General features: G+C 34.9%; 10 protein-coding genes, 1 non-coding gene and 1 pseudogene across 13 annotated transcripts; 9 read left to right on the forward strand and 3 right to left on the reverse strand.

Moving 5' to 3' along the window:
* Positions 1–1,858: 1,858 nt before the first annotated feature.
* Positions 1,859–9,189, forward strand: LOC132167356 (uncharacterized). 2 transcript variants are annotated; one of them, XM_088514015.1, is made up of 5 exons: positions 1,859–2,012; positions 2,376–3,884; positions 4,012–4,243; positions 5,571–5,653; positions 8,926–9,189. In XM_088514015.1, exons 2-5 carry the CDS (start codon positions 2,436–2,438, stop codon positions 8,998–9,000), a joined length of 1,839 nt encoding a protein of 612 aa, XP_088370141.1. In that variant the 5' UTR covers positions 1,859–2,012; positions 2,376–2,435; the 3' UTR covers positions 9,001–9,189. The 2 variants fall into 2 exon arrangements, with proteins under 2 accessions (XP_088370141.1, XP_059434288.2); XM_059578305.2 differs by having other exon boundaries at positions 2,382–3,884.
* Positions 9,190–13,502: 4,313 nt separating this feature from the next.
* On the forward strand, positions 13,503–20,028 carry LOC132177488 (FRIGIDA-like protein). Its single transcript, XM_059589835.2, has 4 exons — positions 13,503–13,631; positions 15,730–16,766; positions 18,365–18,537; positions 19,359–20,028. The coding sequence occupies exons 2-4, from the start codon at positions 15,740–15,742 to the stop codon at positions 19,779–19,781; spliced, it is 1,623 nt and encodes a 540-aa protein (XP_059445818.2). The 5' UTR covers positions 13,503–13,631; positions 15,730–15,739; the 3' UTR covers positions 19,782–20,028.
* A 954-nt stretch (positions 20,029–20,982) lies between these two features.
* Positions 20,983–26,236, forward strand: ATSPO22 (Tetratricopeptide repeat (TPR)-like superfamily protein). The gene is made up of 5 exons (XM_059575973.2): positions 20,983–22,299; positions 24,032–24,221; positions 24,349–24,381; positions 24,597–25,217; positions 25,310–26,236. Exons 1-5 carry the CDS (start codon positions 20,984–20,986, stop codon positions 25,973–25,975), a joined length of 2,826 nt encoding a protein of 941 aa, XP_059431956.2. The 5' UTR covers position 20,983; the 3' UTR covers positions 25,976–26,236.
* Positions 26,237–27,349: 1,113 nt separating this feature from the next.
* Positions 27,350–40,065, forward strand: LOC132167401 (Rhodanese/Cell cycle control phosphatase superfamily protein). Of its 2 annotated transcripts, none has more exons than XM_059578365.2 (4): positions 27,350–28,053; positions 29,845–29,947; positions 31,425–31,667; positions 39,916–40,065. In XM_059578365.2, exons 1-3 carry the CDS (start codon positions 27,392–27,394, stop codon positions 31,644–31,646), a joined length of 987 nt encoding a protein of 328 aa, XP_059434348.2. In that variant the 5' UTR covers positions 27,350–27,391; the 3' UTR covers positions 31,647–31,667; positions 39,916–40,065. The 2 variants fall into 2 exon arrangements, with proteins under 2 accessions (XP_059434348.2, XP_059434347.2); XM_059578364.2 differs by lacking the exon at positions 39,916–40,065 and adding an exon at positions 33,335–33,548.
* Positions 38,512–39,491, forward strand: LOC132174324 (uncharacterized; annotated as a pseudogene).
* Positions 40,066–47,250: 7,185 nt separating the features above from the next.
* On the reverse strand, positions 47,251–48,399 carry LOC148587157 (uncharacterized). Its single transcript, XM_088513532.1, has one exon. The coding sequence runs from the start codon at positions 48,397–48,399 to the stop codon at positions 47,251–47,253; it is 1,149 nt and encodes a 382-aa protein (XP_088369658.1).
* A 2,182-nt stretch (positions 48,400–50,581) lies between these two features.
* LOC132189886 (bacterial hemolysin-like protein) lies at positions 50,582–56,266 on the reverse strand. Its single transcript, XM_059604710.2, has 9 exons — positions 56,109–56,266; positions 55,860–55,941; positions 55,465–55,544; positions 54,848–54,950; positions 54,582–54,738; positions 53,504–53,632; positions 52,977–53,063; positions 51,389–51,433; positions 50,582–51,107 (listed from the first exon to the last, which is right to left on the reverse strand). Exons 1-9 carry the CDS (start codon positions 56,212–56,214, stop codon positions 50,967–50,969), a joined length of 930 nt encoding a protein of 309 aa, XP_059460693.2. The 5' UTR covers positions 56,215–56,266; the 3' UTR covers positions 50,582–50,966.
* Positions 56,267–57,463: 1,197 nt separating this feature from the next.
* On the forward strand, positions 57,464–63,408 carry LOC132165643 (alpha/beta-Hydrolases superfamily protein). Its single transcript, XM_059576292.2, has 13 exons — positions 57,464–57,731; positions 57,997–58,051; positions 58,587–58,642; positions 58,967–59,067; positions 59,251–59,320; positions 59,913–59,982; positions 60,595–60,651; positions 60,737–60,804; positions 60,921–61,001; positions 61,599–61,676; positions 61,783–61,938; positions 62,885–63,037; positions 63,181–63,408. The coding sequence occupies exons 1-13, from the start codon at positions 57,594–57,596 to the stop codon at positions 63,262–63,264; spliced, it is 1,167 nt and encodes a 388-aa protein (XP_059432275.2). The 5' UTR covers positions 57,464–57,593; the 3' UTR covers positions 63,265–63,408.
* A 1,007-nt stretch (positions 63,409–64,415) lies between these two features.
* On the forward strand, positions 64,416–65,600 carry LOC132165236 (putative lipid-transfer protein DIR1). Its single transcript, XM_059575721.2, has 2 exons — positions 64,416–64,780; positions 65,365–65,600. Exon 1 carries the CDS (start codon positions 64,471–64,473, stop codon positions 64,777–64,779), a length of 309 nt encoding a protein of 102 aa, XP_059431704.1. The 5' UTR covers positions 64,416–64,470; the 3' UTR covers position 64,780; positions 65,365–65,600.
* Positions 65,601–81,894: 16,294 nt separating this feature from the next.
* LOC132182042 (Lactoylglutathione lyase / glyoxalase I family protein) lies at positions 81,895–83,303 on the reverse strand. The gene is made up of 2 exons (XM_059595254.2): positions 82,899–83,303; positions 81,895–82,363 (listed from the first exon to the last, which is right to left on the reverse strand). The coding sequence occupies exons 1-2, from the start codon at positions 83,177–83,179 to the stop codon at positions 82,144–82,146; spliced, it is 501 nt and encodes a 166-aa protein (XP_059451237.1). The 5' UTR covers positions 83,180–83,303; the 3' UTR covers positions 81,895–82,143.
* A 5,368-nt stretch (positions 83,304–88,671) lies between these two features.
* On the forward strand, positions 88,672–88,744 carry TRNAK-UUU (transfer RNA lysine (anticodon UUU)). Its single transcript has one exon. It is a non-coding gene; the product is annotated as a tRNA-Lys (tRNA).
* A 159-nt stretch (positions 88,745–88,903) lies between these two features.
* LOC132185105 (protein PEP-RELATED DEVELOPMENT ARRESTED 1, chloroplastic) lies at positions 88,904–96,568 on the forward strand. The gene is made up of 9 exons (XM_059598926.2): positions 88,904–89,218; positions 91,156–91,311; positions 92,292–92,360; positions 92,462–92,632; positions 94,610–94,753; positions 95,102–95,260; positions 95,358–95,423; positions 95,787–95,846; positions 96,325–96,568. Exons 1-9 carry the CDS (start codon positions 88,904–88,906, stop codon positions 96,367–96,369), a joined length of 1,185 nt encoding a protein of 394 aa, XP_059454909.2. The 3' UTR covers positions 96,370–96,568.
* Positions 96,569–101,900: the final 5,332 nt, after the last annotated feature.

The following is a 101,900-nucleotide window of genomic DNA, read 5'->3' on the forward strand; positions in this document are numbered from 1 at the left end:
TTCAATAAGTGTGATTTTAAAAATAATGTTTTTAAAATCACTACTTTTTAAAATCGTAAAGGCGTTTGGTAAAACATGTTAAAAAATACTTTTTTTATTAAATACTTGTTATACGAATTCATGATTTTGGTTTAACTTCGCACTTTTTCAAATAAGCACCCTTAGCCTACTTATTGAAATCACATTTTTTTTTTTCTATTTTAAATTAAGTGCTTTTTAAATCGTAATGCCAAACGCCTTACGTTTTGTGATATTTTTTAAAACAACAGATTATTCTTGCGAAATCGCAATCTCAAACGCACCCTAAGTCAAAAAGTGTTTTTTTGGCAAAAACTTCATTTTTGTCAAAAATGCATTTTGGCCATTTTTGAACTCTTAAAAGTGCTTTAAATTATTATTTTTATTTTTTTACCAAAATTGTACTATTTTTTTTTTCAAACAGATTTTTTAAGTGTTAAACGCACTTTTAGACTCTTCAAACGCACATCAAAATATGCCTTATATTGAAAATCCATAATCCTTTGTGCCTTCTTATCCAACAAAGTTAGAATTTTTTATTTTTATTTTTTTGGCCTATCGGTAGTTAACTACTGGTCGTGGGGTGGTTCGATCGATAAGCGGTGGCCGGTGGGTGAGCAAAATACACCCCCTAGCTGTTGGTTTAGAGGTGACCACCGTGTGAGGCTTTTTTTTATTTTTTATTTTTTTAATATTTTTTTTTCTAGGCAAGTATTTTTTTTTTTTTTGGTCAGGTAAAAACGCACCTAACCTAACCCCTCTTTCATTAGTATTTACCAAACATTACTAGTTGTAAAAGGCATTGCAATTAAGTAATAGATTAATATGGTACATTACAAAAATTACAAATTTAGAAAATACTGCAAATTGCCTTATAGTTTTCAAGAAGAATAATACTGCATACTATACTCTTATTTTGTTTAAATTTTACTAAGTTAATATGGCAGCGTCTATTAATTCTTAATTTTTTATTTTTTTAATAAAATCATAAAAACACCGCAACATCAACCTCTATATTAAAAGTATTTAGGTAGAATTTGAATTACCAAAATTGTTAGGGATCTAAATAAAAAATGTGACATAAGAAAATTCTTATAGGTCTTACATGTGCAAACAAATAAATATAATTGGACAACAATGTCAACAGTAAAGTTTTTATTCTTTCTTTCTTTCTTCACTCTTTTCTTCCTTCTCTTTCTTCTACGGTCTCTACCAAGGCTGACCCACAAAAAATTAGTTGAATCACCTACTAAATGCAGCCATGCTTAATTCCAGGTGAAAGCTTCAAACTCCCCTAGTTTTTGCAATCTTCTTTGTGAGCATTGATTTTTTTTTTTTCTTTTGTTGGATTTTTATGTGGGTTTGTTGTTTTTGGTTTTGTGGGTGTTCTTGTTTTCATTGGGTTTGATTAATTGCTGCAGATGGGAAGATTTAGATCGTCACTGCGTTCGTGTTTATGAGAAAGTAGTTGGAAGAGAAGGATGCTGGCCCACTGTACGTGTACTGCTCTTGAGAGAAGAAGGTAAAATAATTTAATTTTTTTTTTTTTTTTTTAATTTAATTTTTTAATTAGAGGAGAGATAGTGGACGATTTTTTTAATATATATATATATATATTAAAAAAAAAATAAGGGTAGAATCGGAACGGATCCGTATGCTGTAGAAAAAGCAATGGTTCAGATTTGATCAAACGTTTTTTCAAAAACAAAACGTTGTCGTCTCTTTCAAGGACAATTTAAACGTTTGAGATTAAAGGAAAGAACTCTGGATCCAATGGGCCAAAAAAGCCCCCGCGTCTTTACCCGATGTGTAACGTGTAATGTGCTTTTAATGCAGCTCAGAACTCAGGCGGTTCTCTCTTGTCTCTTTGTCTGCGCTTCTTCTCAACCCTCTGTTTTCCTTTTTGAATTTGAGGGTTCCTTGCATTGGGCATCTGGGAATCGAGACCTCCACATCCACTGCCTGATTCCTCCGTTTGTTTCCCGTGAAAACCTGTAAGTAAATTAAAGATTGTGTCTTTTGCTTCCTTATATGCTCCATAAAAAAAAAAGGGTAAATTTGTTTGGCTCAAGTGAGCCAAGCCGTCATGTTGGGCTCTTTACTCTCAAACTGTGAAATGTCTGATATTTTGTAGAACTGGGTTGTTTTCGTGCACTTTCCTGGCAACGAAACAGAGCTTAGCTTTTCACTTACAGTAGGGAATGGTTCATATTTTGTTTTTGTTATCTGGGTTTTCTTAAAGCATTTGTGTTTTACCAACTCCACTGGCACCAATGGGTTTTGCATGCGAGAATCTTAGTTTTCTTCATTGTTCTTATTTGGGTAATATTCTCTGAAAGCGTTTGTGTTCTGGCTAGTTTCAGGTAAAAAAAGAGGAAAATATCAAATATAGTGAGTGTTTGTGGCTGGGGGCTAGAATGAGTTCCGATGATGAGTGCAAGTCGAGGTTGGAAAGACGGTTGAAGAGAAGGTCCATTGCCAATTATAATTTTACGAAGAAAAGTACAAAAAATAGTTTTAAAGTGGAAGATGTATCTGTAGACTTGGATGACCATGATGATGATGATGAAGATGTGCATATAGACTTGGATGAGCACGATGATGATGCATATGATAATGCTACGTGTTCGAATGATTGTCATGATGATGGCAAAACCAAGAAAAAAAATGAACAAGTTGGAGATCCGCAGCCTAACATGTGCTTGGATGATGATGTTGTGGATCCTGATTATAAGATCTTCTTGGAAAATTTGAGGGAAGATAATCAATCGTATGTAGTAGAATTTGTTATAAGCGATGGAATGTCGGTTCTTATAAAATATGAAAGAAAAGAGGGGTTGTCTGATGGGCTCAAGTTAGACAGTTGGGCAACTTTGAAGAGTTGTCCAAGGAGAGAGAGCACTGAAACTGCAAGAACTCCGAGGACTGATTCAAAGAGGAAAATCCAAAGCCCGAATGACTTGGGTAATGTTTCTGGCATTGAAAGGACTGGAAAAACTGAAGCGAGAATAACTTTGAGAAATGCTTCAAAGAGGGGGAAGACGGAGAGCCCACATATTTTGAGTGGTTCAAGCTTTAAAAAGTCTAAGATAAATGAAACTACAAAAAATCTGAGTGCTTTAAAGATAGAAAAGACTGTGACCCCAAATGAAACTACAAAAAATCTGAGTGCTTTAAAGATAGAAAAGACTGTGACCCCAAATGTTTTGAGTAGTAAGACTAGAACTTCAAGAATCTGGAGGATTAATTCACAGAGAGAGAAGGCTGAGAACCTGAACATTTTGAGTAATATTTCTAGCACGAAAAAGAGGAAGCAAAGAAGATTGACAAATCTTTCAAGGAAGGAAAGCACTGAAGCTCCTGAAACATTAAGGGATGTCAGGGGGAAAGAAAATAAGAATTCGATGAGGGACGTAAAAGAGGAAAACGAATATCCCTTTTCTGGTGGGACAAATGGATGTTCGTATAAACGATATGGTACTACCAATTGCAACAGTGAAGTGGAATCTGATACGATAGATGAAAACTACCAAGAATTTCTGAATTGTCTTGGGGCTGATGGTGGAAATTTTGTATTTACACCTGCAAGTGGTATACCGGTGATATATGAGGCGGATGCAGAGAGTTCAGGTGATCCAGAAATAATTGCAGCGGGCAAAAATCCATTTTGTGGTGGAGATTGCAGCCCATTCATATCTTCAAAACGTAATCCAATTGTATGTGTTTCAACACCTGACAGTGGTATACCATTGAAATATGAGGCGGATGTAGAGAGTTCAGATGATCCAGAAATAATTGCAATGGACAAAAATCCACTTTGTGATGGATATCGCACCCCATTCATATCTTCAAAATGTGATTCAATTGTATGTATTTCTTCCACCTGCAACTTGGGCCATTTTGTTTATTTTCTGGATGGTCTTTCAAATTTTATATGCTTCCAACTTTTGAAATCTGCTCTGTTTTGGTTGTGTGCACTTTTCAAATGAAAAGATCGATCTAGACAGCAAAAGATCCATTGGAAGTCCCGGCAGTAGCAGTCACTCTCAGTTTAGGATGAGGCTTATGGAAATTCTTGGTAAACCCTACACCAAAGAGGAGTATGATGACCTCCTGCATGAAGTATCTTACAAAAAGCCATTGGAACACCAACGAATATTGCGTGGTAGGACAATATCATATGCACTGGACTCTTTTGCCAAATCATATCTTGATGAGTACCCGGGTAAGTTCCTTATGACAAATTACCATGTTTCATATGTTTTGAGTCTTTTGACTGTTCTATTAATGATGGTGAGAGGTCATTGGTGGAGCTTGAGTTTTTTTTTCTTTTTAACTCTTTATACTCGGACAGCTGCATTTGTAGCTCCCTGGGGGCTTAGTTTTCACAATTTTCTTGTTCTTTTCTCTCCTATTTAGGTGTCTCTCTTGTATACTCTTTGTGTACCTAAGTAGTGCCTTTCGCTTTTAATGATATTTCGATTACTTGTAATAAAAAAATAATTATAGATTAATCAATCACATGACATAACTGTAACAAAAACTACCTACTTTTTATTTATTTTTTAAACCCAGTTTATCACATTTTGGTAATATATTATAATATGAACTTGAGATTTTTTGCTTTGCACAAAGAGGAAAACCTTTTATACTCTTCCTTCCACATAGGCAAAAGAAACTGTCAAGTCTGTTTCAGTTGTATTTCGGACAGTTTTCATTTGGTGTTATGGGCATTCGTTTGAGTATAAGTTTAGCTGGCAAGCCCACTGTTAATGTTGTTTGAGTGTTCGAGTTTTCATGGTGTCGGAGACTAAGTACCCCATTCTTCTATTTTTACTACTTGGATGTGTGAATGTTGTCTTATATAATCAGCAGTTATGTCAGTGGGCATTATATTGATTTTGGGTGTAATGTATGTGTACCTGGCCTACTTTATAGGGTATTGGACCATTCAAACTTCACAAACATTTAGCTAATATAGCAAATATTCCTTAACATTCCCATTTAATATTGTAAGCAACTGAAATATGTCCCAGGATTCTTGGTAATTTTAGTGCTAGAGGATTCTAGAATCTTCAAATTTTTCTATAATCAGCAGTTTTCATTCGGACTACAGATTGCATGTCTTAGGTCTAGATTGCAAGAAAAACGATCTTAGCCCCATAGCTTAGAGCAACAATTAGAAGTCAGGCATTGACTTCATTCTTGTGTTTGTATGCTGGTTCTAGACCTTCTCTATTTAAGGACCTTGCCTTTGGAGGTAATCTTATGTATTTACTTTGTAACTCAAAATGAAGAATTGGTGAAACACAGCTGTTATTGAGTAGAATTCGTAAACTTAATTTCAATTATTGTTCCTGCATTCTCCATTAGACACTCCTTGGTCGTTGTTTTCCTTGGGATTCTTAATCTTATGGTTGATCTTGGCTTCTTTTTAGATCTTTGCTTTCATACTTCTTTGCATATTTTTTGTATCAACATGATCGCTATAAAGTTTTGAATTCATATAGAGTGTGATGTTAATTTTAGCAAATATTTTTATAACTTTGCAGACTTTAGAAGAAAGATTGCTTCAGTCCAACATGATCGCTATAAAGTTTTGAATCTCTTACGTGGATTTTGCTTTTGGTTGAAGGTGAGTATTTTTCTTTTAAAAAAAAAACTTAACACCATTTGATTGCTGTTTGTGCTATATGCTACTGATTAATTTAGACGACAATCATAAAACATAATGTGATGTGAGAGGTCAAATTCAGAGCGTATATGATCTTTGACATATTTCTATGATGATAAGAAGAGACCTATGAAGCATACTTGAGGTTGGAATCTAAATTTTCAAGCTTGATGTAAAGTTGTACTTTTGCAAAAGGACTAAAAGATGTCTCCACTTTTAAATAGTTTTAGTGAAGTCGTTGGTGATGTGCAATATGCCCTCAAAAAGAGGGCATTCTGGGGTTATATTTTCTCACTGAATCAGTTTATTGTAACCTTGTTTTGAAAAATGTAGTTCATCTCTGGTGGATCTTAATGATCATTGTATAATCGGAAGTCACAGTTGACACAACCTAGAGGCCATATAGATCTTGTAAAAATAGAATACCTCAAAATTAATTACCTTCCAATAGACAAAAAAGTTGAAAATATTAAAGGCTATGAGATTGGTCTTTATTCCAATGAGTTTGGAGTGTGAATGATGACAATCAGTCTGACTAAATTCTGAACTTGGTCATGAGAATTGGGGAGTCCCCATATAATTGGGAAATATGTTGGGGTTGGGTTGTAGAACTCATAGAAAGTAAAAGAACAAAAGTGCAAATCAGCTATAGAAAATAGGCTTTCTGCATGTCATATGTATTGTGTCAAAAACAAAGATTTTTATGCCCACTAAGTGATTGCTTGGGGATCTTAGCATGTAATTGAAGGTCTTAAAGTTGATGTTAGTCCTAGGAAGTCTTAAAATGCAGGTGTTAGTGGTCTCTAACTAGAATATTTCTACTAGGTCTGGAAGCTTGAGAAATTGGCCTGGTTATCAGAGAAAAAGTATTATGAAATCTCTACATGACAACCATAAAGTATATAGAGTTGCACCAACTATCATAAAAAATTTGGCTTTGCTATAGTTTGTAGCTAACCCAAAAATTATTGTAGCAGTAGAATCTGATGTGAGGGTGATTTTAAGGGTTTTAGCCAACTTTTGGCTAAAAAGCTATTTTTGCTATTCCAAGGGGAATGCTCTTAAAGAGATAACGTGCAATTATTGAGCAGGTTTCATCTAGCTAGTTGGCGAACTCTTTGGTTGTTGTGGATCTGGATCAATAGTGGGTTAGAAAGGAGAGTGTTAGAGCCTCAACATCCAAAATTCTAGAGTGGGAATACTGATACTCAGGAATTTTATTGTTAAGTTTTGCAGACTTCAATTATTAACTATGAAAAGACATGCAAACACACTCAGGAAGGGGGGATAGTTTTTTTTTATAAGTAATCGAGATATCATTAAAATCGTAGGACGTCCCCATGTACACAAGGAGTATACAAGAGAAGTCACTTAGCTAGTAGGAGTAAAAAGAATAAGAAAATCATGATAACTAAGCACCAAAGAAGAAACAAAAGCAGTTATCTAAAGATATTGGGTGTTGAAAAATAAAGACTTTTTCTCGTTCAAAGTCCTCTCACGGTTCTCAAAACTTCTATCATTTCGTTTCCTCCATAGACACCACAAAAAAGTATGAAGCCACCATCTTTCATACAGTAGCATTCGAAGTGCTGCTGGCAGTCCACTAACAAGCATACAAGTCGACTACTTGTCTAGGCTTAAACCAGGGAAGGGGGAGATAGTTGGTAGTGTTTGCTCCATATTTTTCTTTCCTGCTTCTAGATATTGAACTTTGCCCTGTGCCAGTCCTTTAAAATCTTATTGAAGTATCAGCAAAGAACATTTGGCTGGGCAGTTTATGACATGAGTTGTCCTGGGTTTGATACTCACTCCTCAACCCTCATCAAATTTTGATATAACAATAGAATGAGGAGAAATATTGGGTGCACTCATGGTTCATATTCCTTTTCTATTGAGTGCATCCCTGATCATTTATTAGTTATAGTCGATTCGTTGTCGAGAGTGGTTGCACCTAAAGGTGGAGATTCCATTTTCATTCTAGATTGGTGGGTTTTAAAGTATGGAGAAGAACGACCTTTTGTTGTGTTGGCTGCTTTATGAAAATTTTCGTGAGGGAAGTTGGAATACAAGTATAAATACATCAAGCGCTTACACTGAGTACCTAATCACATTGTTGGTTATAATCGGACCTAGATTGATTATTTGGGATGGAGAAGTGCCTTTTAAGTGGAGTGAAGTTTGAACCATATACAATTAGCCCTTTCATCTTTTTGTTTTTTTTTTTTTGAGGGGGGGGGGGGGGGGGGGGGTGGTAAAATTGCCCTTTTGACCTTCTAATGAGTCATAATACTGTAGTGGAGACACGGCAGGATGTGAATGCTCTTTTATTTTGTTGTATTCTTCCTTTCTCTTGTCATTACACCCTTAAAATTCCTAAAGAAATTTGTACTAAACAAACTTTGTGTACATCCAGAAGTGCTTTGTATAATGTTAAATAGTAAGGATACATGCATTTAAGAAAACGCCCCATGTGCCCCTCCTAAAAATTGAAACATAACCTTTAATCTTCTTGAAAAAAGAACTTTGACCAACCCCAAAAATTTGAGAAAAACATATATTTTGACTTTTTAAAAATCTTTAAATCTAAAAGTTCCCTTTTAAAAAATATGGAAAAACATTTAAGCATTTTCCAGAAGTTAGAGGTACCAAGAATTTTATGGACAAATATAAGAAATTGTGTAAAATGGCATGGTCATGTGCTTGTGTGGACTATTCAAGCCACCATCTAGAGGTGATTTAGGGATTTTACAAGGATGGTGGAGGCCATGAAGAATGTAGTTTGAGCCATAGAAAAGACGCCTAGCCTTGTGAATTCACGATAAAAATGTTCTTGGATAAGGCTAGAGTCCTGGAAAGTGATTAATGTAACGAACCATAATTGGACGTGTTTTTTACCTTTAACGGAAATCATCATTTGTTAAAATGTGGAGAGTCCAAATTCGCAAAAGTTTGGAGGACGTTATGCGTGTGTTTGTCTGACTACTTCCAGACAAAAATTCCAACTTGTTTTGATCAAGAACTTCAAAAACACCTTGTGGCTAACCTTAGTTCAAAGATGGGGGGTATTTGTGTCTCTGTGACCTGTTACTCCCTTAGGATAGAAATGAAAAATTCTAGCAGTAGCTATCCTTGTGTCTTTGTCAACTTGAGTAAAAGTGAACACCTGCACGCATATATATCATTGTTGATAACTGCAAATCTCATGCATGTAGTTTGTCATATATTTTTGTCAGAATTTGGCCCATGAAGGATCATTCAAGCCTTGGAAGGACTCGTCGTGCTTGCGAATTTTGCCACGATGTAAGTAAGAATTTCTTCTCTGATTCTGATGGCAGTATCTCAAGATTGCATCCAGAGAATGCAATTGTAGTAATCAAGGCTATATGTATTCCTTTGGCTTAATGTTATGGTATAAGCCCTCAAGTGAAAAAGATTGTTTATTTCATATTCGAATATCGATTTCCATTCTATGGCATGTATATGGTTTAGTCTCTTCACTTCTATGGTTTTATTGGGTGTCAAAGTTGCCCTAAAAACATAACCAGATGTGCATGTTTTGTGTGTGCACTCATATGCAGTATGTTCCATAAACCATGCATTTTTTGAAAGGGAAAAATGCAAAATCAATCCCCTGTAGCTTACCTAATTTGTAATTAACTTCTTATGGTATTAAAATGAACTCAAAAGTTCATTAGTTATGCCAAAAAAACAAATTACTTCCTATTGTCAAATTTTCTCCATTAACTTAACAGGTTCCAATAGTAACATGTCAAAGCCAATAAAATTGTTGCATATATCATATTTAAGATGCTGTCAAGTTAATGGAATATGTTAAGTCAGTAGACAAAATTTGACTGTAGAAAGTAAATTGCTTTTGCGGCATGTCCCAGGAACTTTTGAGTTCATTTTGATACCATAAACAACTTAGGTCCCATTTGGGTGTGCATTTGAGGAGCTTAAAAGTGTGTTTTAACACTAAAAAATTTCGTTTGAAGAAAAAAGTACATGTTTGGTTAAAATAATTGAAAGCACTTTTAAGAGTCCTAAAAATAATCAAAATGTACTTTTGGTAAAAGCTTAAAAATAAAGCTTTTGTCAAAAAGTGTTTCTTGACTCGAAAACTCAATTTTTCAAATGTAATCCTAATCATGCTCCAAGTATAAATCAGGTAAATTAGGACTACTTTTTCTTTTTCTTTTTTTTTTTTTCTTTTTTTTTTCTTTTTTTTATTTTTTTATTTTATTTTTTTAATGAAATTGTATGTCACTCAGTATTTTGTTTTTCCTAGTGGGTACCATCTTTTTTATGCTAAAAAAATGCTTGAAACTTGTTTATAGTTGCCTATTCTATCAATAGAAATTATATGTTCATTGTATTTTACGTTTAAAATCAATTCATTATTCATTCAAAATCCAACAAAAAACAAACTTATTTTGGCTAATATTGATTTTGTCCAAATTGCCCAACACTCGGCATCAACAATGTGAGGAGGTGCTTTAATCAGTTGGACGCACTCTCGTTCACAAAGTCAAAGGAAGATATGTAATCAAATATTTGATTGTGACTCCCAATCAAATGAATAAACCCCAATAAGGAATCTACTATCTTTCAAACCCCACCTGTCTTGATATGGTGTAATAGAGTTGCCCTACAATTTAGCAATGAAAATTTGAGTTGGCATGTCGGCTTGGGTCGACTCATTTTATCTATCAACTTATTAAGGAACAATTTTAATACGATTCATTTAATTAAATGGGTAAGACTCTTTAATTTTGACACATATTCATTTAAATAAGTGAGTGATACGACATAACCTGTTCGATAAATGAATCATATTGAATTGATTTGACATAACTCACACAATCCATTTAATAAATAGGTTGTGTTTGGGTCAGCCTCATTTGATAAACTAAAAAGAAAATAACAAATATAAATTCAAAAAATCATCAATCTACAAAGCTCTTACAACATAATCCAAGTCTTCAATATAATAAGAAACATGTTACCCAAACTTTCAAGTACACACTTTTTGACATAGTCGTAAAAACTATTATTAGATTTTAGATAAATCACTATTAAATTTTTGGATAGAATGGTAATTCACTATCACGTTAGAGAGTGTGTACTTGAGAATATGTGAATGTGTGTAGCATTACTTATAAAATAACACTACGATTTGAGTCGAGCCACACAACCCCTCTTGGCTTTCTGGAAATTTCAAATCCTTTGCCAAGCACACTCAAAGGCTGCCACTGTAAGGAACTTCTTATCTTTCATTTCCATCTTTCCTCGTACAAGAACCCAATTTCTTTTTTCACTCTTCCTAGACACTTAAAGAGAGAGAGACACCACCTTGTCTATCGGAAGAAAAAAAAGAAAAGTTTTTATTAAAGCAACAAGACAGACTTCTCATGTAATGAGGAAAAAGAGACAGAGTGGGAGAGAAATAACTAAAGAAAGAGATTTTATAAATGGGTCAAATGAGTCATTCATGGGTGAAGCGGTTGACCTCAGCCCGATTATACCAAACCCTAATAGGACAATCCATACCAGTTTTGTGGGTCGTGACTCGTGTAAGAAATTAATAACCCAAACTATAATAGGACAATCCATGTGAGAGTATGGACATGTTCTATTTACTCAAGCAGGTGCCTTGACAGTCTAAGCCCCCTTGCTCGGGTTACCCAAGCAAATGGAGTCCACCTTTGCTTTCACATAAATTGCTTTATTACAATGCAATGAGACATCCCTATGACACAAAATTCTTGTCACAGTGTCCAGCCCACACATCATGCATTTGTTTATAGACAACAAATTGTCAAGATTTCAAATTTGATCTCCTTCTCTACTTTACAAGTACCAACTAGCTAGTTAGCTCATAACTCCATTTACAAGCATGTGGAAGCCCTAAAGCAACCCATCATTTCAATCAAATGGTGTTTCTCCCACTTTAGTAGAGTAAAAATTGGGGCACAAGTTTACATAAACAGGTTGTATCTAGTGAGGCCATGCCCTTTACATGTTCCCAATTGTTTTTTTTTTTTTCAAGTTCAAATTTTCCCAAAAAAAGGTGGGAAAAACAAAGGATTCTAATATAATTCTCCATGTTTTAGATTAGTACATTAGATATTAATTTTAATTTAATATAACAAAACCTTCCCACACATGTATGATGTCTTACACCCTAAATATTTGTAGAAAACATCCAAAATATAATGGAAGAAGTTTAATTTTAAAAAATAATATTGAGTTTTATTTTCAAAAAAAAAAAAAAAAAAAAACCTTAAGGAGAAAAAAGAGTGATAAGAGATATACTTTATGACTAGGGCAGCAAAAAGCCCACTCAAGAAGTTACTATGTTTGGACTTTGGCACTTTTCTCTTTTATTAGCTGCAAAAAGCCAACTCGTGAAGTTGCAATGTATGGACATTGGTACTATTTTCTTTTATTAACTTTTATATTTATTCCTTTTAGTGGGGCATGCTTCGTTGGAATTTTATTGGCATGAAGACATGCATACCTTTTCTAATTTATTTTTCTCTAGAGAATGTAAAAATGATTGATAATTGCAAGTATATATGGAAGTTGATATATTTTGTGATTGTCTCGTTCTAGAATATTAATCGAAAGTACCTACAAAAGAAGAGAGAAGTATGTAAATGAGTTTGTCGGTATGAGCCGGCAGAAGATGATTATGATACTTAAGTCAGTATGTATCTAAGAAAAACAGCTTGAAATAGAAGTATAAATAAGGCGGAGTCCATTTTACCTGGTTTTGGATTACCTTTTTATAATGTCATACTCTCAACTGTTTAGTGTTGATTCCTCCAAGATGGTCTTTGAAGTGACCTATCCATTTCACGTTCCTTCACTTTCTCATCGTGCCCTATGCTTGAGATTCAGGGCTCACGACCTGGTTATGAAAATTGCCCAAATGTTGTGAAAGTAGTGAAGGAGAGAGAATCTTATGTGCCAATAGTTTGGTAAGTCCGTGGACTGATACGTCAGTTGCATGGAATTGTTGACCCATAAGTCGAACAATAACAAATACTAACTAGTAACTAGGGATGTTTTAGAAGGCTAATATTACAACAAACTAAGAATATTTTATAATTAACAAATATTAAATGTCGGTTTGGTTTAACGGTTACAGAGGCCCTGTTTGCCAATGGCCCTAGAACGGTACTGTTCGAGGGCCGGTACTGTAGCCTTTTTTTAGGAATAAGTGTTTGATTGGTTTTAGTGAAAATATTTTGTGGGGAAAAGTAAAAAATTATATTTTATATGAAAAAATGTAAAAAATTTGTTTTGTAGTAATTTTTTTATTTAAATAATAATAATAAAAATGATTGATGTGGTATAAAAAGTAGAGATGTTGGGATTAATTTTGAAGTGAAAAGATTTTTTTTTTTGGGATTGAGGGAGGCCCTGGAACAGTACCGTTCCGGCAAACACACCCAGAATGTGCGGTTTGAAAAATAATGATATTTTAAAAGACAATTAAGTATTCAGTAAAATTGTAGTTTTATATTTAAAATAATGTATTTTTATATTTTTCAAACACACTTTCAAATTTTGGACAAAAAACTTAAGTTTAATTGAAATTAACACGTCAGCGTTGTGGAATGGATAAAGATATGGTGCCCTTTGTTTTATTTTTCTTCTGTTTATTTTCCAAAAAACGACGGCGTTCAAGCCAACATATATATACACGTGCTGTAACGAATTTACCTTGATACCCCTAAATCGCATGCAAATGGATAGACTATATATAAGCCCAAGTAGCTCATTTCCTAACCCTTTCGCTTTGGCTGCTTTGCCGTCAGGGGCATTTCGCAGACCTCACGCACCCTCTCTCTCACTCTCTCTCTCTCTCTCTCTCGCATTTCACTTTAGCTTTTCAGTCACGGACCAGACTGTAATCTCCATGATCTGAGAGGCAAGTATTCCCATAACTCGGTAGCTCTCTTTTTACTCCTTTTTATTCTCTCTGTTTCTTCCAATTTTTGGTGGTTTGGATTTACTGCGATGATCAGATCTTGCTTGAATTCGATACTTAGGGTATGGAGTTGTTTGGGTTGTTGGGGCTTTTGGTTGGTAGTTGTTGTCTTTCTCTGCATTTTGCCTTAAATATATCTGATTGGTTGCGAAGGGAATTTGGCCGGATCGGGTTTTGGGTCTAGTGTTTGGGTGTTGGAAAATGAACTTTTGGGGGGTTGTTTTGGTGATTAATTTTTAGGGTTTTTGGGTGGTAGTTGTTTTCCGCTGCATTTTGCTCTAAATTTTAATGATTGGTTGCGAAGAGAATTATGGGCTGTGTTTAACTCTCGTTTCGATCAGTTGGGATGGATAGTTTTGGGTCTAGGGTGTGGATTTTGGCAAATGAGAATTTCTGGAGTTCTTTTGGTGTTTAATTTTTGGGGGTTTTTGATTGGTAGCTGTTGTTTTTCGTTCTTTTTGCTTTAAATTTCTCTGATTGGTTGCGTAGAGAAGTTGAACGGATCGGGATTTGGGTCTAGTGTTTGGATGTTGGAAAATGAACTCCTGGGGTTGTTTTGGTGTTACGTCGGGTGGTGGTTGTTTTCCGCTGCATTTTGCCCTCAATTTTACCGATTGGTTGTGAAGAGACTTTTGGGCTGTGTTTACTCTCGTATTGATCAGTTGGATCAGATCGGGTTTTGGGTCTAGGGTGTGGATTTTGGCAAATGGCGGTTAATTTTTGGGGTTTTTGGTTGGTAGCTGTTGTTTCTCTTGCCTTTGCCCTCAATTCTCTGATTGGCTGCAAAGAGAATATGGGATGTGATTTATCCTCATATCAATCTAGTGAGCGGATTGGGTTTTGGGTCTAGGGTTTGGATTTTGGCAAATGAACTTGTGGGGTTGTTTTGGTATTTAATTTTTAGGGTTTTTATATTGGTATTTGTTTCTCTACATTTTGCCTCAAATTTCTCTGATTAATTGTGAAGAGAATTGGGGCTGAGTTTTATTTTGGCATCAATCAGTTGGGATAGATCAGGTTTTGGGTCTAGGGTGTGGATTTTGGCAAATGAACTTGTGGGGTTGTTTTGGTGTTCAATATTTAGAGTTTTTGGCTGGTAGTTGTTTTCTTCTGCATTTTGCCCCAAATTTTCTTTGTTTGGTTGCTAAGAGAATTTGAATGGATTGGGTTTTGGGTCTAGGGTTAGGATTTTGGTTATTCTTTGCATATGTATGAAATTTGAGCCTTTTGTTTTGGTTGATTTAGTAGTTCTGGTTGTTTGAGTTGTGTGGTGTTGATTTGGAAACATTATCCCTGTAGATCAATCAGTGCCTCATTTGCACGTGAGGGCTAGCAATATTCCCTTGCAAGCTTACAAAGTGCTTGGTAACACATGCCATAGCTAGACCTGAGCATTACCAACAAGTGCTTGATGCTAACTGATTCTTATCATTTTTAGCCATCCAAGAAGTTGCATTTCCCATCTGGAACAGCTAATTTGTGATTAGTGGTCTAAGGTGGGTGTGGAATTTAGCTGTTGCTTAGTACTACCAGTTGTCACCCTTAAACCATCCTTCAATTTGGTAAATGGAGAATATGGCTTATCCTTTTTTGGATTTGTCAGGTTATCTGTGCAGCTAATCCATTCTATCAATGAATTTAGATCTATCCAATTTTGTTTCTTTAGTCAATGAATCAAGTGATGTTGAGTACTTCATGTGCATGAAGGACTTCCCACTTGTTCAACTATGCGAATATTTCATGCAACATTGAGTGATCGATATCTGGTCAATGTACATGGTTGAAGCAACCCATAAACCTCTTTTTCCCTATTTGTAAAAAGACTTGATGAAATGAGTATGGCCCTTGCATTAATTATCTTTATGAAATTTATGTGGTAGTTCATTTTGCACTCATGCTATAAGAAAGGTAACTTTGACTCTTATGGATCTTGCATCTTTCGTTGGTTGTAGTTTTGACACTTTTTCCTCTTTCTTTTTTTTTTTTTTTTTTTTTTTTCTTCTCCTGCTTTTTTTTTATAAAAAAAAAAATTCTCCAGATCCTCTGCCATGGAAGATACCTTTTCAGTTGTTACGTTAATTGACTCTACAACCTCAAAGATTCAACAGCTCCAGAAAGCATTTGCTGAACTTGAAAGTCACCGTGCCATTACCCTTAACTTGAAATGGAAAGAACTTGAAGAACATTTTCATGGGCTTGAGAAATCTTTGAAGAGGCGTTTTCATGAGTTGGAAGACCAAGAAAAGGAGTATGAGGCCAAAACAATCGAAGCCCAAAAGTTGTTGGAGAAGCGGGCAGCAGCAGTTGTAGCCAAGGAACAAGCTTCGCTGGAGAGGCTTCAAGAGAAAAGAGATGCTGCTATATTTGCCATTGCTACTGCTCGAGAGAAGCCTGCTGTTGTCACTGATGAGAGCCATGGTGGGACACCAAGCATGGAAGAGAAACCACCTGATGCCGTGGCTGCTGAAAATAACTTTGAAGATATAAAAGTTTCTTCTGGAAGTGGAGATGTAGAGGTGACATCTTATCCTGAGCTCGTAACACTTTGTAAAGGGATGGACTCAAAAGGTCTCCATGCTTTTATATCAGACAACCGAAAGAATCTTGCTGCCATAAGGGAGGAAATTCCACTAGCATTAAAGGCTGCAGCCAACCCTGCCCATTTGGTTTTGGACTCTTTGGAAGGATTTTATCATATGGAAGTGTCCAATCTGGATGGAAAGAAGGATTCAAGCCTGTTGGGTCTCCGTCGAACCTGTATAATGTTGATGGAGTGTCTAAGTCTTTTGCTAACAAGCCCATATCTAGTCTCTGTTCCTGCTATCATTTCAGAAGATGTTAAGACGCAGGCAAAGGCAATTGCTGAAGAATGGAAGCCTAAATTGGATGTTCTTGACCTGGACGCGAGCAATGGGAACTCATTGGAGGCTCATGCATTTCTGCAACTTCTGGAAACTTTTGGTATTGCCTCTGATTTTAATGAGGAAGAGCTGTCTAGGCTAATACCAATGGTTTCACGGCGTCGCCAAACAGCTGACCTTTGTCGTTCCCTTGGGTTATCGGAGAAAATGCCAGGTTTGTCTCAATTGTACCTATGACAATGGATGAAAACCTGTTCTATGACATTTTGCACAATGTTGACTTTATTAAATGAACTATGCTGAAATCTAATGCCTCAACCGTGGTAAACAAAATGAAAAATGCTTTATTTTGCTGAACATGTGTCTTATGTTTGGTTTGTCAGAGAAAATGTCAGGTCTGTTTTTCATCTGTGCGCATTTTCAATCTGGATGAAAACCTTTTGTAAAACCTGGCAGATATATTAGATGAAGTTTAGTGACCTTTAATCTCCTCACTGTGTCAAAACAACTAAAACACTTTTGTTCTCTTCACACTTATTAGCCTGTGCTTTTTGTTTGTATTTGTGGACTTGTGTTTCCATTTACGTATGTCGGTTGTTCCTCCAACATTGTTCTAATTTTAAATAAAAGCACTTAAGTAACTAGTTGTTCAAGGTCAAAGACTTAAACCTTTTTGAGTATCTTTCATTAAGGTTAAATCATCCAATGCCGCCAAAATGTTCAAATAAGTGATATTCTTTGGAAGCATCACCATGTCTGAAATTACATCATGTTTTGAATGCTATATTTTATGTTTTCTACTTTTGAAGTAAATGGTGGTTGAATCATTTATAACCTAACTCCACATATTTCATACCTTAGTGTCATATATCTTTTTGCATAGACTGTATTAAGCTGGGTAGAGGGTTGTGTGTTGCCAGTTAGGGCAAAACTTTTCATGTTGTGTGAACATGGATCCTATTGGCGAAAAAGGATCCTTGTAACTGACCCCAATCAGTTGAGATTAAGTCTTGGAATTGAGTTGCGTATTATTAACATGCAAGCTTATGAGAAAATAGTGGAATCACGCAAGGGGTTGGAATCGATCATCAGAAGAAGTATTAGGCCAAAAATTAGGATACATTCTGGGAAAATAAAACTTCCATCGAAGAAAAGGAAATGAAAGTCTTTCGTAAAAATTCTTGTGGAATCGAGAAACCAAGGGAAGTCATCTTCATTAGACAGAGCAGGAGACAACAAGACAAGAGGGATGATAGGATGAACTTCGCACTTTCCTGGAAGGAAGAGTTTTTGTACCCGCTAGCCAAGTAGAAGGAGGTTAGATTGCCTTACCACCAGTAGTTGAAAGATAGCATTTGAGGACGATAGTTGTATTCAGTAAGTTGGGTAACTCAATTCCAATCTTTCAGCCTAGGACTTATTCTTACTGGAAAAGCGGTGCCAGGAGCCGTGTGTGATAAGTATTACAAGATGTAAAAAATTTCTTGGACTGCATTAAATTTATTTGAACCAGACCAAATTTTAAGGTTGCTTAAAAGAGGCCCTTTTAAGGAGAGCAAAATATCTTCATTTTTAAGGACTGCCCTTTGCATACATCCTATGTGACTTCTGGAGCAAACCTCTATATTTGGATCTCATATTGCATCATCTAAAAGGTCTAGTTTCTGCCAGATGGTTATATTGAGGCGCTCCTATGCCTTGGATGGACCAACTCTGAGAATACAGAAGTTGATAAAATCAACTGCTTTCTCTTTTGTCCATATGTGTTTTAGTACGTTTTCATAGTTAATTGTGTTTTTCCTGGTTTTACAGGTGTAATTGAAGTATTGGTTAATAGCGGAAGGCAAATTGATGCTGTTAACTTGGCTTTTGCATTTGAACTTACTGAGCAGTTCTCTCCTGTGCCTTTACTGAAATCCTACTTGAAGGAGGCAAGAAAAGCTTCTTCACCTGTCAAAACTGGAAATTCATCTCCCACAGCACAGGTGTGTATCCTCAATCTGCATTATATTAATCAAACTTATTTTGATAAGTTTCTTTTTGATAATCTTAATTGGGGAGTAACAAATTGATACGGATGTGCTAGGTGAATGGTTATTATTTGGGGAAAATAACTAATAGTTATTTATATCAGTGAGCTTGTTAGTTGCAAGCGAATAGATGTGCTTTCTACAGCACTTGCATGGTATTACAATTGGGTAGAAATAGTTGTGTGGTAGTACCTAGAAACAGAGATGCACATCCATGTAAGTGGTTGTACTGGCATCTGGCCGCTGGACACTTCAGTCTCTTAATTAGACAATTTGCAAATATCTGGATAATTTTGTTGTACTTGCTTGAGCAGTATGAGTTCTACAATAATCTCCCGTGACTCATGATGTTGGACAAGTTGATTGCTTTGTTACCTTTCAAACACAAGCATCCCACATGTTTCTGATGGCCATCACCACCATATGTTGCAGTTGTGGACACTGTTAACATTTCTAGCTTTCTTGGTTTCATGTGCATATGACATATAACGTATATATCCTGATTATTTATTATCAGGCAGTCAGTCTGGTTGATTCGGTGGTAGAATCCGTGACCAACCCCCCTGAATGGCTTTTAAAATCTGTTTCCTGGTTAACCATTGTTTATATGTAATTTACAGCTTGGATTCACTTATTTTCTGGTGCTGCAGTAGCCCTTTATTTTTATCTGGATGCGTCCCATTAGAATGTGGGCCGCTGCCGATGTTGATGGGGTTTGGCAAGCTCGAAGTTTTTGGTGTATGATGCCAAACTAACAAACTTAGCTCTTGTTTCAGAATGAGGTTAACGAACGGGAGCTGACTGCCCTCAAGGCTGTGATAAGGTGCGTTGAAGAGCATAAACTTGAGCAGCAGTATCCAGTGGATCCACTCCAAAAACGTGTCCTCCTGCTAGAAAAGGCAAAGGCAGACAAGAAAAGGGCAACCGAAGCTGCAAAGCCTCAGCCGAAAAGACCTCGTGCCAACGGTGTCGGATACGTGCCTCGTGTCACTAACGTTGCCACTACTGACAAGACTTTCTACCCCAGAATGACAGATAGGTACCCTCAGTACGTGTATGATAATAGGCAATATGTTTACCCTGGACCTGCTGACAACCACTGCCCTCCTCTTCTGGGTTCTGCAACTTACAACCTCTCTCCCAGTCATGGCAACTACTTCGGAAATGGCTACCAGTATCAAGCCCCATATCTTCACTAGTTAGCGAAAATGGCAACATAAGAGGTGACGGCTATCATCATCCTTTCATCATTTTAACTCTTAGTGTTAACCCTGGAGCCCTTTGTATGTTGTACTGTATGAATGAATTTTAGTATTTAAGAACCCCCCCCCTAAAAAAAAAAAACAGCAAAAAAAGAAAAAAAAAATGGTCTTGTTAATTTTTAGTTGTTGTACAAGAAGATATTCGTCTCTCTAATATATGCACAATGTTTTAATTTTGTAAATATGCATTATTGTCTCTTCTGTATTTTGTGTATTTACTTCTCATCTCTTTTACTTTGCTATCTCTTTTTGGGAGGTCCAAAATTACCACCAAATTTGTAAACGTTGCAATATCTCTTGTCAATTTTTAAGTTACTCCCTCCTTTAGGGGGAAAAAAAAAATCTGGTTGAGGAAGTAAAAATGATAACCAACACTTTATAAAATAAAAAATTGAGGATAAAGCGAAACAAAAGCAAAAAAGCAAAATAAATAAGGCCTACGCTCAGGTAGTGGTCAGTTCAATGAAGTGTTTTTTCGAAAAAAGAAAAGAAAAAAAAAAGAAGTTAATTGAAGGGCATGGTTGTATTTTCATAAATGTTTGTGATGGCCTAAATGAAAATGTTTCGTTGTAAAAAAAAAAAAAAACTAGTAAATTAAGAGGTGAGTTTTAGTACCAATGTCATTCAGTTTTAACGGAAGGGTTACTCAGAAAAGGTGTGGATTACTTTATAAGCGTTCATATAAAAATCAAAAAGCACCCCCTAGTCCGTGATTTCTATAAGATTATGGGGTGTTTTTTTTTAAAAAAAGTGCAAATTAAAATTAAAATTATGATATCGATTAAAATAATATTTTACGCAATATTTATTTATTTGGTCATTAAATTACAATTATATACATTATTCAAATACTTAATTGATAAAAAAAGTATTTCTTAACATGTTTTACCAAAAGTTTATACGATTTTAAAAAGTAACACGCATTTACTAAGTTTATACAAATATAACTTCTTTAATAATCAAGCCTAATTTTATGTTCACAATCACCTCATTTGTTGAACCAACAGAATTCAAGTCGAATTTGTGCCAAGGGATCGAGCGAGTTGGGGAACGGAATTGTTCAGTTACCCATTAGCCTTATATATATTATATATATATATATAAAGAAGTTCGAATCATTGCATTGGCGCCAAAAGAAAATGAGAATCGCAGAGATCTCATCCCCCGTTGCAACCCAGAAAGACTCCTCTCCCCACCAACTCCTCCTCTCCCAAATCGAATCCTCCATCAAACAACTCGAGCAACTCTCCCCTTCCGCCTCCCAAGACGACAACTCCTCCTCCCTTCGCACCCTCTCCTCCGATCTCCGCCGATCCCTCGCTCAACTTACTCACCTCGCCCCCTTCAACAACGACCTCAAGCTCCACCTATGGAAGCTCAGCTTCCGCCTCTGGAACGCCTGCGTCGACCTCTCCAACGCCGTCTCCTTCCGCCGCTCCTCTGCTTCCGCCGAGCACCATGCCGAACTCCGCCACGTTTCCGCCGCCATCCTCGCCCTCGCCGGCAACGTCCCTGGCGTCCCCTCTCCGGCGCTCAAGGCCTCAGCGTTCTACCACAAGACTGGCCTCCTCTGGCACGACCTCCGCAGGCTCGACCTCGCCTCCGCCTGCTTCGTTAGCGCCACTGACCTCGTATCCGAGCTCCATCCCGGCGATGTCTCCGGCGCCGGGGAGAGGAAGCTCCTCCTCGACCTCAATCTCGCGAGATCCCGCACCGCCTGGGAGTCCTCCCACCGGAATCTGGCTCTGGCGCTCCTGAACCGGTCCAAGAGCTTGCTATTCGGGTCCGCCCAGCACTACTGGGCTCTCGCGAACCAGTACTTGGCGTTTGGCAAGGGTTTGCTATCGAAGGACGATCAGAGTAGCAATAGCGAAGCTCTGAAGCTCATGAACGAAGCGTTGGATCTTTGCGAGAAAGGACTCGGAGCGGGATCCAGTGCGGCCGATCTCAGGGAACTAAGAGCTAAGACGCTTCGGTTCATCTCGGCCGTCCATTTGCAAAAGGGAGAGTACGAGAGCGTGATCAAGTGCGTGAGGGTTCTGAGAGATCAGAGTGGGGACCACTGCCATCCGAGCCTTCCAGTGTTGGCAGTGAAGGCTTGGCTAGGGCTAGGGAGGTACGGGGAAGCGGAGAAGGAGCTGAGGGGCATGGCGGTAAATAAGGGCGTTCCGCAGGACATTTGGATGTCCGCCGTGGAGGCGTACTTCCAGGCGACGGGGACGGCGGGTTCCGAGACTGCCAAGGACGTGTTCTTGGGTTTGTTGGCCCGGTGTCACATCAGCGCCGGAGCAGCTGTGAGGCTTGCCCACCGCGTGGTTGGTGAGGGTGGTTCTGATTCTAAAGTGAGGGCTAAAGTAGCGGCGGAGCTAGTCTCCGACGAGAGAGTGGTGGCGCTATTCGCCGGTGAGGCCGCGGCAAAGGAGAGGATGTCAATGCACGCTGTGCTTTGGAATTGGTAAGTCCAATAATCACGTACATAAATTCCTAGACATATAGCATAATTGAATCCAAAACCTCTATGTTTAACTAGAATGAGATCTAGCCCTAGTATGTTTTCTGTTTGCGTTAGAAATTTATAACTATAGTTAATGTGATAAATCAAAGTTTGTACAAAAATGTGCTGCATGCATAACAATATCAGTTGGATTGATTTTACCAGGACTCTGCTTCATATTTAAAAAAAAAAACAACAGAAATTGAGGAAATTTGTTTTAAAATTGTTTTAAGAAATGGAGGCATTTCAAATCATTTCTCTTTTTGATTCTCATGTTTGAGTTCCAAAATGAACCAAATGCTTAATACTTTAAATATTTCAGTCCTCTTATTCCCTTTTCTTCACTCTGTAGCTCTTTTCTCATTACTCAAGTCTTTTTTATCTAGGACGAAAAGCCCTCAAAAGAGTCCCCGAAAGCAAAAGCTCCCACTTTTAAAAGTAGCTTTGAAGAAGGTAGAATCTTCATGTTCACTCCAAAAAAGAAGGCATTTAAGATATTTTATCGATTTGACATCTTGGGCAGTGTTTTAAAAAGCCTCTGCAGTTGCATGCATCATAAGAGTAGCGTTCTTGAGATCTTCATTAGTTCACTGCCAAGGAATTTTAGGATGTATCTTCCTTCCAAAGATTAGGGATTGATCGCTGCTCAAGTCTTCTATCTGAGCTGCTCTATTTACTTGGTGAATCAAGGCTTTTGCACAACTAGAAAGGTCTACAATATTAGGGCAATAACTTTGGAAGAATTCATAAAATAAAATAAAATAAAATAAATAAAAACACTTTGGAAGAACCAATGGTGTTATCAAGGCACCTCTGCATAAGCCATATTCAAGGACCGTAAGAGGATTATTGCATTGAGGAGATGTGGCCAACACAACCGAATGGGCAAGATTGGATTTAATGGTCCTTGGAGATATTGTCACTTAAATTGGAGATTTATTAGACCTTTTGTTCAACTTCTTTGGCGGCTTCTCTTGGATTCTCATGTATTCTCTTGTAGTGTTTAAGTGGGACTTTCATTGTTTATAGAAATTGTTTCCTCAAGTTAACACAGAGGGTCCGAGTGTTCTTGTTGCTTGGTCGGATACCCCAAACATGAACCTCACTCATGTTTTCTACCATTTCTTGGAAGTACATTTTACATAGGGCACGTTTTTCTATCTTCAACTTTATATCATGAATATTTTTAATGGAATATTAAAAATATTCCATTAAAGAGAATTTTATACAAAAGTAATTTCCTAAGTTGTCCCAAGATTTGATGTTAAAGAGAATATAATGCCATTTGATTCCCCCAGTTTCCTATGAAAGAGGGTTAAGGATCTGGCTTGGACGGTCCATTATAAGAGAGCAATGTGATATATATTGCTATCTTATAGAAAAAAGTATTATTGCCTTGTGTATCATAGCAATTTTAGTTGTGTACATGTGGTACTGTTCATATATTATGTTCAAGCAAATGAATCTGGCATGCTATAGAGTCATGTATACTATCATGTGGCAATGAAAGCACGGACACATGACTTAGCCTAAGCGGTGTGTAAGAACATATCAACGCCCTCTGCCTCGTAACAATTTGAAAGGAACTTGCTTGATGGAAACACTAAATGTATGAACAGATGATGTTTATTGAAAGCACTTCTTTTCAATTCAAGTCCATTTATTTCAACCATTTTCTGTCTTCGTGTTACAGTGCTGCAGACTTCTTTCGATCAAAAGATTATGGGACAAGTGCAGAGATGTTTGAAAAATCCATGCTTTATATTCCATATGACATAGAGAGCAAAATTCTCCGGGCCAAGGGCTTTAGAGTCTTGTGTCTCTGCCATCTTGGCCTCTCTCAGCTTGATCGAGCTCAAGAATACATCAATGAGGCTGAAAAGGTATCCTAAATATCAACTACTAGTTGGGACTTCTGTCTCCGAGATAATTAAGATCTTTAAATGCTTAGAACTAGTTTATTTTTTCCTCTTCTGGGAATGACTTTGTAATGCTTTTGTTTTTCCGCAGCTAGAGCCCAACATAGCCTCTGCTTTCCTTAAGGTGCTCTCTCTCTCTCTCTCTCTCTCAAACACACACCCACACATGTAGGGCCGCACACACGTGCACGTGCTTGCCTGCATGTGCGGGTAGACATGCCTGAAAAATATTGCCACTCTTAGACTAATGCTAAGCTTGATAACAAATACACCCTTCTCATATTTTCCAACATTATTTAATTGATAATTTTGCAAACTTGACATATCTGTTTAATACAGTTCAAGATTTACCTGCAAAAGAATGACCACAGTGATGCTATCACTCAAATCCAAGCCATGACAACCTGCCTCGATTTTTCAACCGACTTTCTCTCCCTCTCAGCCCATGAAGCTGTTGCTTGCCATGCTCTTCCTGTGGCTGTGGCTGCTCTATCGAATCTGCTAAACTTCTATGCCCCAGGAAAATCCATGCCAACAACAGAAATTGTAGTCCTACGCACCCTTGTCACAATCCTTTCTGAAGAGCCTGGCAACGAGCTGGAAGTTCTGAAATTTATAAAACGTGCTCATAACCGAGGATCTGAGCTTGGTCCTGATCTCTTCTTTGGAAAAGAAGAGGTAGGAAGACGGGAGCGGAATTGGTTTGCCGTGACATCATGGAATTTAGGGACAAAAACTGGGAAGTTGAATAACTATGAACTATGTGCTGAATTTTTGAGATTGGCTTCAGAATTCTACTGTATTCCTATTGACGGGCAAGTGGAAGAAAATAATGTTATGGTTTGTAAGTCGTTAATATTGACTGTATCTGCCATGATAGCTTCAGAGAATCAAAGGAAGGCTACATTGTCAGACTCTGAAGTGAAGCAAGCTATAGAACTGCTTGATAGAGCAGGGAAGGTATAAATGCATGCATTATTAGTCATTTGCTTGATTCATAAAGCCGATGCCTCAATTTTTCACACTCAAAATCAATTCTTTCATGGATGCAGATACTGAAATCAATCTCAACTGGGACTCAGCTACATGATGATCAAATCACCACCCTTGAGCCTGATCTCTTCTTTATATACACCTTCAGTGCCTATGATATGCAAGGAAGGCTAAATGATTCAGCAGCACAGCAACTCCTTGTGAAGAGTTTTGCCAGCTCAAAAGCTTGCAATCCCAAGCACCTCCTTCAGATAGGCTTTAATGCCTCCCAGGGTCCGCAATCCAATCACGAAGTAGCCACCTTTGCTCTAAATGAGTGCCTCTCCACCTTCCTTTCCTCCCCCTCGCCGGATTATCAAAACATTGCTCTTATTGTGCGGAAGCTTATTGCGGTAACAAGCATTCACAAGGGTGATACAGATGATGATGCTGTATATGGCATGTACAAGCAAGCTTACCAGATAATGGTGGGGTTGAAGGAAGGAGAGTATCCTACAGAAGAGGGAAAATGGCTTGCCATGACGGCGTGGAATCGCGCAGCGCTGCCAGTGCGGATGGGGCAGATTGAAACAGCCGAGAAATGGATGAATGTCGGCCTGGAACTTACTAAGCGCATTCCAGGAATGGAAACTTACAGGGCATGCATGGAGGACTTTGTTGATGGCTTCAAAAAGAAATTTCATGGGCAGAATGATATTGAAAGCAGGCCTCAGCAAATAATATGATGTGAATATCTTGTTGTACAGGAAATTAGTGAGACATGATCCTTGTCCTTGTCATACAGAACACACACACAAAAAAAAAAAAAAAAAAAAAAAAAAAAAAAAAAACCTTTTCGGTGCATACAAAACTGACCCCTTGTGATTCAAATTGGGTCATTTTAGGCTAATAGGGTCATCATTCTGAGTTGTATATCAGCTTATCTTTCGAGTCCAAAGAAGTCTTATTGTCTATTGTATCATGCATGGAACGACTATGGCGAAATATGGGAGAATTTCAGACAGTTCGGAATTATGTTTTATCTAATTCTAAGGGGTTTGCTCAAATGGTAAGGGTCTTGGCCTTGAGAAGTGTTAGAGAGCCAAATAAATGAACCCAAAATTTTTTTAAAACTGACATGGCAATGGTTTTTAAATTAAAAAAAATGCAATTCTATCTTCCTTGTTTGCTACTTACAATCTGCTACGTCAGTTTGGAAATTTTTTTGGGTTCATTTACTTGGCTCCCTAGCACTTCTCCTTGGTCTTTGTGGTCTTTTTATTAGGCCTAAGATTCAAATCATTTTGGGTGCAAACATATTTTTAGGGTTAGCCTATGTGACGTCGGAGTATTACTCGATCTGTGTAGAAGGGACGCGTTGCACTGGTTCGAAGTTTATCCGATAGAGATGAGTACATAAAGTGATCCTACCTTAGAAGGGTTCCTCGTCCTCAAAAGAAGAAAAAAAGAATATATATATATATAATTGTCAATTACTCATTGTTACAAAAACAAATTCAAAGACCTAGTGAAATTACAACTTCAACAAAATAGGATAAAAGCATGATTTCTTTTTCTAAACATCTTCTAACCATTTCCACTTGTTCTACATTTGTGAAAAAATGAAGTGACCACTTTATCTTGTCCTATTTTTTGTGTTTTTTTTTTTTTTTAAGTGAGTGACACACTGTCATAGTTTACTATTTAAAATGTTATATTAGTTTGTGTGAAATGAATGTGAAAAGTAATATTATTTATTTATTTTTTGTTTTGAATAATATTTCCATTTACATTAGTTTCACATCGATTAATATAATGTATTTTAAACAAATCATTTAAAATACATGCCAAGTAAATTGATGTAAAGCTAGTTCGAAGAATAGCATTGCAGTTTTGTATTTGGAGTTTGATATTTTTCTTTATTTTATTATTATTATTATTATTATTATTTTGTGAGCAGTTAGTTGGTTTTTTTTTTGGTTGACATGTCCGCATAATAGGGGGAGAGGGATTCGAACTAGTGACCTCCACTTCATTATGCGTGATCCCAGCCGATTGAACTACTTATTGGAGAGAGTTAGTTGGTTTTAATTGTATGGTAGTTGTACTTTAGCGCGAAGCAATAACTCCTTTATCCTCTATCTCTCTCTCCCTCACTCCAAATGGTTCTGATGGAGTCTCTTTCAATGGTGCTCTGCTCCTGTCCACCCGTCCTCCAAACCCACCTCAAAACCCAGAAACTGGCCATCTTCAAACCCACCTCTCCTCTCCCAAACTCCATTCCCATCCCCATTTCCACTTCTCGCCAAACCCAATTCCCCTCCGCCCACAAAACCCCATTCCAAAACCATCTTCAAAATCCAACAAAAACCCATTTTTCTTTCGCTCTTCTCAACCTCCTCACCCCTCTTCCTTCCCTTGCTTCCGAGGCTGTTGTCTCCTCCACCGACCAAGTATCCGACAAAATTAACCTCGAGTCAATCGTACTTGCAATTGATGACTTTCTCACCAGGAACCCTTTTTTTGTTGCTGGGTGTACCTTCATTTGGCTGGTTGTCATACCTCTCACTGAAGAGTACTTGAGAAAATACAAGTTCGTCTCTGCCATTGACGCATTTAAGAAACTCCGGGATGACCCCAATGCGCAGCTCTTAGATATTAGGGACAAGAAGACTTTGAAGTACATGGGGTCTCCAAATTTGACGATTCTGAATAAGGGTGTGGTGCAGGTTGAGTTTTCTGAGGGAGATGAAGATGGGTTTGTGAAGAAGGTGTTGGAAAGCTTTGGAGAAGTGGCAAGCACTGTGGTCTGTGTTCTAGACAAGTAAGTGCAATTTTTTTGGACTTTTTTAAAGGTTGGAAGAAGCTCATGTCGTTTGAGAAAGAACATGTATGAATGGAGCGTTGAAAATTGGAGCAGAACAGAAAAGAAAAAAATGTTCTTTGGTTTCTAAGCCTTTTTCTTTAGGTGTTTTTTGAGCTTAGTTGTTCAATTTTGGAGAAAGGGATTCTAGAAATGTAGCAAAGTGTTGACCTCAATAAGCCTTGTTTAAAAGTACTCAGTTTCTTCACGCCCAAATGATCAGCCTGAAGAACAAATTTTATCCTAGTCCACTAGATGAAATGAAAATTCCTCCCCCGCCCCTTTCAAAAAAAATCTCTTTTGCAACTTCTCTAGCCCGCTAGCTACATGAGTGGAAGGACAGAATGTAGGTTGGTAAGCTGGATAAACCATTTTTGAGAAGAGTAAGTCTTCCTCCTTTTGACAAATACATTTTTTTTTTTCCCAAGCTGCTAGATCCTCCATATTTTCAATGATAGAATTCCAAACCAAACGAGCCTTAAAAGATGACCACAGAGACAGTCTTAAGTTATCATTGTCAATAAGCTCACCTTGCAACCTAACATTGTAGCCGAGTGAGATGTTTCTACCACATCATCCACATGTGTGACTCACTCTTGCCCAAATTCATCTTTAACCCGGATACAAACTTCAAAATAAAGTAAAACACACCTGATGGCTCTAAGTTGGTAAGTACTGCATTGCAAAATAGGATCATGTGCAAATTATTAATGCAAAATCTCCATATTTGCACCATGACCTCACCCAACATGGAACCCTCTATAAACTTTCCTTCAACTGCTTTGGATAACATTCGACTAGAAATTTCCATACCAAACTGCTTTGGTAAGTACAATGCGTAGCTGAATACACTCATTGGGAGTCAGTTCTGCTCTTCATATCCACAGGGACAATAACAATGCGCCATTCTTCCTAAGAAGCTTGCAAATTATTAATTGTTTTTGTTAAGTTAATCAAAATTCATTAAAACCAGAGGATGTGCCCAAATATACATGAAGTATACAAGAGAAACACATAATCCCATAAAGAAAAAAAGAGCAAAAAAAAGTCATGAAAACTAGAAATATAAGAACAATCAAAAGCAATCCCCCAATGGAAAAGGGTATTAAAGAAGAAGGCCTTAACTCTGCCACCGTCATCTCACATTCTTCTTTCAAGGCTTCAGTCATTTCTTTCTCTCCAGATACACCGCATCAAGCAAAGTGGAATCATCCTCCAACAGCTGCGCTTGCAAATTATACTGAATAAATAAATAATTTGTCAGAGATGGCAGCCGGATTGTGTTGCCCTAACTCAACCTGATTTGATGTGAACTTGATTTGTGACTTGGAGAGATTTTTTAAATGTTAGAATGAAATTATCTGTGCATAGAAAGCTTGTAGACTGGCACCATCTTTCCCAATTTTGTTTGGTATAAGTAGTCTTGTCTAGGCATAAGCTTAGTTCAGTCAGTTTTTATTTTATGTTTTATTTTTCTCTTTTGTTGTTGTTGTTGAATGGCTAATTTAGCTATTGGTATACTACTTCCTATTTGAAATTTATGACTTACAAAATATGCATTGTAGGTGGTTGACCACCTAGTTAACTGTAAAGCATATAGTTGTCTTACTACTTCACTTTTCTTTCTTAATAATAAATGCTTTGTATGGCATATATGTCTATGGTGTAAAGAATGGATGACATTTTAGATAGCCTTTTTTTGTATGAAGCATGTCCTTAATTTCATCGCTAGTTTCTCTTTTTGTAAGGTAGTTTTGATGGTAATTCCATGAAAGTGGCGGAATTGTTATTCAAGAATGGTTTCAAGGAGGCCTATGCAATCAGGGGTGGAGTCAGAGGTGAAAAGGGTTGGATGGTATGCTTTTTTCGTTCTTTTTCACTGTACCCTTTTTTTTCACCTATAGAAATAGCTTGGAACTTAGTTTCCTTTCATATAGCTGTAGTCTAATCTACAGTTGTTGCAATAATGGTACGCTCTTTTGAGATCCATATTTGTTAATACTAACTACAAATGACATGTAGAGCTGATTAGTTGGTTGGATATGAAGAGACCAAGTCACTTCTAGGTTGATCATGTGTATCTGCTGTACATGAATGCAGGGTACAATACAAAGAGAGAATTGTGTATGTGCAGAGTGTTGATGCCCTCTTGAAAATGCAATATAACACTTCCAAATCAAAATTTCGTGTTTCCTAATAAAATGTTCTTCTGTATGGATTTTAATCTGCTTCCAGACCCTTCAATAACTGCATGAAGTTTGTTAAATTTCTGAAGCTTAGAGATTCACTGAGAAGCTTAGTGTTGATTCTTTTTTTTCTTTTTCTTTTTTTTTAAGTTCCACTCTGTGACACAATTAATTTTTTTGAATAATTAGTTCAAGACCCAGGTTGATCAAAAAGATAAAAATGCTAATGAAGCTTTTAAGTGGTTGTCTTAATTCAAGGAAGGCTTATATTCCAATTATTTGGGTTATGAAATCTAGGGAAAGTACGACTAGAATCTGGTTTACAGAGTAAAGAACCTGAGGTGTTGTATTATATTACAGCAGTCAGGGAGTTGGCTAGAAATGAGTTCTTATCTTTTTAAATAAAGACTTGATATTGGGAAACAGAGCACTGAAGAACAAATAAACCCAGGCGAGTTTTACTCTTAACACAAGTACATATTAGAACTATAATGTAGACACGTAAAGAGACGTGTAAACATATTCGTCTTTGGATATTTCATATTTTATCTGCAGATTTTACCTATTAGTTGATGCAATCTTGAAGAAATGTTAGAGACACAAAGGCTTTCCATTAGCAAGGAAATGAAAGAGGATAGAGCTCAATAAAATTATCTTTTATTTTTTATTTTCTCTCTCTAGTATAGGGTCTGTGCATTGCAAATGAAGCTTTTCTACTTAATAGGTGGAGGTAAATGATTATAAATGAAGGTTTTTTTATCATTTTATGGAATACAAATCAGCAGTCCAGAAAGCACATTCTTTTTTTCTTTTCTTTTTTCCGTATGTCTTTGTATTTGTTTCTGAATTAAAGGAACTAATTGCGGCACTTTTTCTTTTTTCTTGGGCATTAGGTGTGCTGCCCATGGGTTCATGTCTACCTTGTACATATGTCATATTCAAATTAATAATACTTTCCATCATTTCACCTCAAAAGAAAGGAGATATGTTGATTTTTGTTAAACTTTAGGAAAGGTGCATCTTGACACCTTCTTTGGTAATATCGTTGAATTTGTGCTCATTTACTCTTATATGTCTTCTTGCTTTAAGAATTTCTGTCTGACATTTGTTAAAGTGGTAACTTTTTTCAGTTTTGTATTTTTGTAGGCGATACAGGATTCTCTTTTGCCACCTTCTGTGCATATCTATCCCAAGAAGAAAGTTAAAACTTCTCGAAAACGTAGGATGAATGGAGGAGTTATTCAGCAAACTGAAGATACAAATAATGCTACCTCTTCTGCTTATATTTCTATAGAAGAAAATTGGAAAAATGATGGTCATCTAAACAAGTCAACAGAATCCATACCAGACATGAAAAGTGGTTCTTGATTATCCTCTCCCTGTGGTAATGTATGTCCATCTTCTCTTTCTCTCTCTGTTTGCGTGTTTGGGTGTAATATGCCTAAAATAAATATGGTAAGTTATAGAAATGTAAATCTATTTATATATGCAAAGAATGAACTTCTGCCTTTTACTTTTCATGAATGAATTTGGTTGCCACCTTCAGGAATGACAACCTCTATTGAAACTTTGAACTGAATGATTAATATCTCATGTTATGTTTGGAGGGGCTCATGGTTTTTTTTCTGTCTGGTCAGAAAGTCATTTGCTCATTAAATTAATGAGATATTAATCATTCAGTTCAAAGTTCCCGTCTGTGTATCTATCCGAAGGCAAGGTTCATGTCTCGTAGCGTTTTGCATATTTTATGGGGGTGTCATCAAGGGGAGCTTTTGGTGGTTTTGATTATGTGGATCTAAAGGGTGGTGGAGTAGTTTAGGGTTTAAGGTGGGGGTCTTCACCTTGGTTGTAACTCTGATAGGATTAGAAGGGTTGGTAGCTCATCATGGGGAGTTTTTGGTGGTTTTGATTATGTGGATCTAAAGGATGGTGGAGTATTTTAGGGTTTAAGGTGGGGGCCTTCACCTTGGTTGTAACTCTGATAGGATTAGAAGGGTTGGTGGTTCTTGCCTTGGTGTCTTGGGGGTGTTGGGGGGTTTTGCTCTGTCTAGATAGGTGTTTCCTTTTGTATACTTCATGTTTACATAGGGGCGCTTTACTCATTTAATAAAAAAAATTCGATTACTTATCAAAAACAAAAATTGGAAGAGTGAAATAAAAAATTTGGTCAGGAAAAAGTTATCCCATATGCTACTATATTTTTATTTGGAAGGAAGTCTGAAGAGTTTGGAACTATATAATAAAGTCAGTGTAGAATCTAGATGCAATGCAACCAAATGTCTTACTATTAAATTGTAAATATCATGACTTGCTCACAAAATTGTTCATTCCTTAGCTGAATTGTTAACCTTGGAAAATACTATTATTATTATTATTTTTTTTTGTGGGGTTGAAGTGGAGGAAATATTATCATCAAAGCTACAGTCTTGTCCATTGGTCTGTTCCAATGGACATGTTATTTTAGTTTTTATGTGCAAGTTATTTTTGGAAGCCATTAATTTTTTTTTAGCTCAAGTTACTTATAGAAGATAGAAAGGAGAGTAATAAAAGACAGGGCACAGTGTAGTACAGAATGAATGACCCTCTTCCTAAAATGCTCTCTTCCTCTCTTGGCAGCAACTTAAAAAGAATATTTGAGGCTCATGGTTTGTCGAGCAGTACTATGACAACGGGATCGGAGTTTGGGTTGAGGTTGTGAGGGTCCTGAGGGAGATAATAATTGTATAGATAGGTATCTCATAGATGATGAATCTATAAGGCTATAGATGGCAGTTTTTATTAAGGGCAATCCATGAACTGTCTTTCACTTGTGTCTTGTTGTTTGTGGTTGTTTTGTTTCTCCATACTTTCTTTGTAATTCTTATTTATCCTCTGAGCTTTCTGTATCAGGGCAAAGGTGCAAGCTTTCATAGTATGAGTTGATGATTCTTGTAGTGTTTTTAATTCAACTAATTTGGTCACAGATTTTGAGTTCCTGTATGAAGAAGCTTTACATGTTATTAGAAAATGTAACCAGATGATTTGTGTATTATTCATTTATCTCTCTGTGGATGCAGGATCCAGACCTAAAACCACCATTTTCCCCTACTTCCTAAGAGCCTCAAGATTGATGTTGTATATCTCAAGCGGCAAATCCTGTTGGGTTGAACCTCATTTCATTTTTTTGGCTACTTAATTTGCTTATATATATCTTAATTTTTAATTTTTTTTTTCGTTAGTGTCTGTATTGTGGTTAAATTATTCCTTAAATTTCCAATTTTGACAATAATTTATTCTCTCTCTCTCTCTCTCTCTGATTGAGTACTTTCCCACTACATCATTTGAGGAGAATATGCATTTATCATTCATCCACTTGCTGCAGTGGTATACTTCATTCACTACAATATAATTCAAATTAGGAAAAAATTATAAATAAATAATTGTTTGGTCTCAAAGGATAAATAACAAAAGGAAATATGAAGGCCTACGGGGGTTTCCTTGCAAACCAAAACAGAGTTGCCGTTACAATGGCCCAAAGTCACGTGACCTGTGTGCCTTGCTCTCACATACCTCTTAAGTGCAACCACTGCACCAATGCAAGAGATATGACACTTCGAGCCTGTTTGAGATTGTGTTTGAGAAATAAAGTTTTTATGTCGATAAACGTTTTTTTTTTTTTTTTCAAAAGCTGCATTTTTAAGTTTTTGCCAAAAGTAGATTTTGGTCATTTTTTGATTTTTTAGACCCTTAAAGACGTTTTCAAATTTTTTACGAAACCGATACTTTTTTCTTTAAACCCACTTTTTAAGTATTAAACACACTTTTAGGCATCTCAAACGCACACTAAACATGCTCTTTCTCTCCACTGAGAGCATGGGTATAAAAGTGATGCTAAAACAAAGATTTTTCTTTTTTGTTTTTTTTTTTGTCTTCTCAAAAGCTCTTAAAATTATTATTATTAAATTTTGAATTAATATTAATTTAAAAAGTCACGTCAATTTTGAAAGACAACAAAAATAATATGAATCTTCGTTTTCAGCATTACTCTTCACATAAATAACAGTCTCTTCTCTGTGTTTCCACAATCATCTTCTTGTTCTTGTTACCAGGATGCTGGACCATCCCTTGTTGCTCACTCTCCACGCTGAGATTGATGCCTCGCATTTCTCTTGCATTGTTATGGAGTTCTACTCCGCTGCAAGCAGCCTCAGAAGCACGTCTCTCTCAACTCCTCAAGGTTTTTTAAACAGTTTCTCACAGAGATACCATTAAATTGAAAAAGAAAAATGCTTTGCTTTTCTTGTTATCAATTTCTATTATCGTAGATTTATGATTGTTTTTTCTACCTAAATTCTATATTGTTGTCTAATTTGTCACAAGCTATTTTCCTGATTACTTGTGATTACTTGCAGTTGTGCAATCAAGAATGAGCGGTTTTGGGAATTATGGTAAATAATAATCTTCCAATAAATATATGTTCAGTTCTGATTCAACTTTTAGGAGAAAAATAACTCTTTTATTTTAGCAATTATAACTTCTATCGGGCTTTGGTGTAAATCCATTCATTTAAAATTTTGACACATCATCTTATTTCACAACACAAAACACTATTTATAATTTCAATTTTTTTTTTTTTTTTAAAAAAAAACAATTAAAAATGGTAAATTGGACTTTACCCACCTAATGTAACATCCTATTTGCACTTAAGACCAATAAAATATGACTCCCTGCAACTCAGATATATAAACTATCAAAATATTTCAAGTTGTACCTCGATTCCTAAGTCAATTCTAGGCTGTTATTTTAGATAGGCGGAACACTAAAACTTCAAAATAGGGTTCGAACTTCGAATTATACTAAGTTAAAGTTGAGACGAGCTATACATCCTTCCCTATCTTTCTTCCATCTTTTCAAAATTACCATTTAATCTGTGGAGCCATGTGTTGAGTCTACATTAACCCACATATCTAATGTTGATTTTGAAAATTGAGAGAATGAATGATAATTTGTAGGAGACCATATAAATATATATATGTACAGTATGACAGAGACCATATATATTTAAATGCAGCTTTATATCTTTGCAACAGATGTGTAAGATATTGTTGGAGCCGATCATAACTTCGGAAACCATTGGAATATGCTTTACCAGTGGAAGGAGTGTACGGCCAAAAATGCCATGGACACCATGCTATGGTGACAGAGCAGCCAAAAATGCCATGGACAACATTGGCAGAATACTTGGTGACACTGATGTTTTCCAACACCATGGCTGCTTGAATCACGACCAGCCATCTCTTGAAGAATAATATATATATTATATTTTTAACTTACAATTAATATTAACGTCAATCAATCTTGAAATTTTATATTTTTAAAATAATAATTGATTTAAAAATTGATTGGGACTATTGAATCTTGCATGTGCTTGAAAATTTTAAATTTCCTTTTAATTGTAAACTTTCTAAGTTGTTTTTGGTTTGATTAACAAAAACGTGTGTTGTATTCATTTGATTTATAGCACTTTTACATATATCTCTGTACAACTCATGATAATTTTACAAAACAGAGAAATTATATCTTACATTTGAATGTGAAAATAAGTATCTTATCTAATGAATGTCAATATGTTAATGTACATCATTACATGCGACAAAACAAAATTTAGACAGTGAAATTATTCGTTTTCATTTCAAGAGAAATGAAGAGTCTTGTTTTGTTTGCCATGGATGGTAATGAAAGGTTATATCTATGTGATGGGAATCCACAACGATAAATAGAAATATCAATGAGTTGTAGTGTTTTTTAGTTTTAACGAAGAATCAAGAATTGTTCCATGCTATAAAAAATATGATTTCAGTATATATTACAAATTTAATATTCTAGAATATTGATTTGGGAATGTCGTGTGCATGTCATGCATTTATTATAGGGACGGAACTAGGGGTGGCCTTGTAGGCCATGCCCTCCCCCCCAAACAAGAAAAATAAAATTTGGAATTTTTTTTTTTTTGCTTATTGGACTCTACCCACTAAAATTTTTGGCTCTTGACTCCTACCCATACCAAAGTCTGGCTCCGTCCCTATTCATGGTGTAAAATTGGCAGCCTCGAAAAACATTTTAGTCACATTGTTGTTTGAAATAACATGTAGCTGCAAAGTGTATATAATATCCTCTCCCCCCCCCCCCCCCCTCTCTCTCTCTCTCTCTCTCTCTCTCTCTCTCTCTCAATGGTTGCCATGGTTATTAGGGAAGAAGCTCATATACTTTGAAAGGTGGCTGAAGAGTGTTCGGCCAGCACTACACTACCAAAAAAAAAAAAAAAATTAGCGACATGTGAATAATGACTATTTATGCCCAAAAACATGACTATTCATTTAGTAACGTTTGAACAGTGACGCTTGGTAAAAGACCATAAACATAAGGTCTAGAATCAAGAAAAAAGTCGTTTGCTGTACAAACGATACTAAATTATGTCTTTCTGGGCCAAATGTCACATTCAAAAGGTGATATGCTACTCTTCTAGCGTCACCTTATAAAAGTTATTTGTTACAACCTCATATCATATGGACTAAAAATTTTTACAATTTTCTTATTTTTTAAGACTAATGTTACTTTCACACCAATTGATATGTCGTATTTTAAGTGTCATTTTTATTTTTAATTTTAATTTTTAAGTGGTTGACATGATAAATCACTTAAAATACACATACCAATAAAAAATTGATGTGATAAATGAGTGTGAAGATTATCATTAATTATTTTTTAATGGTCCAACAAGTCCACCTCTAATCTTTCTTCCTTCAACTGTAGTAATACCCATGGACTCATTTCAAATTTTGAGAAATTTCTTCTTTCCAAACTTTGGGCATGAAGTCCAAATGAGTTGGATGTCTGCAAAAAAGGTTGGGAAAAATTTTCTAACCATTTTCGTTTGTTTTAATTATTATTTTCACAATTTTCTAATCAAGAAAAAAAAATTATTCGATTTTTCTAGCCATGGTGGGTTTCTCTGTTTTTGTGTTATGGACTACATAGCCCAATAAACGGGGCCGATTCATGGCATTTTGAAGGCCAAGTGAGCTTCTAACAAGTTCACGGGGGTGGCCGAAAAAAAAAATTTGGGTTTTTGGGTTCCTGGGGTGACTGAAGATGGAATGAAAATATCAAGTCATGAATGGTCTTTTAGACATAGTTTAGTTGCTAACGTAATAGATATCACATAAACTTTGAGGTAGAGAATTGGAAAGGGGATGAAAATTCTCTCCTATTCTCAACCGGGTACTAGCATGAATGATCTTCAAGAGATAGTTTATTGGTTGATACGGGTCGGTCAGTTCGTAAAAAATTTGTAGTAAAAGTCGTAATACGTACGGTAACATTTTCATATGAAACAAGTGGTGAAAGAGACTAGACAGAGGGAATTCTGGAAATAGTGCCGTCCAAGAGGGTAGTACCTTAGCTATCTTGGCTTTGAATTTGTGTGTATCTAGAAAATTTGTTTTTATTAGGAACTTGTGGGATTAAAAATTCGCACTTGCCTATCATTTGTATGCATTTCTTACGCCCACATATATATTGAATGATCTAGAATGCACCATGGTATTCGTGGGCTCTAATGTCCCATAATACGAACAACACAGAGCTCACGGGAACAACATACCCTCCAAATTGAATTGGAGGAAATTTCCTTCAACCTATTCTAATAAGTGACAAGTGTCATTTTTCACATATTTTCTTTAATATTTTAACAGTCATTTATTGTCATTCCACTAATCTAGGAACCTAAACATTAATTTTTTAGAAATCCAAAAATATTGAATGACACTTGTCACTTATTAGAGTAGATTGAAGGAAATTTCCTCCAAACTGGTTTGGAGGAAATTTGTGTCCATATATATATGTTCCTGAAATTCATATACATATGAATTAGGCCTCAACCGAAGGAAAAAAAAATGAGACCCTTTTGTGACGTAGCGGAAGACTTGGTAACCGAAAGGTTAGGAGCTTCTGCGTCTCTTGACCTGATAAATCAACGCTCAATCCTCAGATTGACACACAACATAACCCGCAGGTTGAAAATAAAATCTCCTGATAAATTCATATAAGTTTTGAAGAGACAATTCTCAATTCATACATACAGTTTCAAGTTGAAATAGTTGGTTTTGAAAATACTACAAGTCATACTATTTATAGGAAAGAAAACTAACAAACTATTCTAAATAAACTTGGCCCTAACATGATTGGCCGAACAATGGCAACTGGCCATTGGTTCCCTAAATCCGGCAATAGCTTCTCATTGGTCCTCGATTGTTGGCAAGGTCGGTTCTGACATTATTCCTTGCAGTTCTAACATAACTTTGCGGCCTTTAACTTTGCTGCTTCCCGACTATGGTTCTGACATCACCGCCCTTCTGATATTCCGACCCTGATATATTCCTGCCCTCAGTTTTGACAATATTCTTTTGGCGCTGACAGATTCTGTCAGATATCAGAATTGAGCTTCCCGAGTATGCCTTGGTCAAGGGTGCTTCAGTGTTTCTCGAGTATTCCTCAGTTCTTGATTTCCTGAGCCGAGGCTCGGCCCTCGGTTTGGCTGAACAGTTCTCGATGGACTGTCCTACATGTTCGGCCCTCGGTTCGGCTGAACAGTGCTCGGTGGACTGTCCTACATCATTTTGGCTTCTCTTCCTCTTCATCACTCTCACCAGCAACATTAATCATGATTTACTTGTCACTTCCCAATCTTCCCCGGCACTGAAAAAGCCAGACAACGAGACCATATACAAAGTTTCCAAGTAACTCTGCTGGGGCTGCATTGGAGAGTCCCTGCAATTCTTGTTTGCACACAACATGGTCAGGACGTACAAGTGGGAGCTGCTATTGATGTGGGATTCCGATCTCGAAAAGTATGTGAGATGGTGGGCTGGCCAGAGAAAATCCGACTGCAAAGCGTAACATTCTTTCCCGGAAGACAATTTCAAGCTCGGAGAGAACATCTACAGAGGCAGCGGCTCCACGTGGACTCAGGCTGATGCCGTGAGTGCGTGGGCTGATGAAGAGAAATACTACACGTACTTGACAAACACCTGCCAGGCCGGTCAGATGTACGGCCACTACACGCAGATTGTGTGGCGGAATACAAGAAGGATCGGCTGTGCTCGGGTGGTGTGCGACAATTGAGATGTGTTTATGACGTGTAATTATGACCCGGTCGGCGAGCGACCGTATTGAAACATGTTTAGCGGAAAAGGATCCTCTCCGTTTCAAAATTCCTCAATTTCCTCCATTTAGTGCATTTTGAAGGGTATTACATTTAATGCACTACCATCATTAAAACTTTTAGACAACACTACCCTTCAAAATACACTAAATAGAGGAAATAGAAGGATTTTGAAATGGAGAGGATCCTTTTCCATGTTTAGCTTGCCTCCAGCGACCGTCCATATTCAATAGCATCAAATGTTATGTTATTGAATAATGGGTACTCTGTCTATGACAAAATTATGATTAGTGTTTGTTTGTTTGTTTTTTTTTTTTTTAACCAAAGCGGGAGAGGGGGAAGATTTTGAGTTCCTGTATGAAGAAGCTTTACATGTTATTAGAAAATGTAACCAGATGATTTGTGTATCATTCATTTATCTCTATGTGGATGCAGGATCCAGACCTAAAACCACCATTTTCCCCATCTTCCTAAGAGCCTCAAAATTGATGTTGTATATCTCAAGCGGCAAATCCTGTTGGGTTGAACCTCATTTCATTTTTTTGGCTACTTAATTTGTTTATATATATCTTAATTTTTTTTTTTTTTTTTTTTTTTCATTAGTGTCTGTATTGTGGTTAAATTATTTCTTAAATTTCCAATTTTGACAATAATTAGTTCTCTCTGTCTCTGATTGAGTACTTTCCCACTACATCATTTGAGGAGAATATGCATTTATCATTCATCCACTTGCTGTAATGGTATACTTCATTCACTACAATATAATTCAAATTAGGCAAAAATTATAAATAAATAATTGTTTGGTCTCAAAGGATAAATAACAAAAGGAAATATGAAGGCCTACGGGGGTTTCCTTGCAAACCAAAACAGAGTTGCCGTTACAATGGTTCAAAGTCACGTGACCTGCGTGCCTTGAGTGCAACAACGGCAGTACGGCACCAATGCAAGAGATATTGCACTTCCTCTCCACTGAGAGCATGTGTATAATAGCGATGCTAAAACAAAGATTTATTTATTTATTTTCTTCTCAAAAGCTCTTTAAATTAGGAAAAATTTCATTTTAGACCTTCTGTTTTAAGAAGACTTTCCAAAATTCAAAAATTCTCAATTTACACTTCCGAACTTTCAATTTCAATTAATTTACTCAATTTGTCAGATTTTAAACGTTAAAAGTTATAAAATGATGTTTACACCCCTGAATTTTTTATAAAATTTTAAATTTACGTTTTATTTCCTTTAAAAACAAAGGGTAATTTGTTCTTTTTAGGCATTTCCGTTAGAAGTTAACAACTAAAACTAACGGAGGGGATAAATTGATTGAAATTGAAAGTTCAGTGATATAAATTGAGAGTTTTTTGAATTTTGGGGGTGTTTTCAAAATGCGTAGTAGTTCAGGGATCTAAAGTGAAGTTTTCCCATAAAATTATTATTGAATTTTGAACTAATATTAATTTTTAGAGTCACGTCAATTTTGAAAGACCACAAAAATAATATGAATCTTCGTTTTCAGCATTACTCTTCACTAGGGGTGCAAAGGCGGGCGGTTTTTAACCGCCCGCTAACCGCTAACCGCTAACCGCTATAACCGCCAACCGCCTAACCGCCTAACCGTTTAACCGCATTAACCGCTAACCGCCTAACCGCCATAACCGCCTAGCGGTTAGCGGTTATTGGGTCTACTAACCGTAACCGCTAACCGCTAACCGCCTTTTTATATAATATATTTTTATAATTATACATATAACATAATCACTTGATCATTAAATCACAATTTTTAAAAAAAATAATTAAATCACAATTTAAGTATTAATATATTATCACTATAATTTATATGATTATATCATATAATCACTTGATCATTAAATCACAATTTTTTTAAAAAAATAATTAAATCACAATTTGAGTATTAATATATTATCACTATAATTTATATGATTATATCACATGAGATTGATTATTAAATCATTTGATTATATAATAACAAATTATACATATATAATATGACATAACTCATAAGTATACTAATTCATACTAATACAACAATTAAATATCTAGAGACTTATTTCCAATGTATGTTATAAACCTATAAGTCTATATAAGTCTACATATGTATATGAATAATATAAATGTATAATATCAATAGTTAATCATATGATTCAATGACAATTCAAATACTTTATTCAAGACTTTAAGTGAATCATATTATTAATGTACAATGATGATATGATTCGTATAATATCAAATTAAGTAATTGACATTGGATTAAACAATGACCAATGTGTTACTTATAAACATAATTTAAGTATTAATGTATTATCATTATAATTTTAGTAATTTATATATTATCACTATAATTGATATGATTATATCACATGATGACTTGATCATTAAATCATATGATTATATAATAATAAATAATACATATATAATATGACATAACTCATAAGTCATAAGTCTACAAGTTAATCATATGATTCATGTACAATAATAATCACAATTGATTCGATTGAATTAAACAATATGTTACTTATAACTACAAGTCTACAATTTAATTAAAGCATTATTAGATACTTTAGGAATTTAGGATTTAGGAGTTTGAACATTACCATTTACCATTAGATATTAAGTTCAATTCAAAGAAAAAAGATTATAAGTAAATATGATAAGAATTTAAATAATTAATCATATGAATCATATGATATAATTTAATGAGACTATATGATTATATAATATCAAATTAAGTAATTGACATTAGATTCAACAATGTGTTACTTATAATCACAATTGAAGTATTAATGTATTTTTTGAACATTTTTTAGAAAAAGAAATTTAACCATTTTTTGAAAGAAAAAAAAAAAGAAAATTAACAATTTTGAACAATTTTGAATTATATATATATATATATATATATATATATATATATATATATATATAATTGCTTGTAGTTATATTATATGCATATTGAATAATATAAATGTATAAGATAAATATTTAACTATATGATCCAATTACAATTCCAATACTTAATCAATTATTCATGTACAATGACAATGACAATGTGATTCATATAATATCAAATTAAGTAATTGACATTGGATTAAACAATGTGTTACTTATAACTACAATTGAAGTATTTTTGTTTGTTTTTTTTTTTTTTTTTTTTTTTTTTGAATCATCTGATTTCATTCCTCATAAAAGATAATTAGCCAAGAGCATAAAACTCTAAACAGCCAGAGCAGATTGCTCTAATAAGACAATATCATAAATACATCTAGGAATTTCTTCCATCCATATTTGCTCCGTAGAACATACAAGAGCAAATTTCGCTAGATTATGAGCCGCTGAATTTGCATCTCGCTTGACATGAGAAACCATCCAGCTCCGATGCCTGCCTAAGACAACTCGTGCGTCATCAACAATCTGTCCATATGGCCTCAAATTTGATCCCGCCTCACGGTAAGCTTGAATTACCTGAAGAGAATCTCCCTCCAAAATAATATCTAGAAGTCCCAAATCCTTACTAAATTCCACTGCAACCAGAGATGCCAAAGCTTCTGCAATCACCGGTTCTTGAATAATATCTAATCTCTTACACATTGCTGCAATGATAGAGCCCCTGTGATCTCGGACAATTACCCCACAGCCCAAACATTTTTGGTGAACATCAACTGACACATCCCAATTAACCTTGAATCTTCCAAAAGGAGGTGTAGCCCATCTAGCCACCATCTGTACCGCCTCACCACTTGACAACACATCTCTTGCTGAAGCTAAGTGGAAGGTCTGAAGCTGAATTTCTGCCTCTTGAACAATACGATTTGGGTGTATAAAAACACCCCCATGAACTACCTCATTTCGACGTGCCCAGATCTTTTTTGCAATAATGGCTACTAGAAACAACTCATCCCTACTACATCGTGATATAACCGTGTCCAGCACCTCCAACAACGTAGGATATTGAACTTGAAGTTTTTGAATTCTTCTATCACATGCCGCCCAGACGTCCATTGATGAAGGACATTCCCAAATAATATGAAAAATTGTCTCAATTTCTTGTTTGCAGAAAATGCACTTCCCCTCTTTGATCACCCCACGCCTCACTAAATTTTCCTTCGTCGGGAGAATATTTGCACACGCCCTCCACAAGAAAACCTTAACAGCATTTGGGACTTGTAAACTCCAAATGGATTTCCATATATGAGAAAAGCTCGACGTAGAAGAACCTTCCCCTTTCAATGAATCGATTCTCTCCTTTTCCAGAAAATATGCACTCCTCACAGTAAAAGATCCATTCTTGGTTGCCCTCCAGATTAACTTATCTTCTTGACGATATCTGCTAAGGGGTAAATTACATATAAGATCTGCTTCACTTGCCTCAAAAATTTCCCGAATGAGGCTTTTGTTCCAACCCCCAGTATCACTCTCCATAAGCTCCTTAATTTTTGCACTTCTATCTAACCCACGACAAGGAGATTGGACTGCATATGATGAAGGCTTCGGCAACCATTTATCGCCCCAAATGTGAGCAGTGCCTCCATCCCCAATCCTCCACATCAACCCCTCTTCAAGAAGATCCTTTGCTGCTAATAGACTACGCCAAGCAAACGACGGCCTACTTCCAATTTTTGCACCCAACAAAGACCCTCGTGGATAGTATTTTGCTTTTATAATTCTACCTGCCAAACTTCCTGGTTCCTGAATAAGACGCCAACATTGCTTTGCTAACAAAGCTTTGTTAAAACAAATAAGATCCCGGAATCCCATACCACCTTGGGATTTTGCAACCCCCATCTTCTCCCAACTCATCCAGTGAATCTTCTTGTCATTATCCTTATGACCCCACCAGAAATTTCGCATAAGAGAATTTAATTCCCTACACAAATCTTTAGGCAACAAAAAAATACTCATACTGTAAGTGGGTATAGCCTGTATTACCGCTTTTATGAGAATTTCCTTTCCTGCCTGGGAGAGAAATTGTGACTTCCAATCATTAATTCGCCTTTTGACTCTTTCAATAATCGACTGAAATTCACTGATTCGAGACCTCCCCACCAAAGCAGGCAAGCCCAAATATGTATCAAAACGCTGTGAAACAGGGACCCCCGTCATCTGAAAAATTAAATCTCGAGCTTCCTGCTTTGTATTTTTGCTAAAGAAAATTGCTGTCTTATCTTTGTTGAGCCGCTGTCCCGAAGCCATCTCATACACCTCCAAAATTCCGGACAAACAATTCCAATCCTCCTTGTTAGCCTTACAAAACAGAAGACTGTCATCAGCAAAAAATAAATGATTTATTTTTGGGCCTCCCACTGATGTTGGAACTCCTTTCAAAACTCCCACATGATCCGCTCTGTGAAGTAAGGAACTTAAAGCTTCAGCACAAATAAGGAATAAATAAGGAGATAGAGGATCTCCCTGCCGTATTCCTCGAGATGGATGAATAAGCCCCACCGGTTCTCCATTAATAATAATAGAATATTGTACAGTAGTGATGCACTTCATTAACATGTCAATCCATTTCTGATCAAACCCCAATCTCTGCATGACTGCTTCCAAAAAAATCCATTCTACCCTATCATAAGCCTTGCTCATATCAATCTTTAGAGCCATGTAACCCTCCCTTCCCCACATACGAGAATTCATAGTATGAAGTGTCTCATAGGCAGCTAAAATATTATCAGAAATCAACCGCTCTGGGATAAAAGCACTTTGATTACTAGATATAATATGAGGAAGAAAAACTTTTAGCCGATTAGCTAGCACTTTTGAGAGAATCTTATAAACTACATTACATAAGCTAATTGGACGAAAATCAGTGACTCTAGTAGGATTTTTTGATTTCGGGATCAAGACAATATGAGTAAAATTAATATCCTCATCAAAGCAACCAGTATGAAAAAAATTTAGAATTGCATCACAAACCTCTTTGCCAACCACTTCCCATTGCTCTTGATAGAAACCCGCCGGAAACCCATCCGGTCCCGGAGATTTAAATGGAGCCATCTGATGAAGGGCATAAAAAACCTCCTCCTTCGTGAATTCTCTCAATAGCTGCCCATTCATAACTGGAGACACCTTTTTTGGTAAGAACTCAAGGCATTGATTCAGCCCAGTCGGGAGTGACGTAGAAAATAATCGATCATAATACCCGACAAAAGCTCTCTCAATATCTGGGGGATTAGAATGAAACAGCCCACCATCGTCAATAATACCATGAATTTTGTTTACCCGACGACGCTGCTGTACACAAGCATGAAAATACTTTGTGTTTTTGTCCCCCAATTTCAGCCAATGTTCATTTGCCATCTGTCGCCACTTCATATCTTCTACCTCCATTAGATCATTAACTTCAATTTGAAGACGTCGAATTGACTCCAAATCTGGAAAGCCTTCCACTTCTTGGAGATTCTTAATATCTTGGGTTTTCTGGTTTATGGCACTTTCAGTACAGCTCATAGTCTTCTTGTTCCAGCTTGTAAGGCTTTCTTTACTACATTCCAGATTTCGTTTTACTGCCCTCCAAACCCCCTCTGATGGAGATTTCTTTTTCCACACTTTACGAATAACAGCCCTTGCATGTTCCTTCTTTCCCCAACTCGACATATACCTGAATTGCTGGATTTTTTTTGCACTCCATTCAGTTTGTGGAAAGATATGGCGATAGGTGCATGGTCCGACGTACGAGTAGCTATAACCTCCACCTTCACAACCGGAAACTTATCACTCCATTCCTCGTTAGCCAAGGCACGGTCTAAACGTTCCCTTATGATATTTCCTCCCTCCCTCAAATTACACCACGTGAACTTGGGTCCTATAAAACCCAAATCCTTCAAATTACAAAAGTTCAACGTGGATCTAAAAGCATCCATTTGTCGCCAAGATTTTCTACAAGCTCCAAACTTTTCATGGACTTCTAGAATTTCATTGAAGTCTCCTATGCACATCCAAGCCATTGGATCAAAAGACCTCAAATGGCGTAGGAGATCCCATGATTCATTCCTTCTATCAACCTCCGGATGCCCATAAAAGCCTGTAAATTTCCAGGGCCGTCCATCCACTTCAGACCCAATCACTGCATTGATGTGCCTTCTACTATAGTTTTGAATATTCACCAACACATCTTTTCTCCATAGTAAAGCTAACCCTCCACTGCGACCAACACTGTCTACCGTAAATACACTCCCAAACCCGATTTTTGCTTTAATCACCTCCATTCTACAAGCTTTTAATTTGGTTTCCATTAAGAAAACCAAATTGGGTTTCTTCTCCTTCACCAACCGGCAAAGGTCCCTGACTGTTCGGAGGTTCCCAAGCCCCCGACAGTTCCAGCTTAAAATATTCATTTTATCTGGCGGGACTGTTCAACAGCCTCCGCCAAAACCTTGGTGTCTGAATCCGAATGTTGCCCATTATTATTTTCCTTCTTCTTTTTTCCTGCTTTTCGTTTACTCTCCCCCACCCCTTGCTCCTTCCTTTTACTCCCCAAAACATTTGACTGAATAAAAGTTGCACTGTTCCCTGATGGCTTACGGGCTGTCCTCTTCCAACTCTTGATATTATTACGGCCAATGGAACCCACCTGCACTCCAATTGTTTCCTCACACTGCCCCTGCTCCAAAAGACACCCCCCTTCGGATGGCCTAAACTTAGGCTCAACTGGGCCCTTCTCTATAGGATTTAATTCAAATTCCATACGTGTTGTCTCATGCCCCAAAGGTTCCAACATGTCATATCCCTCTTGCATGCATTTTTGAACTGCCACGTTACTTGTTATAGAACCCCACTTGGCATAGAATTATGAGAATCGCACACTTCATCCCTTAAAACCAACCCACCAGCCCAAGTCCCCACCTCATCATTCTCTTTTATACCTCCACTTACACCCACTTTTTCTTTCCCTTTTTTTCGCACCAAAAAATCAGGACCCTTCTCTCCTCCATCTGTACCAACATCCAAATTCAAAGTTTGGGAATCACAAAACTCTCTCCCACCTTCCTGCTTCCCAGAGACGTCACTACTAGCAGTTGTAGTGGGTTGGTTTAAAAGAGGCGTAATGCCATGAAAACCGGGGCTGATATCATGGTGTTGCTTACGTGGACTGTTCCTCCCAACCGGCATCGTGTAGTCGCCTGAAAACGAAGACCCACCCCCGCTACCTTGCCGGAAATATCCCTGCCTCTTCGGAGCCTCCGCCCGCAGCAACACTCCCCATTCCTTTCCTTCATCTCCATCACTCATCCTTTTTTGAGATCTAACTGGACAGCCCTTTGTACCATGGATCACCCGGCCACATTTGAAGCAAAACAATGGCAATTTTTCATATTTCAATATCACCCAAAAATCCTTATCGCCAACTTTCAAAGTTCTACCCCGTTCCAAAGGCCGCGTTAGATCAATTGACACCCGGATGCGAAGATATCTTCCCCATCCCGCTCCATCCCCTGCCACATCTATGTCTTCCAGAACCCCTAAAGAGTCACCAATCTTTGTTCCCACTCCTCTATTCATACAAAGGAGCGGCAACTCATGCACTTGAATCCAGAATGGTGATTTTGTAAAATCCATCTGGGATGGTGGACATTGGCCGTCAAACTCGTTTAACACTAGAATCTGCCTGTCAAAAGACCAAGGCCGCCCATCCATCACCCTTTCCTTATCCGCCTCCTCCGAAAACTCAAAGAGCCAAATATTGTCTTGCACCTCCTTGAAGACCACCGACCCCGCCAACCGCCATAATCTAGACAGAAAAGACTTGAAAGCTTCTCGATTGACCGGTTTTTCAGTTCCTATTCTCCCGATCAAACACCTCCCCCCAATCTCCCGAACTGCAGCAATTTCCCCCTCCGATACTGAAATCCCACATTTTTCCCCATCTGACAAAGAGATCTTGCTGCATAATTTCTCCAAACTAGAATCCATCACAACTACCAAACCACAATTACCTTTGCCACGCCACCTCCTATCCTCCACTTGTAACAAGAGGAGACTAAAACCTCACCCCTAGAGAATCTCAGAGAGAAAAACGAGAGAGAGGACTCATCTTTTATAGTATTTTTGTTTGTTTGTAAGTTTATAAGATCAACACTTAATCATATGACCCATTGACAATTCAAATATTTATAGCAATTGGGCCCAAGAAGATATTAAAAATACAAGAAAAAAAAATGAGGGTAAAAAAAAGCTCAAAAAAAAAAGCCCAATTTTAAAAAAGCGGTTAGCGGGCGGTTATCTATTTCACTAACCGCTAACCGGCCACTAACCGCTAACCGTTAACCGCTAGGCGGTTAGCGGTTGCGGTTAGTGAAATTTACTAACCGCTAGGGCGGTTACGGTTAGCGGTTATTGCCACTAACCGCTAACCGTAACCGCCTTTGCACCCCTACTCTTCACATAAATAACAGTCTCTTCTCTGTGTTTCCACAACCATCTTCTTGTTCTTGTTACCAAGATGTTGGACCATCCCTTGTTGCTCACTCTCCACGCTGAGATTGATACCTCGCATTTCTCTTGCATTGTCATGGAGTTCTGCTCCGCTGCAAGCAGCCTCGGAAGCGCATCTCTCTCACCTCCAAGGTTTTTATTTTTTTTCACAGAGATAGAGATAGTAGTACTGAGATACCATTAAATTGAAAAAGAAAAATGCTTTGCTTTTCTTGTTGGCTGATTTGTCAGAAGTTATTTTTCTGATTACGTGCAGTTGTGCAATCAAGAATGAGCGGTTTTGGGAATCTATGGAAAATAATAATCTTCCAATAAATATATTTTTCTCTATTCTAGTTGCCTAATACCCATCTTTTCTAAGACCCTCCTCCTTGAAATTGCTTGCAGTTGAAATTGCTTGCAGTTTTTCTCTATGCTAGTTGTCAGTGAAGAAGTTGGTCAAGATCAAAAGACATAGGCAACTAGGCAACTATTTTTCAGGGGAAATCGTATAAGAAATTCTCCCTAGCCGTGAAATCCCTTTTGAGATTCACTTGTTCACTTGTAGAGTATCGATCCTCCATAGGCTCTCTCCTCCCTCTAATACAATAAAAAATACCCATCTTGCTCTTCATCAAAGACACAAAACCCAACGATGCCACCCAAATAGCAAAAAGAAATTTAAAGTTTTTCAAAAAGAAAGAAAGTGCCTTTGTGGTAAAGCATGTGGTTATGTGTTTTTGATTAAAGCCAGTGGTTTCGGCATCCAGTAGATGAGAAAGATGTAGGGTGCACGTGTATCTGGGTGTTTTGTTAAATGAGAAAAACGATGGGTTAGTTTCTCTTCTTTTATTCAATCATATACCTTACTTCTAGTGCTATAAATTCAGACAATGTGTCATAAGTATCAAATGTATTAATTATCTTTGTAAATATTAGATTATACGAAACTCTTGTATTTTAGTTTATCTTAAGTGTATAAACTCGACAAATTCTCTCTATAATCGTGTTTTTCCCCTATCATGTTTATAATCGAGGTAGTTATTTGTTACAAAAATCACCGGAGATAATGACTACAAGCAGATACGTAAAACACAGTTGTATCATCTTGATCAACCCTTTCATTATAATTTTCTTTTAACAAGATGGAATATTAATTAGATGTTATGCATCAAATCAGCAATCCTCATCCAAACAAAACAAACAAACAATCAAGAAAAATACTTTGGAATATTCTATAATTTAATTTAATTAAAAAAAGTTCCCAAATCTCTACCAAATATTAAACAAAAATTCAGCAGAGTTTCAACGGCAACATTCTTGAGAACAATCAAAGAGGGAGTATCTCAAATAATCGATTATGAATTTCAAAACCCATCAACTACCATTTGACAAGTTGACTACCATAAATAAAAATTTTCACTCATGAACAACTTGCATCTATGAAGCCCAAACAAGAACCAAAATTCCCTAAGAGAGTTTTCAGTTACCTTCAAGAGTTTCCAAGACAGTTTTCTAAGGGTTTTGAAGATAGAGAGCATTTATGAGAGTTTCCGAGATAGAGAGCGCTTTCAAGAGTTCCAGAGACCAAATTTTCGTGAGGTGAAACAAAATTTTCACTGAGAAGACTTTCAAAATTTTACAATAGAAAGCATAAATACAAATATTTTAACGCAACATGTCCAACCAATTGATAAATGCAATTGAAACATGTCACCCAGATTGTAAGATCGTGAAATTCTAAGGGGGCAAATTCTCGTAAGGACAAATTCCCGTAAATATGATGAGACTGTAATAGGACATGGCAAAGTTTTCCTCTCGGAAAAATTTCTTCAAATGGCAATCCTGAAGATTATCCATGTGTGGGCTACTGATCAAACGACCCATTTAATAAGCAGATGATGCACTAAAGCACAGATGGATAGTCTACTAATTTGCCACCTAGAAAATTGGAGAAAGTCCCTTCAAACTGACTTGGAGGAAAACTCTATCCCGGAGGAACTTGTCCCTTAAAAGTCGCACAATTTTCAGCAGTCTAACCCAATTTGTACGATGAGGATACAAAATCAATTCGCATTTCTCGTAGCTGTCCGGCTAAAGTAGACCAGAAATTCTGTATTACCCTCGGCACCCTTTAATGGAGACTCAATCCACCCTTTGCTGCAGAATCCAAAATTCTCTACACCCTTTATGATCTTGTCGAGAACCTGCACAGCAAATCCCCCCCAATCAGTAGCATATCTTCTTCCATTTTTCAGACTCAATGGCAATTGTGTTTTGTGACTAGTAAGAAAACAAAGAAACGGAAGGAAACTCTGAATCTTAAGAACATAAGAAAATTTCCTATGTTCACCCTTTTCAGATAACTTGATACTAGGTACTAAATCTCAAAGAGGGCCAAAAAAATTCTTATTTCCAACATATTGTTTTAGACATAGATTGCCTGCATCCTGAAAATCAAGTAAAAACCAAAGAGGCCAATGCATACCTCTTGATGGACTACAGGATCTCTCACTATCCCACCACCTCCTACCTGCAAAGAAAGTGAAATTTTAAGCTCATAAGTAAGGAGTTCATATATATTTTTGAAAAATAATGATCACTTTCTTAGCTCTGAAATATTTCTGCATACACAGCAAACCTTTTACAATCAAACATTACACTTCAATTCTTTTATCAATCAAGATACATTATATGCTACTGATACAATGTTTTAAAGAACGAGCACACAAGTTGATCTCTTGAACCTACAAATTGTCTCACTATTAGTCTAAGATCGAGTCCTATACTCTGTTTTGACGTAAAATGTTTTTTTACTATTTTCCGGGGTTTGGTACAACCGAAAACATTTTTGGTTGAAAAGAAAAACCTTACTTTTTGTCAAATGGTTTCTCTTTTTTAAAGCCATAAGCTATTTTTCGAGTTTGAGCTTCTCTTTATTGCATACACTCTCGCATTTCATTCTCCCTTGCTGCCAGAATCCTCTGCCAGCCACCGCCACCGATGTTCATTGGAAGTCGCAGGCTATTTTTTGACACCATTGTTCACCGTTGCTGATTTTTCGTATGAGCCAAATGCCGAAAATATTTTCTAATGGAAAACATTTTACGTCGAAACAAATGGAACCTTACATGAAGGCGCTAGAACCCCTAAATACCTGCCAGATAATTAATTTTTAACATTGAAAATCTGTTCCTATAGACTAAAAAGATAAAAGCCTAGGTAAATACCCTTGAATCAAGTGTATCTTTGTTATAAAACACGTACTATTATGGGACATCCTATTGCATGATAGGACTTCAGTATTCATAAAGCTGCATTTTAGGTTTGTTTTGGTGTAAGCTAACACAATGCAACAGCCTAATTCTTGAATGAGTTGAATGTTCTGTTTGTGACCTTAAAACTGTCTTTATGTTCTTTACTTGTATGGAGGGTGGATTCACTTTGCACTTCTCATTTCTCTTTCCTGGATTCTTTTTCTTTTTAAATTTTTCAATTCATAAATGTTTGAAGCCCCATGGCTTAGGTGGTAATAGATGGGAAGGCATTGGACTACCAAATCATACCAACAAAAGAATTACTTTTTGTCCTTGTGCACTTTCCCCACATTCTCTTGTGCTGGGTTACATCCCCTTGATGTCTTCTTGATGAACTTAGTACAAAAAGGACAAAAGCAAGAAAAAAAAAATTAAAAGTTGGATGTGGTTGCTGAATACCATTCTATTTAGTAACATGTCCATGTGCTTTCCCCATGTCGTGTAACACAATATAAACATTTGTGGTGAACCAATTACAGAAACCAAAACTAAGGGTGTGAACTTGCATGATTCTTCACTTGAGCATGTCAAGAATCAACCAAGCCTCACGCTGAAGCACTAGAAAGACCTCTTCTGTCTTTGTTAAGGAATTTGTATACAAAGCAAGATCTCTTTTATCAAATAATACTACACTGTTCTACACTTATACTAGAGTGGAGCACAAATACAGGACAGGAAAATGGTAAAAACATGTATAGTAGTGCTAGAAAGATTAAATATACGTAAAAGGATAGAAAAATAATAACAAAAGTTTCTTACTTGTGATCTTCGAGCTTCAAATTGAGGCTTAACCAAGGTAACTAAGCTTGCCTCCTCCTTCATCACATTGACTACAGCAGGCATGACCTGTTTATAAAGTACATAAATAAACAAAGATCTTCATATTTGAGGTGGAAACAAACCAAGAAAAAAGATCCAAAAGTTATGCAAAATGGTCAATGAACACACAGGTAACAATAACAGTAACCCTTAGGTCAAGAGTAAAGGATATATATATATTTGTGTATCATGTGAAAGAATTTATCTGTGGTACATATAATCCTTGTAATATCTAAGTATATGTTAATTATTTATAACTCCAAGGAGACAAATTGAGTACATTAGCATAGAAGTGGAACACTTCTGTCGGCTAAAGAAAATAAAAGCCTCTGAAGTTCAATCTTCAATCACACAACTACTTCAGATTCTGCCCATGCAAGTAGATAAATGAGAGGATGAAAACAACCAGTCAAAAACATCTTTAACGTAGCAACACTATGTATGTTTACCACAGTTTGAAAGCTTACCAAGAGTATTGAAATGAATGAAAGGTCCAAAGTGACCAAATCAACTTTTTGGGGGAGTTCAGAAAGGTATCTCAAATTTGTCCTTTCTATCACAGAAACACGATCATCTCGTCGAATTTTTTCAGCCACCTAAAGAAGTCAGCAGAGATTATGAATCAAGAACCATAAAGGATACAAGTGCTTTTTAAAAAAATAATAATAATAATAATAATAAAAAATTGGCCATTGGAGAATCACATTTAATACATTTTTTTTTCTGAAGTTTACAAAACGTCTGGGTTAAAAATCAAGACAAAACAGAAGCTGTTTTAACAAATATTAGATATAATTTCTCTATGGGTTCTGCAATAATGAAAGAAAGAAAAGCTTGCAAGAAAGACTACACGTTAGATTTTCTTTTGCAGGACTTGATTAATGATGGATAAACTAAAATGCTAATCTAGCCATCTTATAAGCAAATTGTTAGAATATTAATTAAGTAATTAAATTCATCATTTTCTATCAATTTAAACTTTTAGGAGAATTTATATTTAGCATGATATTAGAGCGAGGTCATGTTAAACTCCCACTTATTAAGGGAGGGTTTAAACCCACACATGAAGGTGAGTGTTAGAATTTTATTTAAATGACTAAATTTATTATTTTCTATTAACTTGAGCTTTTTAGACAATTGGTGATTTAACACAAATCAAGCAGACTAGTTCCATCTTTCTTTCGTTTGTTTATTCTTTCATTCTTGAGCACGTGAAAATTAAAAGTAAACTTTCAATGCTGCATTTAACTTACTGAACTTTTGAATTACAATAAATTAACTAAAGAACATAATCAATTAAAGCATGAAAGTTAGAAAGGCCTGAAAAGTCATTTTTCATATATGCAGCAACAAAGATTCATATCATCATGATTGGTATAAAATTGGCAGCAAATATTTCCTATCACATCTTCAATTAAAGATAATCACTTACATTTTCTTCTTTTATCTAACAATCCAAAAGTAAAAAGGGATGAGACTCTATCTCCAGAGATGTCTAGTACATATTCACCACGCAAAATATATGAAATTAGAACATTATATTACCTGCCCATAACCTACATCAACTCCGTAAACAAATGATGCACCATACTGAAGCAAGCAGTCCGTAAAACCTCCTGTGGACAACCCTGAATCAAGAGCTACTTTACCAGAAACATCAACTCCTAGCTGCTCAATAGCAGCCTCTAACTTATATCCTGCTCTGGATGAAAAAAAAAATGGAATTTTCAAATTAATAACACTCTCGCTAAAGCTACTTCAGCAATGATGTGTTAAGAGTACATGATGGGTTGCTTCCGGGGAGTAATCACCTACATACATATTTTGGAACTTCAGCCTTTATCTGCACAACAGCTTTTTCAGAGACAGGTGTTCCAGCTTTGTTCACCACCTTTCCGTCAACAAACACTTTGCCTACACCACAAATGTATCAGAAGAGAGAAAGAGAGAGAGAGAGGTCTAAAAACTAATGAAAACGACTATAGCTAACTTCTCATGTCAAATGCGCTTCTTCCCACAATGATTAAGAATGGAAGAGTCTATGTTGCATGCCAAATCAAAAAATTTCTGCATGAATGATAGCACATTCTAAGAAAAGAAGACATATACCCACAAAAAAGTGCCTAAATGAAATTGGTCGACTTAGTCCTTTGTGCAGAAAAAATACTAACTTCACCAAATTTGTGAATGAAAATGTCAATAAAATTTCACGTGTAATTATTCTACTTAACAGACAAGACCCTATCTCAACTTTCTCCACCACCAAGCAAACCTCAAGTGCAAACTTATAAAAATCAACCCTTTGATGCTTAAACTGTTGAGTGCGGGCAAATTTGATATGAAATTCTTTAGTTTTTTGGTAATCGAGATAGTAAACTGCTCAGCATTCATCATAATACATTTTATGCTATTAAAGAATATGGCTTACCTTGTAAGATCCATGATTGAATAAATGTTCGGCTGTATTGTTGAAACCTTTCAAGACATATCTCATCCAGCCTCTTTCTCCTAAACACCAAAAGAGTAGAAGATACTAAGACAAAAGAGCACATGAAAAAATAAAAGGGATTCAAGACCAATTGTCAGTATCAAAATGGCAACAAGAGCAAGTTTTTACCTTCCTTTCAGAATCAGTCTAAGCCCATCATCAATAATAAATGGTATTTCAAATAATCTATCACCAAATTGACACAATATTTTACACCATTGATTATTATTGACCTCATTTAATAATTTTATTCCCAACCCATATCATTCAAATGAGAAATTAGCTCTGAAAATCCAATTAAACCACTAAATAACAATCTTTCCAGAAATGCTTACTTCTTTGGTGGTTGAATCTTTCCAGACTTTGCAACAGCATAGCTTCTAAAGGGACTGTGAATTTGGGCTCTGACCCATCTCACTGAAAGTTAAATTTTTTCAAGAAAAACCTTAAATAAACCAAATTTATACATTAAAAAAAAAGATGGGTTTGTCAAAAACCAAATATAGTCGACAAAAATCAATTCAACAGCAAAGCAAGACAACAGACACACATGTATACACATACAAAGAGAGTATAGAGGGTACCAGAAAGCTTTTGAGAGTTGGGGTGAGATAGGAAGGACAAGCTTGGGTTGCCATTGAAACAGACTGAGAAAATGTTTATGGGAAGCTTTAAGAGCTGCAGCGCCATATTTGCCGGATTTGCTTTCTCGCTCTGTTTTCACGGCTAAGCAGGGGCAGCGCAGGGCAGAGCAGAGCACCCACCATGAGAAACTATTGATGATAAAAGATGCAGAGCATAGCCCATAAGCCCATAACATTCATTTTGGAGGCCCAGGCCTTATACAAAATGAATAAGAATTGTTATTTCTCAAATCAGTAGTGTTCTTAGAATAATTTTTTTTTTTTTTATTTGTTTATTTGGTTATAGCATTGAAATAGTTCCTAAAGTTATTAAAATTTATATTATACGATATTTTTTTCATTTATTTAACTACATATACCATTGTTTGATTTCAATTTAAAGGATTTTTAAGAATATTACAATTTTTACTACAAATTTCTTAGAAACTAACGTGACAATCTATGCAACACTTATTTACTAGTCATTAAAAAGCGGTCTACCATGTGTTAGTTTATACTACACTCATTTTTATAAAATGTAAATTATCACATGAGTTTATAAAAGTTCTATATAGGTTCCCGAGTATTTTCCATCAACATATATTATTAAGAAATTATATTTTTACTTATTTGTAGAATGAATTATATTTCTACGGCTCCTTCACTTGAGTTTATAAATATTTAATATTTAATTGGGGTTTTACTTGAATTTTATATATATATATATATATATATATATATATATATATATCTTTAAAAAAATGATTTTTGCCCCCCTCCCCAATTTTTTTTTTTTTAAATTTCGCTCCCCCAAATTAAAAGTCTTAGTTCCGCCCCTGCAAACCACTATCTCTCGGCAACTATCACATAAACATGGAGCATCATCAACAAAGCGATTAGAGCAAACCATTCAACAGCATCAAGTAAAAGGGTTGATCCGTCTCTCTAAAAAATCAAACTCATTACTCTATTTTCACTTGAGACAAACATGTTAATTTATGTATCGGAGTTCTACAGTCAAAGACCTCAAGGCCAAGGACCCTTTTTAACGCTCTTATTATTTTGCAAGTAACCCATCATTGATGAGGCTATACCAAAAACTACTCTAAACGATCCCAATTTATAATAAGAAATACCACAAATTCTCTCAGTATTCCCTTATTTACATAACAATAAAAATGTGAAAAAACAAATGAAATTAGTAATTTTCAAATAGTAAGGACTTGAGAATGCATGATCACTTTGAGAGGAATAGTAGCAGTCCACATCCATAATACACGATCGACGTGTAGCCTGCAGGTGCTCACTTTTCATAACGTAGGAGAACCAGAGAATCGATATCCGTTAAAAAACCAAACCCTCCATCTCCATGCACTAAAACCAAACAGTTCACTCTTCTCTCTCTTCTGCGTCCGACATTTATCTCAATCTCGCGCCAATACAAGCATGCCAATTCAAGCTATGCTCGCGTCCCTTTCTCCTCTGGCTCTGGGTGTAGCCTTCAGCAGCTCAACGGCTTCACAACCACAAAGAAGAAAGTTTCTTAAACTCACCTGCAAATCCAACAGCAATGATAACGACCAAGTATGCTTCTCATTTTTTATTGATTTTGCATTTATCTTTGAAGTGATCATCCGTACCGAAGTATTATTATTAACAAAATTCCATCTGGGTGAGTTTTATTTGTCCAAATTAATCAACTTTCAAAGTTTCCAGAGAAGCCCAAAGGCCTGTTATAGGATCCTAGCAATTCACCAGACCCACCTTCAACGTCTGTACATCTTTCAAACTTATTGTCTATCGCACATTCACCGACTGATTCGAGCATTTCTGTACAATATCGTGGCAGGATTATCTGATAGATGCTCCTGTTTCAGTTGGCGATGGCTTTTCCTTCAGCGGAGGTGCTATTCCTCTGTTTTTTTGTTTTAAATACACTGCTTCATTATTCCTTTCATTTGAAAATCTCATGTATTTGGCCATTTGATAACAGTTAAAATGATTGAATTATTATTTTGCATTAGTTTAAATTTTTGGAATAAGTTATAATTTAGGTTCCGTTTGGGATTGCAGTTTTAATAAGTATGATTTTAAAAATTGCGTTTTTAAAATCGTAAAGGTGTTTAGTAAATCATGTTAGAAAGTTTTTTTTTTTTGTTTTTTTTATCCAATATTTGTTATACGAAATTGTAATTTTGGTTTAAATTTGCGATTTTTTCAAATAAGCATGTAAGAACCTAACCTGTTTATAGAAATCACAAAGCTAAACGCTTTACGTTTTACAATATTTGTTAAAAACACGAGAAATTTCAATTCCAAACGCACCCATAATCATTATTATTATTATTATTATTATTATTGTCAGTGGTGGTGGTGTTTATTTCAATGTTTGTGTTTATTGTGTCTGAATTGAAAAATGTGGATGGGTGTTTTTGACAGGAAAATATTCAGACGGGCCGAGCCCATCAGATGAATGGTTTAAGCAAGGGAAGATAGTGAGTATTCTTGTTCCTTAATTGTGGCCAATTCCCTAATGCTTCTTTGTTTTTTTTTTTTTTTTTTCATTTTGGGGTTTGGATATTCAAATTTCTTTTAGGTATAATCAAAGTCCCAACATTTTTGTACCGTTGCATGCATATTCAGTGTATAAAAAGATCAATATTCTAGTATCTTTTTGGTGACCTTTTATTAAGTTATTGGTTTTGGTTGTATAGTCTGTGTATAATGGATGTTATGTTTTCCCGAATTTTTTCAATGTCCCATTTGAAATTCCATCTCCACCATGTTTAATTTATTGTTGATCATATAATTTTTCCAAGGTGAGAGCTCATCGTGTTGGTGGTTCTGGTGAGAAGGCAAAGGATCCCATTTTTGGACTTAAAATGGGAGCTGGTTCTCAGGCTGCAGTTGATTTTTTCAGGTAAATTTTGAAGTATCTTGAAGAAAATATTGCCTGATATGGAGTCATATTTGATGTGCCAGTATTTTTCAAACTGTGATTCTTCAGTGGTTTTAGGTCTCTGCAAAATGAAAAAATTAAGATTGGATTATTTGCAGGGTTTCCGATTGAAACATGCTCTCTATATATGATTTTGTGCAATAGATGGTTTTGCGTTGAAAGTGGAAGTGCTGATAATCCTTCAGTCATATTAATTCATGGTTTCCCTTCACAGGTGAGTCCTTTTTCCCTTAATTTTTTTATAAGTAATTCTTTTATCAGTCATGTATTCTAAGGAATTCCACTATCATAGAGGCATTTGACATTATATTTTGATATTTATAGGATTATAACAATATTTGTTTGAAATATGCAGTTTATTCATTTACTGTGACTATGTTTTTTTTCTTTTTTTGTTTTTTTTCCCTTTTAAGTTCAATTTTGAACTTAAAACTACTGTGATTAGCAGAATAAGGTAATTAATGATTGTATTAGGTCTTGATTCATTACCTCTGAAGCCATTGTACTGAACTCTCATTTCATATAAGACAGGAAAATAATTTCATTTATAAAAATTTGATCTCTAGACAATGTTTTAGTTCTCAGATCCTAGAGCTTCTGTCTTTGCTAAGATGCCCATTTCTTCACAGCCAGATCTATGGATATAAATATGTATTCAAATCCTTTGGTTTCTCTAGCTTTCTTTCTTCATAGTTGCTGGATACATTTACATATTGCATCTGATGCATAAATGTATGAGTATTGCAGTAAAATCAATTGTAATAGAAAATACCAATTTTACTGGCCAGACTTTTTACCATTGACAGGCTTACTCTTATCGTAAAGTTCTTCCGACACTCTCTAAGAACTATCATGCCATCGCTTTTGACTGGCTAGGTAAGTCCATAAATTTAGTTTATTGTGAATTATAGTAGAAACTGTTAAATCACATTATGTGTTAGCTTTCTGTTCTCTATGATTTCTTTCAATTGATGGTGGTTATGAGGAAATTATGGAAAATGCCTTTACTCACCCAAAAAGGAAAAATAGTAATGATGAGTGATGCCTGTTCTGGTCATAGTCCGGATAATTCGTAGAGGGGCTGTTTACAAGACTTGTGTGAGAAACTCAACAGCTGTTGATCTTTAAGGGTGGCTTGTGAAGAAAGAATATTCTAGTTATCGCTGCTATCTGCACAATATTAGTAGTTCAAAATTCTCTTGAGTTTGGCCCTAAAAAAGAATTATTTTAAGGGAATTTGGTTAAATACAATGCAAATACATTCAGCACATGCTGTCTGAAAGCTAATTTTAGTTTTAAAAGTACATCACAATTGGGCACAATTTCGTTATCTTGCTCTTTTTAGAAGAAAAAAGCATTCATTAATATTTCAATTTCTTCTTGAAAATAAATGTTGCTGCAATTGTCAGATTGCATCTTACCATGAAATAATAGTTCATCATATGCTAATTAGAGAAGTTTCCTGCCCTTTTTTCCTCTCTCCTATAGGTTTTGGATTCTCAGATAAGCCTCAACCAGGATATGGATTTGACTACACTTTGGATGGTAATTGCTTTATTAGCCTAAACGTTGGTGGATAATATATGCTTCTTGTTTACCATCTTCATAGTAAATTTCGTTATGACTGCAGAATATGTGTCTTCCTTGGAGTCTCTTATAAATGAACTTGCCCCCAACAAGGTCTCACTTGTTGTCCAGGTATATCTCTGCCTTTCCTGATTGTTAAAGCATGGATGTACCAATTAATATTACTATTTTTTTTTTTTTGTAACATGTGGCTGAAGGGTGCCTTTAATCTTTGGTGAACTTCCCAGGGCTACTTTTCTCCAGTTGTGGCTAAATATGCAATCAATCATCAGGAGAAGCTTAATCACCTAATACTACTCAATCCTCCTGTAAGCATTTCTTGAACCTTACCATTTAGCGTGGACTTTCTTTTCACTGAAAATGCTAGCATTCTGATCATAAACCATGGTGATCTATATATCATATACAGAAATCTACTCAATAGTTTTGCAATATAGCTCTGCCTTCTCTCTGATTTCTTAAAATCATTGATCTCCTTCATTGTTTCTAAAATGAATTAGTTTTCTGTATAGATTTACCCTTCCTTTCCCACTTTGGACTTTTCATGTAAAAGACATGCTCCCATTGATTTTCTCAAAGCTGCAGTTGATGAAAATGATCACCTTTAGGATTGAAGTAGGTCCCTATATGTTATGCAGGCCTTTTTCCATATCTGAAGTCAATCATAGAAATAAGCAGATTCTAGGGGGTGAGTTTAATTTAAAAGTATCTCAAGCAAAGTTGGTCTTATTTTTGGAACATGGGAGATTCTGTAATATGAACTACTCAAAGGTATCTAGTTAATGTTGTCTGTGACTGTGTGATAATGATGGTATTATGCATATTTGTAATCAACATTGTTCTGTTGGTTATTTATGGGATGATAACAACTAATGAACGTGTTTTTTTTCCTGTGGATTTTAAAGCTAACAGCCAAACATGCCAACCTTCCATCAACCTTGTCCATATTCAGCAACTTTTTGCTAGGTGAAATCTTTTCTCAGGTAGGATAGTTCTAAGATTTCTTTTTTCTTTTTTTTTTTCCTGGTGGAGAGGTTGTTTGTGGATGCACTGTTACATTATATGTTTCTTGCTTCTATGTTCAACTAGGATCCTCTAAGGGCTAGTGATAAAGCCTTGACAAGTTGTGGTCCTTATAAAATGAAGGAGGATGATGCAATGGTTTATAGAAGACCTTATCTCACATCTGGTTCGTCAGGTTTTGCATTAAATGCAATTAGCAGGGCCATGAGAAAACAGCTAAAGGTGAACTTCTTCGTATTTTCTTTTCCTTTTACTTGAATTCTCTTCGTTGTGGACCATAGTTTTTTATATTTACTATAACAGAATAAGATTGTCAAGAAAACAAGGTAAAAATGGTTCTATTTTCCCATGCTATCTAGAAATTCCAACTGGTTTTTACTCATGGATTAAGCTTTCTTGCTCCCAGAGGAACATGTTGCCATTTGAATATTTTTCTTATTGACAAATTAAATTAAGAAACAGAAGAATGAAACAAAAAAGAAAAAGGAAACAGATTGAGTAATTATTGAATTCTTTCCTTCCAAAGTAGAATAACACAAGCTTTTTTTTTTTTCTTTTCATAGGAAAAGATGTCTGCAGCTTTCTTTATCATTACCTTGAAACTTGCTGTGGAGTGCTGAATAAACAGTACCTCTTCACGGGTTAGCATCTTTATGTGAATCAAATCTATAAAGAATCAAGGATCGGTGGCTGAGGTGCAAAATGTTAATATGACCATTTAGTCCTATAGAAATATATAATAGAATATATTAAGTGAAAGAAAGAGAGCGGAAGCAGAACGAGAAAGAGGTTGATGAAGACCGTTAGTGCTACATCTTTACTATTGAAGTCTGTAAAACTGTATTACAATGAGTAATATTTATAGAGGGATTAAGGAGAGGTGAACAAGAAAACATAGGGTGTGTGATTTGGATTACCATGTCAAAAATATTACACTTGGATGTAGGAACACATGATTGTGCTACATTTTCTGTCGTGTTGATTTTTTCATACAATATTTTTATGTCTTAGAAAAGTTCTAATGGCAAACTTTCTTGTGAGTGTGTAAGAGAGAGAGAGAGAGAGATTTATGATACTTTTTTTTTCTTCTTCTTCTTCTTTTGGGAAAGATAATGAGTAGTTAATGCTTTTCCTTATCTCTGCTTTTGTCTGGTTGCCTTATTGGCAGACCCATGTGGAGGATATGCGGAAGATACTCACGGATGAAAATTGGAAAGTGAAAACTACAGTTTTCTGGGGCCAAAGGGACCGCTGGTTGAGCTATGATGGAGTTGAAGATTTCTTCAACAATTCAGACCATAAGCTTGTACAACTACCACTGGTACACACTGTTCTCTCTTCTGCATGTTCTGTGCAGAAGAATCTAGAAGCATTCTTCCCTTTGATTGTTTTATTTTCCCCTTTTTTGTTTGTATATATTTTCAGTTGTTGGGAAAAGTTGAGTTAAGTTGTTGTACTTTGCAGGCAGGGCATCATGTACAAGAAGATTGTGGTGAAGAACTTGGGCAACTCATTTCTAAGGTTATCAGTCAAAGGAGCCAAATTTGATGACACATTCTTTGAAATAAGTTAAGGATTCAGTATATGTATTCTTTGTAAGATAAAGACTCCCATTAATGCCATTAAAGATGAGCACCCATGTGTTAATGAATCATTAATAATTGAATTTGAATATGGGGCATCAATTATATATTTTCAATGTTGATTGGATCTTTGTCTATAGTTTCTCTATGTATAAAAATAATGCAATGATAAATAAATTGCCTAAGAAGACAAATAGAATTTAAATAAAAATAGCTAGATATGAACAATTATGAAAAGGAGGTATTGGAGTCAACAAACAATTCGAAATGTCCTATACTTTTAAATATTGACCTATACCATTTCTCTTAAGGATATTGTTAAATACTTTTTGAGAAATGCTTAGTCCTCATTCTCCTAATCATCTCTTAACCATTTTTTTTTTTTTTCAAATGAATTCAAATTAACCATTGAATTTGTAGGCCTACATGTGGGTTCTACATATTCAATGGTAAATTTAAAATATATATATATATATGGAGATGACTGATAGATGGTCAGACAATGAAGTCTCGCATTTCTCATACTTTTTTGGTTTACATGAGTAACAATTTTATCAAATTGCTCCCCATTTTTTCAAAAATGACAAAAACAGTCCTACTTTCAAATACTCTCAATTGGTCTTTGATTTTTTTTATTTTTTTTTTATTTTTAAGAAATACTCCTTTCAAGTACTCACATTCTTCCCGAATACTCACTTCCAAGTGTATACTGTAACAGTAAAAATTACCATTCAAAAATTCAGTAATAATTTTCACTGCTACGTCAACATCGATCATGGGATAAAAATGCGGTTTCTAATAATTCTCAGCCCGAATTTATGTGAAATTGTGCCAATGCTCGTCCACCCATCTTAATATACATCAAGAAACAGAAAAAAGACAAGTCAAGATATATTCCTTTGGCTTTAAAGTAGAATCCATTAAAAATTCACTCCCGGACACAAGTAAACCTACAAAACAAAGGAAATACTGGCCATCATTGCATGCATAATGCATTGAATGCTATAATCTAAAACCGACCAAGAATCCCCCGTGACCCGAATCCTGCCAATTCTCCTTCACGGGTTCCAAATTCGTGGCTCCTGATCATCTCAGCTCTTCTCTATATAACCATAACATGTGCATGATGATCACCATGTGAGTGAACTCGACTGAGTTTTCTTCAGAAAGCATGGAGATGATGGGAATTAGGAAGATGGTGGTGATGGTGATTCTGATGGTTGCTTTGTTTGAAGGGTCGTCGAGGGCTGTCACCTTGTGCAACATGGACGATGATGGCCTCGCGGCTTGCAAGCCGTCGGTGACTCAGCCGACGCCGGCCGAGCCGACGCCAGAGTGTTGCAAGGCTCTTGCTAGTGCTGATCTGACATGCCTCTGTTCGTATAAGAACTCTCTGGTGTTGCCTGCTCTTGGGATTGATCCTAAGCTTGCCATGGAACTGCCAGCCAAGTGCAACCTCACCCCTCCTTCCGATTGCTAAGGTTTCTCTCATGAGTAATTCTAGAAGTTTCTCTTGTATCCTTCCAAGAATGATGTGGCTCTTAAAATTACCATTTAATTAAACTAATAATGATTAATCACAAACTCAATGGTGATTTTCAGAGTCACATCATTCTTAGAGGGGCACAAAAGTCATACAAGAGGGACTTGTAGCATTACTTCTCTCTTACACGCTCGTTTATGACATTTATTTTATATCGATTTTGATGACATGTTTTAAGTAATTTTACAGGTTTAAAAATGTTATTAATGGGTGTGAAAAGTTACAGGTTTAAAACACGTTATTAATGAGTGTAAAAAGTAGTATTACTCAAAAAGAGAACATGTGACGTGTGTTTTAATTAATTGAGGAATGATACAGCCCTAACTTGGGGCCAACTTTGGGCCAACTTTTTTCTTATTTTTTAATTTAAAAAAAAATAACAAAATAAAAAATTTTCTAAAGCAATAATTTTTATTTTGGTATTTAAAAAAAAAAAAATTATATTTTTATTCATAATATATATATATATATAGGTTTAATCCAAATTAGGGTTTAATCTTGTTACATTTTTCCTTCTTTCAGGTTTTTGAAGGTATCTGCGCTGCATTGATGGGGTGGTCATTGGTGACAATTGTAATTCTAGGGCTTCAAATCATTGGCCAAGTCTATTTGATATTTACTAGCTTGAATTGAATTTGAATGTACTTTGAATAAGTAATTTGGAATATGCCCTGTTTAAATTGTTTCGTAAAATCTTAAAATGGTTTGTGTAATATATAGAATCATCTTTGTTGAAAATAAACATGTTTAATCGAGCATTCAGTTTTAATCTTGGTGAGCCCAATTTGAAGTATCGGTGTTTAAATGGACCAACATAATGCATTGCATTCACATTCAGCGCAATAAATATTTAGTTGAATAATACATTTTTTCTACTTTAACTATTCATTTTTTCAAAACGCCTACATCCAACTCTTTATTTTGTTAATTGGGCCGTAGACTATTTATTTCAACCTGCTTATTATATATATATATATATATATATATATATATATATATAACAAGTTGTAAGTTGAGGAATGTGCCTAAAGTAGATCTTCTTGCCCCCGACAAAGTTTAGCAAGTTGTAACTAGAAATCCAAAATATTTATGACCAAAGGTTTTCCTTGGTACCTGTTCCAACCCTATCCTAATATAACGGTAAATAATTAATTAAAAACATGTGGGCAATGTAGGAATTAAAACATTTGAATCTTACCATTATGGAAAGGACAGAGTTTTCTTTCTAATTGAATCGTAAGAATTTATTTTAATCTAATCTATAAAAGCGACATATGTTCCCTGAACATGTGAAAAATACATACTTTTAATAAGTTCGTGGGTTGACACGTTTATACAATTTATTTTTTTAAAAAAAAAAATTTAATTTTTTTAATAAATTTTAAATTTAACTTAATTTATGGTTAACAATTTAACTCACGACCCATAAACTTATATGAAAACGGCACATAATTTTAAAATTAAGATTTAGATTAAACAAATTCGTGTCATATAACTCATTTAATAAAACGTTATGCTGGTCATGTAAAACCATTTTGTCGACCTTACCAAAACTACCTTAACTGCCTTTAAAAGTGTTGCCAGACGAGGCTCTCAAATCAATAAATGCAATGCAGGAATCTCGTAGTAACCAACAGTTCTCAGTGGAAGACTAAATAAATGAAATTTTCTTTCTTTTCTCTCTTCCCACGAATCCTTAACAGAAGACCAAATGAGGTCAAACCGTCAAACTTAGCTGTGGAATACAAACACTACTTAACTTTGTTTTTTATTTTTCTTAGCAACTTTGTCGGTTTAGAACATGTTTCCTTTATCCTCTCTGTCTGTAGTGGAGAACTGTGCGAATTTAATTTTAATGAAATAAAGGCTAAGCTAGAAAAATCCATCCAGAAAGACCAAACAATGCTACCAAGCTTAAGGAATTCAACCATTAAGGGTGGTCGTTTAATAGTTCAATAAAATTTATTTAGTGGTTAGACATGTATTAGGGCATAGGTTCAAATCTGCACAATAGAAAATTTTCACATATATCTGATTAGTATTAGTCATATTGGTTTTCATTGATGTCTTGGTGGAGCTGGGGCAAGTTATGGCTTAGTCGAACTTGAAGAACCGTTTGCGCCTGGGATTCCCACTGTCTAGGCCTTTCATATGCAACTCCCAACAAGTAAATGCTACTATAATCACATAAAAAAAAATAAAAAAAGCTTAAGGAACTCCGAAGATTTTGAACCCTAGGTAATGAAAAAAAAAAAATATATATATCGGAGTCATTGTAATTAATGATGACGGCCTCCCTCAGAGGTGATTTTTGCAACCTCCATAAAGGGGTGGGGTGGGATGCGAAGGCCTTGTAACTTCCCTTTCACAGACGGTCACGGAGTTTCACAACTCACCTCTCAATTGAACTTACAACTCCTTACATCAATCAAATTTTACAATAGTTCCAGACCACTAAACAAACAAAGTCCATTAACAAACAAAAAGGGTCATGGAGCTTTAAGGGGTCGAAGTCTCCTAGAGGCCCCACAACCCATCCCTCCTCATAGTTCGTGGAGGTTCGTGAACACCCTACATGAAAGGTGGATCAACGTGGTCAGGGCCGCCATGAAATGAGACGTAAGGCTGGCTAAGTATTGGGTTCGTTTGATAAACAATTTTGTTTTAATTTTGGTTCGATACTATAACAAAAAGTGATTGATGTAAAAATAAATAAATAAAGTAAGAATATATATATATTTTTTTTTTAAAGTGAAAAAGTAAGATTATTTGATATGAAAAAATGAAAAAAATTTATTTTGTAGTGATTTTTTTATTTGAATAATAATAAAAAATAATTGATGTGATGTAAAAAATAAGAAAATATTGAAAAAATGAAAAAGTGAGATGAATAATATAGAGCCAAAATCATGGCAAAATCGGCTATCAAACGAAGCCACTGTTCCCTTTTTTAATTTTTTAACATTAAAATTTGATAAACATGAAAATTATTAAAGTTTACAAAGGCCATCTATGTCTCTGTATTGTAAAAAAATTTATTTTCCGTCATTTGTTTTCCTAATCTTAGAATAAAAAGATATCAACAACAAACTTAAAACACAAAAATCAGTATTAAGATTAAGAGGTCCCATTGTTTGGTTACAACATTCACAGCAGCTTCTCTCTTATTTTCTCTAAGGCTCTGTTTACTTCGATGTAAAATAATTTTTATAAAATAATTTCTGCATTTTACGGTATTTATTTCGATGTAAAATAGTGGTCAGCGAAAAATATTTTACTTTTGACCGAAAATTCTTATTTAATTTTTGAAAAATGACAGGCAAGTCCTGAGCGGGTCTCAGACAAATCCCGAGCAAGTCCCGAGCGGGTCCCGGTCAAGTCCTAGCAAGGACCCGCGCAAGTTCCGGCAGGGACCTTATTCGAATATATATATTTTTTTTTTTTTTCGTGGGCGCGGTAAACTTCGTAAAATGTTTTTGAGAGAAAACATTTTCAGAGAAAATGACTTCCCTGAAAATATTTTCCAACGGAAACCATTTTATGTCGAAGTAAACGGAGCCTAAACTTAAATAACAAAATTACTTTTTGCTCCCCTATTCAAATACACTCCTATAACATGAAAATATTATTCTTTTTACTTCTTTTTTTTAATTTTTATATTCATTTATTTTGATAGGGAGGTGTGAGAGGGGAGAGAATGTCATTTTATGATTATAATAAACCATATGGATTGCTAATGTTGAACCCAATAGATTCAACTGTAGCAATCATAATGTGTAGGAAAGATATAGAAAAGCTGCTGTAGGTGAGTTTTTATGATTTTTTTGAGATTTTCTTACATGTAGAAAAGGGAAGCAGCTTTAGGGTAGTTGTTAGGAATCATCTTACCGAATACCTACTTGGCTACTTACAATTAAATCCAATATCATATTTGAATTGGAAATGTTGACCATAATAATATTAAGGGTTTAATACCTTATTCCCCTTGGGTTTTAACTTCTTTATTTTTTGTCCCTCAGATTTTACGTTTTTTTACAGGAGGTACTTGAGTTTTGTATAAAGACGGAAATGGTACCTCCATCTAAATTTCGTCCAAAATTTGACGGAATGCCATGTTAACACCAATAACAGGCTGACATGTGTCCAGATAATTAATAAAAAATATATATTTTTTAAAATAAAAAACATTAAAAAATAATTTACCTCAAATGGCCAAAGGAGGTAAATAGAGTTTAGACGGGTAAAATTTTTTTTTTAAAAAATTAAGAGTAAAATTTTAAAGACTGAAAAAAAAAAAAAAAAAAAAAATGTTGAAGACTACATGGCCCTTGGAGGGTTGGCCCCAAGGGCAGGGGCCATGTAATTCCACCCTGGAAACACCTTAAATAAACATACTTTTGACACTTAACAAAAATTGAAAAATGTTTTCTTGTAGGGGTGCAAAGGCGGGCGGTTAAAAACCGCTAACCGCTATAACCGCCTAACCGCCTAACCGCATTAACCGCTAACCGCCTAACCGCCATAACCACCTAGCGGTTAGCAGTTAGCGGTTATTGGGTCTACTAACCGTAACCGCTAACCGCTAACCGCCTTTTTATATAATATATTTTTATAATTATAATTATAAAAATATTTATACATATAACATAATCACTTCATTAAATCACAATTTGAGTATTAATATATTATCACTATAATTTATATGATTATATCACATGAGATTGATTATTAAATCATTTGATTATATAATAACAAATTATACATATATAATATGACATAACTCATAAGTATACCAATTCATACTAATACAACAATTAAATATCTAGAGACTTATTTTCAATGTATGTTATAAACTTATAAGTCTATATAAGTCTACATATGTATATGAATAATATAAATGTATAATATCAATACTTAATCATATGATTCAATGACAATTCAAATACTTTATTCAAGACTTCAAGTGAATCATATTATTAATGTACAATGATAATATGATTCGTATAATATCAAATTAAGTAATTGACATTGGATTAAACAATGGCCAATGTGTTACTTATAAACACAATTTAAGTATTAATGTATTATCATTATAATTTCAGTAATTTATATATTATCACTATAATTGATATGATTATATCACATGATGACTTGATTATTAAATCATATGATTATATAATAATAAATAATACATATATAATATGACATAACTCATAAGTCATAAGTCTACAAGTTAATCATATGATTCATGTACAATGATAATCACAATTGATTCAATTGAATTAAACAATATATTACTTATAACTACAAGTTTACAATTTAATTAAAGAATTATTAGATACTTTAGGAATTTAAGATTTAGGAGTTTGAACATTATCATTTACCATTAGATATTAAGTTCAATTCAAAGAAAAAAGATTATAAGTAAATATGATAAGAATTTAAATAATTAATCATATGAATCATATGATATAATTTAATTAGACTATATAATTATATAATATCAAATTAAGTAATTGACATTAGATTCAACAATGTGTTACTTATAATCACAATTGAAGTATTAATGTATTTTTTGAACATTTTTTAGAAAAAGAAATATCAAATTAAGTAATTGACATTAGATTCAACAATGTGTTACTTATAATCACAATTAAAGTATTAATGTATTTTTTGAACATTTTTTAGAAAAAGAAATTTAACCATTAATACATTAATCACAATTGAAGTATTAATGTATTAATGTATTTTGTGCCTTAATATTATTATGTTTAATTTTATAACTTTTTTTCTTTTGATGTCCACAGGATTTGCTAGAGGACCAAATGAGAGGATTGATGAAGTTTTAATGTTTTATTTGTATTATTTAATGTTTTATTTGAACTTATTTTATATGCTTTGTGTTGAACTTTTTTTATATTTTTTTTTATATGTTGTGACAGTTGTCTGAATTCTGAACTTTTTTTAGTATGTTGTGTTGATTTTTTTTTTTTTTTTTAAAAAAAAGTTAACCGGTTATGATTTAATATTTAAGAAAATTTTTTTAAAGTATAAGTAAATGTAAATTTTGGGTCAAATATTTTTGATTTTTCAATATGGGCACTTTTTATAGCAATTGGGCCTAAGAAGATATTAAAAATACAAAAAAAAAAAACAAAAAACAAAAAAACAAGGGTAAAAAAAAAGCCCAAAAAGCCCTAAAGAAAGCCCAAAAAGCAAAAAAAAAAAAGCCCAATTTAAAAAAAGCGGTTAGCGGGCGGTTATCTATTTCACTAACCGCTAACCGGCGGTTAACCGCTAACCGCTAACCGTTAGGCGGTTAGCGGTTGCGGTTAGTGAAATCTACTAACCGCTAAGGCGGTTACGGTTAGCGGTTATTGCCACTAACCGCTAACCGTAACCGCCTTTGCACCCCTATTTTCTTGCATTTTCATTTTTCACGATCTATTTTGGAATGCTCGATTACTATTAATGTTTTTTTTTAAAAAAAAAAAATTATAGGTGAAAAGGTGAAAGGTGTGCTGTACACTCAACAATCACGTGAAAGGTGAAAGGTGAGCTGTACACTCAACAACACTGCCCCTTCCCTGCACACACATCACATTTGACTTGTGAGAATCGTCCAAGCCCCGTAGTCTAGAAACTCAAAAGAGATGTTTCATGAAAGAAGAAAAAAGAAAAGGAGACGTTATATTGAGAATGGAAATGACAGAAGCTTCTCGTGTCAACAGTGTAATGGTTTGGACTTGGGATATGGACTATGCGTGTTAGAAGGAAATTAATGAGCTGGAAAATAGCTAGTGTTGTTAAATTCAGCCAAATGGGGTGGCAGGAAGCAACCCATTTTTCCCAAAACAATATATATATATATATATATATATATATATATATATATATATAATTTTTTAATTTTTTTTAAAAAGTTATTTTTTTTTTTTTTAATTTTATATATAGAGACGTGTGTCAAAATTTTAGAGGGCGCTAACGTGGATTCCCATCAATATTTGGACAAAAGTTTGACGGAAATATTATCTCTGTCTTTATGTAAACCCAAGATACCTCATCTGATAAAAACTAAACCCTATAAAATAAAAAATAAAATTGTTAAATTACAGAGGAGAGAAATGTATTTAACTTTATTAATAAAAATATAATCTCAAAAAGTTTAAGGAAATTCACTCATTAATGTTAGAACTATCATAAAAATATAGAGAGCGGCTTGGGTGCACCTAATGCACAAAAGTCACATTTTATGCCGTCAATAAGAAGCTGACATATCAGCCAATTTAATTGGACTTAGACTTAAAATAAAAACTCAACCACACTAGATTATACTCTAGATAAAATAAAAAAAAAATAAAAAAAAAAAAGAATTGAAGGGGTGGCGGCCCATGGGGTGCATGGCTGGCGAGCCACTCCCAGGCCATGGGAGTGGCCTCGCCACCACCCCTAGGACTAGGGGTGGCCAGCCAGCCACCCCTTCAATTCTATTTTTTTTATTATTATTATTATTTTATATAATTAATTTTTTATTTCATATGTGATATAATCTAGTGTAGTTAAGCTTTTTTTTAAAAAAATTTTAAGTTTGGCAAGTTTAGCTTAGGTGTCAAATTGGATGCACAAAAGTGCAAGTTCCTGTATAAGTTATTCTAAAACATATAAGTTATGTTTGGAAAGATGCTGGATTAGAAAGAGGACCCATGACGCAAAACCCAAAAAAAAAAACTTAAACTTTTTCTTTCAAAATCAATCTCAACATTTTTACTTTTTACATTAAATCAATCATCTTTATTACTATTCAAATAAAAAAATTACTATAAAACAAAAAATTACTATAAAAAAATCACTTTTTTTATACAAAACATTCTTACTTTTTTCTCTCACATCAATCAAATCTACAACAATACCGATCCACTTCCTAAGTAAATTCCATTGCCAAACATAGCCTATAATATCTGGTCAACATGATTGAATTTGAAGAGACTTTTTGAAATATAATATAAGAATATGGGAAAATTACAGTTTAACCCCATAGTTTACAGCATTTTTCAATTCGAATACCAAAGTTTCAATTTTTGTAATTCACACTCAAAGCTCCAAATTTTTATAATTTGACCAATTGTATCCAAAACTTTCCATATTGCCCATAATTTTTATTTTTTTTTTAATTTTTTATAAAAAATAAAAATATAAAATTCAAGATTGCCGTAACCATACTGTATGTGTTTGACCGGGCCAAGACTGAGGGGGACCAGAATCACTCTCCGCCTGGATACCGAGAACGTCGTGGCTGCCATTGCCAAGGCCGTGAAAGCCAGAGTTGTTGCTGAGGGGGAGATTGAGGAAGGTGCGGGCGCGTGCTGGGGCGGGCGCGTCGGGAAGGTAAAGGTCTGCAGAAGGATCTACATCTTCAAAATCCTCCGGTGTCTCCAAGGAAAACAGATTGCAAACATCTATTACAAGGTTTTTTTTTTTTTTTTTTTTTTTTTTTTTTTTTCATTTTCTTATGAACATCTTCACATGTTTTAGATTTTATAAAAATCTTGTTTTGAATGCTTGTTTCTACTGTATTGTGGGTTGGTCAATACTGCTGTAAATAAAGAGCGAAAAGTTTATAACATTTGATTATCTAAACCCATGTATGAGTTAAGAGTATCCACAATGGCATAACCATTCACCTAAAATGGCCTAACCAAATCTATAAAATCTTTTGCCATTCAATTATGTGAAAAAAAAAAACATGCTTTTCACATTTTTTTTCTCCGTTTGTGATCAATCTCATTGGGACATGCAGCTACTCACAAATCCATTTCATATTTTATCATGTCATGGTGATCATAAACTCATTTGAATTGACTATATACAATGAACTTAAATTTGAACATACTCTTTAAGTACGACTACATTCAAAATCCATATGGCTTGAGACACTTTCAACTTTAAAATTCTACGGTAAATGTCAAGCACATAATTAATTAATCAAGACCAAAGAAAGAACCATCATACCAAGCCTTCTTACGAGCTTCTTTTATGAACCATCATGCATCTGTTTTTTCTTTGTATTTTTTGCATTTTGTGCTCTAATTTATGTTTTTCTATGCTGCAAATGGGAAGAACTGCACGAGATATTGCGTTCAATGCACTTGTATTCTCATTCCTACGGCGTATGTGTCTCTGTTTCAGGTACTTGTGAGCTAGCAGGGATAGTGTCGATGCTGTACACTACATTCAGGCGCTTTGGTCTGGACTGAAATCAAGCTTATGCGGGTTTGAGATTAAGCGAGTGCTCGCGATGGGAAGGGGAGGGGAAGCGTTTGAGACCCCTTCCCCACCGCGAGCACTCGATGAATCTCAGCCCGCATAAGCTTAAACTATGCTTCCATTCGACCAAACTTCGAATTCAATGTCTCAAAAGCTTCCCTTCCCCTTCAATGGTATTTATTGCGATGATGTGGGGTGGACACTGACTTCCTAGTGTACATTGGCTCCTGCCCATATTGTTTTTTGTCTCATTTAGTAATCACAACTATTGCTTCTATTGTCCAATTGGAACAGGTCTTGCACTTTTATAGTTGAAATTTTTTTGTGTTTTGATTCTGCACCTCTTCTGACTTGAGATGGATTATCTCAGCCACTTTGGGACTTGTCTGTAGCTAAATACTTTAAATAGAAAATCTTGTTTAAATATTTTTGATTAAAATAGATTTTAATGAACAAAAGTGTTAAGAGTTCCACATATTTACAAAACGAATCTGGAATAAAACTGATCGAGTTAACTTGCCCTAACTAAATATATGAATATTGTGCAGCGTGAGATCCATTCCCATTTCACTTGAATATACAAGTATTGGTTAATATTAAAAAAAAAAAATTAAAACCAAATAAATAATGACATTAATGAATTACAAACAAGCATTGAAAAGAAAATACCCAAACCGGTGAGGGTTTTGACGTTTCTTTTTCATTATTGATGGAACTATGGATTCCGTTTGAACATTTATAGGCTTATACTTCTAGAAGCTAAAGGGTCAATTCTTTTGTGTAGGTTATTATTAGGAAAAATTTCACTTTGATCTCCTGAATTTTCAACCGATTTTACAAACCCCTCTGAACTTTTAAATCTCTCACTTTGGACTCCTGAACTTTTAATTTATATCACTTTAGACCCCTATGTTAGTTTTCAATGTTAAACTCAAACGGTTTGACTTTTTTTTGCCCATTATACCCTCACTTGAAAACTACATCATTTTGGGCCCAAAAACTACAACACCCACTAGCTCACCCCAGCTCAAAACGATGTCGTTTTGGGCATGAAAATTATAAAATACAAAATATTAAAATAATAATAATAATAATAATAATAATAATAAAAAATAAAAACTCGGAGTAGTTGGAGCCACTCTCTTGGCCAAAAATGGGGTGGTCCGGCCATCCCCAAAAGCCCAAAACCCATTCCATGAATGGTTTTTTTTTTTTTTTTTTTTTGGGCTTTTGGGGGTGATCCGCCTGGGGGTGTTTTTGGCCACCCCCTACGGCAGGTATGGGGGTGGCCGAAACCACCCTAGGCCCTTGGGGGTGGTTCGGCCACCCCCAAAAGCCATTTTGTGAACTGGTTTTTTTTTTCTTTTTTTTTTTTGGCTTTTTGGGGGTGGCCAGACCACCCCCTTGGCCATGGGGGTGGTTCGACCACCCCAGACCGGGCATGGGGGTGGCTCTAGTGGCTGGAGCCACTCCCTTGCCAAAAACCACCCCATTTTTGGCCAAGGGGTGACTCCAGCCACCCCGATTTCTTTTTTTATTTTTTATATTTGCCTTTTCTTAAAAAACAAAAAAAATGGGGGAGGGGGGGGGGGGGGGAAGTGGGGGGGAGACTTCACTGAAGACCCTTGAACTTTCACCTGTTTGAAAATACACCCCCTAAACTTTAAAATCTCTCAATTTAATCTTCTGAACTTTTAATTGCTCTCAATTTGGACTCCTACGTTAATTTTAGCCGTTAAAAATACAAAAAATGATCAAAATATCCCTAATTTTTGTTTTTTCTTTTTAAATAGAAAAACGTTTTGGAAGTTGAAATTTTATACAAAAGTCAGGAATATAAACGTCATGTAACGTTTAAAATCTGACGGAGGTGTCCAAATTGAGAGCAATTGAAAGTTTAGGGGACTAAATTGAGAGATTTTGAAGTTTAGAGGGGTGTATCAAATCGGGTAGAAGTTCAGGGGTCAGGAGTCTTCAATGAAGTTCCCCCCCTCCCCCCCCCCCCCCAAAAAAAAAATAGATGCCCAAAATGATGTCGTTTTGGGCTAGAGTGGGTGCTATAGATTTGGAGTGTTTTAGGAATTTCAAGTGGACTGGGTGAGGGTATAATGGGCATAAAAAGTCAAACCGTTTGAGTTTAAGGTTGAAAACAAATATAGGGTTCCAAAATAATAGAAATTGAAAGTTCAGTGGTCCAAAGTGAGAGATTTGAAAGTTCAAGAGGGGTTTATAAACAGCTGAAAGTTCAGGGAGCCAAAGTGAAATTTCTCCTTATTTTTAGGAAAACTTCACTGAAGACCCCTGAACTGCCATCCGATTTGATAAACCCTCCCTAAACTTCAAAATCTTTCAATTTAGTCTCCTCAACTTTCAATTGCTCTCAATTTGGACCCCTCCGTTAAATTTTATACTCTTGACTTTTGTATAAAATTTTAACTTCTAAAATGTTTTTTATTTAAAAATTAAATTAAATTAAATTAAAAAAAATCAGGAATATTTTAGTCTTTTTTGTATTTTTAACGGCTAAAATTAACGGAGGGGTCCAAATTGAGAGCAATTAAAAGTTAAGGGGACTAAATTGAGAGATTTTGAAGTTTATGGGGGGTATTTCATAACGGGTGGAAGTTCGGGGATCTTCAGTAAAGTTTCTCCTTATTTTTATTTGAAAACAACATTTATAGGCCTATACTTGTAGAAGCTAAAGAGTCAATTCTCTTGTGTAGGTTATTTTTACTTGAAAACACCAATGCATCTCTGTTCAAAGGAAAAATATGGATATGTTTTATGATGTAAATTAGAGCATTCAACCCACACCAGAGAGGAATGAGTATCATATGCAGTGTTTTTGAAAGTAGGAAGACTGCTTGATCATATATATCTAATGAAAATCTTATCAATTTTTTATTGCAGTTCATGCCGCTAGCTTTTGAGAAACACTTCAATGGAGCTAAGATGGTACATCTCATTGATCTTGCTAGAAAGTATTGGCCTATTAGCCTAGAAGCCTAGAAGAAGTTGATGCGCAAGAGTGTTTTACAGAGGGGTGAATGAAAAGAGAGCACGCCACGTGCAATTTTTTTTTTTTTTTTTTGCATTAAAATATTAAAAAATAAAAAATTTCCTTCACGGCCTGCTTAGCACGCCGTGTAATCTATATCACAGCCCTTTACAGAGGGTTGGCCATCATTTGTTAGTGGTCAAAATCTAAAACTTGGGGAGTCACTAGTCTTTCAAAAGATTCAATCCTCTTTTGAATTTTCGGGTGTAAATTGAAAGTTTTTGAATTTTAGGGAGTCTTCTCAAAACGCGCAGTAGTTGAGGGGTGTAAAGTGAAGTTTTCCCTTAAATTAATTATTTCTTATGAACTTAAACTTTTAAGTTAAGTGATAAATGTTTAAATATTTTCCTCTTAACTTAAAATTTTAAAATAAATCGTGATTTAACGATCTCTCCTTAAATTGGACATAGTTCGTCAATATCATTGAGCCCACAATCAATGAGCATCATGAAATCAATCCTTTTTTTTTTTTTTTTTTAATTCATGAAAATCAATCTTTAAGTTGGCAGTTCATCTAATCATAAACTAAAAATTTAATTTAATTTAATTTACTCCTAAAAGTGGGGATAAATTTTAGAAATATGCTAAAATCTAATAAAAACTTCTCTAAATTTTACTCTACCAATTAAAGCAAATTTCATCTCTATATATAGATCCTAATAATTTTCTTCGATGAAATCGAATCTATAGGTTATCTCACCGATCCATTTCATGTGAAATGGATGAGATCCCATTAATTTTATAGAGCACAGTGTTTTAACATTATATATATATATATATATATATATATATATATATATATATATAACCTGCTAAACTTTCTTGGGGCAAGAAGAGCTACTTTATATATATATATATATATATATATATATATATAAAAGGATAAATGTAAATTTAGTTCATGTTGTTGGCCTAATTTACAAATCACTCCATGTGATTTAAAAAAGAATTTATATATCTTTAGGGTAGGCCAAAATAACATTTTACTCCATGAACTCATTTTTCATTAAATGACTTAATGGAAACCGTTACATTGTCACATCACATACAATAAAAATAAGACACGTGTTCTTTTTTATTTATGCTTTTAAAAAATGATAAATAAGCCTTTTCACATCATTTTGAGGCTCCAACACACACTCCACATCAAATTAAATAAACTTAATCTCTCTATATCTTATGTGCCACCGTCGTCTTCATCTTCCCCAACGATTCTTGCTGTCGTCTTCATCTCCGATGGGTGTGATCTTCGATTTGTGAGTAACTTTGAGATTTTTGGGCATCAGTGTTTTTTGGCAGTCTTTCTATAAAAATTCTGAAGCATTTTCAAAAATTGTTTTCGGGCATCGGAAACAATCTATTCCTCTCTCTCTCTCTGTGTCGTTTTTTTTTTTTGGGAAGATGAAGACGACGGCGGCAAGTATCGGTGGCGAAGATGAAGACGACGGCAAGAATCGTAAGGCAAGATGAAAACTGCGACACAGGTGATATAGACGGATTATGTTTATTTAATTTAACGTGGAGTGTGTGTTGGAGCCTCAAAATGATGTGAAAAAGCTTATTTGTCATTTTTTAAAAGCATAAATAAAAAAGAACACGTGTCTTATTTTTATTGTGTGTGATGTGGCAATGTAACGGTTTCCATTAAGTCATTTAATGAAAAATAAGTTCATGGAGTAAAATGTTATTTTGGCCTACCCTAAAGATATATAAATTATTTTTTAAACCACATTAAGTAATTTATAAATTAGGCCAACAACATGAACTAAATTTACATTTATCCTTTTATATAAAGTAGCTCTTCTTGCCCCAAGAAAGTTTAGCAAGTTGTAACTTGAAATCCAATATTTATCATCAAAGGTTTTCCTTGGGAACTCCAATCCTATCAATCCTAATATAACGGTAAATGGTTTTCCTTGGTAACTCCAATCCTATCAATCCTAATATAACGGTAAATAATTAATTAAGAACATGTGGGCGATGTGGGAGACATTTGAACCTTTACCACTATGGAGACCAAAAGGGAATCGAATTCGGTTCAATTTGTATATATATATATATTGAGTTTTCTTTCAAATTATGTCTAAGGAACTTTCTCTAACTCAATTTATAAAAATAATATGTATTATTTAAATATGTAAGATGCATATATTTTTTTTATAACAGGGACAAAGTTGAAATAAATAATATTAAAAACTCATGTGCATTTCATATATTATTAAAAAAAAAAGACACATACCATTTTTATAGATTGAGTTGAAGGAAGTTCCTTCAACTCAGTTTGAAGGAAAACTGTCATATATATATATAGACAGAAATTTCCTTCAAACTAGTATGGAGGAAATATCTTCTAATCCATTTAAAATAGTTTCATCTTAAGGTCATTATTAGCAGTTTACTAACTTAGATTAACGTTTTAAATGTTTATAGACACTTGACACTATTTTAAATGGGTTGAGTTTGGAGAAAATTTCTGTCATATATATATATATATATATATATATATATAATAGTTGTAATGTGATATAAAATTAAAATAATTTAATTTGACTATTTTATATTTTAAGTTATTTGTTAATATTTTTATTTTTTAGCATAACTGAAAAAAAAAAAAAAAAAAAAAAAAAAAAAAAAAACACTCCCTTAAAAAGCGTCGTCAATGGTATGTATTCCAAGCATCGAACATATAAATGAGAAAATCATAAGCTAATGGTGACTACCAGATAAGGATGTTTCATGTTTCGCAGAAGAGTAAAAAATGAGGTCAATGTAAGCCGTGGAATACAAACAGTACTTATCTTTCTTTCTTTGTTTTTTTTTTTTTTCTAAGCAACTTTGTCCGTTGAGAACACGTTCGCTTTATCCTCTTGGTCTGTAGTCGAGAACTGTGCGAATTTAGTTTTAATAAAATAAAGGTTAAGCTAGAAAAATCCATCCACAAAGACCAAACTATGCTACCAAGCTTAAGGGACTCACAAGAATTTGAAACTTAGACCTAACAAGAACCTTGGACTTAATGTCACCAAATCCAAATCATGACGGCCTCCCACGGTCACGGAGGTGGTTTTTGCAACCTCCATAAAGGGGTGGGATGCAGAGGCCCTGTAACTTTCTTTGCAAATGTGTTATTAGAGTAAAATTAGGTAAATGCTAAACGCCTAACTTTTTTGTCCAACAAAAGTTTAACTTTTGTTTTATATTTTTTTTTAAAAAAAATAAATAAAAATAAAAAATAAAAAAAAATGTCTGAAGCAACTCTATTTATTTTTTGCCTTTCTTTTATTTAGTATTTTTTTAAAAATGAAAATTTGTATTTTTCTTCATAATAATGACATTTTCTTTAAAAAAATGACATTATTATGAAAAAAATTCCGTTTTTTTTATTTTTTTTTAAATACCAAATAAAAGAAAGACAAAAAATAGATAGGGTGGCTTCAGACATTTTTTTCATTTTTTATTTTTTATTTTTTTTTAAAAAAAATAAGGCAAAAGTTAAATTTTTGTTGGGCAAAAAAATTGGCTCCCTATCATTCCTCGTAAAATTATACGACAAATATACTATTTGCAAACATGAATCTTATAAAGCTCTTGAGATGCGTATTTGAAATTATCTAGTCTTTTATCTTATCCTAGAGTAGAGTAGTTTAATAAATAGCTTAGAGTAATAGTAATTTAATTACTTAAAGAGACTTTAGCTAGTTTCAATTATTATCCATTAGTCAGCAATTTCATTTATATCTTTATTTTAAAGACGTTCAATCAATAAAAAAGAATTAAAAAATTAATCTCATGACTTTGTGTGTGAAAAGAGTTTTACATTTCCTTCAAAATTTAAATGGTCTAAAATTTAGATTTCCTTAAAATTTAAAAGTTCCCACTGAAAGGGTTATGGAGCTTTACGACCTCTGAAGGAAAAGAGGAGGCCCTACAACCCATCCGTCCTAATAGGTCGTGGAGGTTCGTGAACACCCTACATGGAAGGGATCGCTATTCGCTGCCCTGGAATGAGACCTAGGGCTGGCCAGATACTGTTTCCTTTTTTAAATTTTTGTAAACATTAAAATTTGATAAATATGCAAAATCCAAATTAAAGTTTACAAAGGCCATTTATGTATCTGTTTAGTCCAAAAAAGGAAAAAAAAAAAATCATTTTCAGTCATTAAGATAAACTTAAACACAAAAATCAGTATTACGATTAAGATATGTCTCGTCAAAACACCTCATCAAATCACACACAAATCTGATTAACAAACAAAGTCCATGGGTGATGGGTCCCATACCAAAAAATATCTCTCCTCCTAATTATCTTACCAAAAAATATCTCTCCCGGTGCTGACATGTACGGAAGTCATGGGTCCCATTGTTTGGTAAACGAATAGGATTAAATCCAATATTATCACTACAGGCACTGAACATTTGAATTGGAAACGTCCACCACCATAATATTAAATGCAATCACCATACAAAGCCCTCGCACGAGTCACGAGATTCCCCGCTCAATCCTCCCCATACACACGCACCAACCCAACCTCCCCTTTTCCCCAAACCTTTTTTGGGACCACATAGAAACCTTCAGAAACTTATCCGTACCAGAGGGCAGTGGACGCGTTTCGACGTCTGATTGGCTGCCTCCCCCGGATGCAATTTTTTTAAGCATTTATATTAAGTAATGACAGTAAAAAGGCACAATTAGCCTTCAAATAAAAATGAGATATAGCACAAAAAGAAAATGAAAACGAAAAGATGCTGTCAATATTAAACCAAGTCAGTCGTAAACCGCCAGGTGTCCAAAGAGATATTTGTTTTTTTTTTCAAAATGACAGATTCATCATCATGGCCGTATCAGAGGCTACAGCTACTAGGCCTAAACGCCTATGATCACCTAATCCTAGAGCTAGAAACTTTTTCCGATAAAGAGGGTCGCACCGAAGACAGCAAAAGAGAAGGCCAGGTGTTGATAAGATCAAGATCAACGGGAATCAGGCGTCCACGTCAATGCAGGTCTTAGCTGGGGTGCTGATGAGCCAGACGAGGCCGTACGGGTCCTTCACCTTCCCAACGCGCCCGCCCCAGCACGAACCCTCACCTTCCTCAATCTCCCCTACAGCAACAGCTCCGGCTTTCACGGCCTTCTCGATGGCAGCCTCGACGTTCTCGGTCTCCAGGCAGAGAGTGATTCCGGTCCCCTCAGTCTTGGCCCTGGTCAAACACATACAGTTATCACTTAAAAACACTGCTCAACACAAATCATACAAATACAAAGCCATTAATCAACGGCTAAGAAAAGGAGCAAGAAAAAACCATGAAGAGAGCTGAAACGAGTGATGAAAAAAGTGATAGAACAACAAAAGAGAGGAAAAAAGTGGAAGCCAAAAGAGAACCAGGAGAGTAAGCGAAAACGGAAAAAATGGAGTAAAGATTTGACCTACGACGCGAAAGAAAACACAAACTAAAAGATAAAAAAAGAAACATGAAGAACTCAAGAGAAAATCACAGGATTTAAGCTCGAAAAGAAGCTAAAAATACATAACAGTAAGAAATGAAGATCTAAACGCACCAGAAAAACCGATCAAAGCATAAGCCATATGAAAGAAACAATGACAACCACAATCCGAAGCATATATTACAAAAACGGCACGGAAGTTCATCGAAATGCAAAGAACAGACCACATATCCTACAGATCTAAGAGAAAACCAACGCAAACAAGTTACGTGCGGAGAGAGAGAGACTTACGGAGTAGCAGAGTCATCAACGCAAACGTCGGAGACGAGAATGGTAGAGCCACCAAGCTTGAGCTGGGCGGAGAGGACATGAGGGAGCTCCTGCTCGGCCTTACGCTTGGGATGCATGGTACGGCCGACTTCCTCAGCGCCGAACGCGGCCTTGTAGAACTGCACGGCGTCGTTCGCCTTCGGAGCCTCAACCAACACCCGCGGCTTCACCGCCGTGAAAAACACCGCGGCCTCGCACGCCGCTACCTTCTCCGCTCCTCCGTTCTGCACCTCCTGCGCCATTGAACAGAACCGCGACAGAGAAACCAGAAAAAAACACAAAAAGCAAGCTCTAGAGAGCGTGAAACCCTAACCCTAAGAGAGAGACGAAATGGATAAAATGAAGATGGCGTGGGGTTTGGAAGGGCAGGTGGGACATGAAATTTATAGAAGCAGAGACGCGGAACCGTCTCTGTACCATTTAGGACAAAACGGGTATTAAAGTATTTATGGGGTATAACATTGCCCTTCTATTTTGTCTTATTTGCGAGGGGTACCACTTACGATATTGATATTGTAGGTGCTGTGTTATTGCCCCTGGTTTGCAGTTCAAATTGCGAGCAGTACCCTTCTACTTTGTTCAAACTGACGGAGTGCATTTACTGCCTCTGAAGCATTTACAGAAAAATCGCTATTTTTTAATCAATTATGATAGTGATATTTATTTCTGTTTTTTTTTTTTTTTTTTTTTTTTTCAAGTAAATAATTTAAATTACAAAACAATTCTCAAACACAGAATTAAATTTTATATTTTTTAAATCAAAAATAAAAGATGCTCCCTATTACACTAAAGTGAAAATTGTGTATAAAACGTGTTTTAAGTGATTTTATTTTTTTATTTTAAAAAAATTCTAATGTGAGGTGAAAAATATTTGTATAATTATAATAGTATTTTGTGTAATTGGATTGTTATCAATATTTTTATTTTGAAGACAAAAATTAAAAACAAAATTTTTAACGAACATTGCAAGAGATGAGTTGGTTCAGTTGGATAAATATTTTTTATTTTTTTATTTTTTGTATATATGAAAGCAATTTAAAATAAAAATATATATCATCTATTGTAAGAATTAAAAAAGAAAAAATGGTTTATATATTTTGACCCCGGGAAAACGTTTTATCCTTTGTATATATATAGGGGGCAATGTGTAAAATTTGAAGAGAAGAATGGGTATTTGTAGGAAGACCAAGTTTTTCTTTGGGTTGAAGAAGCTTTTTCGATGTAATCTATAAAAGTGATATGTGTTTTTTTTTTTTTTAATAATATGTGATATGCATATGAGTTTTTAATAAAACTTATTCTAACTTTATTTTTATTATTTAAAAAATATATGCATCTTCATATGTTCAAAACACACGTATTAATTTTATAAAATAAATTAAAATAAATTTCTTCAAAGTGGAAAATTTTGTCTTTGTAGAGAGGATACCAAGTATTGAATATGTTATCCTGATAGTTATTGACCCGTCTGACACTCCGTATCCACAAAGTTGGATTAGGATTTTCGAGCAGATTTTGTTAACACTTTGGCTGTATTGGGACGGAGACTCATGCGGTCCCTGCTTGGTTTTGCTTTATAATTTTGGGCACAATGGTCTTCGATATTACACTTTTATCCTTTCATATTATATTTTGTCACTAGGACAACATTTTTTTTTTAAAAAAATAATGTTAGTAACATTTCTATTTTAAAAAACTCTCTCACAGTATTAGTATAGTAGTTTCAACCAACCCTTAAATAAGTATTTGTTTAAAAAAATTCAATTGTTAATTAGAACGGCCACATCAACATAGCAAGATGTTTGTGAAATAAAAATGGTATTAGTTTTTTGAAAAATGTTAGGCGTCAATAAGTTTTTCATATTTAACGCATATTCTTTTAAAAATTTAATAGATCAATCATGAGAAAAATATTGACCCCTAACATTTTTTTATTACTCGCTGAGAGTGACACATGAAAAACTTAGACAATGAGAATCACAAGTGCTCTTTCAAGTCCAACTAAATCATAACTTGATCCAGTTTCACCAGAATATTAATGAGACCCAAAGTGTTTCATTGTCGAATTCAAATTCATACCTTAGTATGTATCTAATTACTTTAAAAAATTTATTGAGCCATTAAACCACCACCTTAAATAATTTTTATTAGATAATGTTTATTTTCTATTGTTGGTATGTTTGCATGGATGATGAATTAAAATATGCAGGATGTTACTCTACATAATAATAAGTTGTTTCTTTCATGCGACGAGACTTATGGAACTCGATGTATGCATCGAATCTAAATGATTGACTGATGGGGGCTCTCTCAAAAAATGTCTTTTCAATAAAGAGCAACTTGTTCTTGCTCATGTTTGGGGATTTGTATTGTGTTGATCTTTGTATTGGGGATGACCCTTTATATTTTGATGATGCAAGAATGCCTAGTAGAAAGATTGAAACTGGGCTAAGAGATTTGTGGAGGGTCTGACAGGGGTATATTTGATATTCACTCTTACATCATTATAATTGTATAGCGGTAACATAAAAGTCCATTAAATATCATTTCTCGACTTACATATGTAGAGTGTTTCTTTCCCTTACATGGCTTTGAGCCGGGTGTCGTTTATTGATTGGGTTAACATCCTTTAGCGAGTAATGTTTCTTGTTGGGTGCTATTTAACCTTAACTGGATAATGACACCGAATTTATTGCCTTTGCAACTGTTATCAAGTGTCATGTAGTAGTGAGTTTGTTGACATTATTAATGGTGTTGCCTAATTCCTTATCGAGACATCTAAGATGAAATTGTAGAGTGATTATCTCATACAATGTGTCTCACTTTGTTTTTTGATTTGTTGGCTGGCCATGGACTTCTGTAGTTTAATTGAGCCTGATTGTTCGGGCCTTTAATGAGTCTCTTTAGCTCTAGTCAAGTCGAGTGGATGGGTCCTTTAATTGTTTATCTTTAAACAACTTTTGTATATATGAAAATGTAAAGGGACAAAAATTTGCTACAAATTTGTTTGTAGCTAATTCATACAAAGTTATCGATCTAAGAAAGTGACATGTATCTATGAGCACGTGAGAAACACATATTTTTTTAATAACATGTGATTCTCACATGTTTTTTTGAATCCAACTACATATTAGATAAATGAAAATGTTTTTAATAATACTGTTGGAGATAATTCATTTAACAATAATTCTTGGTTAATTTGTATGTGTCTTGCTTTTGTTGAAGTATTTTTCTCGTTAAAATCTTCCAAATATGGTAATTGTACTATATGTTTCTTTCTATATCAAAAAACATTTGGTAAATTTGAACATATTTTAGGTTCAATTTTTTTTTTTTTTTAATAATGGGTCCTTTAATTGTTCTTCTATTTGTTTCTAAAACAAAAATAAAACTATTTCAAGATAAATTAGGTTTGACGAATGAAAAAGCTTTTAATTGTATTGTAGGAGATAATTGATTTTGTTAAACCATACATACCCAAGTTGGTACTTCTTGAGGTCATGCAACCAAGGGTATAAGTGAATCCCTTATACAAATATTGGGAGAGGTTTTACGAAGCGTGGAAAGTCGTTATCTAATTTAACAAGAAGAGAAATCGATTATAATGTGTCTCATTGAGGCACATGTGCATCTTAATACTTGAATAGATTTAATCTTAGGTCAGCCTGGCAAACTTTTTCCTAATTTGTCAGTCATTGGCGGTCGAGTCCATCGGCAAGCGAGCCTCGTGAGCTTATCAATAGATGGGGTGAACAAGTACTACCATACACATTAAAGGTTGTCCATATTTTGACACTACCGAGGTGTTGCAAGATGTCTCTAGCAATGTATTTGGTCTCCCAATCTATTGAGTGGTCCTTTTAGATCTGAATTTCATGATTTATATTAAGTAATCTCATTTGATGATAAATATTTTCCATACCCAGAGCAGAGATATTCCAGGACCACGAGTAGGCTTGCTCATGAATACTTCAATCTCAACCACCATCACTGGTTGCACCTTTCCATGGCTGACAAAAAGCCTTTTTGAGAATCAGTGAACATGAGACATTTATAGTTGAAGTGATGGGTTCAAGTGTCTAAGATCTTTAAAGTCACTTGAGAATTATAAGAATGGAAAAGTAAAAAATATGATGTTAATTTTTAAATGATACGCAAATTGTTCAATGCCCTAAAATTTAATCAAAATTATAAAATAGTTTTACTTTGTCTCACTTAAAATTAAGAAGGCCATAGTCTCCTCAATTTGTATTCAACAATTTTTGTAATTCAATTTACTAAGCTGATATATTTGTTTATAATATATACATTTACTATATGCATTTTTAATACAACACGTGATTTTCACACGCGTTTTTTTAAAAATGTGCATACTTTAAAAGTATATGTTAGTTTGAATAACCAAGTTAAAAGACTTTATACCAACATAATTTGGAGAAAGCTTCACAAAACCTCATAAACTTTCACCTGTTTTGAAAGTATTTGCATGAAATTCAAAAACTTTTAAATAAGGATATCAAACTTTCAAGCTCTTTTAATTACTCAATTAAGCTAGAATTTTTCGTTCAATTTTGTCAAAATTCTCAAAATACATTTATTTTTTTATTAGAAAAAATAAAAATAACTTGGACACCGGGAAGCTTGCCCTTGGAGACTAGGTCCTAACGACAACTTTTTAAAATTTTTTTTTTTAAAATTTTTTTATATTAAAAAAATATCTTTTTGCAATATTTTTGAAAAGTTTTCTTTTTTAAAATTGGGTATTTTGAAAATTTTGATAAAATTTAGCGAAAAATCGTAATTGAATGGGGGTAATTGAAAGAAATTAAAAGTTCAATATTCTTAATTATTGAGTGACTTTTGAGTAATTTGAGCGTTGAACACGACCTATAAAATGTCTTTATCCATATGATATGTTGACGCTTTTTGACATTGTGAGAAAGAGCAATAATCCCTCATGGATCTCTAATGAGTAATTCAATTGATTGGAGACCATGTTTCATGAAACAAAGGTCATTAGTTCAAATCTCCTTCTCTTATTTTTTTTATCTTATTTTTTTATTTTTTATCGGGAGTAGACACTATTAACCTATTATCCGAGAAGGCAGAAGAAAAGTAGGAAATTATAAAGAAAATTGTTCTTTCATTATTTTAAAAGAATAAAAAAGTAAATTTTACAAACTTTCTCGGAGGATAAATGTTGAGAAGGCCATGCATATATGATATATACTATTTATGGATATTACTATTGTAAGCACGTAATAATACTTAATTTAGCCAAGAAAACATAAAAGATGGTAGAGCTAGCCTAGGAAAAGACAAAGAGAGATGGGTTAACTGATTTGGATTTTAAATTGTGTGATTTGAAAACGTGATTTTAATGTCGCGGTTGATCATTGGGTAAAATTGCAATTTGAACTTTAAAATTATCTGTTTTGCAAATTTTTGTGATTTGGTTTAATAAAAAAAATGAACACATGTCATTTTTATATATTGAATTGCAGAAAGTTCCTCCAACCCACTTTAAAAGAAAATTCCTTTCTAATGAATTTAAATTCATCAAGTTGATAAGAGCGTGCTCACGAAATTATTTATTGGGCCAATACCACCGATTCTATTAGCAGCTTTCTCATTGATATACTGCCAACGATGGATATATATATATATTTTTAAAAAAAAAAAAAAAAACTCATTGAATTAATACTTTAATAAAACAAAGGTCCTTCGTTACAAAGCCGTCTTAGCTCAGCCGGTAGAGCGCATGGCTTTTAACCATGTGGTCGTGGGTTCGATTCCCACAGACGGCGTAGCCGTACTACCCATATATTTTCCAATGATGTATTTTTTTATTGGATTTTTTTTTTCCCTCCTTAGCTAGATAATTTTTCCAGTCTAATCCTTGTTCGTTTCAGTCTAAAACCCTGAAACCAAAACCCAAAATCAAGAACTTCTCTAAACCAGAAAAAATGTTGTACAGCTCAACGCTATTTGCCGCTTGCTCACACACATCTCCACCCATCACCAACCCAACCATATCTTCATTTTTATTCATCACTCCCTCCTCTTACCAGCAACACCAGCACCTAAAGCAACCCAAGAAAAGGAGGCAGCTTTTGGGCTTGTGTGCAAGCTATGAGGTGGGTGGAGGCTTCCCAGATGCAGAATTGAACGTTCAAGGCACAATTGGAAGTGCCCAACAAAAACTGGATGATTCCCAGTATGAAGCTCTCCTTAAAGGAGGTGAACAGGTCACCTCTGTTCTGGAAGAAATGATCACCCTTGTAAGCTTCTTCTGCTCATCTCTTCTTAAAGTTTTCCTTTTTGTTTACTGAGAAAAATGGAGGGAAAGTGCAGGGAAAAAAAAAAAATTTAAGGCTCACTGTTCTGATAATCTGTTTTTGAGAAAGCTTCAATGAAGCACACAATAGGCTAAATTTCTGGTGTTTTTAGGTTGTAAAACTGTTTCTAGTTGTGTTTTGCATTAATTTGCCAGTCATTACATTTTAGTATGTTGTGTTTTTTTCCCCGCTAAAATGAGTTTTCTTCTTTTTTACTTTTGGCCGTCAAGGAAACGGTTCCACCATTTATTCTTTAGGACTTTCAGAGTAATTCCATAGAGAGATTCTTTTGCTTGAGTTCTCTGATTCAATATTTGTGAGGTTTATGGTAGGCTTCTAGGGAAAGTTGAAGTAGGTGCTCTATTGGAGGGTTTTAGGGTTCAAGAAAGGTTGCTTCACTGAGTTGCTGACATTTCTTTTCTTATTTTAATAATCTTCATTGGACTGATGTTTTTGTGTGCATTGTTAGTTGTAGAGACTTGGTTAAGAGTGACATTTTGGATGTTAGTAAGATTTTTATTCTCAATACGTCCATTTTTGCATAAGCTATGGTGTTTGAACTTCTCTAGTTACTTCTTTAAGTTGGTGTTTTTCAAAATCATTCTATTCAACTTAAAATATTTGCCATGTAAGAGTCTATCTACATGCTTCTCAGCTCAGTGCCCTTGTCAGCATCTAGGAGACCAGCAAAACAATAAGGGAGAATTTTGTCTGCTTGGAAAGATCATGGCCTTAAATATCGTCAATTGCAAGAAAAATGGGTAAATAAGTTTAAAACTGACATAAAATTAGCAAGGAGTGTCATGTGAGTATCAAATCTAATTGTCATGCTCCAAGTGTGAACAGCAAAATGTATGGAGTTGTGATTTGTGGTAAACGTTACCCTGGTAACAATTGGCGGTAGGACATTTGTCAGCATGACACACTGTCTACTGCCATCCAAGACCAGTTTGTGGGCTGTGCAATTGTCATTGTTAACATTGAGTCTCACAGAAAATCGTGAAGCTAATCTTGTGGAGCACTATTGTATAGTTATCTCTTTTTACTAAATTATTTGTCAAATTTGCATTTTAACTCAATACTAAGTGATATTTGTCAATTATTGGACCGATGCTTCAACTCGATTCATTTGAAGTAAACCTTTATGGTACTTTGGAATATAGTGGCGGATACATGTAGTTAAGATGTAATGATTGTAAAGGGCACTTGGAGTCAACCAACTAATGCCTTGTCCCTTTGTTGATGTTGGTGGATTGTCATGTCTGATATTCTATCTCTGTATAGAAACATTGTTGTCCTGCAGGTATCCATTTCGTCGGCCTCTATTCACATGCTTCCATTCATAAGCCTCTAGTCATGTAAATTGGTAATACAGCTACATGGAAAATTTTAAATTATATTAATATTGTTATAAAGTATAGCCATCAGTGATTATGTGCTAGGGACCTTTGGCCTCAAAAGTCAAGGTGATGGCTCCCTGATTAGTTGTGCACTTGATTGTAGGATTTTTCTTTGAGTTCTTAATGCTGACATTTTGACTGATGCTGGCTTGGAGTGTTATGAAAGCAATGCAGGGAATGTAATGCACCGGTCTAGTGTCAAGGCTCTAAGGATGTTTATAGTTGGATTTCCTAGCATTTCTAGTCTGCCGTTATAAAGACACCGTCCACTTAAATTATGTGACATTGCCTACTTTGTAGTAAAGCAGCTTTTGAGTACTATTTGTGTCTAATCACTTATACAATGCACCACTTTCATTCTTTAGACTTTTTGACTCAGTCTCCAATATTATACCTCTTTGCGCTCCTTTCATGCCTATTTTTAAAATCTTGACTCAACTGGTGCTTATCTTTGCTTTCTGTCATATATTGTTGGTACAGTTGCAAGATATGAACATGGATGAAGCATCTGAGGAGGTAGCTGTGGAGTTGGCTGCACAAGGTGTTATAGGGAAGAGAGTTGATCAGATGGAATCAGGTTTTATAATGGCCCTAGATTACATGATCCAACTTGCTGAAAAGGACCAAGATGACAAGGTACTATTTCGAATTTATGTTTTGATTAGTCAGCATGGGCGAATCTTCACTTGCCTATTTTTTTTGATAAGTAATAAACCAATCTCCTTAAAAGCGTAAAGCATCCCTAAGTACATCGGAAGTATACAAAAGGAACCACCTAACTAACTGGGGCAACTTTTTTTACTAATTATAGACCATTTGATTTCAACAATGATGTAGAATACTTTCAATAATAAATGATGTAGAAGATATCTCTCACTCTCTCTCTGAACCGATGGTCATGTTAGTACCAAGGCCATCCTAACTAAGAAACCAACATAGTGCTGGACTTGCCTAGTCCTGCAATTGCAGGCCATGCCACTAGCTGAAGTATCATCCAGGTCCCCTCAAATAAAGGCTAGTTTACAATCTTCTTTTGCGTTTTTATTTTTTTCGATAAGTATTTGTAAATTTATTGAAAAAGCCCAAAGGCTCAACTCAAGTATACATGAAGTATACTAGAGATACACTTAACTATAGAAAGAGACAAAAATCAAGAAAAACATAAAACTAGAAATATTAAAATCAAAGGTAGTTGCCTTGTGGTAAAGAGTCTTATTTTATAGTTTGATAAAAACATAACTGCTCTTGACTTCATTTCTTATAGTTGTCAATAAAAGAATAGGGCAAGTTGTACAAAAATGAATTCTCGTGGAAATAATCTGTTTACTTCTTGCTTAAATGGTTCCGATTTTGTTGCACATGTGCCATAATAATGGTTGGTTTTAGAACTGCTTCAGGAGCTGGGTTTACTTCTGTGCCATAATATGATGTAAACTCAACCCTGGTACTAGCAGCTGTTGCACATTCATGGCCTAAATTGTGGATTGCTTGATTATCCTGGTGTTCTCACTGTTGTTACTGTTTAGGTTTCAAATACTTGTTTGTGTGTTCTAAAAGTCTTGTTTTTTTGGGTAAATTTGGCTGGTATTATCCATGTGTCTAATCTTGCTGTTCAGCGCAAAACACTGTTGGAGGTGATCAAGGAGACAGTATTATCCCACCTTACAAAAAAGTGTCCCCCACATGTAAGGATGTTCCTTAAGCCAAATAGCTGATTCTATTTCTGATTAAAAGGTAGTTCCTTTACTGCCAGATAATAACTTCAGTGCTTCTTTTCCTTTTATAGGTTCAAGTGATTGGCCTGCTCTGTAGAACTCCCAAGAAAGAAAGCAGACATGAACTGCTACGCCGAGTGGCAGCTGGTGGTGGCGTGTTTAAAAGTGAGAATGGCACCAAAGTTCATATTCCTGGTGCAAATCTAAATGATATAGCTAACCAGGCTGATGATTTACTGGAGGTAATCCCTCAAAAGAACCTTTATGCCATCATCTTCTTTTTCATTATTCAGGCATTTCAAGTTTAGCAATATACGTGTGTGTATACACAAACACACATATATTATTGTGTATATGCAAATGTATATATCTCTTAGTTTCTATAATTGTCTATTTTGTTTTTAACAGAGTGCTAATTTTCTGTAAGCATGAACTTTGCTTTTAGTATGTAGTCAAGCTCTTGTCTTTTGCTTTGTGGTTCCTCCTGTCTCTCCCCCTGAAAAAAATTCATAGAACCCATTTGATAATTACCTTGTCGCTTGTGCATAATGAAGATCAGCCTAATTCAATGTGATTTGAGATTTATTAAGGTAAAGAAACCTGTGAAGAAAACTCATTAATGGTATGGCTAAGAAGAAGAACCTAGCATGATGTATCTTTGGATAGTAAAAGCTCCATGAATAAGTCTTAACAATGGGGCAAAGAATGGGTAAGACATACCAAGGCATAACCAACATATTCAAACTTTTAGTTGGTAAAACAATTCTATAAAATAGTATATCTGGCAGAGATTTCTCGACCAGGATTCAAAATCACCTATTTCCTTTAGAATGAATGCTTGTCAGGTTTGTGAGCTATTTTAGATTGAAGATAACAATTGATTTAGTAATTCTGGTGCAGAACAGACTTGAGTCTACCACTTCAGTCAGAAGTTGCCTTCTCTCTTCCTAAAATGTTCTTGTTCTATGTTTATATATATAAAATATGCTGCGAGTTGTGTTTGGATCTGAAATATTGTTGAGAATAGTGGCATTAGTGCAGTCTATTTTCTGTCTCTCTTTCATGCTCTCTCTCTCTCTCTCTGTCCCCTCTGTCTGTGTGTCTGTGGTGGATTATGAAGGGTTCTTTTGACAAAAAATTTTGATTGTTGGTTGTGATGTGACATAAAGGAGAAACTAATTTTGATTGTTTTTTTGTTTTGAGTTGTTTATTAATGTTTTTGCCTTTTTGCTTAAAAGCAAAAAGCTATCTTAAAAAGCATCACCAAACGAGCGCCAAGTAGACCTAAACATAAAGTTTTTATTCCATACTTTCGTTAACCTGAAGTTTTTGCTTTGCTAAAGCATCGTCTAGGATTCAATATGTACAACTTATGAACATGGTGTAGAACTTCCCGGTAACTATTAAGGTTGGATGACAAGTATATTTATTAAACATCAATTTTTTCATAGTAACTTGGTTTCAACTTGCAAGCACTACAGCCATAAAGATTTTTGGTTTAATTGAACAGCTTGGAATCTCTTTCTTGGTCTGATGTTTCCTCATATAGGGCATGTATTTCTGTAGTCTTTTTTAATTAATAATCTAAGTTAATTGCAACTCTAACTCACTTTTCTCCACTTCAATAATGGTTATTTCTTATTATGATCTTACTTAATATGGCTTATGTTTTTTAGCGAGATGACTTACAACTTGCAAGCACTACAGTGATAATGATAATTAGTATGATTGAACAGCATGGACTCTCTTTCTCTCCTTATTTGATGTTCCCTTATATCCCGGGCTAAAGAAAGAAAAAGTTCCATTATTGATCATACCATATAGAGTGTGAATTTCTGTACTCTTTTTCCCTTAATAATCTAAATTAATTGTAACTTGTAACTTGCGCGAATTCTTGTTCTCTTTTATCCTTAAGCTAAATTAATTGCAACTTGTAACTTGCTTTTCTCTATTTCAACAATGGTTAATTCTTATTGTGATCTTACTTAATATGGCTGACAATTACTTTTTGGTGCTTTTTAATGGATTTTTTATATTATCATCATGTATTACGGACATCTCTTTGAGGTTAATTGTTGAATTTTTTTAAATGTAAGACTCAGTTGTTCCCTGATTGGATTACAAGTTGCCTATATGTATTAGATTAAAGTGGCCATATGGATTGTGGACGAAGTCTGCACATTTTGCCCCTCCTAATCAAGCTCTCAATAACTATGCAGACGATGGAAACTCGGCCTGTTGTTCCAGATAGAAAACTACTTGCAAGGCTTGTTTTGATTAGAGAGGAAGCTCGGAATATGATGGGAGGTGGAATACTAGATGAGAGAAATGACCGTGGTTTAAATACTCTTCCTGAAGCAGAGGTCTGTATGCATGCAATTTTAAGATTTTAAATAAATTTATGAGATACTCGATGGATTCTTGTTGACATTAGTTTATTCTTTTCAAAGAAACATGCTAACTAAGATTTCTAAGTACATTTTAGCTTATGTTTGTCGGACGAAATGGCATCTCCTCTGCCCATAAACAAGGGCAGAGGCTGAGGTAATGGGTTCAATCCATTACTGGTATATGAGTTGTATTCCTATAAATGGAAAAGATAAAAAAGACTTCTTAGTACATATACTGCATGTTATTATTATCACTTCAAATTATTACTAGTTTAATTATTTTAATAATTATCTCGGCATGATTGCAAATTGTCAGTGCAGGTGAACTTCTTAACCAAATTGGTAGCTTTGAAACCAGGGAACACTGTCCAGAAGATGATAAAAAATGTAATGCAAGGAAAAGATGAAGGTGCGGATAATTCTGACAGTGTTGAGGGACATAGTACAGGTGGAAGGGTATCAAGTGGAATTGCAGGGAGGGTAGGTTTTACCACACTTCATTGATACCGTTTGGGTGTTATGTATGTAAAAGTTACTGTATTGAGGTATATTGACCCACATGTATCATGATTCCCAGAAAAGTGTTACAGGGAGGAAGCCACTTCCTGTGCGGCCGGGCATGTTTCTTGAGACCGTCTCCAAGGTAAGTCACTTCATGTTGCTATCAGCTTATTCAGTTGCGGCTAGATTGTTTCGAGCCCAAGACTGAGGATATTTGCGTAGGCATTGGAATAGGGTAAACTGTGGAATGTAAAGACAATTTCTTTTTTTTACAAGTAATCGAAATATCATGAAAAGCAAAAGGAACAACTCGGGTAAGTAAGAGAAACACCTAGCTAGAAGGTAAAGACAAATATTCCCAAGCCGTTAATTCTCTTTCACATATCCTGTGTATTACATTGGCTCCACTAACTCAGTCACTGCACATTGATATATACAGTAACTTCCAGAATAGCAATTATGCATGGACAAGTACTGATTACTTTTTAACTTTTGGACTTTCTAGGTCTTAGGTGGCATATATGCTGGCAATGATTCTGGCATCACAGCACAACATCTAGAATGGGTAAATTCCCTTTCTCATGATCACCTCTCTCTCTTTCTCTCCGCCCCTGGCCCCCATCCCCCAAGATTAGTATCATATATTTCCTGGGAATTTTGTTTTTTTTTTTTGTTTTTTAAATTGGTGTCTCACCTACTCTATATGATTTGAACGGATACCTCACCCAGCATCCCATGGTTGTGTAAGAGGCAAGTGCCATTTGAGCCAAAGGCTATTGGCAAACTTGATTTTATGCCCTTTTTTTTGTTGGTTTAATGCAAACTTGTAGTGTCAGTCATTTTCTGCTTAAATAACATGCAACCTGTTTATATTTTGATTGCTTTTGCTTAGTCTTGGTTTCTTGAATCAATAAAGAAAGCGAACTTTTACAACATGTCTAGGCTTGTTGAATCATTTCCTATGTAACAAATCTATTTATTTCATCAGCCATCTCCTTCACCATTCTTCAAATGACTCACTATCTTTTGTATCTTGTATCCAGGTTCATCAGAAGACACTCCAAATTCTCCAGGAAATAGCATTCTAGCCATTTGTATTAGCTGCCAAATGCTTCCCTTACATCATAAATTCATTTTTGATCCTCATGTGCTGTCTGACAAGAGAGAAAGTAGGTTCGGTCTTGTTAATAGAGAGTCCAAGGTATAAAATACTGCAGCATATCAAAGGGACAAGTACCGTAAGATTTACATATGCAAAATATAGAAGAATGGAACACATTTCACTCATTGTGATTTCAACTGACATCATGTTGGTTATAATTAAGATTGAAATTTTTTGACATGATGGGTGAACACGAGACAAACCCAATGTGAAATTAGCGGGTTAGAGTTGAGGGGTTTGACCTATTTAATTAAATTAGTAGAGTTATGGTTGACTTATATAGTCTTATAGGCATGTTTTGACACGATTTGAGCTTGATACACAAACACGAATTGTCACCTCTAGTCATAATTAAAATCATCAAGTGAAGCTCTAATGATAGATCAAATCAAATCCTAGTACACCTCAAAGCAGTGATTTTCTTTATGTCCCGAATCAGCTAGGAATGATTAAAGATTGAAAATACAATCAACAACAGTGGAATACCATGTGTGGAAAGGGCCCAGCTTAGAAGTCATGTTGATACTTGCATCAGTATATACATGTCAGTGGACCTTGGTAATGATTTTGATTGTTGTTAGTAGTAGAAGGAAACCAAGCAAGAATGGCTGGATCTAGATATTCCCCATTTATCTATTAGCCTTTTTCCCCCACATGCTTCTTTCTATTTGCCTTTTCTGTAAAGCATATTTGAAAATGTACTTGAACTTTCACCCACTAGGATTTGGCACCACGCCTTCTCTATTTTTGCTTGATACACGTTGGCCTGCCTATGTCCTACCATGCTCCCCTTGTACATCTCTTGGGTCTTCTATTCTCCATGAGATGAGCCTTTTTAATGATAAAAATCCAACAAGTAAAGTTGAGTTGCCCACGTGAGCCGTCTTTTAAAGCTAGTGCCTCACAACTATACATGATTTGGAAATGAATGACTTCTAGGTCTAAGGGCATCTCAAAGGAGAGCCTAGGGCTCAAAGTTTAGGAATTTTAGTTCATGTTTGTGTGTAGGGGTTCAGATTATGTTGAGACTTGGGTAAAAAACTGTTATAATGCAATAATGTGTAGATGAATTTAGCTTGAATTCAGTTCTTGTTGAAATTGGACCCATTGAAATTGAGACAAGCGGGTTCAATTTCAACTGAAATTAGACTCGAGCCAAATCCTGTGTAGATTACTTTCCCCACTAAAAAGGGAAAACTTCAGATTAAAGATGGAATGACTTTTCATGTCATTCTCTAACATGGTTAATTGCTTCAAGTGAGTTTCATCTAATAAAAGTAAGAGTAAAAACAAAAAGTAAAATAGGAAGAATTGTTACTAAAGAGAACCATTATCGTGTAACCATCAACTATACTTGTTTTTTATCCTATTAAAAGCTTGAAGGAAAATACTTTGATTCCTCTATAAGGTAGTTGCAATATTGTTGTACCTTCTCCGGCATATTTTGCAATTCGATTTTGCTCAACATTTATCTTAACTTTTGAGTCCTCTAAACAAGACAAATTCTGTAACAACCCAGAAAAATATTAGCCACAGCTGTGCTATCACTTTGGAACAAATAATTAATTTGGTATTTCCTTATAATTACTTATAAAGTACAGTTTCACATAGTAAGTAAGTAATGTGAGACTTAACATGAATGTCTTTATAAACCACCTACTCTTTATATAGGCTACTCATTTTTCCAAATAAAACCCGGGTGATCCGAGTTTTGCATTATTTTCCTATCCTTGTTCTTACATTTTTCACCGGCAAACCTATGAAAGAGAAACCCAAGAAATATTCCTTTTCTTCTACCCTACCCTACCAATAAAGTGCAATGTTTTCTTTTTTTCATCTTTTAACTCGTGCTATTCACATCCTTTAAATAGATAGGGTTTCTTCCTGCTTCTCTTTGATGTTGATGGTGAGAAATCTGACTCATTAAATTTCATCCAAACACAATGTTTAACCCATTATTGATATTCTAATAACACATTGGGGCTTGATTAAATACAAAAAAACAATTTGATTAAGAAAAAAGTTATTTTACATTCTTTCAACATTCTCACAGTGTACTCAGTTGACGTATCATGCTCGATCCACCCTTAAGTTTAACATGTCACGTTAACTAAGTATGCTGGGAGAATGCTGAAAAAACGCAAAAAAACATTTTTCATTAATTAAAATTAATCATATGTTGAAAAAACATTTCATAGACTATAATAAATGTAGAGCATTATTTGGAGATAAGCTGTTGTAGGTAACAAAGGTCAAAGAGTGTGTGAAGATTGGTCATATACAGATCTAGTACCTCTTCCTCCAATCATAATCAATGAGTTGGTTTTACAATCACTTCTACACATCATTATCATTAAAGCCCTTTCTGCTACCTAATCTCTCACCAGGCTAATTTTCCATGTGATAACCTATATATATATATATATATATATTTTCACTTTGAGAAAAGGTTTAGAGACTCTCTTTGCACGCTTGCACTTCCACAAGTGAATGGTGACCTAGATTGAGACTTGAAACAATGACCAAATAAATTATGATGTACTCGTTAGCACATATCTTCTGACCAATATTAGTAATAAGATGAAAGTGTAGTTTATAACATTATTTATACTCAATGATGCATATAGATAGACACATGCTGTTTATTTATAGGCTAAGTTAGAGACACTTAATTAGAATTTTACCTTAAATGAGGAGTAAACTATAGAGTTAGGATTCAAATATAGGGCATTTACTCTAATACAATGTTTTAAATTACCAATTATCCTAAACTCTTAAACTGATTAAATAATAAATTTAATTAATATTTTAATAAGATCTAACTAAAATAATAATTAGAGATATGTTTGTGAGGTAGAGGTATGGGAAGATAGGCATGTAAAGATCTTAATCTCAAACCAAATCCACATATTTTATCAAAAGAAATTGATACTTCCATAGTCATTTTGCTTAATAACAATTAAACATTGGTCTTTTTTATTCATCTCACATGTGCTCTGTGACTCTGTCTCAAACATGCATGTTCTTTTTCCTTTTTTTCTTAAAAATAAATAAATAAATAAATGGTTGAGACATTCCAATCTTGGCTATTAAAAAGCATAAACTAATATAATTATTGCATCATTAAACCACACATATCACACGATTTATCCTCTATGATATTTGAAAAGGGAACACGAAATATAAGTGCCACAACACTTGGTAGTTGGCACCATAATACACACAAACTTTACCATTTTTTTTTTTGGTAATTAAAAACGAAGAAATTAAAAAAAAAAATTGTAACAATATAGAAAAAAACCACTTGGTCATATCCCAGAGAGAAAAAGCTGCAGGAACAAAACCCTTAACAATTGCAAAAACTAGAAAAAAGTTACGACTTACAACTATAGGTCAAAATCTAAATATATCATGAGACTGTTATTCCTCCATATTTCTTGACTATTTTCTATCAATTTCTTTTCAAATTCACCCTCGATCCGGGGTCCTTATAAGACAACGAAAATCAGAGTGACGTGCCACAAAAAGAGGTAGGAGAGCGGCGGCGCCACCTCTAAAACCTAAGTTAATAAAGTATATAGGTGAAAATGAAGGAGATAGATAAAGATTAAGATATGAGAGCATACATTGGTCTAACCTCATACTGACCTTATATAAGTTAAATATCATTGATGTCGTGTGTTTCATAAGACAATTATCATGAATTCTGCCACCCTTTAATGAGTTGTCTTTCTCCAATTTCTATTATAAGTTACTTTTCATATTGGATTCTTATGAACGTGTCCTTCAAGTAAGCTGTGTTTGGGGTGGTGGGAGCGTGTGCTTCTATTCTAGTAGTCCAACTATTCCCTTGATTTTTTTTTTTATTTTATTTATTTATTTATTTTTACATGACCGCACAAGAGTGGAGAGAGATATTTGAACTAGTAACTTTCACTTTATTAGGCGTGGTCCCAACTGATTGAGCTACTTCTTGAAGACTTTATTTTTTTTAGTAAAAGAGAATTGATATATATATATATATATATATATATATATATATATATATACACTTGGATTTATTTGATCTTTGTAAAAAAGACATTCATCTTCCAGCCTTGAAGGAGGGGACTTAAATCGAAGTTCACCTACTTTTAAAGGGCTTGAATCTTTACCACGGTTGAAAAGACTTCAATTCGGTGGTTCAAATTGTTGATTCAACTTCTAGGAACCGTCAAAAAAACGACCGTTCTGTTATCATCTCTACTTTTAAATAAAGCAGGCATACTTTTTGGTCCTGTGGGCCCTAGGTAAGTTAACCAAAATTGCCAAATCATCCTATTCAAAAAAAAAAAATAAAAAATTGCCAAATCATCCTCTCTTTTGTGCATTGACCGAACTATCCTTTACAATATCATATCACATTTGAATATATTTAAAGGCTGTCAAGGATACAAAACCAAATGATTAGTCAAAATAGCAGTTAAACGAGTTGAATAAAGTTTGGATAAAAGATATTTTCAGATGAATTTTTTTTTTCTTAAAAAAAGAGAGGTTAGGTTTATAATTTTCTCTCTAAATTAATTCAATTTAAAACACCTAAACATGGTTAAGGATTCTCTTCATTTTAAGTGAAATACTTTCAAATGAAATTCAAGAATTCGGCTTTTTTGTTCTTTCTTCATTTTGTATTATGTTTTCAAAACAAAATATTAACAAATAACTAAAAACACAAAATACTCAAAAAAAAAAAAAAATTTATTATAAAAATTGTGTCACAATATTGTGACACATCATTTTGAGATCATATTTGAAAATTTTGAAAATTATAGCATTTCTCCAATTTGTGGCATAACATTTTTTTTTTTTTTTTAAATGCGTGCAGAAAATTAAAAAGATAGTATCAAAATAAAAACTTTACCTAAACCCTATAGAGGAAGATTTGGACTATGTTTAGCTTATTCGAGTGTGTTTCATGGTTTTTGTTTGAAAAATGTGTTATGGTGCGATATAAATGTAAAAATAATTTTAAAGATTTTCCTTTGAAAATTTTCCTACTACCCGATTTCAATTTATGGAAGGACATCAATTTTCTTTAACCCACTTTAATAAATGACAAGTGCTTTTTAACATGTTTGAGTTCCTTACTAATAATGCCAAGTGTCTTTTAACATGTGATATGCGTATGCATATGTTCTTTGGACAATTTTATCTTTTTAAGAAACACTTACTAGATACTATTCAGTTCATTTGAAATGGAGAGGATCATATTTCAATTCGAAATATTGATTTTTGAGGAACTTAAACATGTTAGAAAACACTTGTCATTTATTAAAGTGGGTTGAAGAAAATTTCACCCAAATTGATTTGGAGGAAATCTATGTCCCTCCTTTCCGGTCCAATTCTTACAAACTGATGTAGGTCCCACAAATTCAATAATAAATTTGCAAAAGGTTGTAGGTGACGAGGACCAATAAC

This window comes from Corylus avellana, chromosome 2 (assembly GCF_965113065.1).
Source record: "Corylus avellana chromosome 2, dhCorAvel1.hap1.2, whole genome shotgun sequence".
Classification (NCBI taxonomy): domain Eukaryota; kingdom Viridiplantae; phylum Streptophyta; class Magnoliopsida; order Fagales; family Betulaceae; genus Corylus; species Corylus avellana.

Bases quoted from the DNA above. Each gene is read 5' to 3' on its own strand.
- LOC132189886 (XM_059604710.2), bottom strand. From the start codon at position 56,214: ATGGCGCTGCAGCTCTTAAAGCTTCCCATAAACATTTTCTCAGTCTGT. The intron at 54,951-55,464 runs GTAAGCCATATT...TTTGTGGTGTAG, and splicing joins TCAATCATGGATCTTACAAG to GCAAAGTGTTTGTTGACGGA. The intron at 51,434-52,976 runs GTAAGAAACTTT...CTTTCTTTGCAG, and splicing joins TTGAAGCTCGAAGATCACAA to GTAGGAGGTGGTGGGATAGT.
- LOC132167356 (XM_088514015.1), top strand. From the start codon at position 2,436: ATGAGTTCCGATGATGAGTGCAAGTCGAGGTTGGAAAGACGGTTGAAG. The intron at 4,244-5,570 runs GTAAGTTCCTTA...ATAACTTTGCAG, and splicing joins ATATCTTGATGAGTACCCGG to ACTTTAGAAGAAAGATTGCT. The intron at 5,654-8,925 runs GTGAGTATTTTT...TATTTTTGTCAG, and splicing joins GATTTTGCTTTTGGTTGAAG to AATTTGGCCCATGAAGGATC.
- ATSPO22 (XM_059575973.2), top strand. From the start codon at position 20,984: ATGAGAATCGCAGAGATCTCATCCCCCGTTGCAACCCAGAAAGACTCC. The intron at 22,300-24,031 runs GTAAGTCCAATA...TTCGTGTTACAG, and splicing joins CACGCTGTGCTTTGGAATTG to TGCTGCAGACTTCTTTCGAT. The intron at 25,218-25,309 runs GTATAAATGCAT...TCATGGATGCAG, and splicing joins TGCTTGATAGAGCAGGGAAG to ATACTGAAATCAATCTCAAC.
- LOC132185105 (XM_059598926.2), top strand. From the start codon at position 88,904: ATGTTGTACAGCTCAACGCTATTTGCCGCTTGCTCACACACATCTCCA. The intron at 89,219-91,155 runs GTAAGCTTCTTC...TTGTTGGTACAG, and splicing joins TGGAAGAAATGATCACCCTT to TTGCAAGATATGAACATGGA. The intron at 91,312-92,291 runs GTACTATTTCGA...CTTGCTGTTCAG, and splicing joins AAAAGGACCAAGATGACAAG to CGCAAAACACTGTTGGAGGT.
- LOC132165236 (XM_059575721.2), top strand. From the start codon at position 64,471: ATGGAGATGATGGGAATTAGGAAGATGGTGGTGATGGTGATTCTGATG.
- LOC132167401 (XM_059578365.2), top strand. From the start codon at position 27,392: ATGGTTCTGATGGAGTCTCTTTCAATGGTGCTCTGCTCCTGTCCACCC. The intron at 28,054-29,844 runs GTAAGTGCAATT...TTTGTAAGGTAG, and splicing joins GTGGTCTGTGTTCTAGACAA to TTTTGATGGTAATTCCATGA. The intron at 29,948-31,424 runs GTATGCTTTTTT...GTATTTTTGTAG, and splicing joins GAGGTGAAAAGGGTTGGATG to GCGATACAGGATTCTCTTTT.
- LOC132177488 (XM_059589835.2), top strand. From the start codon at position 15,740: ATGGAAGATACCTTTTCAGTTGTTACGTTAATTGACTCTACAACCTCA. The intron at 16,767-18,364 runs GTTTGTCTCAAT...CTGGTTTTACAG, and splicing joins GTTATCGGAGAAAATGCCAG to GTGTAATTGAAGTATTGGTT. The intron at 18,538-19,358 runs GTGTGTATCCTC...CTCTTGTTTCAG, and splicing joins ATTCATCTCCCACAGCACAG to AATGAGGTTAACGAACGGGA.
- LOC132182042 (XM_059595254.2), bottom strand. From the start codon at position 83,179: ATGGCGCAGGAGGTGCAGAACGGAGGAGCGGAGAAGGTAGCGGCGTGC. The intron at 82,364-82,898 runs GTAAGTCTCTCT...GTGTTTGACCAG, and splicing joins GTTGATGACTCTGCTACTCC to GGCCAAGACTGAGGGGACCG.
- LOC148587157 (XM_088513532.1), bottom strand. From the start codon at position 48,399: ATGGATTCTAGTTTGGAGAAATTATGCAGCAAGATCTCTTTGTCAGAT.
- LOC132165643 (XM_059576292.2), top strand. From the start codon at position 57,594: ATGCCAATTCAAGCTATGCTCGCGTCCCTTTCTCCTCTGGCTCTGGGT. The intron at 59,068-59,250 runs GTAAATTTTGAA...TTTGTGCAATAG, and splicing joins GCTGCAGTTGATTTTTTCAG to ATGGTTTTGCGTTGAAAGTG. The intron at 59,983-60,594 runs GTAAGTCCATAA...TCTCTCCTATAG, and splicing joins CATCGCTTTTGACTGGCTAG to GTTTTGGATTCTCAGATAAG.